The following is a 121,649-nucleotide window of genomic DNA, read 5'->3' on the forward strand; positions in this document are numbered from 1 at the left end:
CCACATCCCATAGTGTGTTGTCTGTGTTTGTGTTTGTGTGTATGTGTGTATGTGTGTGTGTGTGTGAGTATCTGTGGCATGCCGTTAGGACAAGCAAAGCAAGCAGTGCTTGACCATTTAAAGTTAAAAAATAGATACCAATTGGAATGATACTGGAGTGGAAGCCATATCTCTCCTGTATCTCGGAACAGCATTCTGTCCCATAGATTGTCTGATATTGCCAATTGGCATTCAGCTTGTAATTTACTGCCCTCTTGTGGCTGCAGTTGGTTATTGTTCCTGGAAACTCGGTTGACTACCAGCCATTGTATCTATCATTTCAGTCATTTTCGTGGGTGTGGCTGTGTCTCATTGACAAAGTGGCTTGTTAGGTGGAGGGGGGTGCAGGATTTTTTGGATGTTTGTGCAGCTGTGTACTAGCCACAGCTAGCTACAGACAAGTGTGCTGGTCTGCCCCTTGACTCAGATGCCACTGTTCTGAGATCAGTTATGGTATTGCACACATTATCATGCATATGCACAAATGTGTGTGGAAATGGTGCCTGCACATTAGAAAATGACCAACAGTATTTTCTTCCTAAGCGTGAAGATGCAGCAGTAGCACATAAACATGCAAATTCCACTGTGATTTATCATCTCAAATGAGTAGACGTCTCACTAATCACTTTGGTCAATGTGTGACGATGAGGAGTTAGAGTGTATTTTGGTGCAGCTTTTAATAACTCCCTTGTCAAAGGAAAGATTTCAGAGACATTTTTATTAGTGGTGGGCATAGATTATTTTTTTTAATCTAGATTAATCTCAATGTAATCATGAAATTAATCTAGATTAATCTAGATTAAAATGGCTCATTTGAATTTTACCGAAGGCATTCAGAATATGTGTGCTACCTAAATAATGATTAAAACTAAGTCTTAGACAATCGTTTTTAAACCAGGTGGCACATTAGACCAGGGGCTCATCTCCTGTTTCCAAAATGCATCACTAACTGCTTGAGAATGTCGTTTGATTCTTGATGAAAATAAATCATGTTCAGTAAGACATACTTGTGTTTACAAACAGTTTATTCAGTTTATTATATACGCTGATGGGCCGGCAGCTGGTGGCAATCCACTGAGTAAGGAGATTAGTTAGCCTGGCTGAGAGGGCTGTGCTGACGGGCTTGCCTCGGTTGCACTCAAACAAAGTAGCTTGACGGCGCTTCGTATGCGCTACTACAGTGCTTGGGCCGGCATCTTCCGAGGAATTAGCAAAGGGATGCTTTGCGTTTAGGTGGTACTTAAGACTGGTAGAACTCCTACAGTATACTAATTCCGCATTGCACAAGGTGCAAACAACCTTACTCTTGTTGAGGTTTCCATCGGGAAGCTTCTTAAAAATAAATTTCCCCCCAAGCAAACCCGGTGGCTTCAAAGCTGCATCCATGTTGACAAGTCGTTCTCGCCCCCCCACAATGCAATTCGGCTAGGTATACATCCGCGCTAAAATATCAAGGTGAAAGTCAGTGAGTATAGACCCAGCTCCCAACCCAATTTTGAGAATAGATTAACGGCGAGATTTTTTTTATCGCACGTTAAGAGTCTCACGTTAACGCAGCACGTTAACGCCGATAACGGCCCACCACTAATTTTTATTCAATTTACGTATTTACAGTTAACTATGTAACATAATACCCAAGCTAAGTACCCAAATAGGGTGCTCTGTGCAAGATCTGCAGTAAGTAGAAGAATTTTGAGACAGCATGCTAAGTCGGGAAAACACAGAATTCTGCTGTAGTTGGTTCTTTGGTTCTGCTTGCCCATCTATAAAAATCAACACATGCCACCATTGTATACATTCCATTTCACTGCTTTGCTTTGTTCGTTATCTTCACATATCCTCTTTTATTGTTGGTAGAAAATATTTTGTGAGTGTAAGTCTTAAGTTACACACAGGATGTAAAAGATCACCATGAAGCCCACAAAGCTCTAAATCTTGGTACAACACTAAATCTAACATGGTCTATATAACTTTTATCAGACATGGTCACTTCATGTTGTAAAATTGTTTTTTTGCCTCCACAGCAGTTCGCATCAGACAGTCTGATGACCTAAGATGATACCACAAGTTTGCAGTAATGTAATATTGTAGTATTTGACACCAATTATCACAATATTTGTTTTTTTTATGTTTTATTACAGACACTGGAAAATGTGTTTGAGATTAAAGGGACAGAACTCATCATGTTCTTCTGATAGATTCCAGTTCCTGTTCATGTTAACAATGACACACAAGGTTAGTCATGGAGCTCCACAGAGTTCTGTTCTTGGACTGACACCTTTTACCCTACATATGCTTCCTTTAGGCAATATTATCAGGAAGCACCCAGCTGTATTTATCCATGAAGCTGGGCTAATCAGGTAATCATGAAGTCAAACCTCAGGCATGTCTTAAAGACATGTCTTAAAGACATGTCTAAGAGACATGTCTTTAAGACATGTCTTTAAGACATGTCTTAAAGACATGTCTCTTAGACATAAAGGCCTGAAAGACCTGTAGTTTTTTACAGGTCTGAATTCAGACAGAACTTAAGTTATCATACTTGTTCCTACACACCTCAGAAAAACATTATCTAATAGATACAGTTACGTTGGATGGCTTTACTTTGGCCCCTGTGCTGTAAGGAACCTTGGGGTCATTTCTGACCAGGACATGTCCCAACAACTCTCTGAATAGCCTTCAGTTGATCCAAAATGCTGCAGCATGAGTACTGATGGGAACGTGGAAAAGATCATATTTCCATCTACATTGGCTGTAAAATCCAGAATGGAATTCAAAATCCAGCTCCTTATGTAAATAACCCTTAATGATGAAGCTCTGTTGTATCTCAAAGACCTCATAGCATCCTATCTGGATCTGCCACTACTCAGAACTCATCATCATTATTATTATTATTAATATTATTAATAGGAGCCAATATCATTGTACATTTCTTTATAACCAGTTTATACAACTGTTCCCGGTCTGACCCCCTTCTCCTCTCTCCCCCATTTCTCTCCTGTCAATCCAACCGGTCAAGGCACACAGCCACCCACCCTGAGTCCATTTCCATTGAGGGTCTGATTTTCATTTCCAATCATCATCACAACGTGTCTTCATATTATTCTGACCTACAGAGATGTGTAAAAGAATCTTTGTGCACTGAAAATGCAGTTGTATCCATCACTTTGTATTTAATGGTAAGTAATTCTATTGCCACCTTTGTTAGAAGTTCTGTTTTAAAACATAAGGATACATGGAAATAATGGGACAGAACATTTTTGAGTGATCTTTTAAAATATCTATTGCTCTTTATTATTTGTCACATTATTGCTATTGACTTTTGTCCCTTTCAAGATTTTGTAGGAATGATGACAGTAGTACAGCGGTTGACAAGTTTAGAGTTCTGATACTCTGAAGTTAACCTGCTCCTGAGCAAGTTAGCAGTGCTGCATGAGTTACTATGCTGACCTATGCCCATTAAGAAACCATTTGGAAGGATAGAAGAAAATGGCAGAATTGCAGAGAATTAAGACACAATTTAAAAAGAGCCTGGGATCACAAACCGAGAGAAAGGCCTAATGGGATTGTGAAAGTCATATATGATCAGTGCTTGATACCACAGGCCACCTACACCACACCCAGTGATGGACCACTATAAAATCAGAAATTACAGATCACTGGCAGAACAAGTTATGTCATTTGAAGATGGGAAACTCCGCAAAGGGATGAACAGCAGGGATGGTCAGCAACAATACTCAGAATGTGGCATTCAAACCATGAGTGACTGATAGGCCCAAAGTGAACCAAGACAACATCCCACTCCACTGCTCCATCACCTCCAGCCTGGACTGAAGACACAAGGGAGGTTGGGTCCAGTGTATTCATGCTGCTGACTCTTTTTCTCAGCACAGTTGTAAAGAGTGATTGTCTGAATTAGCGTAGCCTTTCTGTCAGCTCCAACCATTATCAACAAGGTGTTTCCAGCTGCAGAACTGCTGCTCACTGGATGGTTTTTGTTTCTGACTCTGAATCTGTTATTATTATTGTTATTATTTGTGTTGTTCTGTAACTGAATGTTGCCTTGATGCTTCCATTTCAGGGTCACTTTTCCATCACTATTCAAATAATCTTTGGTGCTTAAATTGATATTTCTCTTTGAGTTAAATAATTAACAGTTTTGGACAACAGAGGAGGGGAACACGTTAAGTGTCTGTAACCCGACACGGAAGAGAGATCAGCCTCAATTGTATAAACACACCACTAACTTAGAGTGAAAAGATTTTTGGTCAACTGTTAAACGACCCTCACTTCAGTGCATCAAGGAGTTTGCATGGTGACCAGTGCAAAGTTCTCCACTCTCTGGCCCACGCAGACAAGCCAACCCACTGACACTTCTCAAAGCCGACCCAAATGTCACAACTCCACAGGCTTTTACCAGATGTTCTCAAGTGACAGCCAGTTCTGTTATACGCTTTAATAACAGCCCACACATGCTACACATCCGTATTTAAGTAAAAACAGGTTAATCATTCATTATTCTCTGTGTTGCTGGAATTTGTTTGTTTGTTTAGTTAGTGTTTAATTTGTGTTGTAGTTCTTGAATACTAAATCTGTAGTTTGTACAAGAAAAACAATATTTGATAACAGAGTGTAGTTTCAATACTGCCAGGGCGCTCAGAGCTCTGCTAGTTCCGTGTGCAGTGCACCCAACCGTGCATTGCGCATCCAGGAGCTAGCAGGTAGAAGGCCTAATAATGTTGCAAAAAAGGACATACTCTTCAGGGGCAGAAAAAACAAAAAGGAAGAAAGAGGAAGAGGAGAAAAAACGACAGATAAAGATAAAGGTATGTTTGCATGTCTTGGTAATGTAACATTTGGTGTCAAGGAGATTTTGAAAGGTTTCCTCAAATTAGGACAGTCCCTAATTATTGTTGATATTGTTCCAACTACATTAGCCTATAATACCAATTTAGCTAACGTTAGTTGAAAACGATTGAAATTTCTCTTTTAACTGGTAGGTTAGATAGCTTACTATTCAAGCTAACATTTTTGTGTTTGTATAATACTGTAACGGACTGTGTATGGACCGTGGCTGTGAGTTGTGTTCTATTAAGTTAGGCTGCAGTGTATGGGGTGACGTTTGGGGGAGTGGCGTTGTTAGAGGCTGTGAAGCCTGTCAATCATGGCAGTTGCCATGGCGGTGAGGGGTGTGTTTACGAGAGCCGGGACGAGGGAGCCGAGAGAGAGCTAATGGGCGAATGTTATATGTTGCTGTGCTGGCCTGTTTTATTGTTTTGGCGTTGGCTACGGCCCACAGTAGCCTGTGTTCCAGTTCGAGAATAAAGTCCAGGAAAACCAGTTGCTTCGTAGCTTCATTGTTCCGGGTCGCTACAATTGGTGTCAGAAGTGACCGGACTTCGCCAACTGGGCTACCACGCCGCTCGCTAGCTTGACGAGGTGCTAACTGCTGCTAAGTGTTCTGCGGGGGAGCAACATGTTGCCACAGAAACTTTTCAAGATCAAGCGGGAGGAGGTATCTGATGAGGACATGGACACCGCTCAGAGTGCGGCAGGACACAGAGAGCGGGTGAGAGAGATGGCAGTGAGGATGGCTACAGAGGCTGGCTTGGGCTCTTCTCGCCGCGCCGGAGAGGGCGATGCTAAAGGCGGGAAAACAGCAGCTGCCAGGAGCATGGACATGAGCAGACAGGTAGGGCCACATGGTGGCGCCCTCCTACCCGCAATGAAAACCCCCAGATATGATGGCCAAGCAGACTGGGAAGCTTTTCATGCACAATTTGAACTGTTAGCTCAAGCTGGCAGGTGGTCCACTGAAGAGAAAGCACTGCAGCTAGCAGTGTGCCTTACTGGGGACGCTTTGTCAAGCCTGCTGCTATTAAGCCCGGACGATAGGAGCGACTATGATGCCTTAGTCGGAGCTCTAAAGAGACGGTTTGGACTATGCTCGGCAGCCAGCCTGCTACGATCTGAGCTGTGCAGCCGCCAGCGGCGACCAGGAGAGCCACTGAGAGATCTGGCCAATGATGTTGAAGGTCTAGTTCATCGCACCTATGCTCACATGCCTCCGGCCATCCAGAGCGAGTTAGCCCGAGACCATTTCCTCCAGGCCTTGCTGCCAGCCGACCTGCGTATCCAGACACTGTTGGCTCATCCTAGGTCTCTACAACAGGCTTTGGAGCTGGCTATAGAAAGAGAAATGCTGTGTGCTGGTTCCCTGGCAGGCACGCTCGGAACATCACCAAAGGTGAGAGCTGCTAATGTAACTGACTCAAAGGCAACAGAACCAGCCTGGATGGACAAATTGACACAGTTAGTGCAGGCTGCCACACTGAGAGAGGAACAGAGAGGGAGGCCACGTTCAAGGCTCTGCTGGGGATGTGGACAACCAGGCCATCTAGTCCGAGACTGCCCCCGCACACCTCAGAATCAGGGAAACGCACCGGGGACCGCATGACCGGGACAATGCAGACCCTTAAACCTGTGTCCCGACCTCTTCCAACAGTGCAACACTCCAACCAAGCAGTAGCAGAGCGACCAGCAGAGGATCTTGATGGACAGCTGGAACGGCTAGTGGTACTGGGCCAAACCTGGATTGGAGACTGCTGGTACGCGTCAGTGACTATTGGAGAAACATGCTGCTCTGCACTCGTGGACACGGGTTCCTCAGCCACCCTGATAAAACCCAGTGTGCTGAGTGCTGAGATCTTGGTTTTCCCCACCGTGGTGAAATTGCAGACTGTCACCGGAGAACGAGCTCCAATGGTGGGGGAAGCAGTAGTGACTCTGGGGTTGGGGAAGAAGTCAGTTCGCTGCCCAGTGTGGGTCGCGAGCCTGGAGGACTGTATTCTGGGACTGGATGTTCTTGAAGCATTGGACTGTGTCATTAACACCAGGAAAGGCACACTCACCTTTCCAGATGGACATGTTATCCAGATGTCCAAGCGGCCGTCCCAACCTGGCTGCTCTGTGACCCACACTGTCACAGTTAGGGCAGCTGAGACAACAAACAACACGGTCGTCCGCTGCACATCCCCCAGTGAACCACCCTTGCCACCCTCCACCCTGACCACCACTGCTTCACACACACATCCACCCTCTCTCTCACTAGCAGATGGGTGTGAGAGAGTCTTGGCCGTGAGGGAGGTTTGGCAGAAAAACTGTGATGGTCTGAGCCCTAGTGAACGGAGTCTGCTGTGGCAGCTGCTGCTCGAGTTCAAGGAGTGTTTCTCCTTGTCTGAGGAGGATGTGGGCCGGACAGACCTGATCCAGCACAACATTGATACTGGAGACGCACAGCCCATCAGGATGAGACCTCGACGCCTTCCCCTAGCCAAGCAGACTGCGGCAGACAAAGCCCTCCGAGAGATGCAGCAGGCTGGACTCATTGAGCCCTCCACGAGCTCCTGGGCCTCTCCAGTCGTCATGGTTCCCAAAAAGGTGAAAGAGGACTGGAGGTTTTGTGTGGATTTCAGACCCCTCAACAAGGTGACCAAAAAAGACCCCTACCCCCTCCCACGCATCGACGAGGCCCTCGACACTGTGGCAGGGTCATCTTGGTTCTCCTCTCTGGACCTGCGTAGTGGGTACTGGCAGGTTCCCCTTGCTCCTGAGGCCAGACCCAAAACTGCCTTCATCACCAGCGGCGGCCTGTGGCAGTTTAAAGTCCTCCCATTTGGCCTCTGCAACGCCCCCGCCACATTTGAGAGACTGATGGACAAGGTACTTGCTAACATTCCCCGCCAAGAGTGTGTTGTGTACCTCGACGACATTCTGGTCCATGGTGATTCCTTCGAGTCAGCTCTCGGGGCACTCAGACGGGTGCTGGAGAGAGTGGCGGCAGCAGGACTAAAACTACATCCCCAGAAATGCTGTTTCCTGAGGCGGGAGGTCACCTTCTTGGGCCACAAATTGGGAGGAGGAGGGGTCGGCACCGTGCATGAGAAGGTGCAAACTGTGAAGGATTGGCCCACCCCTAACTCTGTGCAGGACCTGAAGAGTTTCCTGGGACTGGCCTCCTACTACAGGAAGTTCGTGAGGGGGTTCTCCTGCATAGCGGCGCCCCTGTTCCGTCTCCTGCAAAAAGGAGAGACATTCACATGGACAGAGGAGTGCCATGCAGCATTCACGGCCCTACAAAGAGCCCTTGGGGAGGCCCCGGTTCTGTCCCCACCTGACCTCACCCTGCCTTTCATCCTGGACACAGACGCCAGCAACGTGGGCTCAGGGGCTGTGCTGGCTCAGGTGACGCCTGGAGGAGAGAGAGTAGTGGCATACTACAGCAGGACATTCAACAAGGCAGAACGTCGCTACTGTGTCACCAGAAGAGAGCTGCTCGCTGTGGTCAGTGCCATACGACATTTCAAGTATTACCTGGGCGGCCTCCACTTCACGGTCAGGACTGATCACTCCGCTTTGCAGTGGCTCATGTCTTTCAGAGAACCAGAGGGTCAGCTGGCACGCTGGATCGAAGAGCTACAAGCCTATGACTTCACTGTGGTCCACAGGCCAGGGGCCCAGCATGGGAACGCTGATGCACTTTCTCGCCGCCCCTGCAGCGCTGACTCCTGCCAGTTCTGTGAGAAAAGAGAGATGCTGGAGAGAGAGCAACTAAACCCTGATGTGAGATGTGCAGCTGTGAGGGAAGAGGGGCCGACCACCGACCAGAGACTGACAGCTGTGAATAGAGCAGAGTGGGCACACAAACAGGGGGATGATGTGGACATCAGACCTGTACTCTCTTGGTTGGCGGCACAGCGTCAACCTCCATGGGAAGATGTTGCCATGTTTTCACGAGCCACAAAGGGACTTTGGTCGATGTTTGGAGCTCTGCGCCTGTGTGATGGAGTGCTACAGAGGGGCTGGAAGGAGCCAGCTACAGGAGAGACACGGTGGCAGGTGGTGGTGCCAAAGGCCCTGCGGGAGGCGGTGCTCCAGGCAGTGCACGGTGCACCTGGTTCTGGCCACTTTGGAGTAGCTAAAACTCTCTGCCGGCTCCGACAGGGGTTCTATTGGGGCCAGCATCGACGAGACGTGGAAGACTATTGCCGCCGTTGCACTGCACGGAAGGGCCCCACAGAGAGATCTCATGCTCAGCTCCAGCAGTTTCCAACAGGGTGCCCCATGGAAAGGGTGGGAATTGATGTTCTCGGGCCGTTTCCCCGTACAGATAGGGGAAACTGCTACATTCTCACTGCTATGGACTACTTCACCAAGTGGCCAGAGGCATACAGTCTGCCAGACCAGGAGGCTGAGACCATCGTGGACGCGCTGGTAGAGGGGATGTTCAGCAGATTTGGGGTGCCAGAGGTCATCCACACTGATCAGGGGAGGAACTTTGAGTCCAGTGTGTTTGCAGTTATGTGTGAAAAACTTGGCTCCCACAAGACCCGAACCACACCCCTCCACCCTCAGAGTGACGGTCTCGTGGAGAGGTTTAACCGCACACTAGCACAGCAGTTAGCCATCGTGACAGCTAAACACCAACGCGACTGGGATACACACGTTCCCCTGGTGTTAATGGCATATCGCACTGCGGCCCAGGACTCCACTGCCTGCTCCCCTTCCCTCCTCATGTTGGGCAAAGAGATCCGGACTCCAGCAGAGATGATGGTAGGAAAACCACCTGACACCCCTGTGGTTCCCCCGGGACCGGAGTATGCTAGGAAGCTACAGGACCGCCTTGAATCCGCCCATGAGTTCGCCAGAGGTCAGCTTCTGAGCGCAGGAGCGAGACAGAAGAGGAACTATGACGTGCGTGCCAGAGGACGCCATTTTGAGGTTGGAGAATCAGTGTGGGTATATAACCCCCAAAGGAAGAAGGGCAGATGCCCTAAGCTGGACAGTGTGTGGGTGGGGCCCTGCAGGGTCCTAGAGAGACTGGGTGAGGTCGTGTACAGGGTCCAATTGCCACCAAGGGGGCGGAAAGTTGCTCTACATCGGGACAGGCTGGCTCCCTACCGGGGCACAGCTGCTCCACTGGGACCGAGGAATAAGACTCCAGACCCCCCAGACACAGCCCAGAGCCCCCAACAAGCCCCCTCTGGGGACCCGGATGTGTCATCCGGGCCCTCACAACCTTTCCCTTCACCAGGACCTTTTCCAGGCCCTCCTTCTCCTAACCTGGGTCGGACACGGCCACGGAGAAATCACAGACCCCCTGCCCATCTGAGAGACTTTGTTTGCCCCCTCGGGGGCGAGGGACTTTGAAAAGGGGGGGTAGTGTAACGGACTGTGTATGGACCGTGGCTGTGAGTTGTGTTCTATTAAGTTAGGCTGCAGTGTATGGGGTGACGTTTGGGGGAGGGGCGTTGTTAGAGGCTGTGAAGCCTGTCAATCATGGCAGTTGCCATGGCGGTGAGGGGTGTGTTTACGAGAGCCGGGACGAGGGAGCCGAGAGAGAGCTAATGGGCGAATGTTATATGTTGCTGTGCTGGCCTGTTTTATTGTTTTGGCGTTGGCTACGGCCCACAGTAGCCTGTGTTCCAGTTCGAGAATAAAGTCCAGGAAAACCAGTTGCTTCGTAGCTTCATTGTTCCGGGTCGCTACAATACTTTGAATAAGTTGATTCTCAGTGTATATATATTATTCTGGGTCGCCTTTTTGCTTCAAAACAACGTTTCTGATAACGTTTGATAGCAAATGTTTAATAACTAATGTAAGGTAACGTTAATTACAAATGGGGTGACGTTTGCTTGCAATATGTTTTTGCCTTAACGAATTAACTTAGTTAACTTATACCTCAAACTATAAGTTAACTTAGTTAACTTATAGTTTGAGGTAGTCTATGTTGTTTGCAATTGTTTGTTGCAGAGCATAGTGATTTATGTGAGTAAATAAACATATTCCTTTTACATCAATTCCCTATCATGCTCATAAGTTATATGAAACTTCCCCAGGACCACTGTTAAAGTATTTTGGAGGAGACATTGACTTGGCCCAGGGGCAGGCCACCTCCTCAGGATCTGCCAAGGCTGATGAATCAGGTGATGGAAAAACTGTGACCATATATATTTAATTTCTAGTCAAGTTGTCTCATTAAGATATACTAATATAAGATATAATCTTATGACAAGGGACATGTTTTCTTAGGTCTATTTCTATCCTCTGCTCCATCCACTATGCCCACTGTCCTCACTGTGTCCTCTGCAACCTCAGCTGTACCTGGTAAGTTAACAACAAAACAGCCTTTGAAATTGCTCAGTGCACTGCAGAACATTCTGAGATGAAAAATGAATTGTAAAAATATTAGTTTAATATCAGGGAAAATTTAATAAAGCAGATTGTGTTTACAGTAAATGATTGGTTTATTTTGTTACTTTTAGTTGGCTTCGATGACATTTGGTATCCCACTTAATACTATTATCACTTTTAATATTAAGTGTAAATCAACCCCGGGCTGCTCTTGTAGCTGAATTTGCTACCATTTCAGATTAAAAACCATAGATGGGTAAAACATGCCGGGCTGCTCTTTGAGGTTTTATGTATTGATTCTCTGTGTGGCCAGTAGGGGGAGTTGCTGACTTTGCCAAATATTAATTAAAAGATTTTTCTGCAAGTTTGCAAATCTGGTGTCTGCTTCCATGGCATTAATCACTGTGGATTACAATCTAACTACTACAAAAAGTTCTCACATTTAGTTTTACAGGTGTATTCATAATGACAGAGTACAATAAGTAGAATACGTTTAGGTGTGTGAATGATCAATAATCAGTATTATTGGCAGTAATAGAGGGCCCCAAAATCAAATTTTGCTTAGGACCCCATGGAGGCCAGGATCGGCCCTGAATGATGTAATAGTATTATTTTGGTATTGTCTGTTTCTCTTTTGCTCACATTTCAGTCCCTTGCTACACAATGTATTTACAGTTTCTTTTCCCCAAAAGGGAAGGGAAGCATTCCTTCTGAAGCAACTTTTCTTAACAGGACATCAAGAAGAACTTTTTCTTTTAGTGTTTTTATGCTGAAATTCCATTTCCCAACCTCATGAACGAGCTAATTTCCAATACTTTTATTCCTTCATAAGCCTGTTAATCAATTACTTGTTTGTCATTATGTTACTTAACTGGTTAACAGCAGAGCTAAGTTAGATCAGCAGCATCAGGTTGTTTTTGTAACTATAGCAGAACTAAGTCTGTTCCCCTGAACAGTTTTTCCTTTCTGTTAGAATAGTGTGGTACACGTTGCTGCTCAAACATCAACAGAATACGGATATACACAGTATTAAATACAATACTCAACCACAAGAAATGCCTTAGGTTTTTTTATACATACTGTAGCAATCTGCTTAAGTGTCTTAGTTTCATTAGCAATTACAGCAACATGCAGCCTATTTTTAAAGCAACCTCACAGTCACAGACCTCACAGTAGGTAAGTTTAAAACTAATTTTACCACACATCTGCTCCCAGCACTTTCTTTGTGCACAACTCAGTGCAACATCATGAATCCCTTCAATGAGAGGTAATCTGAAAGTAAGTGACAGCTGGCTTTTTTCTTAACCCTCAGAACTTTTATAAACATATTGGTCTTCTGACTAAGTTGGTATGAAATGTGCTGAAGCCTTAAGGTCCCAGCAAACTGTTTGTACTTTTATACAAAAGAGTTATAGCTTGGTGTCAGGCTCTTTGCACTGCAATTCTCCCAGCTTTTCTGTTTGATTTGTACATTATTTTGTTTATTTTCCCCTGCCATGTTATTTACTTATCACCCATTCTTTCTAACCCTACATTGATGAGTTATTTCCTCAGGAATCCTAGCTACCCACCACTTCGCCTCCACAGAAGTTCTTGGACTGAGTTTGAAAATGTTCACAAGGCCTGACTCAGCTGTGATTCAAAATTCATATAAAATACATTAGACCTCACAATGAGTACAGTTAGTGATTTTTGCAGTGGTTGAACTTCATCTTGTGGTACTAGACTAATATTCAGTTCATTACCACCACCTAGTGGACACACATAAAGGCTACATCATCTGTTCTGTGATCTCTTGAACACTGGCTGGACCTTTATGACAGGTTGAACCAGTTTTGATGTCCCAGTGGTGTTTTTACATTTGTGCATTGTCCCACACAGGTAACCAGGACTGATGAGGGTGGGGGAATCTGTCTGTAATCTGACATGGAAGAGAGGTCAGCTTTTATTTTATGAACTCACTGCTACCCCAGGTACCTATCTACCTATCCATCTGTTAATATTATTATTCATGCTTGATGCTTCCATTTCAGGGTCACTTTTCCATCACTGTTCAAATCATCTTTGGTGGTTAAATTGATATTTCTCTTTGAGTTAAATAATTTAACAGTTTTAAACAAGTTTTACTTTAAACCTAGGATTCATTTGCATTTGTGTTAGTGAGCTGATCTTAAACTGAAACTTTGTTTTGTCATGTCTGGCATCAAAACTACAGTTAACATTCTAATGCTTTAACCAATTATTGTGCATCCCATCCTTTGCCCATGATAATTTGATTCATCAACTACCTATTGTAAGTTAACAAGTAGTAGTGGTAGTGTCAGCATGTCAGTCTACCTATGCTGAAAACATGCATAAATGGTACAGGAAAAGCACAGAACAGGTTTCCATCAGCTTGCCTACAGGTATGCTTTTCTGAGAAACAACAGACTACCCTAAGGTGTAATTAGGTACTAATAAATACTGTTTACTAATTAATTGAAACAATCAAACAGCAGAGACAATACTTCTGAGACAAAGATGAAATGCATCCACACACACATGCACAAAAAAAAAACATAGCTGAGGGCAGGTTCTCTGACTCCAAATCTGTATGTTTGTATGTAGATCATTTCCACTTGTTCAGACAGACATGACAAGACAGTGACACTGTGCTTCCTATTTACCTAATTAGGCCACATGTCACTACCATGAGCAGTGAGGCAGCAGCATGAGCCTGTGGGCCTGCTGCTCACACACTGGCCCCACAATTGCACATCTGAATTGTTCCACTGGTATCAGCAGTGGGAACCATATAGGGAGCAAACCTGCTTCACTGGTCCTGTTTGTTTGTCACCAGGCTTGTTAGTTGCTGGCCAGAAATGAACATCATCATGCTGTTATGTTGTTCTAGGATAAAGTGCTACATTATATGAATACATCTTGTGGAAAAAAAGCTCTGTTTGTCCAAGATCATAAGCCTTTGAGGATAAGGTGAGCATGACGGCCACACTGAAACAAAAAACATCAGATCAATTCAAATCAAATCATTGCCACTTCTGTCTACTCAGTACACAGAGTGTACACAGTATGAGGCCTACTCCTCTCTCTCCTGGAAGAGGGATACTCCTCTGTTTCACCTCCTGAGGTTTCTTACTTTTTTCCCAAAAAAGGTTTTTAGGGAATTTTTAACCAGATCGAAGGTCAAAGGACAGAGGAAGTTGTATGTTGTATGTTGCATAGACTGTAAAGCTCTCCAAAACTAATTTTTGGTTTTACACAAAACTCTTATGCAACTGGATTTTTTTGCCACTCTGAGAACTGCCTAACATCTGAGCAACTTTCAGAAAAGAGGCATTGTAGGTCTGTAGAGACTTGAATAAAATGGCCTGACAAAATAATTTATGGAGATAGACTATAATTAGTGTTGTGTCGTTAGAGGTGATGTGTTACAATGTATCTGAATTTTTACTGTAGCATTCTGGACTGTCTGGAGATTCTTAGCAGTGTGATTGACAGGACACATTTTGCAATAATCAGGTTAGATATCAGAAATGAATCTTATAAGGTCTTAGCATCATTTCGAGTGGAGCTGGGATTTTAGCTATGTTGTTGAGGAGTAATGACTCAGTGTTAGGTTGAAATGACAGAGAACCATCACTGTAAACATTTAAAGTTGACTAGTGTTTCAATTTACAACAGGTGACTTTACACATCTCACGCATCACTTTATGTCAGACAGGTGTGCCTCTAGATTTTTTAGTAGCTTTGTGACTCATGAATTATGAACATCATTATTATTTTCATCAGAATTAAAGGTGTGTGTCAGGACACTAGAAAATTTCTTATCCTGATGTCACCAAGTCTTTGTCACAGCTAGTACATCTGAGATATTGTCAGTGTGAAGGTGAAATAAACAGGAATTTGTTTGGGAAACAGGCACATAAATGTAGCACAATAAATCTCAAGTTAACAGAAACAAAAGGTTCAGTACAAAAATGGGATATGTGCCTGCAGAAATATTCTTGACTGTCTTTTTGACTAAAGTCAGAGTAGAGATAATAGGGATTTAACATTTATCAATTTTACTCATTTTACAGTTATCAAGTAGATTTTTGTACTTATATATGACTTCAACAATAGTCATGGAGAAGTGTTCAGCCTTTTGAAGTGAAACTTCAAACTTATATATAGTGTTTTTAGATGACAGCACCGGTGCTTGTACATGATTGGGCCTATTTTCACAGCTGATACCTGTGTTTTGCTGATAAATAGTGGTAAGGGAGGTTTCCACGGCTGAACTGTATTTTTTTTTTAGGTTTTGTGCATCCCTTCAGAAAGAGAAGTGTCATCAGTGAGTAAATGCAGGGTTGTGTCCACTGGGAAAAGTATGTTCATGTTCTGAGATGACGCTATCCCAGAATCCTTCCTGATTAAGAATGCATTCCACAGCTCAATGCCTGATGACAAGAGTTGCTGTTATTTGTCCAGTAGATGGCATGCTGTAAGCTGTAAAGCCAGGTTGGTTAGCAGTTGTGCCAGCAGGGGGAAGCCTACAATGGAGCTGTTCTCATACATAAAGTATATTTATCCCATCAAGATGCAAGGCACAAATAAGGTTGTGAAAGCTCTAAACTGGGGGGGGGGGGCACATTGCATAATATAATAGTTAATTAGGCAGATGTACTTGACGAAAACAATTGGAGAAGAGAAGCGAAAGATGAAAGACCACAGAGTTATGGTAAAGGGAAGATGCCAAGATAGTAACAAGCATTAATGGGATATGAATGCATATAGATGGAGAGGGAGAGGAGAGATGAGCTTGGTGCATCATGGGAAGTCCCCCAGCAGTCTAGGCCTAAAGCAGCATAATTCGTGGACTGTTCATGAAAGCCTGAGCTAGAACTAACTATAAGCTTTATCAAAGAGGAAAGTTACTACTCTTAAACGTGGAGAGGGTGTCTGCCTCCCAGACCCAAACTGGTAGATGTTTCCACAGCAGAGGAGCCTGATAACTGAAGGCTCTGCCCCCTATTCTACTTTTGGAGACTCAAGTCTGGTGTGCAGAAGCACACCAGACTTGACTCATTTAATCAACTGATCTCAGTCTTCAGACAGTTGATTGGTCAAACGGTGTGCTTGTCATTGGTTGAAACAAAAACTTGCAGCCACACGGCCCTTTGTGGAACAGTGTGGACACCCCTGCTTTAGAGGCTTGTTGGAGCAGCCTGACAGTAAGGAACTGCAATATTCCAACATAGAAGTAACAAAAGCACAGATGTTTTTCTGCATATTGTTGAGCTGGGATGTGCCTGATTTTTATTTCCGTAGCTGTGTGTGTACATATATGTACACACAGAGGCACATTTACAGTTTATACAGCCACAGTGTATCAGTGTTATTTATGTTATCTACTCCAATGCCAATGTTTTTTGGTTCTGTTACAGTAGTGCTGCTAATTATCATCAGAATTTATGTATAACTTGTTAAGAATGAATCAGAGTTGCCAGACCAAAAAGTAAAATTCAGACAGAAACAATGCCACAGCTCAGAAGAGAATGTTTATTGTAGGCTCAATTTCAATTTTATTTACAGTGGGGATCGAAAGTTTGGGCACCCCAGGTAAAAATTTGTATTAATGTGCATAAAGAAGCCAAGGAAAGATGGAAAAATCTCCAAAAGGCATCAAATTACAGATTAGACATTCTTATATGTCAAAAAAGATTTTATTTCCATCATTTACACTTTCAAAATAACAGAAAACAAAAAAAATGGCATCTGCAAAAGTTTGGGCACCCTGCAGAGTTAATACCTTGTACTGGCCCCTTTGGCAAGTATCGCAGCTTGTAAACGCTTTTTGTAGCCAGCCAAGAGTCTTTCAATTTATGTTTGAGGTATCTTCACCCATTCTTCCTTACAAAAGTCTTCCAGTTCTTTGAGATTTCTGGGCTGTCTGTCACGCACTGCTCTTTTAAGGTCTATCCATAGATTTTCAATTATGTTGAGGTCAGGAGATTGTGAAGGCCATGGCAAAACTTTTAGTTTACGCCTCTTGATGTAATCCACCGTGGATTTTGAGGTGTTGTTTAGGATCATTATCCATTTGTAGAAGCCATCCTCTCTTTAACTTCAGCTTTTTCACAGATGGCATCAAGATAGCATCCAAAATGTGCTGAAATTTTATTGAATCCATTTTTCCTTCTACTCGTGAAATGTTCCCTGTGCCACCAGCCAAAAAGTTCTATTTTAACCTCATTGGTCTACAGAACTTGTTTCCAAAATGCATCAGGTTTGTCTATAGGCATTTGCGAGAGAGTAAATATGCATTTGCAAACTTCAAACGCTGTTTTTTGTGGTGAGGACGTAGAAGAGGTTTTCCTCTGATGACTCTTCCATGAAGACCATATTTGTACAAGTATCTCTTTATAGTGGAATAGTGTACCACAACTCCAGTGTCTGCCAGATCTTTCTGGAGGGATTGTGCAGTCAAACGTGGGTTTTGACTTGCTTTTCTCACAATCCTGTGAGCTGTTCTGTCTGATATTTTTCTTGGTCTCCCAGATATTGCTTTAACTTCCACTGTTCCTGATGACTGCCATTTCTTAATTACATTCCAAACAGGGGATATTGACATCTGAAAACGCTTTGCTATCTTCTTATAGCCTTCTCCTGCTTTGTGAGCGTCAACTATTTTCAGTTTCAGTTTTCTACACAACTGCTTAGAAGAACCCATGGTGCTGATTGTTGGGGCAAGGTCAGATGGGCATTTAAACCCTTTGAGATTGACATCACCTGGTCTTTCCAGACGATGATTGAGAACAATCCATGACACTGTCAGGTTTCAGCTTTCAAAAGGGGGCAGTGCATACTATAAACCAGGGGTGTCAAACCTGTCCACAAAGGGCCGGTGTGGCTGCAGGTTTTTGTTCCAACCAAGCAGCAGCACACCAGACTTGACTCATTTAATCAACTGATCTCAGTCTTCAGACAGTTGATTGGTCAAACTGTGTGCTCTTCATTGGTTGGAACAAAAACCTGCAGCCACACCGGCCCTTTGTGGACAGGTTTGACACCCCTGCTATAAACTCTGCAGGGTGCCCAAACTTTTGCAGATGCCATTTTTTTTTTTATTTTGAAAGTGTAAATGATGGAAATAAAATCTAACTTTTTTTTTTTTGACATATTATAAGAATGTCTAATCTGTAATTTGGTGCCTTTGGGGATTTTACCATCTTTCCTTGGCTTCTTTATGCACATTAATACAAATTTTTACCTGGGGTGCCCAAACTTTCGATCCCCACTGTATATAGGGCCTTCCACAATCAAAACTGTCTCAAGGCATTTTACAAAGACCCAGAGCCTGACCGCAAAGCAAACACTTAAGGCAAAAGTGGCAAGAAAAAACTCCCTTTTAACAGGAAGAAACCATGAGCAGAACCTGGGACCCTCCTGCCAATGGCCGGGCTGGGTGAAATGAGGAAAAGGAGGAAGATAGGACAGCTGGGAATGGAAGAGAGGAGGAGAAGGATATGCAGCATATAAATCATGATACAAACAGAGTTTGCAGTGGACAATGTCAGAGGGCCAGCATTCAGATTACAGAACAGTTAGTGGATACTGTGTGCTCAGCAGATTACAGTTATGATAAGAAACAGAGCACAGAAGCAGAAAGCTGTCATGATTGGTAATTATTTACATTACAGCCTGCATAAAATATTGATACAAAATATTAGGTATGGCAGTGAATCTTAATCTCTGTGTATCTTAAGCAGAGTGGAACATTAAACATAGTAATGTGTTAGAAATGGACAATTGTAGACAACACAATTGTTTTTTGTGTTGGACTTCATAAATAACAAAATACTTTTTTTTTTAAATTTTGATTCTCAGTTGAAGATGAAAAGAACATGGATTACAAAGGAGTGCATGAGATCTTTTTATGGTTCAAATAACAAGCCTGTTTTCAAGAAGCTTTAGTGCCTTGCTTGATTCTGCAGCAGGTGTACACACATGTATACACACATACTCTCTCTCTCTCTCTCTCTCTCTCTTTCTTCTAAAGAGAGAGATTCTTCTCTACTAGAGTTCTAGTACTAGAGGAGGCTGGTGGGGAGAGCAATCATCAACCGAGAGAGAGCCTGAAGAGAAACCTCCTACTGCCCCACCAACCCACCACCCTCCGCAACATCTTCTGTAGGCAGCCGTGCACCAACCTCACCTCCATCTTGAGGCCCACTCTGTGTCTACCCCTCTTCACAAGCATCATTGTCAGTGCCCACTAGCAGTGACCCAGGATGCTGTACTGCCTCTGGCACATGAGGTTGAAGTGGAGATGGCAGAGTTACAGGCTGTGCAGGAAGCATCTATCTCACTTCAGGACTCCAGTCTGAAAAAAAGTCCAACCAACATCTGGAAGAGTTCAAAACTGCTCTCCATGAACTTCATATGCAATGAACATTTCACCTTTGTTCAGGGGAAAGGCAAGGGAAAAGGGCCAAAGTCAAAGCCAAATCCCAAGAGAAAGAAGGAGGAGCCATGTACCATCTGCTGCCATGCATATTGAGACAGAGACAATCCCAAAACCTCCAGAAGAGTGGCTGTCCTGGCTGGCTGGCTGGCATCACAAAACAGGTGCTAAAGATAATGGCAGGTACTAGAGTAAACTGAACTGGAGTCAAGTCAGCCGTCCCTCAATTTTGTAAGTCTAAAGACACCTGAACTATTGGGCAGAGGACTTCTTGGACAACGTATAAATAATGCGAAGTACTTTCACAATGTACTTTTGCAGTAATCCTTTGTCAAAGTCTCTCATATCAACTATAAATATGCTTCATTCACCCCACTTTGATCTTTAATAAAAATCATATTTTCAATAAGTAGTAAAGACACCTGTACTATTGGACTCATTACTTCTCGGACAACATGTCCTATTACTATCAAGTACTTTTACTGTGTACTTTTGGCAGATACCACCTGCTCATCAGGACCAAGAGACATTCACACACCAAGTGAACAGTCATGTGGGACAATTGGGGTTCGGTGTCTTGCTCAGTAGAACAGTCGATTGTGTACCTCCTGTGCCACAACCACCCAAATATCTTGTGTAATGTAGAGAACAAGAGGACAAGAATGAGAATTTTTACAGCAGTCAAGTAGACGGTGCGGTATTTCTGTACCTGAAAATGACAACTCTGTACCATAACTTTTATTTACAAAATCAAAATAACTGTGTTGATCAAACCTTCTTCTTCTTTTCTCTGCATCATTAAATGCAGACTGAGCTACTCCAGTCTCTTGTCCTCGCTTTTTGGCGTTGGCTTTCATCCATCCCCAGGCACTGCTCATGATACCACCATTCACAGGTGTCACACTGAATCTGTAAGATCAAATGAAAAACAATAAAATTACACGTCTTTCCACACAATCTTCTGTCAGTTCTTAATCTGTGTAAATTTTTAAATGAATTCGGTTGTCCTTACTCTTGTCAATTAGGCAATGTGGTTTTGTTGACAAACCCATTTACTCCATAGTTATAATACATATCATAAATTTTTATAATATTGAGATACGGAGAACCCCAATTATACATGCTCAACATTGTACAAGCACATACCCAATCAGTAGTGGGAGGCCCTGATCCTGGAGCCTTGGAGACAAAGCGCATTGAACAGTTGTTCTCCATATCAAACACTGCAAGAAGAGAACAGTTCATAGTAATATACTGTACATGTGCAGAGATAGCCTTTTGTCAGCAGCAGCAGCAGTACAGTTAATTATACATGGCTGTAACTTGCAGCGAAACACATACTTAAATCACCAACTCTGGTTGAATCATTTTTGAGGATCTGATGTAGTTACAAGGGACTTGGTGTTTGGTATATGACATGTCTATTGTGTATTACAAATAGACATATTCTTACATTGCTAGGGAAAGGCCTTGCAAAGTGGCTCGTTTTTACTTCATAGGGCTGAATTCAGAAAAAATGACTTCCACATTATTGACCAAAAGATTGGTAGAAAATGATGACCTGTATGCAATAGATTGAAAATTTTATTTGTATATACCAAATCACAAATTATCTGCCAGACAGACCAATGCCTTAGGTCTCCAACCGTGTTTTTCTTGCCTTGCCCTCTGCTTGTCTTTACTTGCCTATACCACCCTGCCTTAAAATCTCTGATTTTCCAATAAAGTACAATTTAAGTCTTGTATTGCAGAAAGAAGCAAAGATATTTCTGAACGCCAGTTCAAGTAAAAGCAACATTAGAATACATCATAATTTTTGTAAAACATATTAAGCTTAACTTGAAAATCTGTGTTTCAGATTTCAATAGGAATAGGTTCAAGTTTCAGTATAAAGTGCACAATGGCACCAATTCACTGTTTTTGTGAATCTGGTTTTCTTTTGACTGAAACAAAAACCCAAGTTCAAATCAATAGTTCTTTGGGTGAAAAGATTGCCACATTATTTTTTCCCATGTAATCAAACATCATGTGGACATGTGCTAAATTTTCTTGGTTTGCTATTTTAAAAAATATTTATTTTTGCTTTTGGTTGAACTCAAACTGAATTAAAAAGCAGCACAGTTCTAGTAAATTTTGCAACAGACATGGAATAACATAAATAATATAATTAATATAGTGGTGAAAGTAAATAATTTTACGATGGTGACAATGACCCCACAACTGCTGCTGTCATGTTGAACTGGATGGTGCATGGTTGTGCCTTTCCATTTGACAGTCCCCCAGTCCTCTTTGCCATAGCAAATCCTTCTCATGTTGAAAGTACTGCCTTTGGAAAACACAAAGTGAAAGAGTATCTTATGTAATAACAGGTAGGGAGAGATTAAAAAAAAAATAAAGCTGAGACTACCAAGCACTGACTAAATTTTAAAGTATTCTGCGTTTTGGGACATCTGCCCTAGCACACTTTGGGCTCTATTTTTGACAGTCTGGAGACGGATGACTTTCAGCGCACTGTCTATAGGATGTGTCCAAGGCACCTTTGTTAGTTTGACGGCAGAAAAACTGTCTTTGCATCCAGCGGAAAGTCTAAAAGGGACAGAATTACTTTTTACATTAGTAATAGGTTTATTCAAGGTGTGTCATCCAAAAGTCCAATCAGAGTGTCAGCTCCCATTCCCTTTAAGAGCAGATGCGCTCTGCGCCGTGGGCGGACTGTTAGTTTCATGATGGAATTTAAAAAAGGCGCGATTCTACTGCGCTGCTATTGAGGTAAGAATTACAGATACCATATTGTATATTTCAGTTGCTGACTTACCACACTCTTTTCAATTCAATTCAATTCAATTCAATTCAATTTTATTTATATAGCGCCTTCCACAATCAAAATTGTCTCAAAGCGCTTTACAGAGACCCAGAGCCTGACCCCAGAGCAAGCACTTAAGGCGACAGTGGCAAGGAAAACTCCCTTTTAACAGGAAGAAACCTTGAGCAGAACCTGGCTCAGATGGGGGACCCTCCTGCCGATGGCCGGGCTGGGTGAAAGGAGGAAAAGGAGGAAGATAGGACAGCTAGGAATGGAGGAGAGGGGGAGAAAGACATGCAGCATAATACAGACAATGTGGGTCAGTATTTACATTACAGTTAGTGAACAGTTATTGGATAATGTGTGCTCAGCAGATTAGAATTATGAAACAGAGCATGGAGGCAAAAAGCTGTCATGACTGGTAATTATTTACATTACAGTTTGCAAAGAATATTAATCAAATATTTATCTGTAGCAGAACGGAACATTAAACATGTTAGAAATAGATCATTGTAAACAATAAACAGCAGCAGGTGGGTGGAGCCAGGACCATAGGACAAGCAGCTCCGGAGCCAGAGGTACCTGCAGAAAGGTACAGAGAAAGAGAGACCAGAGAGAAACAAGCACAGGACTACGGGACAGAGAGGACACTGAGTTAATGACATGTAATAAAGGCTAATAAATTTGAGAGTGGGTCTGAGGAGAGAAAGAGAAAGAAGAAGAAGTGCGCAGTAAATCATGGGATGTCCCCCAGCAGCCTAGGCCTATAGCAGCATAACTAGGGGATGATTCAGTTGCCTGAGCCAGCCCTACTAAGGGCTATATCCTTAACTGTAACAGTGTCTATAGAGATAATTGTGACTAACTGTATGTTTAATAAATAACTAGCACTGTAACTACAACTAATTATAAGCTTTATCAAACAAGAAGGTTTTAAGCTTCGTTTTAAAATTAGAGAGGGTGTCTGCTTCCCGAACCCAAACTGGCAGTTGGTTCCATAGGAGAGGGGCCTGATAGCTAAAGGCTCGGCCTCCCATTCTACTTTTAGAGATTTTGGGAACCATAAGCAAACCTGCATTCTGGGAACGAAGCAATCTGTTAGGATGATATGGTACTATCAGCTCTTTGAGATATGAAGGAGCCTGGCCATTGAGGGCCTTATATGTAAGGAGAAGGATTTTAAAATCAATTCTGGATTTTACAGGAAGCCAATGAAGAGAAGTTAGTACAGGAGTAATGTGATCTCTCTTGCTAATTCCAGTCAGTACTCTCGCTGCAGCATTTTGGATCAGCTGGATGCTTTTTAGAGAGTTAACTGGACATCCTGATAATAGGGAATTACAGTAGTCCAGCCTAGAAGTAACAAAAGCATGGACTAATTTTTCAGCATCACTCTGCGACAGAATGTTCCTAATCTTACTGATATTGCGCAGGTGAAAGAAGGCGGTCCTAGAGACTTGTTTTATATGTGAGTTAAAGGACAGATCCTGATCAAAAATAACTCCAAGGTTCCTCACAGTCGTACTGGAGGCTAAATTAATGCCATCCAGAGTAACTATATGATTAGATAAACTGTTTCTGAGGTGTTTGGGACCAAACAAAATAACCTCAGTTTTGTCTGAATTCAGAAGAAGAAAGTTACAGGTCATCCAGGCCTTTATGTCTTTAAGACATGCCTGAAGTATGGCTAACTGATCTGTTTCGTCTGGTTTCATAGATAAATATAGCTGGGTATCATCCGCATAGCAATGGAAATTTATTCCATGCTTCCTGATAATATTGCCTAGGGGAAGCATGTATAAGGTGAACAGTATCGGTCCAAGCACAGAACCCTGTGGAACTCCATGACTTACTCTGGTATATATGGAGGGATCATCATTAACATGAACAAACTGGTATCTATCTGATAGATATGATTTAAACCAGCCTAGTGCTGTTCCTTTAATCCCAATAACATGTTCCAATCTATCCAATAGGATATTATGATCGATGGTGTCAAATGCAGCACTAAGATCTAGCAGGACAAGTATAGAGACGAGTCCATTATCTGATGCTATAAGGAGGTCGTTGGTAACTTTCACCAGTGCTGTCTCTGTGCTATGATGAACTCTAAATCCTGACTGAAAAACTTCAAACAAACCGTTCCTATGTAGATGGTCACACAACTGAGTTGCAACAGCCTTTTCAAGAATTTTAGAATTAAAGGGGAGATTGGATATAGGTCTATAGTTTGCCAGAATGTCAGAGTCCAGAGAAGGCTTTTTAAGTAAAGGTTTGATAACTGCAACCTTAAAAGCCTGTGGAACATATCCTGTAACCAACGAGAGATTTATCTGATCTAATATGTGAGTGCCAATCAAAGGCAACACATCTTTAAGAAGTCTGGTCGGGATAGGATCCAAAAGACATGTTGATGATTTAGATTTAGAAACTATTGAAGTCAATTCAGCTAGATCTATGGGAGAGAAACAGTCTAACGACAAATCAGGACTGGCAGACATTTCTAAAGATGCTGTTCTAGACATACCTACATCATTAACAGTTGTAGGCAGGATGAGATGGATTCTGTCTCTAATGTCTACTATTTTGTTGCTAAAGAAGCTCATAAAGTCATTACTAGTGAGAGCTAGAGGGATGGATGGTACAACAGAGCTATGGCTCTTTGTCAGCCTGGCTACAGTGCTGAAAAGAAACCTAGGGTTGTTCTTGTTTTCCTCTATTAATGATGAGTAATAGGCAGTTCTTGCCTTACGAAGGGCTTTTTTATACGTTATAAAGCTGTCTTTCCAGGCTAGGCGGAATTCCTCTAAATTAGTGGATAACCATTTCCTTTCCAGCTTTCGTGATATCTGCTTTAAAGTACGTATTTGTGAACTGTACCATGGAGCTAGCTTCCTCTGATTACTGACCTTCTTTTTCAAAGGGGCAACAGAGTCAAGGGTTGAACGCAATGAAGCAGCAGTATTATCAACTAGATAGTCTATATCTGCTGGAGTAACGTTTAGGCCATTGCCCTCTGTAAAACTGGCACATGGCAGCGGAGATAATAAAGATGGAATAGCTTCCTTATATCTGATAACAGCATTATCAGACAGAAATCTACAGTAGTTAATTTTTTTCTCAGATGCTGTGCAGTTCATTATTGTAAATTCAAATGTTACTAAAGAATGATCAGATAAAACAGGGTTCTGAGGGAATACTGTCAAATATTCAGCTTCTATGCCATAGGTTAGTACAAGATCAAGGGTGTGATTAAAACAGTGAGTTGGTTTGTTAACATTTTGTAAAAAGCCAATTGAGTCTAATACTGAGTAGAAAGCAGTCTTAAGGCTGTCATTGTGGGTATCGACATGAATATTAAAGTCGCCCACTATAATTACTCTATCCGTACTAAGCACTAAATCAGATAAAAATTCAGTGAATTCAGACAAAAACTCTGAGTAAGCAGCTTCTTCAGACTGTTGTTCTTTTGGATTGGCCACTGGGTCCACCAAAAAGACTGAGCTTGTGGCATGAACTATGTACTGCAACAAATGTGATGTTATGTCAGAACAACATCAAACAAAGACCAAAACATAAAGGGTGTTCTTATGTTAGTCGGACGAATGAAGTTTCTTTCTAGTCGATATGAGAGATTTTGACATAGGATTACTACAAAAGGACACAGTAAAAGTACTTCATATACATGTTATATGAAGTACTCTTTAATAAAAATATGATTTTTGTTAAAGATCAAATTGGTACGAATAAAGCATGTTTCTAGTGGATACCAGAGACTTTGACTTAAGATTACTCTGAAAGTACACAGTAAAAGTATTTCATATTATTTTTTACATGTTGCCTCATGTTCTCTGTCCAATAGTACAGGTGTCTTTGGACTTACTACATAAAGAAAGTTTTTTTTTAATTTCCTTATTATATTCATTCTTTGAGATGCTCTGCCTGTCACATCACAACGCCATTAATGCATTTACCGTAAGCATTAAAATACGCGCGCACTCCAAATTGAGAGACGGCTGACTTGACTCCAGTGCTTTACTATCTCTGAACGGATCAATGGATCTATTGTGTTAAAGCATATAAATGCATTTATATTCTTATTTAAAATTTTTTTATAACATTTAAAATCAACTGTAAATGCAACAATTAGATTAACAATATTGGTTGTTTTGTTTTGTTTTTTAATTTAAATTCTCTCTTCTGTTAGATTTGGGGGCACTCTGGCCTCTATTAAAGGCGGGTTCTTTATGAAAAAATAATGACTAAATAATTACTTTTGTGTCAAAAATTTTCAGATTACAATATTACCTGCTGCAGATTTCCATATTTATTTATTTTTGTTGGGGGGGGTCAAAATGTCCTAGATCAGCAAACAGACATGGGTTTGCTATAACTCATCATATTGTGAAATGGAATTAGGATGAGTAAACACAGGCACTTCTTGGTTCAGCTGCTCCACCCTTCACAAGACCTACACGGTCCTTCATCCCCACGGAGCTCATCCTCTCAGGCGCACCCCAACAGTCCTTCAGCACCTGTCGCTTACATTCGTTTCCTCTAGAAATTTTCGCTTTGACGCCTCATATGCGACCAGTTATTTGTCAGTGAACTGACGTCGTGTCTTGTAGTACGCAGCCGCCTGGCACGCCGGTGCGCCGCGGCTTGGAGATCTAACCAAAGCGCAGCAGAAGCAGCTTTGCGTCGGAAAGAGGTGTATCCTGATAACTCGCAGTGTAGAGCCGCTGGTCCGCGGCATCCTGATGTATATACAGAATAGAATATGTATCTTACACAATGTAAAGGTTAGATTCGTCCGTGGGCATCGCCTCATGCTGCGCGCGCCCAGAGTGTTTACTACTATAACACAACGCAGACGATGCGGCGAGCAGTGGGTGTACGCTCCTGAAGACCGCCGTGGGTGAAGACAGAAGAGGAGCTGCATTCAACCAGCCTCTCTACCACTACAGCACAACCACACGCCGCGGATGATGTGCTTTTACTCCCTGCCGTTCTCCATACTCTCTCGGTTAAAGTCGACGGAATCGACGTACAGAGATTAAACACATTTCCCCCAGCAGCTGCAGCAAGAGCCACAGAATCAAGATGAAATTTCCGACTGAGAATCCAAGAAAACCAGGGAACATGAACCCTCCACCAGGTTAGATCTAGTTAGTTAATTAGTCTGTTACATTATTTTTGTAAAGGCTGCAGTTAGTAGAAGACTGCGGTTCCAACTGCATTCCCCCATTAGATTCTATAGTGTGTGTTGAGAGTTCATTTTAAAATTATTTAATTACTGCGTGTTTTGAAATGAAGTGCTGCAGTCTGTGAAAGTGTACCTGAATACAGCGTTTATAGCCTTCTCCTGGTCTGCAGCCACCGAGGTTTCTACCAGGCAGCTCCAGCAGGCTTTCCAAGACAGATTAATGCTGAGCAGAAACTGACTTAATGGAGAAATACGGTACAGCAGAGGCAGGTGCTGCATGATGAAGTTTACTATAGGAGAATACTGCAGCCGTCTTCAGTGTGGTGTCTTCAGTGCTCAAAACAGCAAAGGGGACATGTGCTGATGTGGTGACACCCTAGAAATGATTCAGAGGAAGGGCAGGAAATAGATTTACATAAGATAATTTTGCCCACAACGAGGCTTTGCAGGAAAATATAAACAGAAGCTGCCAACATAAGCTACAGTGTGATGTATCAGAAAACATACTCTGGTTGAATCATTACCTCATCCACAGCCGGGGAGATGCTCCCAAATCTTGCATGTGTGTCACGTCCTCCAACAGCATGAGCATCAGTACATGTTTACCCAGGCGTTACAGCCTGTACAGGTGATTGATATGTTCAGCACATGACCTTCTAGAGAGATGTGACAACCCCCTGTCGTGAATTTGTGAAGTGTGTGAGCAGTGCAAAGAATGAGGCTTTCTGTACACATTATGGCAGATTGGTTACATAAATCAAAGCAGTGAATTGGTTTTTATGTGTTCCCAGTGTAAGTGAGATGTGGCACAGCGGTCACGATTCCCCAGCCCGCTGTTACATAACATCATTTAGTGAATAGTGAAATGTCAAAATTCCACCTCTTATGTTTTGTTCGGATGTCAGTCACACGAGGAGCTAATCAACACTTACACTGGAATCTAACCATAATCTGTTGGTTCTAAGAGATCACTAACGGGGGGGGGGGGGGATCAGAAATATGCTGCCTTTTGTATATTAAAGCCAATCACTTTTAATTAAGTACACCAGTGAGGTGAAGCCAGGTAAAACCATTTCCAATACAATATTTATTAACTCAAAGTCCACTTTGTAGCTTTTTCCTGACCTTTCAATTGAATCTCATACTCCCCTCCAGCTTTTAGTTACAACCCACTGACAATGACAATATTTCCTCTAAAAATTTCCATCCACTGCATCAGCAAGCTTCATCTGTTGATGAAGATTATGAGAAGCTGTTGAAATGATGAATATAAACTGATAAATCATTTAATTTACAAAATACCTCATATTTGGGATGAGCTGATTAGGGGAGTGGGGGAATGCTGATTTTCTGTCAGTCCACAGTGATGTAAATCAAGACAAGTCTGATGTGCAAGCTTACATGGAAAACAATGGGTGCAGGTGTTTTGATATGATCAGACAGATCAGTCTCTCTGATCATTTGTTAGTCACCATATGGACTATTGTCTATTTGCTCTGGGGACTTTCTTTCTTTCTTCTTACAACTCTCTTTGCAAAAAGGTATTAGGAGACATTTTGCATTCTGTCATGTCAAGCTCTTGAGTCAGGTTATGTTTTCTTGTTCCCTCTTGTGTCATTCTATTTGGTGTTCCTGTTTTATTTTGAAGGCACTAAACTTCTGTTTCATTTTGGATTTGCTTCCTGCCCTCCTGTGTTTCCTGCTTGTTTCATTACCTGCCCCACCCTAATGTGTTGCACCCCCCACCCCCCATCCCCCCCATGTATTTAAATTGTCTTCCCTTTGTCTGTGTCAGACTGTTTTAGTCATTGGTGTTAAGCATTCCAGCCATTTTTGCTCTTGTTTTGTTCCCTTACTGACCTTGTGCTTTTTCTGTTTTGCCTCATGTCTTGTGGATACCTTTCCCAGTATTGGATTGCCTTGTTGTTTACCAACTCCTGCCTGTATTAAAGTCCAGTCTTTTGCACTTTACTCCCTGAGTTGTTTTTTGGAGTCAGGAATTTGAGTCTTTTGTTTGTGCCAAGTCTGATACATTCATGTTCACCTGTTACATACCAGAGTGTTCATCAGCAGGAAACAACACTGTATCATGCAGCTATTGCAGCACAGAGATGTTCATTTGTCCTTTGTTTTAGTGGCAGTCCAGACCAACCTGGTCCCCCCGAAGAAGGTGCAGCCAGGCATGCTTCAGTCCAGCCTGGTGCACGCCAGCGTGGCCACCATGCAGAACCCGATGGGCTGTGCTCTGCCGCGGCTCTCTGTTGCCTCCCGCCCAGCCAGCATGGTGGCCAGCATGGAGGCTGTAGCAGACGGTTCAGCCCCCTTCACCATGATGAAGCTGAAGACGGTGCTGGCGGTGTTTGTGGTGGTGGTGGCCTACCTCGTGGCGGGGGGCCTGGTGTTCCGGGCATTGGAGCAGCCCTTTGAAAACAACCAGAAGATCACCATCACAGCTGAGAAGGCAGCCTTCCTGCAGAAACACCCATGTGTGTCCCCAGATGAGCTGGAGGCTATTATCAAGGTAAGAGCAGCCAAAAGGTGATACTCCAGCCTTTCCTCAGCCCTGGGTGTGGTCCCCAGTGGGGACTCAGGTCTACTGAAACCTGAGCTACATATTGATCTAACACCATTCAAGCTCCAAACATACTCCACACTCTGTCAGCCACCCTGCAACTAGATACAAACCACACTGAACTGTCTAGTACATACAGAAGTCTAGATGTCTTAATGGCTCCCATATATCCTTGAAACTCGTATAAGTCTGAAAATAATATCTCCTGAGATTTTGTTTTATTTTTGATTTTGTTGTATGGATTGAAGGCCTTAACTTATAGAAAGCTTAGTTGATGAACTGAATCTCTTTGGGTTTTAGTTTGTTGGCTGAACAATGAGAAACTATTCAAAGTGTTAAAGTGATGTCACTCTGGGAACTTGTGATGAGCATTTTTATCTTTCTTGTCAGAGATATTAAATGATTCATCAAAAAAATGACACATTCATTGAAAAGAAAAAAAAATACTGATTGGTGTCTGTTCAAGCGTAATGCACAACCTGTTCGTGAGTTTACACATTATTTGCAAGATTAAAATGAAAATGAAAAGAGATTGCACTTTACAAACTACCTCTTACATAGACATTAGTTGTTACTAAAAGTTTACACCAAGTAACTCTTATAGCCGGCTGAACCACCAGCAAAAATGAATTTGCTAATATATGACTTGTTGAGAGTGAAGTCTGTACAATATATGACTTGTTGAGAGTGAAGAGGAAACAAAAAGGGGGAAATTTACGCTAAAAAGACTAAAACTTTGACTGTAACTAATCCACCTATATTTCATATCTGTGGAATGTAGTTTTACACAAAGCAACTGGATTTTTATCCCCCATAGTCATTATTTGAAAGTGTATTATTTACTTTTAAAGGTACTTAAAAACAGAAGTAGTGTCAGTTTTGTGAATCCAATTAATTAGTCTGAAATTGGCAGTGAATTAAAGTGATCACTGTCTGCTTCAAAGAAATAGCAGAACAACAGCTACAGAGAGAATACGATTAGGGTATTTACTATATGACTATGCTACTGATCGATAATGAGATATCTAAGAACGAAATGTGACATCAAGTGTGTCATGACAAGAAAGTAAGATGGTGTTTGCTTACTTACTGAACAGTGTTGGCTGTTCTGGAGACAGTTCTTGGTCAGAACCAAAAGCAGTTGATGTAGCAGTTGATGCAGAGCTAGTCCTAAGTTCTAATCTCTTTGTGACTGGTTCTGGGTGTTTTCCCTGGGGTGCTGTATGGTTGCCAGGTGACAGTTTCTCCCAGTTTGTCTCAGCTGTTTCTTTCCTCCGTTGGTATACCATTGGTTGTTTCTCATGCAGGCAGCCATGGGCAAATGTACAGCCTGTGTGGGGTCTCTTTTGGATCAATGACGAAATAATGTACTTATTACCCTTCCAATGCTATCTTTGGCAAGATAGCATTGGAAGGGATTGATATGGGTCAAACAACATAAAAACCTTAGAAAATCTTCAAAGCAAAGTCATGGTAATAATTAGAAAATTATAAATACTGTTCTAAGGCACTGATGCTCTTCTGATTCAGTTTGTATTCACTTTACTTGTAAAATAAATTAAATTAAAACTGCAAGCATTATTGAATTGGTTCTCGCTCTTCGAGCCAGCCACAGTTTTATTGCAGGGTGTATAACATGGCTCTGAATATGCATGATTGTCAGATACAGAACTAGTGAGTTAAACATCACTTACTGTGTCTGCCAGTTGCATATTTGTATCATGCATGAAGGCAGACACAGATAGACAGTGTAAACAGACAATGTATTTTTCAGTTATAAAAGCTTCCTGCTTAATGGCGAAACATCAAAAATTGCCACATCACAACTGCTATAGTGTTCTATGAAAAGTAATTATCTTCACAATAAAGAGACTTTTCTGACCACATTTGAGGCGGGTCTCATCAACCCACTAGGGAGCATCAAACTGTAAAACACTGGCATGTAGATGTCTTCAAGCAGCGACTCTGAAGTTTGGGCAGATACCTATATAAACATACCTACCTCTTTTCGTGCATCTAGTGAATCATGTCACGACGGCTACTTTGTTAAAACCTTCTGGGGGGCACGCTTAAGCCATTTTGCCACACCCATGGCCAAGACCCACGTCAGATATCAAGTCATGACAATTCTATTGCATGTGCAAAGTTTCCAGTCAGTAAGTTTTTGAGCAGCACTTCAAAATTGCTAAAACTAAACAGGGGGTGTTAGAGAGCCAACATGCCATGCCAATTGTGATATAAACTTGAAATATTTACTAGTTCGAACATAGGGAGTTTTTGCACTTTGGCGCATGAAATCCAACTTCCATCCTTACTTACTCTTGGGTGAAAGAATTAAAAATATGTATTATGGACAGAATGATAAGAGAATTTATCCCACTGAATTTCATGAACATCCAAGCAACTTTATCCCAACATGATTCTGCTTTTGGGGGCACTATGAAGCCCACTGGCCCTGCCTGATTCCAGTCATTACAGAACTTTTCATTAGTTTTTTACCATCCCAAAACCCCTCAAAAATGCATTTCCCCAGCAGAAAAATACAAATAATTATAATTAGACCTGCATGCAATTATTAACAGGATCCATGCCACTCTCTCAGTTTTCACCCATTGGCCCACTGATGCGACAAAAGTCTTGACCTACAGGCCCACAGGCACGATGCAAGTCTCAGTTTGAGAAGTTGTCTTTATTTATAAAGCACAGAATAATAACAGAAGTTATCTCAGAACACCACAGAGATTGGAAACTTTAATCTAAGGTTTAAATATTTTTGAGAGGTATTCCAGTGGGCTATTTGAAGTAGATGCTACATGCAACAACTTATGCAACTTCTGCCTAAGATGAGTTTGAAAATGTTGGTTTTGCATATTTTTAACCTCACTCAAAAGCACCATGTAGTGGCCAATATGCACCAAATTTTGTACAGAACCTCATATACCATGTGAGTATATCTTTCTTTTACAACTTTTGCATTTTTTGGAGTATAAAAATCAACTAATGACTTGTGATCATGACAGTACATTGAAGATAGATGCAAATTTTCATGCAGATGGCAATGACAGCCTAAGAGTAGTCTGGAAAAACAATTTCATTGCATTTCATGATTTTGCAACAAAATCACCACCTACTAGCTGATTGCAACCACATTTTGCTGTCAAAATGAGGCAATTATTTGATGTGCAAAACTGGGTTATATTTGTCTGTTTAACCTTGAAACACCTAGCACTTCCATTCAAAATGTAGGTGTGAAAACACTGAATAAAATCACACACCCTTCTGCTTGTTTCGGGAGTATCATTAAATGTTTTGATGACTTTGAATCCAACACTGAGCAAAGAAGAAAATGCTTTGCAGACAGTACAAATTACAGTGACATGGTGAATATCACTGTGGGTTCACCGTTTGACCAATCTAAGTACCATTTGAAACACTTACTTACATATCTACCATCTAAAAATCTATTAGCTTGTAAAAACCAAAACAGATGGGTGTATTGAAATTCTTTGATGCCAATTAAATATTACAGTCTCTGTAAAAGGATGTGATGATCAGTGGTATCAGATGTAACACTAACAAGACAAATACAGAGACTAGTCCTTTGTCTGATGCAGTTAGAAGGTAATTTGTACCTTTCACAAGGACTGTTTCTGTTCTACGATGCACTCTCAATCCAAAATGAAAAGCCACAAACTGTTCTTTAGAAAGTCATGCAACAGATTGGCGACCAGAGAATTGAAAGATTAGATATAGGTCTGTAGTTAGCTAAAACACCTGGATCAAGACTTGGCTTTTTAAGAAGAGGTTTAATTACAGCTACTTAAAGGACTGTGGTACATAGCCTGATAATAAAGACAGATTGATCATATCTAGTAAAGACGTTAAGGGTAAAGTTTCTTTGAGCAGCCTGTTTGGGATCAGGTTTAAAAGACAGTTTGATGGTTTAGATCAGGGTTCGGCAACCTTAAACACTCAAAGAGCCATATGGACCGTCTTCCATAGAAAAGAAAACACCTGGAGCCACAAAACCCTTTGACACCTAAAATGAGGATAACACTGCATATATCTTTTTTTTGCGTTCTGTATGCTATGTATAAAAAACTACAGTGTGTTCCATTTATGAAATCAGTGACCTGATACAGAGAACACAAAATTTTATTTCTGCACGTAACGAAAACATTTCGAACTTCAAAAAAAAGACGCTTGGTTGATGCTAACTTTCAAATGAAATATTCAATGTCTATTTGAGTCCTCGTATAAATAATAAAAATCCAAACTTAAATTTTCCACCTGCAGCGAATCAAAAATGCTGTCTGTTTCTGTGTTCCATCATCATTTTATTGTGTACTGGAGCGTGCAGTCAGCTGTCAACCTGAACAAAAAAGACCTATTTTGCTTAACAATGTGAAATATACACTACTCACAATAAGTTAGGGATGTTGTGAGAGACTCAGTGGATGTCATGCATATGGTGTTTGTTTCACTGCAGAGATTTTTGGGATAGGGAGGCAATTGCATTGGGGTGATAGACACACCTCATTTTGTGTTTTCCACGTAATGGTCTCACTGTGTACAGTGTGCCTTACATATTGGGGCTAATGCCAAAAAATACTAAAACCCTTTTCAACGTGGCATCAATTTCAACATTCTGTGGGTATAAAAAGCTGGTATTACCAGTAAGTCATTCCAAGTTTATCATTCAAACAGCCATGAACACACAACATCACTTAACGGACGAGCAGTGCCACCTGGCCATAGCGCACCTTCGGGTCGGTGGCAGGCAGTCAGATGTTGCTTGTGAACTTGGTGTATCTCAAAGTGTCATCAGCAGACTTGCATCAAGACACAGAACTACTGGCAGAGTTCGTGACAGACCCAGGAGTGGAGCCCCACGAGTGACAGACCACAATGATGACCAGTACCTAAGGACCTATGCACTCAGACATCGTTATGCAACTGCCACACAGCTGCAGACCTGTTTACGAGATGTGAGGGGTACTAGGGTTTCCAGACAAACCATTCGCAACTGACTCCACCGCTTTGGCTTGAATGCCAGACGACCATTGCAGGTGACTCCACTGACACCAAGACACCGCCGTGAACGTTTGCAGTGGGCACAAGACCATGTGACCTGGACAATGCAGCAGTGGTCTACCGTCCTGTTCACTGATGAGTGCCGGGTCACCTTGCACAGAAATGATGGTCGTCAGCGTTGCTGGAGAAGGCGAGGTGAGCAATACGCAGAGGTCAATATGGTCCCCAGGGTTCGCTTTGGTGGAGGAGGTGCAACAGTCTGGGCAGGCATCACCAGTCAGCACAAAACAGATTTGGTTATTGTAGATGGCTCAGTCACTGCACGTTCTTACCTCAGAGACATCATAGAACCCATCATCATCCCCCAATTCGGCCAGCACACCCCCAACTTTCTGTTCATGGATAATAATGCTCCACCACATCATGCCAGAATTGTCACAGCTCGACTTCAGGAAGTCGGAGTGCCTCATATGGTATGGCCAGCAATGTCCCCTGACCTGAACCCCATAGAGCACGTCTGGGACCAGCTGAAGCAGAGACTGGATGATTGTACCCCACCCCTACGTGACCTGGCAGAACTGCGTGTAGCACTTGTGGAAGAGTGGAACGCATTGCCTCAGAACAACATCATGAGGCTAGTGAGGAGCATGAGACGTTGCTGTCAAGCTGTCATTGCGGCAAATGGTGGAAACACCCGGTACTGACATTGTCAATTTTTGTTATCCTTGTCAATTTTTGTTATCCTTGTTATTGTCTAAATTTTTGGGGTAATAAATATTAAACTAATGAAAATGGTGTTTCTTCTCATTCATTATTAGTAATATCAAAGGGAACTTTTACTTATTTCATTAGAATTCAGACCAAATAGGAAAAGCACTCATGTAAATAACAATATCCCTAACTTATTGTGAGTAGTGTATATTTGCAAAATAATAGCCTATAATTAAAATATTTATTTTACCTGGTTAATGTGATTTTTTTGTGATTTTTCCTGAACCTCAGTGCACAGAGTCTGCACATCAGGACTACCTGTCGTCTGTGAAACTTCTTTTCTTGGATTTATCCATGCCAGGGGTCGAAAAGCTCAATAAATCTTGCCGCCGGGTGTCGCACATTGGTGGTTGTGACGCATATTTTGAGTGAGAAAAAATTAAAAACGTTTTAATATTACAAGATCACCATAATCTTCAAATTTAGAAATACATTTAAAAAATCAACAAACTAAAACAAAAATACATTTAAATTAAATACTCATTATTTATTTTCCAAAGTCACAGGGAGCCACAGCAGAGGGATGAAAGAGCCACATGTGGCTCTGGAGCCACGGGTTGCCAACCCCTGGTTTAGATGAAGAAATGAATTTTTATCATTAAAGAAGCTCATGAAGTCTACTGAGAGCTATAGGAATACATGGATCAATAGAGCTATGACTCTCTGTCAGCCTGGCTACAGAGCTGAAAAGAAGCCTGGGGTTGTTTTTATTTTCCTCCATTAATGAAGAGTAATAGGCTGCACTGGCATTAGAGAGGGCCTTCCTATATGTTGCCATTCTAAGCAGGATTGTTCCAATTTGGAACAGCATATCTTTTCAGGTTTTTGTGTTGTTTCCTTAAATTTGTGGGTTGTGGAGTTAATCCATGAAGCAAACCTCTTTTGGTTTTATTGTCTTCATTTTTAGAGGAGCAATTGAGTCAAGTGTCATTCACATTGAGCCTGCAGCACTATCAACAAGATGTTCAATTTTGGAGGGGTTGAAATCAGCATGGGAGTCCTCTTATATTGAAACACGGCATTGAATTAAGTGCTGATGGAATCATTTCCTTAAATTTAGCTACAGCACCATCAGATAGAATCTAGTAAAGACATTTTTCTCAAATGACATGAAGTCTAGTAATAGGAAATCAGAAGTTTTTAAATAGCTGTCTGATAAAAGAGGATTCTGTGGAAAGAATATCTAATGTTCAATTTCAAAGATAAATGCCAGAGCAAGGTGGAGGGTGTGGTCGAGCAGTGAGTGGGTTTATTTACATGCTGAAAAACATCAATTGAGTCTAATAATGTGATAAACACAGACCTAAGGTCCATTATCAACATCCACATGAATGTGAAAATCTCCTACTATAATTACTTTATCTGTACTAAGGACTAAACCTAATAGAAACTCAGAGAAGTCTGATAAAGAAAAAAAATATGGGTCAGGAGCGAGGTAGTGAAGCTTGTCAAGTCTGAAGGTAAATGGACAGGGGCTTAAGCCCCTTTTCAGGGTCTATTTGTTCACGTATCTGCCTTCATGTATGATAAATATATTAATTTTTATATTTTTTTCTTTCCTGTTTGGATTCTACATTTCTGTCAGGTGCTATAACATTTTATGGTTCTCTTTTTGGTCTGTAAACATTAACTCAAGGCCCCTCTAACTTACGCCTAGACATGTTAGGTCAACCAATAAGTGTCTTAAACTCAAGGGGTACCAGGAAACTAGAATAGAATAGAAAGCTTTATTGTTATTTTATTAGGATACAATGAGATTGCAGTGCACCTCCCTTCAGTGCATTAAACACAAAGTAAGGCATTAAAATACACAGGGACATTAAAAAACAGTGCAATAAAATGTGAAAATAAAATAGCAGCATGCATATATAAAATAGCAGCATACTTAATAGCAGCCTATGAAAGATAAATAATAAGGTATAAAAAGTATAAAAGTATAAAAAGTAGCAGCATGACCATAGATGATTAACTAGTTATTATTTATTTAGTGTTCTTATGGCCCATGGGAAGAAACTGTCCCTGAGTCTGGAGGTTCAGGACTTTATTGATCTGTAGCGCCTGCCTGAGGGCAGCAGATCAAATAGATGGTGGGCTGGGTGGGAGGAGTCTGACAGGATGGACTTGCCCTTCCTGAGTCACTGGGAGCTGGAGATTTCCTCTAGGGACGGCAGAGGGCAGCCGATGATCTTATGGGCTGTGCTAATGACTCTCTGCCGTGACTTCATGTCCCTAGCCAAACTCCCAGCATACCACGCCGTGGTGGAGTAGGTGAACACACTCTGGATAGTGGACTGATAGAAGGACCAGCAGTCTATTTTTTTTTTGCATTCATTGCAAAAATCAAGTTCTATAAACTCATCCACATAGTAAGTGAAGAACAATTGAAACAAGAGCAGAACTAGAGACAATGGATACATGCTGTGAAAAAAAGGCATGTAACCTCCCTCTACTGTAAAATCTCAGGTCATTATTTTAGCATTAGGTGCCAAACCTTCCACTGGACAAAAATATTCGGAAACATGATTTCTACACATGACCAGAGGGCAGACCTTGATGATTAAAACCAGAGAACATGAATTCAGACTTGAAAGCCAGAGCTTGTAAACGGTTCTTAATCTGACTTGTGCTGCAGCACTCACTTTTGCTTACATCAGGGCTTTTCACAGCCAAATGCTCACAGCCACTCGTAACGCAGTATAATAACACCCAGTTTTTTGGCGTGGACAGTTATTGACCTCAGAAGCAGTCAAACCCTGTATGATAATGGACAGGATAATGCAGAGCACAGCCACTGCAGTTGAACCTGGAAAGCTGCTGTGGATCAGTGTGAGTGCAGTTTCACTACTGGACACATTCAGTGGCACACAAGAGGAACACATAAACAAAGAACTTCACTGTAAAGCCATGCTACTCTATAACTAACGGTTCTCACATATTTGACAAGTGGAAGTGAGTGCTGTAACTGCAGGCCTTAGTACTAAAAGTTAACACTGAGATGGCCATTAGTCTTGTTTAGATAGGGTTTAGGTAGGGAAATGGGCAAGACCAGAGAGCTATCAGGGATCAGATCAGTTTTCTTTCTAGAAAAGATGAGCTGTTGAATGAGCTGAAGGCATCAGCCTTCAGGGAGACAGGGTGAGTGCAGCTGCTAAGGCGCACTGACTTCAGATCATCATGCCAGGACCTGTAATGCCGCTACATCACACGCTCTTGCAGTAAAACTTTAAAACAAGTAACTGTGCACTATAAATGATCTCCCTTGACCAGACGTTAAGTACTTTCACATACACATTGCAACCCTGAACTTTTCTAGGCATTACTTGGAGGAGCTGTATGTAAGAATGTAAATGTCTGAAACAGTTGAACCATGTGATAAATGGACTTTACCTTTACAGCTGCATAGTACAAAGTCCATGTAATGTCCAGTTGAGCTGATGTGTGAACTGAGCCGGTCATTGTCCAGATAATTCACAGTGACTGAGTGAGTGTGTTAATGACATTTCTATCCCATCTCCTGCCCACCCTACCCAGGTATCACCCGTTACCAAAACCAAACTGAGTATTTCCAGTAGGTATTAATGCATCTGACATGGACAGTCTCCTGTTGTTTGTTTGTTGTTTGTTTCTACATGAGTGGACAATTGGGAAGGAAAAAAGAAAAGGAAATTGTCAACAACAACAATTGTTGACAGCAGCATTCTCTGTACACCTGTGTATTTAAACACTCTTTTCTAAAGCTTAGAAAGAGCACTCTCTGTTTGCTGTGATATCCTAGGCCTGCTAACACTAGAACTGATATATGCAGTGATAATTGCACACATTTTTAGCTCAAGGTTAAATCAAGTCTTCAGGTCTTGAAAGCTTCTCCCAGGAAATTAATTATTCAGTATTTTGTCCAGTCATGGTGGCAGCAACAACAAAAATACACTCAAAAGCAATAGCATTTGGGCCTTAGAAGCAGGCTTGACTTGAGGATATGTAAGGCTTTCGGTATGGTTTAAACAAACAAATTCATATTAATTTGTATTTTCCAACCATGTCTAAAAGCAAAAGTGTTTCCATTATTCTGAGTTACCATACTGGAAGGTGGGCTACAAAGCCTGCTGTCACAGCCGCCTCCTAGCTGCATCATACTGCCCTCCATATTTAAGTCAGTTTTATTTGTATTGCACCAAATCATAACGGAAGTTATCTCAGGGCACTTTTCCTATAGAACAGGTCCATACCGTACTCTATACCGTTTTTAACAGATAGAAACCTTGAACAGAATTAGGCTTATGGTGGTCTGCCTCAACCAGTTAGCTTAAGAGACAAAGAGATACGGGGGGGTTAGAGGGGACTAATAGGCTGAGAATAAGTCTATTATTATTAGTCTATTAGTAATAGACTAATAAACTAATAATAAGGTTAACAATAACAATAATAAAACTACTGTTGATAAGATGATTAATAGGACTTGTAATAATAATTAATGAGACTAATAATGGAGTCAGTAGGTGGTCCAGAGCTGCAGATCCAGACTCTACAGCTCTGGTGGCAGATGAACCTGCAGAGCTGCAAAACCACAGGAAAGAGCTCTCACTGGCTAATCTTACACTGTGTACCCTAAGGAAGCATCATATGAATGAATGGGTGACAGAGGGTCAGGGTTGACCACACTATAGTCAGTCGGTGATCTTCATTTTTATTGTTCAAGCACTACCTGTTAGCGAATATAATACCCTGCTGTAGCTGAACTGATAAAGCTACTAGCAGTGTTGGGAAATTGGTGACCATTTCCTCCTTTTCCCCATATTATCCTATACCAGCACACTATTTATATGTAGCCTGTAAAAACCATAAGAACAGCGTTAATACTGGTGATTGAGGATTGTAGATAATTACAGTGGTAATTGCAAAGGATGGCTACCTTGCTTTTCTGTACGCAAAACTGGTACTCTAATGGTGAACTTACGTACTCTGATGGCACGGATGCAACAAAACAAAAAAAACATTAATACACCTGCACCTCTAAAGTGTAACCTCTGGTTTACCCTCCAAATATACCAGAATTACAGGCTACAAAACAATAAACAGATTACTACAGAATACAGACAACAGTAGTGGCTCTTTCCTGGCAACAAAACAAAAATACAATACAAATTTTACAAATACACATTTTCTTAAGCCACAAAAAATTATCCAAGTACTTCAGTACCTTAGTGGAAATGTGCTGTGCATTTATGAACAAAATGATGCCAACATTTTCACAGAAGTCAAAAAATAAAGTGAACAGGAAAATAAAAAAAAAACTCACTTTCACTCCAGTGTGTAGCCTGCTCACAAGGACACACACACGTAGAACTCAACACGGCACATCTCCCCTCTAAAATTACGTGAAAACATACAAAGCTCAGTTCAGTTGAATGGCTAGCATAAAGCATCATAAGCTTTGGTTTCACCCGTAAGTGTAATAAGTCACCACTTACGCTGCCCTGCTGTTCAATCTTTCCCTCAGCGCAGTGGAGAGATGACACACTAAACACGTCTTAACAGTCTTAGTGGTCCAACGTTTCGCGGTTGCTTTCCTTTACTTCCCGTCTTGTGTGTCTAAAGTCTCCTCGGAACTCTGTGCTCTCGCGGGCCTAGACCTGCGCCGCTCTTAAAGAGACAGTGTTACCTTAGTTGGAACAACAACTTTTGCACCATTTATGCCCCAATTTTTTATCATATCGGCTATCAAACACCCTATGAAAAGTCTCTAATTCACCCGGCTACATTCTCCCCTGCTTCAAGTCAACGCCCTCGGTGACTTCTTACTCATCTGTCTGTCCCTTAAGCTTCGATGTATGGAGGACCATCCCTGCTAATATTTGAGCGAATATATCTGGACTAAGGGACACAGCATTGCATGCCGACCTAGGCAGGCTAAATGGGTTCTTGTGTTTCCCTGCTGTTTCCCGCTGACTTTTGCGTGGAGGGGGAATAGGTGTGTCCACCCCGCCATCTCTTTCTTGTCTATTCCTTTGAGCAGGCACCGGCCTTAAGTCAACTTCCTCCTCAGGTGGGCTGACACTCGCTGATGTGGGATGAGGGCCGGGCAATACGCCCACCTCCGGGTCAATACTGGGTGTGTCATTCAGTCCTCGCTCAGCTTTGTCCTCATACCCTGCCATGTCCTCTGGGTGGCGTCCTGGCTCAGCAGCCACCAGGTCCAAATGATCAAGCCCCAGAGTTGTTGCCTGATCAGCTGTGGGGTACCTGACTTCCTCCAACAAGACAAACTCTGGATCCACAACCCCCGTCTCTGACTCCGGATCCAGGATAACTTCACTGATGGGAGGGGCTGCACAGCGAGGTTGCCTCAGCACTGGTACAGGCCCCATGCAAGGTCGGAGGTTGGATCTATGCACCCGCTTTAGCAAGCCTCCCTCCAGGGGCTCCACAGTGTACGTGGTGCCTTGTATGTCAATAACCTTGTACACAGTAGCTCCCCATGCATCCTGGATTTTATTTCGCCCCGGCGGTCGGTGGCGGAGGTACACCAGCTCTCCCACACCAACAGGCGGACAGTATACCTTCTCCTGTTGCAGCGCCACCCTTTCTGCAGCCTTTCGCTCCGCATACTCCCTTGCTCGTGCATGCGCATCACGTAGCCTCTCCTGGTGTGCGATCAACCAGTCAGGTTCATCATCCTTCACTTGCTCCTGACCTAGCAAGGCATCAACTGGGAGATGTGGATTGACTCCGAACAGCAGGTAGTGGGGCGAATACCCCGTTGTCGAGTGTGGGGTAACATTATACTCGTACACAAGTTCTGACAGGTGTTCAGGCCATCGTCGTTTTTTTTCAGGGGGCAGTGTACACAGAAGGTCATGTAAGGTTCTATTGAACCTTTCACACTGTGGGTTCCCCTGGGGGTGATGGGGTGTCGTTCGGGTTTTCTTTACCCCATACAACTTGCATAACTCTGCAATAACTGCACTTTCAAAATTTCTGCCCTGGTCAGAGTGCAGGCGTTCTGGCACTCCATACCTCAGAAACCACTCCTTCAGAAGTACTTTTGCTGTTGTATCCGCCTTCTGATCTCGCGTTGCAACGGCCTGACTGAACTTTGTGAATATGTCTGTTATTACTAGAACATTCTCATGACCATCAGTGGCACGTTCAAGGGTGGTGTAGTCCACTGCAACCACCTCAAGCGGGCGAGTAGCCAGGAATGGGGCGTGGGGAGCCTGAATCTTTGGCTGTGGCATTTTTGTCAAAATACACCTCTGGCACTTCTTGACCCACTGCTCAACGTCTTCATGCATACCCCCCCAAAAACACCTTTGTTTCAACAGACCCAGGGTCCGTTCAATGCCTTGATGTCCCATCTGGTCATGTACACTCCTGAGCACTTGTTCTTTGAGGCAGGCAGGCAACAACAGTTGGTAACATTCTCCAAGGTGAGCATCCTCAATTACTCGATACAAGAGCCCATCTTTTTGTCTGAGTCGTGGCCACTGTTTCAACAGGGAGCGCACTGGTTTGGATAGGCCTACTCTCTCCTGGTAGGTAGGTTTTCTCTGGCGACTCCAGAAACCTCTCAGCACTGCAAGTGTTGGGTCAGATGTCTGAAAGTTCTGGAGTTCTGCTTTGGAATATCCAGGCAACGTGGGAGTGTTATCTTGTATTGTCTCAGCACTCATAGTCTCACTTCCGTCAAAAGCCTGTAGCTGCCTGATCATACAGCACTCAAACCCTGCAGTTACTAAACCTGGGCTTAAGACTGTTCCCGTCTTGAGTAAGTTGCATATGGCTACACAACCATCGTATTCTGCATCTTCACTGTCTGGCTCTGGTCCGTCAGCGGTTGGCCGCCGGGAGAGAGCATCAGCCGCAGTATTACATCGGCCAGGGCGGTACTTTACGTCAAAATCAAATACAGCCAGCTGAGCGACCCATCGCTGTTGAATAGCCCCTAAATTGGCTGTGGAGAGGTGGCACAGAGGGTTATTATCCGTGAGGATGGTAAACTTAGACCCCAGGAGGTAACCCCTAAACTTCTCCGTGACCGCCCACTTTAGTGCTAATAGCTCAAGCTTCATGCTGCTGTAGTTTTGATCATTTTTCTCAGCCCCCCTGAGCCTCCGACTCGCATAGGCTATCACTTTCTTCCCACCTGCCTGCTCTTGACATAGAACAGCGCCCAAGCCCAGACTGCTAGCATCTGTCTCAAGAATAAAGGGCAGGGTGAAGTCTGCATAACCCAGTGTGGGAGCACTGGTCAGCTTCTCTTTTAATAGCTCAAAAACCTGTTGACACTGTGCTGTCCAGGCTGACCTGAACAGCTGGTTAGCCCTGATTTGGCTGGTTTCTTTGATGCAAGCATTTACAGTATCGTGAAGGGGCCCTGCAATTTGGGAGAAACCCTTAATAAACCTCCTGTAATAGCTGCAAAAGCCCAAAAAAGACCTGAGCTCTTTTACAGTGTTTGGGATTGGCCACTGTTTCACTGCACTTATCTTGTCAGGACCAGTACCTATACCTTGGGCAGAGACTTGGTGTCCAAGGAACCTGACCTCAGGTTGGAGAAAATGGCACTTCTCCACTTTGACCTTTAACCCTGTCTCCCTCAATCTCTTCAGGACCGTCTCTAACCTCACCAGGTGGTCATGGAATGTTGGCAAAAAAACAAGCAAGTCATCCAAATAAATTAACACAATTTGAAACACCAAATCACTCATGGTGGCCTGCATGAGGCGCTGGAATGTGGCAGGCGCGTTACATAACCCAAAGGGCATTCTCAGGTACTCATACAGACCAAATGGTGTGGTGAATGCTGTTTTGTGCTTGTCTTTTTCATGTACCGCAACCTGGTGATATCCGCTCGCCAGGTCAATGGTGGAGAAGAACTTGGCACCACTCAGCGCATCCAGACTTTCATCGATGCGTGGGAGTGGAAACGCATCCCGTCTGGTCTTCAAATTGAGTCGCCTGTAGTCTACGCAAAGCCTTAGGCTTCCATCAGACTTGCGGACCAGAACGACTGGTGAAGCGTAGGAGCTCGAACTCTCCTGAATTACTCCCTTTCTCAGCAGCTCAGAAATGTGCTCCCTGACCTACTGATACTGATTAGGCGGTATGCGGCGGTAAGGTTGGGAGACGGGCGTCTCATCCACCAGAGGAATTTCATGTTGCACCTGATCAGTAAACCCCAAGTCCTCATCATGTACTGCAAACACATCTGCATATTTCTTCAGGAGTGCTCCTAGATCTGCTTGCTGCTCTGGCGTGCCACCAATGTGTAGTCGATCCAGCAGGCTCCTTACATCACTGTTAGATTCCTGTCCATCTCTCTGGTTGATAGTCACTTCCTCGTGGTTGGCAGAAATCCGCTGAAACTTCACTTCGTAGGGATCACCCTCAATGCACTGACATGGGCTCAGAATACCTAGCCTAGTTCTGGGGGACAGGCAGATATCTTCCTGCGAGAGGTTAATTACCTGGACCGGAAACACAGGACTGTTGGATGAGATCACAGTGGGGGCAACCATCAACCCACAAGGCAGAGGAGTGTTCCCGGGCTCAAGAAGCATGCTGGAGTTACTGCTGGACTGCCTCTTCAGTCCCCGTGCATAGACAGTGGCAACAGATAAAGCAGGTACACGTACTTTGTGTTTACCCGTTACACGTGCTGTGGACACTTTTTCTACCAGCTCTGCCTCTTGTACTCTGTGGAAAGCCTCCCGCCAGACGGAATCCAACTCACCCCCCAGAGCTGTGTCAAACTCTGCAGGAACTAACTGCCTGCACCGCTTAGCAATGTTCATTCCAATAATGCCAGGTAGGGAGGGATCTGGTTCTTCATTTTCATCATCTTTGATTATCAGGAAACCACACTCTGGGATTGTTATCCCCATAGTTTCCACATCTAGCTCAACATAGCCGAGGTAGGGGAGGGGTAACTTGTTGACTGCTGTGAGCTTGAGCCATTTAGCAGTACAGTGCATATCTTCGTCTCCTCCGTGAAGGTGGTTTCTGAAGAAACTCTCTGTCAGGGTGCTTACATTACTTCCGGTGTCCAGTATACACCTAAGAGGAACCCCACCTATCTGGACGTCCACTTCAGGGCACTGGCCTACAGCATTTTCCAGAAAACGTTCTTTGGTTAAGGTGTTGTCGGAGCCTTCTGACTTGCCTTGCGTTGCACGGCTCACAGCAATGGAGGGCCCCTGTTTCCCTGCACCACAGGACTAGGTGCAGGAGGAGACTGACTCGCTGGTTTACGGGGGGCCGTGCACTGTTTAGCCATATGCCCCACCCCCTCACACCGCAGACAAATTGGCTGACCATCACTTGTATACTTGGGTTGTACTTTAGGTCTACCCCCCCCTACTGCCACTGTCTGGACTGGCATTCTGTGTGGTGAGACTACGAACTGCATCTGTTAGCTCAGTGATGGCTTTACCCTGCTGTGCAATTATTTTGACTACTTCCTGTAGGGTAACTGCCAGGTCAGTCTGAGTACTACTGGTCAAGTCTGTTCCCCCTGAACCCTCATTGGTGCTGTCACCTACCAGGTTCCTGTTTCTTGCCACATTAGTGTTACGGGGGCGGTCTTCAAGGGTCCACATCATTGCCTCATCTCTTACATCAAATAGACTGGAATCAGGTTTCTCCCTAACAAGCCTACGTAGTTCGCGTCTTAGGGCGGAGTCTCGCACCCCCTCAATAAACTGGTCTCTCAAAGCTAGCTGTGTATCAGGTACTGCATTCGGAGACTGCTGGAGGGCTGAATTAAGCAGCTGGGAGAGGGTGTGTGAATAATCCCGCAAATCTTCCCCATCTGCCTGTCTGCGAGCATAAAAAGCATGTAACAGTTGTGGCGTTGTGCGCTTCTCTCTAAAGGCTCCCCTCAAATATGAGAAAAGGTCACTGGGTTGCTTTGGCTGCCCTCCCATACGTAGCTTGACCTCCTCTAAAGCTGACCCCCTTTAGCAATGAAAGGATAAAATCTACTTGTTCCTCTCTATGTAGACCCCTCGCTCTCATTGTCTCATATCGGCTATCAAACACCCTATGAAAAGTCTCTAATTCACCCGGCTACATATATAAGCACCACCTTGAGTTAGAGTAATTCCTGCACTTTTTCTAATATTATACCTGTTATGGCAAAGCTGGTATTAAAACAAAACCTTAGCTCCTTTTAGTCAAATTGTGATAGAAACTAAGGGGCCTGCTTGCATTTCTACTGAGTCTGAAGAACCATTAAGGTTGAACATTAAGACACAAAATAAGCAACTGCTTTGGTTGACACAGGTTTGATCTGTCACATTTTGTGCAATAACCTCTGCCCTGCATACCCCTGGCCGTCTAGGCACAGTACCAAGCAGGGCTTGGTACCACAAACAAAATTAGACCTTGCTTCCTCTGAACAAAACAATAGATAAGGTTCCTTAGTTTATAAATGGTCCCTAGATTCCTGGAAAAGTTACTGTGGTTGAAAAGGGCTAATGGATCTCATGGATCAGCTATATGAGTCCCAACTGTTAGCTGGCATTACACAGTTTCCCTTGGGACTATACAAGTAATGAAGCTGATGATTAATTAATTCAGACTATATTCTCCTGAGATCTGCATAACAGATCAAGTCTTTTTTTGAGTCTGCATTTACATCACTAGCAACCTGCAGCTATATCCTTCCTGACTCACTGTTGTAGTGAATACTAGCTGAATATTAGCTGTTTGCGTGTTGTGGGCGAAGGTGATCCAGGGTGCAGTGCGCAAAAACTGTGGGATGCACTGTGTAGTCCTGTCCTGCATAACATAATGTGAACTTTGGAACGGAAGACTACCAACTCTATGACTGTAAATTTTTCATGACACAGGCACTATTTTGGGTTGGGATGGGGATCCCAAATTATTAGGACAAAGAGTCGGGGCCCCTTGAAATGTATTTACTGTCAGTGTTGTTGTTAACTTTGGATGTCTAAAATTTCTTCTTGTTCATCAAAATCAATTCCATGCAGTGATGGATTCTGTCAGAAATCTTTCTGTAAAAATTTCTGTAAAGAAGTTTACTCCAAATATATCATTGCAGAGCATAGATTATCAGGTGTTGAGAATTGAGAAAACTAGATTAAAGCTAAGGACAGAGGAAGTGAATGGATATCTTTAACACCCTGTTTTAGTTTTATCTCACTCATTTAAGCATTCAATTAAAAATGCATCAGATCCGGAGCACACCCCATGACCACAGACATTCCACTCACAGCTCTGTCATATCCTTGCACTCTGTCCTGCCACTATCAACTGAGACACATCATTTCTCTGTGCCTTCCATAAGAGGGAAAGGCTTAAGAAGAAGAAGAGAAGAATTCTTTTTATTATCCAAGTATGTTTTTTTTACACATACGGGAAATTTAATTCTCTGCATTTTACCCACAAGTGAACGAAAGACACACACATGCACTAGTGATGCATCTCCTTCACCACCACAAATGCATCTCTTTCTCCACGGTCGAGGGATCAAACCAGCGACCCTCCAATTTCAGGATGGTCCAAAGTCCAAAGCCGCACTCTTTACTTGCTGCGCAACGGCCTGCCCCAGGGAAGGCAGGGGAGATTAGGGGAGCTTCACTACATTGTCATAGTTACAATAATAACCACCTGGATAAAGCTGGTGAACACTGGTCATGGTTACAAGAAACGACACTGACTGTCAGTTTGAAACAGGAAGCCAACAATGGATTCTGATCTTATAGTCCAATGTTTTGTCGACCTGTCCTTCCTCCCAAATTCTATCATGATTACTATTGTCACTACAGCTGTTTATCACTTGCACATAAATACTCTCACCAAACACTGTTAGGAACACCTATACATCTGCTTCTTCATGAAATTGTCCAATCAGCCATGTAGCAGCAGAAAAATGTATAAAATATTGTAGATACAAGTCAGGAACTTCAGCTAATGTTCGCCTCAAACATCATAATGAAAAAATATGATCTCAGTGACTTTGATGATCGTGACGTGGCATGATTGTCTCTACAGTTAAAAAAAAAACCCATCAAGTTAGCAGCAGTTTTATGGATGATAACCCTTTGTTGATGAGAGAGTTCAGAGGAGGATGGTCAGTCTGGTTGACAGAAAAACTATGCGAACTCAGATAACCACTCTTTACAAGTGTACTGAGCAGAAAAGCAGCAGAAGACATCTGAGGCTCTTGAATTGTTTGGGTGAAAAGGCACTGTATGAGAAACAGTCTGTGTTTTGTCTTGTAGAGAGAGAGAGAGAGGCTAAGAAAAAAGGGGAAAGACAAATGGGTTAAAACTTACTTAAAATGTTATTATTATTTACACCTTAATAACAAAATTATTTAAGTTATTAATTTCATTTGATATTCTTGAACAGGTATAAAAATTCTCACGTTTCTCTCATGAATCCTGTTTTACTATGCGCTGTTTGTCTCATGCAGCACCCGTAGTCAGGAAATGAAAACACTGTAAGAAGTACGCACGTTTTGTGGATGAAATGACTACGTGCAGCTGTATTGTTCATTCTTTACGCTTAAGGAAGCATCGTTGGTACGTATTTACTACTCTACACTATATCTAATTTTTGCACGTTGTGTATCTTTAGTTTCATTTCATGTCTTCTAGGCAGACATTCACTAATGGTAAAAAGGCAGGCTGTAATGCGTCGCGCTGCGTCGCGCTGCGTCGCGCTAGGTCGCGCTATATCGTGCTATGTTGCGTTATGTACGGATTTTTGTTCTGAATTAATGATTGACATTTCATGCATTTACAAACGGAAGTGTTAATTCATGTATGTTTAAAAAGTTATGAGATTATCAGGCTTATTTGGTGCTGATTATACTGTGTTTGTATGTTTCAGTTTCACTTTCCTTATACGTCATTAAACCTGTGGATGACAAGCAGTCTTCAGAGTCTTGATGTTTTGGGAAGAGTTTAGCTGGCTGTCAGTGTATGCAAGTGGAATACTGAGGACAGCACAGTGAAACAACGGCTATCAAACAAGCAAGAAAACGCAGTACAGGCTGGCAGCTAACTTTTGACTCGCCACACGTTGTCATTGAAGATGAGTGGGAGAGGATCAGCGCACATCATGCAGTCAAAGGAGCGTCAGCAGACGAACGCCTTGCCAGTAATCTCAAACGAGTGCTCGCACAGTGTATCGCTGAAGACACGCTCCCAGGCATCGTGCTCCATACGGTCCAGTTCATCATCGACAGGGTCAGCAGCGGCCAGAGCAAGAGCAAGGGCCGAAGCAGCTAAAACACGTCTGGTCTATGCTGAAGAAGAGATGAATCTGAAATTGGAAAAAGCTAGATTGGAAGCATCTATGGAAGTATTGAAACACAAAAAGGAAGCAGCTGCGGCCATTGCGGAGGCAGAAGTTCTGGAGGCGGCTGCGGATGGTAGTGAGTCACACAGTTGTGACCTGAACGCAGGTCCTGTTCCCCTGGTAGCCTCTCAGCACACAGAGCAATATGTGATCGATCAGCTGAAAGAAAGAGCCAGAACTGCCACCGCCCCCACATCTCAAATCTGACGCCAAACCCTTTGTGCCACAACAAAATACCTACCACAACCTGATCTCCCAGCAGCCTTATAGAGGCATGGACGGAGGCGCCCATGATCCAGCCGCCAGGTATGGCAGAGAGATTCACGTCCCACACGTCAGGATTAAGGATGAGCATGCTGTTCCGGTGCACCAGTCCTCGCCTAGACTTTATGGGCACTCTCCAAGCTCTCCTGTACCACAAGACAGTAGTAATGTTAGCTCACACATGACTGACTTTGTAAGGTATCTTGCCCGTCGTGAACTGGTGTCTACAGGATTGCTCCAGTTCAATGACAAACCGCAATCCTACAGAGCATGGAGACGTTCTTTCCAAACAGCAACCTGTGGCTTAGACCTGACTCCAAGCGAAGAACTGGATCTTCTGCTTAAGTGGCTTGGAAAAGAATCGGCAGAGCAAGTCGAACAGATAAGAGCAATACACATCCATCGCCCAGAAGCAGGACTAGCTATGGCATGGGACAGGCTTGAACACATATACGGTTCTGCTGAAGCTATAGAAAACGCCTTGTTCAAACGTATAGACAGCTTTCCTAAGGTAACCAGTCGAGATGGATCCAAGTTAACGAAACTGAGCGATCTACTAATGGAACTTCAGTCTGCTAAAGCGGAGGGTGACCTGCCTGGTCTCTCCTTCCTGGACACCGCGAGAGGCGTCAATCCAATAGTTCAAAAGCTCCCATCTCACCTCCAGGAGAAGTGGATATCAGCTGGTACTTCCTACAAGCAGCAGAACCAGGTGCCTTATCCACCTTTTGCCTTTTTTGTTGATTTTGTCGCCCGGCAGGCTCGCATGATGAGTGATCCAAGTTTCAACTTCATCGCCGTCGCAGACATGACCGCCAAGACTGAGAAAGCTCCTTGGAAGCTCACCAGACAGCAAGAAGTTTCAGTGGGCGTTCACAAAACAGAGGTGTCTCGCGCAACTGACACAGGTGAGCCCCCAACAAAACCAGATGACTACAACAAACTATGTCTGTTGCACAAAAAGCCCCACCCTCTGCGTAAGTGCCGGGCATTCAGACAAAAGCCCATTGAGGAGCGCAAGATGCTGCTCAAAGAAAACGATGTGTGCTATAAATGTTGCTCTTCCTCATCGCACATTGCAAAGAACTGCAAAGCCAAAGTTCAATGTGATGAGTGTAAAAGCGAAAAGCACAACACAGCACTTCACCCCGGACCTGCACCGTGGACCCAAGAGGCGGTCTCCGCTCCTGAGCACGGCGGGGAGGAGGGAGAAATTTTGCCATCATCTCAGGTAACCAACAAATGCACAGAAGTCTGTGGCGGTGAGCTAACAGACCGCTCCTGCTCCAAGATATGTCTCGTTAAGGTGTATCCGGCTGGTCACAGAAAGAAGGCAGTGAAGCTGTACGCAATATTGGACGAACAGAGCAATAGGTCATTGGTTCGCTCACAGTTCTTCGAAATGTTTGGCGATGAAAGCCCAAGTGCTCCATACACACTGCGAACATGTGCTGGAGTGAAGGAATCTACTGGCAGGAGGGCCAGTGGCTATGAATTGGAGTCTTTGGATGGAGCTGTCTGCATGTCATTGCCAAGCCTCATAGAGTGCAACGATATCCCAAATAACAGAGAAGAAATTCCGACTCCTGAAGTGGCTCTCCATCATGCTCATCTAAGGTCAGTTGCACATCTCATTCCTGTCATTGACCCGCAAGCCCCCATTATGCTTCTTCTGGGTCGGGACATTATTGGAGTGCATAAAGTTCGTAAACAGATAAACTGCTCTCACAACCAACCCTATGCACAAAAACTGGACTTGGGCTGGGTCATTGTGGGGAATGTGTGCTTGGGTAATGTCCACAAACCACCGACAATCCGCACGTTCCACACTAACATCTCTGAATGTGAACGTCCCACTCTCTTCGCCCCATGCCCCAACGTGTTTAATGTCAAGGAGAAATTCAGTGATTCCCAGTTAAGTAGTCTCCCTTTGACGTGCTGTGAAGACCAGTTGTCCTGCCAAGCCGACCACTTAGGGTGTACTGTGTTCAGACGGACCAAGGATGACAACCAGGTGGCCCCCTCCATCCAAGACACCACGTTCATGAGGATAATGGATGGCGGGCTACACAGAGACTCTAACGGCAGCTGGGTGGCTCCGCTGCCCTTCAAGAGTCCTCGCCCACGGCTCCCAGATAACAGGCCACAAGCAATGAAGCGCTTCACATCTCTCAAGCGCAACCTTGAGAAGAAGCCTGAGATGGCAGAACACTTTCTCAACTTCATGGACAGGATGCTAAAGAATGGCCATGCTGAATTAGCCCTACCTCTAAAAGAGAATGAGGAACGATGGTACCTACCAATATTTGGAGTGTATCATCCAAAGAAACCTAAGAAAATACGCGTGGTGTTCGATTCCAGTGCTCAATACAACGGTGTGTCACTCAACGATGTGCTGTTAACTGGGCCTGATTTAAACAACACATTGCTTGGGGTATTGATGCGCTTCAGAAGAGAGGCCATCGCCTTCATAGCCGACATAGAACAGATGTTCTATTGTTTTCTAGTGGACGAAAAAGACCGCAACTTCTTACGTTTCCTTTGGTTCCAGGATAACGATCTCTCCAAGGCCATAGTGGACTATCGCATGAGGGTCCATGTTTTTGGCAACAGCCCCTCACCAGCGGTGGCTATTCATGGCCTTCACAAATCTGTCCAGGCTGACGACCTGAACGTTGACCCGGATGTGAGAGACTTTGTGATGCGTGACTTCTATGTCGACGATGGGCTAAAGTCCCTGCCCACTGTTGATGCTGCTATCAGCCTACTAAAAAACACGCAGGATGTCCTCTCTAAGTCGAATCTGAGACTGCACAAGATTGCAGCCAACAGCAAAGAGGTGATGGATGCGTTTCCAGCCAGCGACCACGCAAGTGATCTCAAAGACCTTGACCTCGATGTAAACCCAATGCCGCTGCAACGCAGCCTCGGGCTCATTTGGAACCTCCAGACAGACCACTTTGTGTTCAGCATCTCCGAAGAGATAAAACCGTACACTCGACGAGGCGTTTTGTCCACCATTAATAGCCTCTATGGCCCGCTTGGGTTTGTCGCGCCTGTTACAATCCAAGGCAAGGCTATCCTACGAGAACTCACTAGAGAGAATGGTGACTGGGACGCTCCGCTACCTCAAGCCATGGAGGACGCCTGGACATCATGGAGAACTTCCCTATCTGAGCTGTCTGAGCTTTCCATCCCCAGGCGCTACACTGAAATGTCACCAATTGGAGCTGTAAGAAGAGAACTGTGCACCTTCTGTGATGCGTCTGTCAAGGCCATTGCCGCAGTGTCTTACCTAAAAGTCACCGGTGCTGATGGGAACGAGCAGATTGGATTCGTCATGGGAAAAGCTAAGCTTGCTCCTCGCCCTGAGCACACAGTGCCAAGACTTGAACTCTGTGCAGCCGTGCTTGCCGTTGAGCTAACAGACCTGATCTTAGAAGAACTAGATCTTCCCCTTGATGCTGTAACCTACTTCTCTGATAGCAAAGTGGTCCTAGGCTACATTTACAACGAGGCCAGACGCTTCTATGTTTATGTCAACAACAGAGTGTTGCGCATCCGAAGATCCTCTCGTCCAGATCAGTGGCGCTACGTCCCCACTCACAAGAACCCCGCAGATCACGCAACACGGTCTGTACATGCTGGTCGTCTGGAAGACACCAATTGGCTTAGCGGTCCGGAATTTCTGTCCAGAGCGGAACTTAACACCCCTGAAAGCACATATGATCTTGTTAATCCAAGCACAGACCCAGACGTCCGACCTCTAGTTTCTGCCTTAAGCACCGTAACCTCGTCCAGACAGCTCGGTTCCCAGCGCTTTGCCAAATTTTCTACTTGGAAGTCGCTTACACGAGCAGTCACTCGACTCATTCACATAGCCCGCCACTTCAAGACAACCTTGGAAGGGAAGAGCTTGTGTAAAGGTTGGCATTACTGCAAGGCTGGATTCACTGTTGAAGAACGCAGTAAAGCTTCGGCTGTGATCATCCGGGCAGTTCAGCAGGAAGTCTACGGCCAAGAATTGAAGTGCATCCAAAGGCAAGAGAAGATACCAAAAACAAGCTCTCTCTGGAATCTTGACATCTTTGTAGACTCAGAGGGCCTCCTAAGAGTCGGAGGTCGTCTACACAATTCAAGCTTGGAACAGAGCGAAAAGACTCCTGTAATTGTCCCTGGTCAACACCACGTTGCAGCATTACTCATAAGGCACCACCATGGAAAAACTCACCATCAAGGCCGCCACTATACAGAAGGGGCGTTACGTACAGCTGGCCTTTGGATAGTTGGTATGAAGAGAAAAGTGAGTAGCATCATCCACCAGTGTGTAATCTGCAGACGGCTCAGGGCTCCACTCAGTGTCCAGAAAATGGCTGACCTGCCAGCCGATCGTCTGTCTATGGACCCCCCATTCACAAGTGTCGGGCTAGATGTGTTTTGGCCCTGGAACGTCTCCTCACGCAAGACCAGAGGTCGTTTCGCTCAGAACAAAAGATGGGCTGTGATTTTTACATGCATGAGCATAAGAGCTGTGCACATTGAGGTCGTAGAGTCCCTTGATACATCCAGTTTCATTAATGCACTGCGGCGTTTCCTCTCTGTGCGTGGGCCAGTCAAGCACTTGCGCTCAGACCGCGGCACAAACTTTGTGGGTGCTTGTAAAGAACTGAAGATACCATCAAGTATTGATGGCGCAGCTGTGAAAACTTACCTGTCAAACCAAGGCTGCACATGGACATTTAACCCTCCTCATGCATCCCATTGTGGCGGTACGTGGGAAAGAATGATTGGACTCGCTAGGAGAATCCTAGACTCCATGTTTCTCGAGCTCAGAGACAAGCTCACCCACGAGGTACTGGTGACCTTCATGGCAGAGGTGGCGGCGATCATAAATGCCAGGCCCCTTGTCCCTGTGACGACTGACCCTGAAGAGACCTTCATACTCACACCAGCTGCTCTGCTTACGCAGAAATTGAACATCGTTCCTGCTCCTGCTGGTGAGTTTGGAGCTGCAGATCTCTACAAGTCCCAGTGGCGACAGGTTCAGCACCTGTCTAACACTTTCTGGGACCGCTGGAGGAAGCAGTTCCTCCCTACACTTCAAGCTCGCAAGAAATGGCAGTCCTCGCACCCCAACATTCAGTTAGGAAGTGTCGTTCTGCTTAAGAACAGCCAAGTACCAAGAAATGAATGGCCACTTGGACTAGTGACTAAGACCTTCCCAAGCAAAGATGAGAAAGTGCGTCAGGTCGAAGTGAAGATCATCAAATCAGAAGGGACTTCTCATTTCCTCAGGCCAGTGAATGAATTAGTGCTCCTTTTGTCTCCAGATATTAAGTAAGAAGTGATTATGAACTGTTGTTGAGTGACGTATTAACGTCAGGCGGGGAGTGTTTTGTCTTGTAGAGAGAGAGAGAGAGGTTAAGAAAAAAGGGGAAAGACAAATGGGTTAAAACTTACTTAAAATGTTATTATTATTTACACCTTAATAACAAAATTATTTAAGTTATTAATTTCATTTGATATTCTTGAACAGGTATAAAAATTCTCACGTTTCTCTCATGAATCCTGTTTTACTATGCGCTGTTTGTCTCATGCGGCACCCGTAGTCAGGAAATGAAAACACTGTAAGAAGTACGCACGTTTTGTGGATGAAATGACTACGTGCAGCTGTATTGTTCATTCTTTACGCTTAAGGAAGCATCGTTGGTACGTATTTACTACTCTACACTATATCTAATTTTTGCACGTTGTGTATCTTTAGTTTCATTTCGTGTCTTCTAGGCAGACATTCACTAATGGTAAAAAGGCAGGCTGTAATGCGTCGCGCTGCGTCGCGCTAGGTCGCGCTATATCGTGCTATGTTGCGTTATGTACGGATTTTTGTTCTGAATTAATGATTGACATTTCATGCATTTACAAACGGAAGTGTTAATTCATGTATGTTTAAAAAGTTATGAGATTATCAGGCTTATTTGGTGCTGATTATACTGTGTTTGTATGTTTCAGTTTCACTGCTGGCTGTCAGTGTATGCAAGTGGAATACTGAGGACAGCACAGTCTGCCAACTTAAAACTGTCACAAGTACATATTGAAACAACAGCAATCAGGAGCAAAGTTAATGTTGGAAAAAGAACAGATGGAGATACAAATAGAATAGTGATATCAGAAATCTTTTTACCTCAGCATGGCTGCTAACATGTTTGACAGTGAGCTCCACTGGATTAATCTGTAGATCAGTCAGCATCATGGCTTTATCCACCAGTAAGGTCACTGAGATCAGGACCATGGCATTTTTTCCGAAATCTATATGATAAAGTTCTGAAACAATTTTCTCATCTGATTACCGGTGTTGTGGCTTGTGTATGTGTGTGTGTGTGTGTGTGTGTGTGTGTGGGGGGGGGGGGGGGGGGTCTGAACCCCATAGGTTTAACATACTCTGCTCCTCTTTTCTCATCTTTCTCATCTTTTCTCTCTCTTTTTCCTCTTTTTTTCAGTCCCCTCATCTTGTCCCATATGGCTTCCCTTCCCAAAGCTGAGCTTTGAGTGATGCAGTCTTGTAGTTTTCATCTGTGTCAGTGAAGAAAGTAAACACAGGGTCAATTGTTATTCAAATGCGGATGTTACTGGCCTGTGCTAGGATAATCTTTTGATGAAAATAAAAATTATATAGGGGTACATATAGGTTTGAAAACAATTTAGTGGTCCAAGAGGTGATGATGATCACATGGTGACTGATGTGTGAGAGATTTGCTGAGGATGATAAGGTTACAAAGTGGTGGGAGTCATTTTAGGCATCCTGTGTCAGAAAGGCAAAAGTTCTGTTCATTTTTAATTCATAGACAACATTAGGTGTTGAAGCACTTAAAGGATTGGATGGGCTTAGGGTTAGGGGAATGGACCTTAAGAATGAATGCTAAAACTATAAAAGAGTGTCAGTGGGCTTTTGATAGTATCAATAGTTTTGTTTCTGTCTTTAGAGATTTCTAAATCTGAAAAGCTGATTCTGTTTGGGTTGCTTTCTTCTCTAAATTTGAGAAAAGAAATTGTGTAGTTTAAATAACTGGCTAATTTGACCAGTTTGATTTTGGACAGGAAGGGGTGATGGTCTACATTAGCTTCCCAGTTTCCAACAACAAGGTTACCATAATTGGGAACCACTGCTGCTCCCATAGCAGTTCTAGAAATTTAGTATTGATTTTCGTATTTGAAACTATTTTTGTGAGAATCAAGTGGTTCTTGGTTCTCACTGGTTTTCCTGACTTGGTTTGAGAGGATATAGAGCACCCGTTTGAACTTCAGTGCAGAAGAAGTGCACCTGTTTCCATTTATGAACTCAGTATATATATTTAGTCAGTAATATTTTTTAGATGGAGTCATCATTCGGTAAAAAAAGTATGTATCACAGAGCTTCTGTGGCATAAAGAGACATAACCCTGAAGCATTCTATACTTAATTTTTTTCGCCTGTACTTCTGTGCAAGTGACAATAAAGTTCTATCTATCTATCTATCTATCTATCTATCTATTCTGGCTTGTAGTGAGAGTACTGAAGCTTAGTACTTAAGTAAAAGTACAAATATCCCGCAAAAAATATACTCAAGTGAAAGTGGAAGTACTGCATCAAGAATCTTACTTAAGTAAAAGTACTAAGTACTTACTTTTAAATTTACTTTAAAGTATTTTTTAAAGTGAAAGTACTCACGCAGTGGGTTGTCTCAGTGCCGGGGCCATTTTTTTTTTTTTTTAATTACTTTATTGATCCTTCCTGGGGAAATTATTCTCTGCATTTTACCCACACCAAGTGAACGAAACACACACACACGCATTATGCACATGAGCAACATGCACTAGAGATGCTGGGGCAGGGGGCTGCCTAGTGAGGCGCCCGGGTGAATCGGTGCCTTGCTCAGGGGCACCACAGCCATGGTCGCAGAGGCAGGGGAGGCGCGTCTCCTTCACCACCACCGTATCTGTTTTCTTGCGCTTCGTCGACGGATCGAACCCACGACCCTCTGATCTCAGGCCGGTCTAAAGTCCAAAGCCGCACTCTTAACGTACTGCGCTGCGCCCCCAAATTTTGATAAAGAATGTAGATATACTGATTTATGCCTCTGCCTATGTCACCTGCTTAAATACGGCCAAAGATGACTGTCTGATTCTGAGCTGGAGGGCTCAGAGTCAGGCTCAGCCGACGTTTGCTCTGGGTTATTGTTTGTGTTGCATGTCGCTTCTTCTCGCCGGGAATTAGGCCAGTCCACTAGCTGGCCCTGCTACCAAATGCGCGCTCTGCCATCATTGGGGGTAATAGAGCCACCTGATTGGTTGGCAATGGCAAACAACGCCTCAACGCAATCAGTCTATTTTTTTCATGCAAGATTTTGATGAAATTATGTTCATTACATGTAACGAGTAACGGCATAAATTGTAGAAATGTAGTGGAGTAGAAAGTACAGATAACTGCTGCAAAATGTAATGGAGTAAAAAACAAAGTATGCATTATTATTTTTACTTAAGTAAAGTACAGATACGTAAAAAAGTACTTAAGTACAGTAACGAAGTACAAATACTTTGTTACATTCCACCACTGGCTGATAGTGATACACTTTTGAGGAAAACATTTGTCTTCTTTAAATATTCTGGAAGAAAATGTAAACAAATATAGGCAGCTTATAGTATAGTCAGCCTTCAGTATCCCACACTGGTGGAGCATAAGCTGTTCTTACCTTGAGTACTGCAGAATCCTTGCTGAAATAGAACGTGAAAGTGATTTCATGGAAGTGGGGGCGATGTGACAACTGATAAGCATGGCTTGGAGAAGTGCCAGCTGCTCCACTATCTCAGCCCAGAGGTTTAGCTGTAGAATGGGTAGGCCTCTGCCACAGTCAAGGATCCATAACCAGATGATCACTTCAACCCTCTCTTTCTGTTCCAGGAGTGAGCAGGCGACAGCATCCCTCGGCAACATTTCCAGGCCTGGCTTCCCTTTGATTTAAATGGGAGTAGAAAGGCCACAGAGCTCCCTTCACTTTTCATCACCTTCTGTGCTGAGGCGCTGCCTCCCAATCTCTCTCTGATGCACAGGGAAAAAACATATGACTCTGTGTGGCTACATTTTGTCACTGAATTTAAGGGAAAATTCTGCTTTGTTACAGCTACATCATTTCTATCTGAACTCTTTGACATCATTACATGGAATTTGAAAGTGCAATCGGACTCAGTTCTTGTGACATCCACACAGTCAGGTTGTATGGATGTCACAGGAACAGATACCAAATTGCTGTGTCAAGTACAGATACAGAGACAGGTCTGTTATGATCTGGGGAAAAATGTTGGGGGTGGGCCGGTTCCACATACAATAATGGTAATAGTAACACTAAAAACTAAAGCAACACTGAAAATAATCTTAAGACAATAATAGGACTGGTAATAGGACTAACGATAATACAAACAATAATAATAGTAAGAGTAATTATAGTAAGACTGATAATAATTGCTAATCAGACTAATTATGGGGGTAGTTGGTGGCCCCAGGAGAGAAGAGAAGAGAGACAAGAAAGCACAAAACTACAGGAGAGGCTGAGTTATTAACAAACATTACAAAACAATGGGAGGAGAAGCTGAGGTAGTAACAAACATTAATGGGATATGAATGTGAACAGAAGGGGAGGGAGAGGAGAAGAGACGACCTTGGTCCATCATGGGTGATGAGCTCAGTACATCATGTGTTATCAGCTGACTGCATTTTCTAAACCCACTCTGCTGAGAGGGAGGCCGCAGATTCCTGACCAATTGAGGAGGAGACGCCCGGGATGCAGGGCCAAATAGAAAGCAAGGTGGAGAAAGTATAAACCCTTTCTTCAGTCTGTTGTTATGAGATATGAGGTTCCTGGTGAATAATCGGGACAAGACCCAAAGTCTTTTATTTCTAGACCCAAAGCCCCATAGCAAGCACAGTTTTGCTCAGTCTGCTCAGCGTAGGTAAATAAATGAAATGACTGAAACCCAAACTAAACATGTTCATTAGACTTAATTACAACCTACTTTGTCTACATTATTGTCTAATACTACTTAGCTAGGTGTTGACTACCACATAATAATCATAGCCTGAGTCAATCTAACATTTGATCGTGTGGTCAGTTATAATTTGACTAATGTATGTAAGCTTGCCACTGTAGGAATAGTGGTTACATACCCTTTGAAACAAGCCACAACTTAACCATTTGTGGGCGTGCATATGCATGTGTCATAGGTGTGCGTACACTACTCCTCTGATTGTTTACTTAATGTTACACTCAACAGTTACTTGATGTCAGTGTACTGCTATGCTAATGGGCTATTTTACTAGCACTGAGAGTCAGATACAAGTCAGCAGAACCCCAACAAACAAATTATTCATATTAAGTATGATGCCAAAATTAGTACGTAGTGCATTCAAACTTCATAGTATGTGGATATTGTGTACACGAGGAATGCACAGATGTAAACTGAAAGAAATTTGGAGTGAATTTTACTTAAAAAAAAGCTTGGCAAGTTTTTGCACTTAGAAAGTGCTTGTAATCTTTACTCTTTACGGGTGTTTTTAAGTAATATTTACTTACTAGAACCAGTTATTTTCTTGACAAATACCCAAGTAAATTGCTCTGGAAATACTCACCTATAGATTGTAACTTTCACAAAGATTACTATTGCATCTAAATACAAAACCCAAGTAAACATTGCTGGTGTTTCTGTGTTTTTTTACCAACCTTTTGTTTGTTATAATCTATGTAATTATTAAGTAAGATTCATTATGAATGTATTAATTCAATTCAATTCAATTCAATTTTATTTATATAGCGCCTTCCACAATCAAAATTGTCTCAAAGCGCTTTACAGAGACCCAGAGCCTGACCCCAGAGCAAGCACTTAAGGCGACAGTGGCAAGGAAAAACTCCCTTTTAACAGGAAGAAACCTTGAGCAGAACCTGGCTCAGATGGGGGACCCTCCTGCCGGTGTCTGGGCTGGGTGAAAGGAGGAAAAGGAGGAAGATAGGACAGCTAGGAATGGAGGAGAGGGGGAGAAGGACATGCAGCATAATACAGACAATGGACAATGTTAGTGGGTCAGCATTTACATTACAGTTAGTGAACAGTTATTGGATAATGTATGCTCAGCAGATTACAGTTATGATAGGAAACAGAGCACAGAGGCAAAAAAAAAAAATACTATTATTTGAATTTAATTAAATATTTTTTGTATTTTATTTAAATAATGTAATATTTATCAAAAAATATATATTTGCTGCCAAGGGGATGTTTGAAGGATATTTAACTTTTATTTAACACCTGAAACGGAATAGATATATTTAAAATATCTACAAATTATTATAAGCAAAAACATAAAATGTGGTCAACTGACTTCTTGCTTGCTTCTTAATTCTAAATTTTAGAATAGTAAAAATATCAACTCTGTCCATTAACACTGGCTCACACCAAGTTTCTTGTGGTGAGACTCCCCAAACTCCAGAATATTTCCTGGAGTTTGGTGGCATACCTGTCCAATCTGGACAAAAAGGTTAGCTCCAGATGTATTGTGGTTATTCTTTTAAACTCTTCTTTGATCTGAAATGAGATAAATACACATAATCATGTTTAAGATGACTCAACAGAACTCACATGCACTTAGTTGCTGCATCAACAAGGATAGGAATTGGATTTACCTTATTTTCACAGAACAGAGAAGGCCATCTCTCCAAGAGGTCTTGAACTGTGGGGCAATGCTCAACAACCTCTGTTATTCTCATAGCGAAAGACTTCTCCCTTTTCTCATTAATTACCCTCTCATTGTTCTTCTTCTTTATTTCCTTCAGCAAATCTAGTCTCTCCTTCTCTAAGGTTTCCTCAGTCTTGCCTAATGGCAGTGGTGGCAGGTAGTTGACTTCAGCTTTTTTTGGCCTTTTAAAGCCTTTAAGGGAACCCTCATCTCTAGAGCATTGTCTCTTCAGTGTGTTCACCTCAAGCTCTGGAATGGCTAATAGGCAACCTCTTAACTTTGCTCTGTAGTTGCCCATTTTATACTTCATCCTCTGTTGCCAACCATATAAGCCATTAAAAGACCCTGGCTCTTTGAGGCATGGGTATTTCTCTACCAAGGCTTCAGCAACAGCTAAAATCTGGACACCAGTTGGATATGCTGTGAAGCCAAATATTGTCTCTGCTAGCTTCTCAAGAATACTACTTGTTACTTTTGGATTGTTCAACAGTGTGCCATCATTTTCATAAGCTTGCATTCCTGCTTCCAGTGCAAGGTCTACATCACAAGAAAAGGCTGGTATTTCAAACTTAAGTGGCCATGGCTTAGACCTGTACGATGGTCCACACTTATCTGAGGAGGAAAGCAGGATTGTGTCAGATGAGGTGGAGCTTGCATCAGTAGATTGTGGAACTGGGGATTCGACTTCTGACATGCCCACAGGAATGAGATTCAAGACTACTGGTTCCGTCATTAGTAGTTTGAGGGTAGCTTTATCTTGTACTTCCTCAATTGAGATCAAAGTGAAGAACTGATCATCAAAATCCATGTCCTGGTACATAACAGTGAATGATCCTGTGATATCAAATGTCTCTTGAAGAACATCAGTGAGGTCCTGAAGTGTGCTTGGGATGCCTGCAGGTAAAACTATTTTGCGGATGTCATCCTCCCCAAAAATGATCCACAGTTTTGCTGTGGTTGCAATATCAACAGGAAGAAGCTGCATCAAAAACAGAGGAAAGAAATACACTTACAGAAACATATTAATTCACAAGGTTCTCTCCTCATTCTTAACCCTTTGAGCCTGAAGGTCCCCCATTTGGGGTCTATTGCGATAAAACAGGGTTAAAAAGCTAGGCAAACGTGGTGCTTTAAAGTTGTAAAGGCGTCTTCCTGCAAGAGTGTATGGAACCAACGGATAAAAATCTTTCAGCTCTCTTTGCTCAAGTAACTGCACAGTCCCTGTGTTCTCCAGCTTATAACTCCTAAGGTGTTCATTGTACCATGTATTTTGTTGTCTTACAAAAAAAGTCAGTTTGTCACAAATCACCATTATCTGCAAAACTTCAGAAAAGTCAGACAATCCTGCAGTGGAGCCACAACACAACAACATTCCCACTGCATAGTTGGTGCCCAAAAAGCACACATTATTGACAACATGCACAGCTGTAACAGCAGGGAATCTGCATTCACCAGGTCTTTTAGACACTCTTTAAGCACATCTAAAGAGACCTCTGTTGTTTTTGTGACTGCAAGTGATGGTTTGGCAGCATGTGATTGGTGGTATGAAACTATGAGCTGGTGCTTATTTGCAAGGGACAGCAAGATATTCCTGAAACAACCAGTGTGCCTGACCACGCTCTTGAAAAAGCTGTGTTTAGCCTCAAATCTCATTGTCCAGAGGGTGGCTACAGGGCCAAATTCCCTAATGAGCTGAGGATATTGCTCAAGGAAATGGTGCTTGGGAATGAGCTTTTGTTGGGGGAAAACATCGAGGAATCTGCTTCGATGTTCTGAAATGATGCTGTCAAGATAACAAATGCTTTCTTCTGTATGGACTAGAGACATGACAAGGTCCACAATGTCTTTCAATGTCATCAGCATCTGCCATACAGGCTCTTGTTCAGGTACTTTTAAACCTATCATCAGAGGCAGAAGACGCAACAAGCACCAATTTTCATGTGCAATGCCCCCTACTGATTTTCGAGTTGAAAAGTTAGCAGGAATGAGATGAGGGTGATTTGTTTTATCACTCCATTTGTATAAGAAATTGTGAATGGTATTAGTTCCATGTGAGAAAAATATTTTTTCTTGATCAAGATATCAAATGCCAAAGCCAGTTTCACTGGAACAATGCCCTCCAGAACATCATGTAAAACATCTGGAGGGTAACTAGATGTCACATGAAAATGTTGAAGTTTTTCTGACAATGCCATACCATAGCAAGGAGTGTGGTTTGGACTAGACAGACTGATCTTTAGTTCTCTGATGAAAAGATCCAGATCTCACTTCATCAGACTGAAACTTGGATCGCTCCCCAACACAAAACCGGCAGACGTATGGCTCTGTAAAGTTTTCGACAAATCCTGCCACAGAATGGGCTCCCAAATTATCTGCCACCACACTGACCACAGTCCCTTTAATGGCCTTCCCTAACACTGGAACCAAAACACCATCTTCCTCCAAGCTTTGGATATCTGTTAACAGTGGCTCTAAAACTCTCTGGAATCCAAACTGCTTGGTGTCTTCAGCCTTACACAGAACTGCTAGATAGATTGATGCCAGTGTGGAACGTAACTGCACTGGAATGTTTCCCAACACCCAATATACAGCGGTGACTTTGTGCTTTTTTCGAGATGTCCCAAGAGGATTACATACCTCAAAGTCATCAATGTACAGGATGAGGCTCATTCTGTCCTCTTTTACAGAGAAAAACTCATTTTTTGATAGTGAGATCCATCATGAAATGTCTGGTACTTAAAATTATTTTAAGTACCAGACAGTTTTTTTCCACATGGATCCAGAGCACAGTTATGGCTTTTCAAGGTGGACTCCACCACATCTCTTAAAAATGGACCAGATGCACAGGTAGATATAAACTGAAGCTCATCCACTATTTCATCAATGCATTTGTTTGGGACATTGTACATGCTTTCCAACTTTAAAAAGAGTTAGCCAAATTTCTTTTTTATATCTTGAGACAACTCCTGTGGTTCCCCACCCCAAAGGTCAAAGCTCTCTTCCACACAGGTCTCATCCTGAGCAAAAATGGGTTCAGAAGGTTGGCTTTTTAATACTTCAGTTTTAAAATCCTGAAAGCTGTGTGAATTGTGTTTTCTGTGTCTATGGCTAGCAAATGTGGAATAAATATTTGTACTGAAGTTGCAGTTTTTGAAGACACATGCAACTACTTCAAACTTTCTTAAGTGGCTGCCAAGGTGCTCAAAATACTGCTTCTCTGAATAAAACAAAACAGAGCAGCAAAGTAGACATGTAAATGGTCCACTTTGTGTTACCATCTCCACATAGTGTCGAGACAAATGGGTGTGAAGGGCATTAAATGTTTTAAATGAGCAAGGGCAATCAGTGTGAAGACAAGGGACTGACTGGCTGCGACCACCATTTCCATGTTTTAGTCTGTAGTGTTTTAACAATCCCAACCTTTTCTCCGACTCAAAATGACATATCTTACACATCCATCTCATTTTGTGGCACCTAAAACATACAAATCAAACATATAAAATTAAACCAAACTGTCATACATAATGAAACATTTTTTTTCAGTGTATACAAATTAGGAAGAATTGCTGAATGTGTGCTGTAAGCTTACTGGAGATACCCAGCTGCCCTATAATGCATTGCATCTCTTCAGGCTTGGCCAGCGGGTTTCCTCAAATCTCCCACATTGTGAATGGTCAGCATTGGTAATGGCATACTTAATCGTTCATTTAGTAGGTAGTATGCAGCACATATTCACTGAGTATGTAGAAGGAAGAGCTTTAGTAGGCCTGTTTAGAAACACAGCCATAGACTCATCATTTCTAGTATATCCTCCTTAATAGTCATTTGTAATGATTTACTGTGACATGTTCTATGAAAAAGTCAATCTTGAAGTATGTAGAATAGCTACAAATCTGTGACAAAGTTGGACTGTTGGTGAAAGCTAGACTCTGTGGTTGAGGGGGATCAGTTGTGTCCTTGGGTGTTTGCCCTTCAGCTGGCCACACAGCTATCTATCACACCCTGAGTGGGGCTCATTACTCGGATTCTCCATCTGCCAGGATGGACACTCGCAGAGCAGACTGGCACTGTGTGTGTGAGTGTGAAATCACAGATATCATCCTCCTCTCTGTGCCCCCTCCCTGCACCTTAGCCAAACTCTACACTGTGCAGGGGGCACATCTAGAGAAGAAGCCACAGTGTTATGTGACAGGATGAACAGGGTGATGGGGTGGAGAAGTTTGAGGAATTTTCCTTTTGCAGTCCCCTGAGAGGTGCTACAGTAGCTCAAGCAGAGTGATGATAAAACATAGTCTATTCAACTAATCTAAATTGTGCTTTATCTCAGCTGGCATGAAAACAGACCTCATACATAGGGCTTTCATGGGCTAGCTTGTATTGGACTGAACATAGCAGTTTGAACCAGCAAGATACAATATTGCCAGATAGGACTAACAGAAAGTGACCCCAACTGAATTATCACAACACAGTATTGTGAACTGTGGTCAGGGCTGGACTGGGACAAAAAAACGGCCCTGGCATTTTTGGCTTAGACCGGCCCCTCATAATTAGCGGTGCACAACGGACTAATTTATGTATGTGTTCCCCAAAGCAATGTATTTTACTATTGTTACGTCTTGGCCAAGGGGAAACCATGGCACAACATTTAAAGGAAAAATCCCAGCTCCCAAAAACCACCAGCAAACTCGCAGTAACTACACATTCAATGGTTTATTTAAAATGCATCTTGCACACAAGGTCAGGAGCACGTTGGCTGGCAGTCCACCAGGAAGAGGAGAGAGGAGAGCCCCCAGTAAATGAGAGCTTCAAATATTTGGAATAGATTTTAGAAATATTATAACACTCTCTCCTCAACTGCTACCTCAACAGCCTGGCTTGACTAGACAGGAAGAGAGGGACATATTACAATTTATTAAGTGATAAATAGAAAACCTAAAAAACCAAATTAAAAATAAAAACATTTGGAACTACCTGGAAAAACTGTGCAACTATCTAAACCATCAAAATATTTAGTATCTTTAGGTTACATTTTTATTTTTTGATAATAATCAGAAAAATCTCATACTAACTGCAGTGATACTGTAGAAAAAAACTTGCACGGAACGAAAACAAAACACAACTTAAGGCCACTGCTGCGACAGGAAATAACATTATTCATTGCTCACCATTCTCATGTAATTCTACACGATTCACGTAGGTCACCTGTTTTGGCTTCAAAACTGCGAATATCGCCGAAAGGTGAGCGATTTTCATGCCTGTCCATCACCGAAAAGTCCCGGTATTATCTTAACATTACTACCTGATACCTGCTGTGCCTGTGCTACGCTTCCCTGGTCACTCTGTCCTTCGGGTTCCCTGTCAACAGTCTCTGGCTGCTCCTCTCCCTGTTCACCTTCAACCTGGGCTGCAGGGGACGTGGAGGCTACAGCAGCCCCTCCAGAGAATGTGTCTTTTATTTTAGTACATTTTACAGCGTCTATAGCGAAATTATTGAATCTTTTAGCCCGCAACTTCTCCGCACCTCCTTTCTTCGGCTTCTCCATGTTTCCACGCTCAACACTATGAAACTGGCGGGGATCAGTGCAGAGAAAGGGGTGGGGACGCTCTCGTAAGTTACTATATCCTGATTGGTTTAGTCCACTGTCTATATTGAAGATGGACCAATGGGCCACCCCCTCTAAATTGCGGGCCGGTTTTAAAAAAACAAAAAAACAACCAGCATCGGCCCTAAGGACTGTTGGCCCACCGGGAAAATGCCCGGTATGCCCGATTACCAGTCCAGGCCTGACTGTGGTGTTATAAGTTAGCTTGGAAAAAAAATGTATAGTGTTCCTGTCGCTAAGTCTACTCTCCAAGCAGAAGTTCAGTTGTAGAGCCATTATGATATGAACAACTATAATCCAAATTTGAGGAGAGTATTGGTGTTGATGTAGTGGCTGCTATGGCTCAGTAAGTAGAGTGGACTGTCCACTAATCAGAAGGATGGTGGTTGGATCCCAGGTCCTTTTTCATGCCAAAGTGTCCTTGGGCAAGATACTGAACCCCAAATAGCCCATTGCCCAGTGTGCCCATCAATTTGTCAATGTGTGTGTGTTTGAAAGCTATTACATGAAAGAGCTGTGTGAATGTGACTTGTAGCGTAATGTATGCCAATGCCAATGTGTATCCATTGGCGTACATTACCAAAGGATACACATAGATTCAGCAGCACAAACTGATCAGCCAGCAGCAAAGCATCACCTGTAAGCAGGCAGAAAATATAAATGCCATCATTCATGCTCATCACAAACTGAATCTTGAACAGCAACGGCATAGCAGCAAAGCAGAACTGAGAATGCTAGCTTTCTGGCATTGCCAAGGAAAGACAACCTGCACTGAACAAAAATGTCTATTGCTTTGTCCAGCCCCTGTGGGGACAGTGGCTTATGTGTTTGTGTGACCCAAGATATGTTAGTAATAGCTAACACTATCCACAACTGCACAACAACAGTAGCAGCAATGCCTACAGCAGCATCAACACTAGCACCAACATAAGTAGCAAACAGAGCATTTGATAGCATTCAGGAGTCAACCCTGTCTTCTTGGAGATCAGTGGGCACAAAGGAATGGAGAGATGTTAATTCTTGCAAGCTACTAAATCCATATCACAGTAAGACACAATCCACAACAACCAGAGTGGGACCAAGCTTTTCTTATATTCCTCTGTTTCTGCTTTTCCTCCCAGCACTCTGTGGAGGCTGTGAATGCTGGAGTGAACCCCATCGGTGACACTTCCTACAACTCCAGCCACTGGGATCTGGGTAGTGCCTTCTTCTTTGCCGGAACTGTCATCACAACCATAGGTACTGTGGTTATGGCTTTATCTGTAGGCTAGTTGCTTTATTGATCAGTTTTTGAAGAAATAGTAGATTTGTCCCAACAGTGATTGTATTTGTCTCCTTTCTAAGGATGGATGGATTGTAATCATGAGCAATCCTTAGAGTTGTTTCAGATAATCTATTATTATTATTATTATTACACATCAAAGTGAAGTCTTGTCCATATTATCTCTACAGTTACTGCCATAGTTCAGCTCTTCATGCCTCCATCACATCATGCTGTTTATTAGCTGTATGTACATGACACAGTGAAGACATTTTTCTAATTCCTCACAACACACAAGACAAGAGTGCATCCGTACAAGTTGCTCACTGCTCATCATCAGCAGCAGATGGCACAAGTATTTCCCCTATTTCTGTCTTCTGTATTAACCCAGCATTGGTTCCCTAAGAACATTTTTTTGTACTGACCAAACATAATTCATGATTTTTAAAACACGTTTGACGTGCACAGCCCATGTCATGCAAATAGTGCAAAGCTAACACCGTTTCTGTGTTAGTCTCAGTTGATATTACATGTTCTGAGTCCTGGGCTTCATTCACAAGTAACTTCACAGCAGGCTGAAAAGCGTTTTACTCCCCTCTCTCGTTCAAAGTTTCAAGCATTAAGTTTCTGGTTCAATGTTTCAGCAAAAGTTTGCTCTATTGAACCTGTAACTACACCCAGCTGTGTCCTGGAGTACTCATCACTACAGCCAGGTGAGTTGTAAGTTGAACCACTGGAGGTGAACAAAGACCAGATTTTCAGGGGTGTTAAGTTACTCTTTAACATACTTTCCTACTTGTCTTTATAGTGCTAACCCAAGCTGGAAAATCAGAGCCCATGTTTAACATCTCAAGAACACTCACGGCAGCATGGCAGCTGATGAGATTTGACTTAACAACAGCAATTCATTTTCTCATTTTCCTTGATATGTAGTAGTGATATAGACCATGTGTCACCAGGGATAACAGATTAATTTGGGAACATCTGAGATGTTTCCAGAATTAACAATTTCTGATATTCATGCTGTACACTATATCCATTAGAGCAGGGGTCGGTAACCTGCGGCTTCAGAGCCGAGTGTGGCTGTTTCATCCCTCTGCTCTGGCTCCCTGTGACTTTATTAATTAATGAGAATTTAATTTAAATGTATTTTTATTTTAGTTCTTTCGTTTTTTAAATAGAATTCTAAATTTGAAGATTATGGTAATCTTGTAACATTAAAATAAAACGTTTTTAATTTTTTGTCGCTCAAAATATGCGTCACAACCGCCGATGTGCGACACCCGGAGGCAAGATTTATTGAGCTTTTCGACCCCCGGTAGGTAAACGATGAATAAATCCAAGAAAAAAACAGTTTCACTGACGACAGGTTACAGTCTTCTGTGAAGATGAAGGTGACGCCTTGTCCTGATGTACAGACGCTGTGCGCTGAGGTTCAGGAACAAAAATCACATTAACCAGGTAAAATAAATATTTAAATTGGCTATTATTTTGCAAATACATATTTCGCATTGTTAAGTGAAATGGGCCTTTTTTGTTCAGGTTGACAGTTGACTGCACGCTCTAGTACACGCAATAAAATGATGAAGAAGCAGGCGGCGTTATGGTTCGCTTCAGGTGGATAATTTAAGTTTGGATTTTTATTTTATAAATACGAGGAGGACGCAAATAGACATTGAGTATTTTAACTGAAAGTAAGCATCAACCAAGCATCTTTTTTAAGGAGTTTGAAATGTTTTTGTTACATTCAGAAATAAAATTTCGTGTTCTCTGTATCAGTTCACTGATTTCATAAATGCAACACACTATAGTTTTTTATACATAGCATATGGGTAAAAAAAAAACGATATATGCAGTGTTATCCTCATTTTAGATTTCAAAAGGTTTTTGTGGCTCCGGGTGTTATGAGACGGTCCATATGGCTCTTTGAGTATTTAAGGTTGCCGACCCCTGCATTAGAGTGTGTAAGTAAATCTGCCTAGTCCATTTATGAGCTTCATGTAGTCCTTCAAAGCTCCTTTTTGTCTCCTTTCTCTCATCTAGGCTATGGTAACATTGCCCCGAGCACTGAAGGAGGGAAAATTTTCTGCATTCTTTATGCGATATTTGGCATCCCACTGTTTGGATTTCTGCTGGCAGGCGTTGGGGACCAGCTAGGTACCATATTTGTCAAAAGCATTGCCAAGGTGGAGAAGATGTTCCGGGTGAGTCCCACTGTAAATGTCCAATAAATTAGAACTCAGCGTTATAGAAATTAGATCGTTATGATGCTGAGATTTTTATATGTGGTACGTGGGTTTAAAATGAGAACAGTGACAGAGAAGAGCATAAGACACCAAGTAAATATTTAACAAAGTGAGACACACTAAGCCCAATTTGTTCAGATGTCTGAAGGCTAGTGATATTTCTAGGTTCAGTTTGAACTGACAGCTTCTGAAAGCTCTGCACCCGTACTGTGGAATATCTTAAGGCTAATATCAGGACTTATTTTAGGGTCCAAGTACATATGGGATGCTATACTTCAGAGCTGCACTCTGATAAGTCTTTCACACAAAAATTTACTGTCAGAAACTTCTTCAAATCTGCCTGAGACCAGTGCCAGAACTTTATTACTAATACATCTTGTGACACAATCATCTTTATTTTCTGAAACTATTTAGAAAATGGGGCAGTAGACAAATGGCAGTAGAAAAAAAAACTTAATGCTGGAAATGAAGCAGGTGTCATGATCTGCCCCTTCAGTGACTCTTTTTTGGACTTCTTTGGTTTCTTTGATTTCTCAGGCACTGTTTAATGTTTCATGTTTTATTTTGAAATTACCTTCTTTGTGTTATGGTGTTACTTCCTGTGTTTTTTCCTTCCTTTGTGATTGTCTGCCTCACCCTGATGCATTTTCCCCTGCCTCCCTTGTGAATTCAAGTTTCTTTGTGCCCTTTGCTTCTTTTCAGTTGGCCTGTTGTTCTCAGTGGTTTTGCCACCCATGCTGGATTGTGTTGTGATGCTGTTTAGTTCCCTTGTGTTTGCTCAAGCTTCTGTGCATGTTCCTGAGTTTTTTTTTCACTCTAATTTGGCTTTGTAGATTTCCTGATTTTTGTTCTTGCCTGTCTGGACTCTAGTTTCTCCACCCATCAGCCTGTAAGCCCGATTTTGTTACTAAAATATCTTCACTGAATCTGTCTGCTAGTTTCCCTATGTTCCTGGCTTCTTCCATAGCTGTAGGCTAGACAGTTTCCGGTATAAACCATGCCCACTCCTGGTATGAATCTGAATACAGATTTTACACATTTACTGTTGTGACATAAACCGATAGAGGTAATAGGTTTGTGTTACACCCCTAGTGTCTACACCAACCAGGTAAGGGCTTGCACTTCATGCAAGCTGAAGCTGTACTTCTGTACTTGAAGAATATGATTGGTTGTGCATATGTCACCAGTGTGAGACAGGTACCAGAAAACATTTGAGAGACAAAATAAGGAGCAGAGTAAAGACTAATAAATACTGTCCTTCTGAACGTTATCAAACTTTTCCAGTGAGGTGATGAGGTGTTATATCTCAGGGGGACTACACCCAAGGTAGTACTGCTGAGAGGTTTTATTTATTTACTCTCACCATAGGAAAGCAAAGCAATGCAAAGTAATTCTACTGAAAGTCATGGGTAGAGAGCCTCAGTCAGAAAAGACAGACCTGAAGCCACAATCACATGTTGAAACTACAAGTGAAATACTACCGGTGCAGTTGTATTGATTGAAGCGTATGTTCTGTCAGACAGATGTGAGATGAAGTAATGTGGCTGAGAAGCATACTAATACATAACTGTACAGACTATATGTCTTTAGTTTAAAATCTCATTGCACTTGTATTTGGCCAGCAAAAGAAGGAAACAAACTGCCTCCTGTTGAACTAATGAATGTCATCCTCCTCAGGGCCATACAGTGAACACTGTATTTTCTTATCATAATCAGGGCTCATCCTGATGGAATAATAAAACCACTGGGACTGATTCATCAGTGTTCTTTCTTAGACTGTCGGGTTCAATAAAGAGTCCATTCACAGTCTGTTGGAAATGAGACAGGTATTATGGCTTAAATTGCGTTATATTATGTGTGTGTGTATAGGCCTGTCGCGATAAGCAAGAAATCAATTTATTGAACGATAAATTAAAATGAGCTCAATAATTTTGCCAGCTGCGATAATTTCTTGTTTCCTGCTCGTTTGTTTTCGTCGTATGTCTCTCTCTGTACCAAAGAGTAGACAAAACCGGTGCATCGCTCTCGACTGACCCCTCTCGTTTCCTTAGCATAGTGACGAATGAACTCTCGCGTCAGTTACTTGCCAGCCGCATCGTAGTCTTGTTTCAGAGCTGCAAGCCAGAGGGAAGATGGGATTGGTTTCAAAGCCGAATGCTACGTCTGTAGTGTGGGAGCACTTTGGTTTTAAACCAAATGACCGTGGTGAACCACTGAACTTGTGCCAGTCGGTATGTCGCATCTGCTATAAAACCGTAGTAACTAAAAGCGGAAACACAACAAACTTGCATCTGCACCTTAAACATAATCATCCGGTGCAGTTTTCCCAGCTGGGGAAAAAACTATGACAGGTGAGCCGTCTCCGTCTTCCCGACAGTCCACAATCACTGGGGCATTTAATCGACACACAAAATACAAACAGGGGAGTGTAAAATGGTGCGCACTCACAGTGTCGTGCGCTTAATTGCTAAAGAGATGCTGCCCTTTAACATCGTTGAAAAGCTGGCATTTCGAAAAATGCTACGAACATTTGACAGCCAGTACGAATTGCCTGGGAGAACATACGTGTCACATACGGCAATTCCACAACTGTACAACAATGTGAAAGACAACATACTTACATTTTATTTATTGTTTTTGTTTATTTATTTTGGATATTTAAAATTTCTTCCAATGGTTAAATATTACAGTGGTAAATGTTCTTTAGAAATAAAAAATGTATGGATCTTCTAAAGGGTGTGCATGCCATTATCGTTATACTAGTTCAAAATGGGCTCAAAACGGCAATATTATTGTTTATCGCAATAATTCCTGGGACAATTTATCGTCCAGCAAAATTTGTTATCGTGACAGGCCTATGTGTGTATAACTTTCTCTCATAGAATAAACACAACCAGATCAGTCAGACTAAAATCCGTGTGGCCTCCACCCTCCTCTTCATCCTGGCTGGCTGCATCCTGTTTGTCACCATCCCAGCTGTGATCTTCAAACACATTGAGGGCTGGACAGCTCTGGAGTCAACATATTTTGTGGTTATTACTCTGACAACAGTTGGAATAGGTGACTATGTGGCAGGTAAGAGCTTATCGTTCATAGTTAACATATATAGGGTCGAAGCGCCAACTGGTGCAAGGATCTACTTGAAACTGCTGCTTATCATTATTGTTCTTAGGGCCCAAGCAAAGACTGGTGTGACACCCCCATTATAATCCTAAGGATTATTATTAGGGGCCAAACGTCGAGGGTGCCAAGGCTGAAACAGTCTTTGGTCTCTTCAATAGGTGCAAGAGACCTATTGTTTTGGTAGAGATTAGTATTTTTATTATGCTGCGGAGGCACATTTTTGAAGGGGTTAGGATGACGAAAGTGTGCCCAAAAATTCAGAGAAGAAGTTGCCTAACTTGTACTGTAACAAATTCCTCCTAGAGAATTAATCAGATTGACACCATATGTAGTCAGGGTTAGGGTTAGGGTTAGACTAATCCACAGACCTATGCGCTATGCTAAATTGCAGTGAGTTTTCATCGAACGACCTATCTTTGGCAGCATGGCAAACTTTGATGTTTTGCCATGGAACAAGAAGTTGCTGTAACTCAAATATACATTGTCCAGTCTGCCCCAAACTTCACGTTTGATAAGAGCCCAGGCCTGAAGACATCTGTTGGCCAATATTCAATTACAGTCATAGTGTCACCTAAGCTTGGCAACTGGAGGTAATCCTTGTGTAAAAATCATTATACTATTTACATAAAAGTTTCCCAGTCTTTTCTACATTTGATTTAAAATAACATAATGCATATTTGGTGCTTGTTCTCTAGCGCCACATACTGGACACAGTAAGTGATACAAAAGTGATGTCACCACTCAGTCCATCTCACTTGTTTGCGCTGCATCCAGTGGTTGCAAAAATGCTCATCTGCATCAGCCGGCATCCCAACAGTACCACTTACTTGAGTTTGCATCGAATGGTGTTCTCGTGGTGCCATGTTAAATTTTCATGAATTTCAAGTCTGAGGTCGAAGGTGCAGGGACGCAGTATCTGTGCATGTGTTTGCGCAGTGCACATGTCCACATGGACTGAGTAACTCACTGTTTCTGTATGTGACAGTCATGCAAATTCAGAGCCATGTCATAAGACCTGCAATAACACTGTGACTTACACTCCCCCATGGGCTCAAAGTGCAAGGGCCTGTTTTAATGCTGCTTGCAGCTTTAATTAAAAGTATTATTATTATGCTGTGGAAATTCAATTTTGAGGAAATTGCCAGCGTGTGTGCCACAAATTGGCACCCAATTTAGTCCTGGCAAAATTGCAAAGCTCTGTAGTGGCTGGGATCAAGCATGTCTATCAGGCTCCATAGCTTCACAGCTTGAACCCCTAATTATAGTAACCGACCGATGGTCCTAATTATAAACAGCAGTTTCAAAAGGGTCCTCGCACTGGTCTGTGGTTTTGTTTGCTACTTTTTCACCACCAGTTACTTGTCACAAGTGAAACAAAAAATAATCGCAAAGAACAATTACACAAAAATAATGAATGAAAAATAATGAAGCCTGATGCAGAAGAAAGTAGAGACAATTTTTATATGTGAATTGCTTTACAACCCCAAACTGTCAGACTCTCAGATAACAATTATTGTATAAAGCTGCTCATCTTAGGCCTGGCTTGTTCTCTGTCAGTCTCTCTCTGATAATGTCTCCTTGGAGGAAAGCTTTGTGTGTGATAGATGACTGTTTCACTGCACTGGTGTGATATTCAGTTTATATGAAAACAGTCAGAAATTATTGCTTTATTAAAGTAGAATCCATTATTGGTGGCTTCACTTTTAAAAACATTCTTTGAGCTGCATTCCCTGTGGTGTGTTCAGGTGGAGATGCATGCTGGCAGCAGCAAAGTGATGCTCTGTTCTTCTTTCATGTCTTGTTTCCTAATCAGGGGGAGACCGGAGGATTGAGTACCGGAAGTGGTACAGACCACTAGTGTGGTTCTGGATCCTGGGTGGTCTTGCCTACTTTGCTGCTGTGCTGAACATGATTGGGGACTGGCTGAGGGTGCTGTCCAAAAAGACAAAAGAAGAGGTATGCTCTCATAAGGATAGATTAATGATGATTTGATAAAGATTTTGGCACTCGTATTTAATACCTGACCAGGGCAGCACATGCTTTGACATCTTCTGATTTATCATTTACCAGAGCTACAACCAGAGCTATATCTAATGTGCAGGAAAAAAGCAAAGATTAGAGATTATTCTGTGTTGCAGAAATATATTTTCTTTTCTATTGTGTTAATCATCTCACGATTCCTTGGATATGAACCACTGATGCAATGTGTGACAGTCTTGATTGGGATGAGATAGTTTTGTCACCATTGAAGAAATTTTGAAAATTGGTTGTTAAGGTTGATAAATGTCTTAGATTACTTATTTCTTCTTTATTTATCTTGAAAAGGTCTAACTTTTGAGTGAAGAATATGTATTCTGTTAACTGACATACTTATTTGTTATAACTCTCTTTGGCAAAGGTTGGGGAGATCAAGGCTCACGCTGCAGAGTGGAAAGCAAACGTGCGAGCAGAATTCCGGGAGACCCGTCGGCGTATGAGTGTGGAGGTCCACGACAAGCTACAGCGAGCCGCCACCATCCGGAGCATGGAGAGACGACAGCTGGGCCTGGACCAACGTGCCGTGTCTCTGGACATGCTTTCCCCAGAGCGCCGTGCCATGTTCAACAGCCTGGACACCAACAGCTATAAGACCTCTTCCCAGGAGAGCATTGACACCAAGCTTAACAACCTCCGATTACGGGGGGCCGAGCAGTGCGACCGGCGCTCCAGCCACCAAACCACATCTGAGGACAACATTTTCAACCGCCTGGGTTCTGTCACCAAGCTGGCCAAGCGCAATAGGAATCGGGATCTGAAGAAGAACATCCCAGATGAGGCGCGCCGGCCTCACAGCGAGGCCTATGGCTATAGCACTCCCACTTTCGACATCAGCACACCCACTGCAGATGAAGGGAAAAGGAAGGATGAAGGACAGGATGAGAATGAGGACAAGGAGTGCAACACTAGCTTGTACGATTTTCCACTGTTTGTGGAAGCTTGCAAGCCACAGAATGGGTTTATTCCAGAGCAGACCAAAGAGAATGAGAGTGAGAAAACTCTTGAAACAAAAGAACTGCATATTCAGATGGGCCCATAGACAGTGTTTACTCCTACAAAGGAGGTTTTAAATGCCACCATTAGTGCCTTAGGTCTATGGGATGAATATTATGTCATATTTCAAAACTAAAAAAAAATAAAATTGAAAGCTTGATGTTTAAAACAAAAAAAAAAGGTTGTCCACAATTGGAACTAGGTTTTGTAGGCTTGCATAATGTTTTGATAGCATGAAAAACTTTCAAATCTCTGAAAATATTACTAGGGTCCAAGCCCAAGTGAGGTGGAGACCATGCAGTGTGGCTCCCAGTACCAGCAGTGCTGGGACCCCTATTTTAACACTCATATTACTGTTTATTTATTTTATTTATTTATTTAATCCTTCTTTTGGTAAAAGTGGTTCTGAAGCATACACCGTCTCTGCTGCTCTCGACCTGCAGGGCCTGTAGGTCTGACTTGCATTGCCTTGAGGAGCTGTTAATACCCTGTTAATACCTGCCTGCAGGTCTAGTCTTGTACTTCCTTTTACAGGAACACACAACACATTTTCAGTTTCAGATTTTTCGCGGTTCTCCCAGTGTATTTAGTTGGTTTTCCAGCTTTGAAACTTTACAAATATTGATCTGAAAATTGGTGCGCATATGTTGGGGGGAAAAAAAAACTTGAGTTTCAAAACAGCAAATCTTTACATTTAAACTTTTGAAGACATGCATTTGCTCTCATTTTGCAGATTGTTCTTTCAGAGCTGAGTTTATAACACCCCCTTTTCAGAGATCTACCAACACAGTTGCAAGTTTGCAAGTCATGTGACCTCTGGCAGTGTTCTCTTGCAGCTCTGGTCCGTAACAAAACCAAAACAAGCTGTTTCCCGACCACCATTTAGAAAGAAAGTTTAACAGTTAGTTAACATTTAACTATTAATTATTAAATATTTTGTTTTAACAGTAAAAATGGAAAACAAAAATACGACCCGTTATCCGATTTTCTTTGATATGCTTTTAAATTCTACATTCAGAATTAAAATGTGTGTGTGGAAATCTTTTTCAATGTTGCTTTGACTTTTTGGTTATGCCCCGTAAGTTGTGATATATAGTATGCCTCCTGCCACTTACCTAGAAGCCGGGAGCATTAGTTGTGGCCGGTTATGGTGTGTTTGATTTGTAGCCAAAATTTCGAGTTGGACATCCATGACCTAGTGATAGTCAATTTGAAGTAGAAATTGCTGAAGGTACTGCTGAGGTAGGTTTTTTTTTATCATCCTCCATACACTATTACAGCTTTTGTTAAACATAAAATGAATGCTACTCTTAAAGTTAATAAACAGCTGACCAGTTATATACAAAGCCAGGCATCAGGTCTAATGCAATTTCAGATTGATCTAAAAATCATTGCAAACTTGTTGGTTGTTTATCAAGAGAAGATATTTCAGTATTTCAGAAAATGCATGTCTTAATTTCATTAATACTAAGTAAAACATTTAGATAACAACATTTAAACTAAGTTGCATTCTTACTTTTCCACATTTCACATGCAGTCATTTGTAACTTGATGACTGTCCATCTGCAAAAGAGGTTCTGTGGGCAGAGTGGGCAAAGTGCTGAGAAGTATTCATCAATCCTCACACTGAAAGACAACAGGTAAGGTTAAACAGCACTGTTTTTTCTGCATTTCAATACAACATAGGTGTTGAGAATGTAATCATACAAATGAAGGGTGACTGAGATTTTATAATAATATATTTCTTATATTTTAGGTTGCCCGAAATCTGTACCCCATACCTTACAATGCAGAATGAGTGACCCATGTAATGGCTATCGATGGTTTCAGCAAGAAGGCTGTCAGTCACCCCACTATGCGAATAAAGAACAACGTCGTCATCGTGAAAGTGTACAGGTAAAATAACTTGACTAGTGGCATTAGTCCCCATGGTATCCTGATTTTTTTAGGGTGGAACTTCATGAATGAAAGATTTTATTAAAACCTTTGTAACTTGTAATCTTGTAAATGTGTAATGAAATGCACCAATAGTTTCTTCATTTATTTTCTAGTTTTACTATTAATGCTATCATTCCAATTTTGGCAAAATAAATGTTTCTTTTTTATTGTCACTTATATGGCTTAGAGGAATGCTGTTTATGTTTCAAGTTATATGTTATGTTTGTCCTTTCCCGTTTCTAAAAGGGTAAAATTAATATGCTTTTAAAATTGAACCTTGGTTTCTTGCAGCTAAGGTATATTTCTAATGAGGGTAGGCAGATGGACACTATCTTTAAAATATGCACAGAACGATTTGATCAAGGGAATGTGATCAGGGTCAACTACCATTTGTAGACAGATTTGGTACAGCGTTTGGACATAGAGGAACTGGACATTGTGGATAACAGATTCAAGTATTATGTGTCAAAACTGGCATACCAGATGACTGGAATTAGCATCACAAATGTTGTAGAAGTATGAAATGCAGACTGGATCTTAGGTATGATTAATTTCATTATATTGGCTGCATTATGAACACGACTGATTAATTAAGCAATTTAAATTAATTTTGCCATTCAGGTTGCCAGGCAGGTTAAATTTGTAAAACATACTGTTGTAGTTAGGTTCGAATTATTTGCATGTTTTAACTATTTTAGCTGACTACCATAGGATTTTGGAGTCATTGCAAATAATGGTACAATTAGCTAAATTTGGGGAAATGTATGGTTAATCAGAATTATCTGGTGGAACCACTTTAAATTATTTGAGCGTCAATATAATTTGAATCAGCACAAGAAAATGAATAACCATTTCTCTTGGTGATTAGTTAAGAGTGCACAGATTAACTTTGCTAGAGAACAATAACTTATACAGAACAAGCAACAGTGGAATGGAATATTTAAAGTAACTTACAGAAAACAAAGGCAATTACTTAAAACATTTATTATTGCACACTACTAACCCAGGGTGACACAACAATATAACACAATCCTACTTACATATCTAATGGAATTGGAGTTTGTCAGGGAAATTTGAGCAAACCCAGCAGTAGAGCAAACCAAAATCTGATTGTCACTGGAAGAAACTGATAAAATGGTAATGAATTGGATGGAGAAGCCATTGAATGGGCGAGTCTCACTGTTTGGGATGTGTATTCATGAAGAGGTTATCGGTTCAGACAGTGGCAGTTTCATCCATAAATCCACAAATTTTCAACTTGCTGTGAGAATGTGTGTACCGCCACGCAAATTCTGTCATTTGACAGTGCCAAACTACAAAGTACGGAAACTCAGCTTTATATACCAAAATATGTTCCTCTAAATATACTGTAGTCAAGAGGTATTTGAAAACAATATTTCTTCACGCGAACAAAACCACATGTAATTTAAATTAATTTTCCCAAACATATTATGTCTTAAAGTGATTGACACAACCTAAATCCAAAGTAAACTGATAAGTTTTCTCTGTTTATGTCACGTGAAGATGTTAACACACATCATTGAGTGCCCTATAAATGGCAGCGAGAAGTTGCATGTAATTGTGCAACAGTGGCAGCTTTGGCACTACTAGAAGACATTGCCAATAGAGGAGTTCGGAGGGAGCATGTCTTCAGGGATCACGCTGACCTGCTGGCGCCCAGATATATAAAATTTCCCTACACTGTGGCTGAACAGGCAAACAGTAAAATGCAATTTGCAGCAAAGAGCTGATTTCCTAATGTAATCGGAGCGATCAGCTGCACTCACATTGCTATAAGGGGACCATCAGAAAATGAATCTGCATATGTAAATCACAAGCATTTTCATTCTAATAACGTACAAGTTGTGCAAATGTGTCTCACAAATGACACGTTGGCCTGGATCAGCTCATGATTCATTTATTCTGCGGAGTAGTAGTGTTTCACTACTTACCCGGAGGAAAGACCACAAACAAATAAAATATTGTGTCTTGCCTCCACCTCCAATACAAGTACATCAATTTCACATTCTGTGAAATTCTTCTCCTCTTTTTGACATTTCTGGTGTGTTTGCCATTGTTATTTGAACAAAAAATGAAACCATGTATTTATACTTATTTGCATAGGTATTAATGGGAGGAGACAAGGTGGTCCAAGTGGCACATGCAGCTGCACTCAATTCCATGTCAATTGGGATGTATCAAGGAAAGGTGCGCAGGAGCAAGTGTAGGCATGGATTCATACATCTGAAAATTTCTGGGCATACGTACTTTCCCAGTTTTGGGCGTATGCCATCTTTCCGTATGAAAGCTGCGCAATCCTTCATACTTGAGACCCCAAGGGCTCCTTGCAGCCACTTGTTAATTTAGTCTTCTTCTTCTTTGATTGAATGTAATCACCGGTCCAGGTCTGGTGTGTGGTTCACGCTTACAGTTAATTTACAGATGTGAGAATGCACCTCAAGCACAGATGTCTCTTGTGATTAAGTCCATCATCTTTTACTGGACTATAATTTAGACCTCCTATGTTTATCTGAGACTTGAATGAAAACACCCCATCAGCAGCATGAAAAGTGCATTTAAAACTGAAACGAGAAATAGAGTGGGCTGAAAGGGAGGTCAATCAAAGGTTACGATAATGATTAGACCTCTTAAACCAACCAAAGAAAAGGATTGTTATGCTCACGGAGTTCGTTACAACACTAACCAATCCAATTACCAAAGTCATTAACCTTTTGATTTCTCATTGAATGTTTCCAAGTGTTTGGAAGGCATTAACCTCCATTCTACCTGTGATTACAGGCCTATCTGCATCATACCTGCAGTGTCAAGGTTGCACAAAATTTGGTAGTTTAGCAAATCAGCTAGTTCATTTACTGGGTGATTACTAATTAATTTGCCCTGCACCCAGTGCAGTTTGGCTTTAGAGCCAGTTATTCAAGTGAGAAATCTCTCTTTGATAAAGGAGGTGTAGTTGGAGCTGTGTTTCTTGACCTCAAGAAGGCATTTGACACTGTTAATCATAACATTTTCATGTCTAAGTTATCTAGCTTCAATTCAATTTTCAGTTGTTTTGTTGACAATGTACTCCTGAATGATGTTTTTATTTACTTTAGTATTCTTCTTTCATCTTAGTGTCGTTCAGCATTCTTGTAAACAATCTCAGTAACTTTGTAATTTTAATCCTATTTTTTTTTTCTTTTTTAGGGTGACTGTAACATCTTTCCCGGAACTTCAGATGAAAAATAATCTCTTGGGTAACTCTGGCACAATCGCAGCAGTGTTTATCGATTTGCATTCCCTGTTAAAGAAACAAATAGAAATAAACCAACAGACTGCTCAGTAACAGTAACTGATATGTAGAGGGTAGGCAATCCAGATGCACAGTTCTCTGTGCTGTCTGGCTGTCTAAACAAGTTATTTTAACTTCAAACACCATGACCATGACACAATGTTGAAGTTAGCTTCCAGTTCTGAAGGCAGGAAAAGGCTACCAAAAAAAAAAAAGTGGAAGAGGGTGAAGAGTAAATTCTCTGGATAATGGGTTAATGAGGATTATGTCTGAAGGCCATGTTATATATAACTAACTGCTGTTTTTTCACAATCGCATAAACGTTTCATAGGTCTGAAACTAAAGTGTCTCGGATCCTGTAGTCCAGATTTGAAATCTCTTTTTTCTTATTCACAAATAGAAAAAAGGTTTTACAAATTTGAAAGCAAATTTCAGAGGCTTTAATCAAATAAGGCTTTACCTAAAGCCTTTACCTAAAATAATAATACAGTCTAATACAGTTTCACAAGAGTAAGAGGTGAAAAAACTGACAATTTCTTTCTCAGCCCTGTAAGTTATGTTTCCCTTAACTGCCAAATCGAAACTGCAAATTGAAAGCTAACTTTAACATTGGACCACTTGAAAGTAACATTAAAATATAAATTAGCTAGTTAACTAAGTTAACTTATCAACTGCAGATTATTCGGTGTCCGGACAGCACAGACAACGTGCTTCTTGTTCGCGTATCCTGTGTGCAGCAGTCTATTAATCCTACCTAACCCGGTAAATATAGCATGCGATAGGACAGTACTTCAGCAGAGAGCAGACCCTACACCCCCTACCCCCAGACCATCTGTTTTAGTTGCAGACCAGAGCTGTCAGAAATCACTTGATTGTCAAGCTTGCAACTGAAAGGGCAGATGTCTGAAAAGTTGGTGTTGTAAACTTAGCTGTGAAAGAACAGTCTGCGGTATGAGTGCCAATATACATCCACAAAAAGAACAGTGACAAATCTGAAACTCCTAAAATGTGTTGGATTTAACAATGTAAAATAATGCTGCAGTTGTGAAGAAGAAAAACACAATAAAATAATAATAATAGCTACAATCTTGCAAAACCTTTTGAGTAGATTTCAAGCTTTTAAACAGTTTCAAACTTTCAAAGCTTTTTTTTTTTTCAATTTTGAAATATGACAATATTTGTCCCATATAGGTGTCACTTTTTCCTGTGTGTGCTTAAGCAGGGACAATAACTGTCCCTTTGTGCTATATCCTGTAATGTTGAAAGTAATCACAGTGTGCCCTATGAATCTGAGGGACACACATTATGTTCTATAAATGTAAGACCTGGTAAGGTTTCTGCCATTGTGCTATGACAAATGATGGTCATACTTTATAAAGTTGTCAGCTAATAGGTGTTTAAAGAATAATATCGGTCTTAGTTCCGCAGCTGTGGCCATTATTTCTCTCAGTTATGCTAACACTGTAATCAATTAAAGTAATTGCTGAGATCCAGATGCACAATCTCCATGAGACGTAGGGCAACATGAGCATGCATCAACCAGCAACAATGAACACAACTGTGTTTGTCTTATTGGTACTCAAGATTTTGTGTCAGTTCTGTATTGTCTGCATATTATGCACAGATCTCAAATATAGAAATATGATAATATCTGTTTGGCTAACACCATCACTGATCCACATGTTTAAATGATAAACCACTGTGACAGACACAGAGCATTGTGGTCAAAATGTATGGCTGACCTTACATGGTGGCAAACATTTAGGAGCACATTTGTATTTTGTGTTTAACTCTACATCCAACATGTAGCTATTGGTTATCCTCTCTGGACATGCACAACACTTGTTAATGAGGTAATACTGAAAATACCAAGATAAATACTGTTGGTTTGTTTTTCCAAAACTTGAGCTAGTACTGTCAGGTTTCAGAAGGAACCTAAATGAACAGTGAAGTGAATGTCTATTTAAGTAGCAAAGCTGACCTACTGTTGTTGGTGTGGGAGAATACCTATTGTCTGACAGAAGACTCTGCCCTGGTGAGTTTTGTGTTTCTTCTTTTTTGCTTTGTCAGACTTTGTGATGTTACCGTGGTCCCAGCAGGTCATTTGGTGAATACATTAATTTTTTTTTTATCATCACTGATAGAAATGATGGCCAGCAGTTATTTTCAGATTGTTTACAACTTGACCCAAGTTGCAATAAATCTGGAATTGTCCTTGAACTTAGACTTTAGTCCTTCCTGTTAGTCACAGGAAATGATGCATTAACTCTACAATCTGTCAGCCAAGAGAACTCAGATTCATGCTCGTGTGAGATTGTTTGAGATGAAATCAGACAAATTTGAGAAATACAGACCATTCTCAAAACTTAAAAAAAAATGTGTAAGCATAATGAATTGAAAATACAGAGATGACACTGCTTGAAGTGTCATGTTTAATGGATGGCAATGAGATGACTGGAAATACTTCAGATTCAACTTGGCGCTCTGACTCTATATGTGGCTCAAGTCCGAACATAAGTAATACTCAGAAATGATAAACAAAAAGGTCAACCAAAAAAGAAGAGTAGAGTAGTAACATGAGAGAAGCTTGATTTAAATGTAACACTCCCACTATGTGTTTGTTGCCATGCTGTTTTTCATGTTGCTTAAACTGAGTTCATGAAATCTGCATTTAAATGTGAATGAAAACGACTGAGATGCCTCCTGTTGTCTGTGCATGGTCCCCAGGCTAAACTGTTGTCTAAGTACAGTGTCCATAAATGCTACCTAGATCATAACCTCTTTGAACACTATCTCAGGGCTTGTTGTCCTAATGTTTGTTGTTATGACATATGACAAGTGCTGCATTCACACTTTGAGAGGATGAGGAGACAATGGCTGCACCTATGCTCTGTGAAAATGAATGGTAAAGATAAAGATAAGAATGGAAGATAAGCCATAATGCAAGAGGTGGGACTGTTCCATACTGTACATGGAACACCAACAAAGTGATGGTTTGAGATTATAAAGCACGCTGCTGTTACTGTGAGAGTGCACTGTGTACTTTTAATGAAACTTGACTCAAGCATATCCACAGATAAATGCATGAAAGTAAGGGGCAGCCGGGAAGTTTCTCAAGGGACTTTCTGGAGGATGGATTTTGGTTTACTTGTCATCTACATCCTGGAAATTCCAAACATGAGCAAAACTTAAGGAGCCTGGATGGAGCTGAGTTGGGACAAGCAAGCAGCAACCACCACAGTTGACACAAGTGATAGGCTGAAACATCTGTCAGTCAAGGAAATATGACCCAAAACCTACTTCTCCAGAAGCCTTAATACCTCTTTGGTGGATTCTTACCACCTGCATTGTGCAGAAAAGTTGGGACTTTTTGAATGGAATTCTATGCAGTTGGACATTTTTCACAGCCAGCATTTAGTGGTCAGTCAGTGGTACTGAATCTTAAGGCACTTCTCTGTCGGCTGCGCCTTTAGTCATAGTGGTGGCTGCTTGAGCGAACAATATTCTTCCCACAACATACAGTGCATATTCATACTCAACATGTACCAGAAATAAAACCACATGCATAAAAATGTGAACTGTGTCACTAACTGTATTATGGTGACATTATGATGCTCAGATTCTCTTTATCACATACACTCTCCATGCTCATGTTAATGTACTCATCTGTGTATTCTCACTATGTGTCTAATTCTACTGTTCACATTACTAAGTGAAGCTGTAGGATAGTGTGAATGCAGCAATAGCAAGGACTACATGTGTTTTAAAAGCGCTTCTAAGAACAACAAAAATGTCGAAGCTTAAAAAGAAAACCAAAACATGAAACAAAAAAGGCATGCTATATTGCTAAATTATATAACGATGTATATGGTGTTGATTGTATACCACCATGTGCTTCACAGGATGATACTTACCATGGCATTTTGCATTTTGTGTTTTTAACTGCCTGTGTTAAGACACAGAAGCAGCACATGCTCTGTACTTGGATGTTACTCACAGTATCTCTCATGCAACCATTACATGAAATGTAGTGACTGCCTTTTGGAAATAAAGATCACTGAATGAAGTGCTATTTCTGAGTGTGTAGCAGTGTATTTCAAGGTCCTAGAGGTTGTTTTGAGTCTCATGTATCTTTGTCTTTCACCCCTATCAGTGGCTTTTATCAGGACAGAAAGAGAGGAATGGATCAATTTGATGATCCATTTCACTTCACTCCTCGCCAGTTTGTTTGACCTCTCTCAGTAGTAGTTATGTTGGCCAACTTACCTTGTGAAAAGTTCCCTGCGTGGAACTTACCTTGTTCGTTTGTTGGATTACTCACCTGTGTTTTCAACTGTGCTACAGTTTCACCTTCATTCACCAATTCAGCCTCACCTGGTCACCTCGAGGATATACACCACACTCTGCCTGCTCAGGAGCACGGACCCCTCCTGCTTCACCTGCTTGCCCTTCTCTGACTAAAAGGCTCTGATTCACACATTCCTAATTACAATAAACTGTATTGAGCGTACTTCGCCTCTGATTCCTCAATCTTATCTTGTGTGTAATCTGGTCACGTGCCTTGAATTGCCCCCCCCCCCAGGGGACAAATAAAGTTATTGATTGATTAATTGATTACATTTGGGTCCTGAATAGACTTAACTGTCTAGTTATAACACTAGCATCCCCTGGCTACTGAGGAGTCTCTTGGATGGGAGCCCGTTCTTGATTAATCAGGTGGCTCAAAAGTGTCCCTGTTAACCAGTTAATCTGTTTTCTCCACCAGCTGCCACCAGCTGCCTCTTCGGTCCCCCGGTCTCCACCGCATGTGGTCACCACGGCTGATATAGTTTTTGTCCTTGTCCACAAATGGAGAAAACGTGTGTTTGTGATGTTGGCAGTTTTAGAGACTGCTGTTACAAAGGAAAATCAATATGATGTATTGAAACATTCAGATAATGACAAATGTCAGACAATGTCTGAGAAAGGTCTACACAGGTGAGTTAGCTGCACTTCCAGTCTCATGGAGAAAAACACTGAGGATAGATGCTTTATGTGGTGCTGCTGCTAATGTAGTAGGTTGGAAAATGCCACATACATAGTTTTTTTCATTTAGGAACCCCCCCCCCCCCCCCCCCCTTTTTTTTTGTTTTTTTTTTTGTTAAATATCTGAATTACCATAATTAACAGCGATTTAGCTATACTGTAGCCACACAATGTCGCCAGTAGATGGTGGTGTGGTGCAGTAGTGGGTCTGCTCGGGAGACAGTTCTGCCCAGGCGCAGTTCAGCAATAAATCAGCACTAACAGGAGAAAGATTTCCAGGGGATTTTTTTGTCTTCTTCCTTTGGTCCGCAGGTAATATAAAATTTACTTTTATGTGGTCAGTATTGTATGTGCATGTAAGATAAAGTGTTGAAGCGTGTAAGATGATTTTTCTGTGTATAAGACGTGCGTACAGGTTAATGAGCTTTGGCTTTGTTCCAGTCTTTTTGCTGGTCTTTGCTAACACTAATTAGTAACTGTAAAGTTTATGTAAGCGTATTTTTTCCATGTATTGGCATTCGGTATTCTGCAGAACTAATGTGTTGAGAATGTTTCTAAGAGTTTCAGTTTGCCAGTAGTGTGTAAAAGGCGCTATGTTCAACTAAGTTTCAGTCGTCATTTCTCCTTGCATATACACCACGCCATTTTATGACTGCTGATCAAGTGTATGTGTATAAGATACACCTTTATTAGTCCCACAATGGGGAAATTGCATTCGTCACAGCAGCAAAGAGACAGATTCACCCAGGATTTTAAAAAAAAATCAAAATATAAAGACTCAAGATAAGATTTACCTGAAAAAATACATACTATAAACAAAATGTACATACAATATTGAACCACTGTACACAGTATGGGCATAATATAGTAAGCAGAAGTGGATTACTTCACAATGCTGTACATATTGCACCTAAAATTGAGATTATTTAATTTTTCAGTCCTGGTATGTGTGTGTGTGCATGTGGTCTACTCAGCACAGCTGGTTGTACAGTCTAACGGCAGCAGGGAGGAAAGACCTGCGATAATGCTCCTTTACTGTCTTGGGGTGAAGCAGCCTCTCACTGGAGGAGCTGCTTGGTGCTGTCAGTGTGTGCTGCATGGGATGGGACATTCACCATCATTGATTATAGCTTTGCTACCATCCTCCTCTCTCCCACCACCTGCCCTGGGTCAAGGGGGCAACCCAGGACTGAGCTGGCCTTCCTGATCAGTTGTCAAGTCTCTTCCTGTCTGCCGTAGAGATGCTGCTGCTCCAGCAGACCACACTATAAAAAATGGCTGATGTCACCACAGAGTTGAAGAAGGACCTAAGGAGTGCCCCCTGCATTTCCAAAGGACCTGAGTCTCCTGAGGAGGTAGAGCCTGACCCTACTTGTATAGAATAGAATAGATCTTTATTGTCATTGTCACAGGTACAACGAAATTTAAAGTGCTCTCCAGTCAGTGCATCATTGAGTCTATTAAAAATATAAAAATATTTAAAAAAGACTAATTAAAAACATATAACAACATTAGCAGCATACATAACACACACACAGTCATACACACCCAGTCATTGCATAAAAACAGTATATTGCATATTATTTTTTGCAGCATTGAGGGTTGTTATTGCAGTTGGATAAAAACTGTGTTTGAGTCTATTTGTCCTTGCATTTATTGATCTGTACCGTCTGCCTGAAGGCAACACTTCAAACAGGAAGCGACCGGGATAATGTTCTGGGCAGTGTTGAAGACCCTTTGGAGTGCTTTCCTTTGAGCCGCTGTGCAGCTATGTCACCCATTTGTATTATATACAAGACTTTTCCTTTTCTATTAAGTCTTTTCTCTATTTGTTACTGTTATAGTTATTCTGTTTTTAGTATAAGCTATTTTGGTTTTTGTATAAGCTATTTTGTGTATAAGCTATTGATGTGGATTTTCAGGCTGTAGACCCAGTGGAGGGCCAGTTGAAGCTGAGTCCAAGTCCGGCTGAGTCTCCACAAGAGGCTCAGCGTTCCTGCGCTTCCTCGCCAGTTCGTTCCGTCATCTCCCACGGTGACTAGACTCTGTGCTTTACTCCTCGCGAGCGTATTTTGGAAATACTTACCTTTTTGAACGCTGCTCTCCGGATCCCCTCTAACCTGTGTGTTCTCTCCATCCCCAGTTTCCACCGGCTAGATTCCCTCCCGTTCATCGCCGCTCCAGCTTGCTCTGCCACGCCGCCCAGGAATCCCTTCACCGCCCTGCCTTTTCCACTTTTTTTCTCTTTTGTTTACTGAACTGGAAATAAATAATAAACTCCCATTACTCCTCGCCTGTCTGCTTTAGGGTCCAGGCCTGATTAAGAGACTCAGCCCTAACAGTGTGATGTTATTCCTCCTGAGTATTCTCAGGAAGTACAGTCTCTGCTGGGCCTTTTTCAGCAGCTGAGAGGTGTTCACGCTCCAGGATAGGCTCTCCTTTATGTGGACTCCCAGGAAGTGGAAGTCTGCCACCCGCTCCACACAGTCCCCGCTGATGATTAATGGTGGGATCTCTGTTTTCTTTCTCCTGTAGTCTATGATGAATTCTTTGGTGTTTGAGGAGCAGGTTGTTGGCTCTGCTCCATGCTGACAGCGTGCTGAAGGACTGTCACTGGCGACTGTATGTACAGGTCAAAATACAGGTAACCGAATCCAGTACTGTTCTCCCGATGAAGAAATTTATTCTCTTTTTCATCATGCAAGACAATGCAGGGAACGTCCCCGGTCAGACTGTTCCTGTGCCTTCAACCTCACAGGTACAAAACCCCCACAGCTCCCATCTGCGCTCGTCCACCCCGGAAAGGCCCAGGAAACAGGAGGTAATAACAGAACAGAATACATTTCAGTTTAAAGAGTAATATCCCTTACAGCAGTAGCCATAATCTTACTCTCCTCAAAGCCACCAAACTCCATGAACAAAAACGGCACACTAGGTTATTGTGCAACTTTGATGCCTTAAAGATTGTTGCGTGACTTTTGTCTGAACTAATATTTTAACCACCAAAGTCACACAATAACAAACTAAACCACTGAGGCAGCCATAGAACAGCATCTCTCGTGTTCTGAGAGATAAATGTTATTGTCTAAGGTTGGTGCCTGTTGCTCGTTTGTTTAGACAGCAAACTTTGTAAAGCTAGAGCCTAGAGGTTTCTGATGTTACATGTATCTTTTACATTTTGAGTTGCATACATTCCATCTCGATAACAATCCTCAAAAGCAATTTAAGCACTTTGTTCACCTACTCTCTTTTTTTGTAGAAAGGTTAGCCTGATTTAATATTAGTAGCATTTTAAAGTATTGTCCTACATAACACACTAAGATTGTAATATCTGTCAAATTAATTAATTGCATTAATTGCAATTGCAAAACAGTGCTTTATCATTTTATTTTCAATAACATTTCAATAACATTGCAGTAAGTTATGACATTGCACAATTTAATAGTGTGCTATGGTAAGATACAAATGTTAATGAAATCAATCAAAATATACAGTAGGCCATATGTTTATTGTATGTAAATGTGTAATATAGTACATGTTTTTACAATGTTTAATGTAATTGAATGCAATTCATTTTTCTTTAATATTTCTAGGGTTTCAGGCAAGTAATCCAGTGGCTCAGTCTTTCACCAAAGAAGTAATTCTCCTGCCAGATCATACATCTACAAATGTACCAAGGCGAGCCAGAAAAGCTTGGCTTTTTGAAAATGGACATATAAAATCTGGCAAAGTAATGCAGGCAATAAAGGAGGCCTTCCAGCCAAATAGTGGATGGATGCAGGTAAGCTTTTGCTCAGTTTTGTTACATTAATTATGCCTTTTATTATATCTATATTTTTTGCAATTATATCCTATTGTAGTATGAAAGATTAATTTTAAAGTGTGTGTTTTTAATTATTTTTTACATTCCATATTGCTGCTGGCCATTTCTAACAAGCTTGGACACACAATTTTGATTTTTGTCAATACATTGTGGTTGTAAATATCTAGTAACAATTCCTTTAAAGTTATGTTGACTTGCAAAATGACAGAATGTAAATTTCTGTGTGCACATTGAAACTAAAACCTTTCTATGTGCTGTATTGCATTCTTTTACCTTAACAGGTTTCATATGTACATTTCATACCTGAAGGTTACAAATCTTGATGCCATGTCACAACAAACTACTTGAACCATCCTTCTTCTCCAATCTGACTTTAAGTGGAAGCCTTTTGAAAAAAACATGCCAACATGCACCTGACCTTGTGCGCAAGGGCAGACGGTGAGAAAAACGATCTGGAACGGGCTGGAACGGTGAAATTCTAACGCTAGAGCTGAAATGAAAGGTATGTATGAAATATGTTGCTGGCGTCAAAATAAGACTTTTTCCAGCATGGGAACAGTGTTGTCAACTAGAAGAAGTATTTTGCAGAGTTTTCCAGTATGTTTCTGTGATTTGCACTGTGTGGCATTTTCAGGGCACACGCTGGGAAAAGAGCATCTGGAACTGTCTGGAACGCTAAAATTCTAACGCTAGAGCTGAAAGGAACGGTGTGTCTAAAATATGTTGCTGGCGTCAAAATAAGACTTTTTCCAGCATGGAAACAGTGTTGTCAACTAGAAGAAGTATTTTGCAGAGTTTGCCCGTGTGTTTCTGTCATCTGCAGTACCTGGCACTTTCAGGGCAAACGTTGTGAAAAACACTCTCATATGGGCTGGAAGCACTAAAACTGTAATATTTGAGCTGAAATGACAGCTTTGCATCAAATGTGCTGCCGGCGTCAAAATAAGACTTTTTCCAGCATGGAAACACTATTTTACATTAGAAGAAGCATTTTGCAGAGTTTTCCCGTGTGTTTCTGTCATCTGCAGTACCTGGCACTTTCAGGGCAAACGTTGTGAAAAACACTCTCATATGGGCTGGAAGCGCTAAAACTGTAATGTTTGAGCTGAAATGACAGCTTTGCATCAGATGTGCTGCCGGCGTCAAAATAAGACTTTTTCCAGCATGGAAACACTATTTTACATTAGAAGAAGCATTTTGCAGAGTTTTCCCGTGTGTTTCTGTCATCTGCAGTACCTGGCACTTTCAGGGCAAACGTTGTGAAAAACACTCTCAAATTGGCATGAACGGTCAAATTTTACCGTTTGAGCTGAAATGACAGCTTTGCATGATATGTGCTGCCGGCGTCAAAATAAGACTTTTTCCCAGCATGGAAACACTATTTTATATTAGAAGAAGCATTTTGCAGAGTTTTCCCGTGTGTTTCTGTCATCTGCAGTACCTGGCACTTTCAGGGCAAACGTTGTGAAAAACACTCTCAAATGGCCAGGAACGGTCAAATTTTACCGTTTGAGCGGAAATGACAGCTTTGCATCATATGTGCTGCCGGCGTCAAAATAAGACTTTTTCCAGCATGGAAACACTATTTTACATTAGAAGAAGCATTTTGCAGAGTTTTCCCGTGTGTTTCTGTCATCTGCAGTACCTGGCACTTTCAGGGCAAACGTTGTGAAAAACACTCTCAAATTGGCATGAACGGTCAAATTTTACTGTTAGAGCTGAAATGAACGGTGTGTCTAAAATATGTTGCCGGCGTCAAAATAAGACTTTTTCCAGCATGGAAACACTATTTTACATTAGAAGAAGCATTTTGCAGAGTTTTCCCGTGTGTTTCTGTCATCTGCAGTACCTGGCACTTTCAGGGCAAACGTTGTGAAAAACACTCTCAAATTGGCATGAACGGTCAAATTTTACTGTTAGAGCTGAAATGAACGGTGTGTCTAAAATATGTTGCCGGCGTCAAAATAAGACTTTTTCCAGCATGGAAACACTATTTTACATTAGAAGAAGCATTTTGTAGAGTTTTCCCGTGTGTTTCTGTCATCTGCAGTACCTGGCACTTTCAGGGCAAACGTTGTGAAAAACACTCTCAAATTGGCATGAACGGTCAAATTTTACTGTTAGAGCTGAAATGAACGGTGTGTCTAAAATATGTTGCCGGCGTCAAAATAAGACTTTTTCCAGCATGGAAACACTATTTTACATTAGAAGAAGCATTTTGCAGAGTTTTCCCGTGTGTTTCTGTCATCTGCAGTACCTGGCACTTTCAGGGCAAACGTTGTGAAAAACACTCTCAAATTGGCATGAACGGTCAAATTTTACTGTTAGAGCTGAAATGAACGGTGTGTCTAAAATATGTTGCCGGCGTCAAAATAAGACTTTTTCCAGCATGGAAACACTATTTTACATTAGAAGAAGCATTTTGCAGAGTTTTCCCGTGTGTTTCTGTCATCTGCAGTACCTGGCACTTTCAGGGCAAACGTTGTGAAAAACACTCTCAAATTGGCATGAACGGTCAAATTTTACTGTTAGAGCTGAAATGAACGGTGTGTCTAAAATATGTTGCCGGCGTCAAAATAAGACTTTTTCCAGCATGGAAACACTATTTTACATTAGAAGAAGCATTTTGCAGAGTTTTCCCGTGTGTTTCTGTCATCTGCAGTACCTGGCACTTTCAGGGCAAACGTTGTGAAAAACACTCTCAAATTGGCATGAACGGTCAAATTTTACTGTTAGAGCTGAAATGAACGGTGTGTCTAAAATATGTTGCCGGCGTCAAAATAAGACTTTTTCCAGCATGGAAACACTATTTTACATTAGAAGAAGCATTTTGCAGAGTTTTCCCGTGTGTTTCTGTCATCTGCAGTACCTGGCACTTTCAGGGCAAACGTTGTGAAAAACACTCTCAAATTGGCATGAACGGTCAAATTTTACTGTTAGAGCTGAAATGAACGGTGTGTCTAAAATATGTTTCCGGCGTCAAAATAAGACTTTTTCCAGCATGGAAACACTATTTTACATTAGAAGAAGAATTTTGCAGAGTTTTCCCGTGTGTTTCTGTCATCTGCAGTACCTGGCACTTTCAGGGCAAACGTTGTGAAAAACACTCTCATATGGGCTGGAAGCGCTAAAACTGTAATGATTGAGCTGAAATGACAGCTTTGCATCAGATGTGCTGCCGGCGTCAAAATAAGACTTTTTCCAGCATGGAAACACTATTTTACATTAGAAGAAGCATTTTGCAGAGTTTTCCCGTGTGTTTCTGTCATCTGCAGTACCTGGCACTTTCAGGGCAAACGTTGTGAAAAACACTCTCAAATTGGCATGAACGGTCAAATTTTACTGTTAGAGCTGAAATGAACGGTGTGTCTAAAATATGTTGCCGGCGTCAAAATAAGACTTTTTCCAGCATGGAAACACTATTTTACATTAGAAGAAGCATTTTGCAGAGTTTTCCCGTGTGTTTCTGTCATCTGCAGTACCTGGCACTTTCAGGGCAAACGTTGTGAAAAACAGTCTCATATGGGCTGGAAGCGCTAAAACTGTAATGTTTGAGCTGAAATGACAGCTTTGCATCAGATGTGCTGCCGGCGTCAAAATAAGACTTTTTCCAGCATGGAAACACTATTTTACAATAGAAGAAGAATTTGGCAGAGTTTTCCCGTGTGTTTCTGTCATCTGCAGTACCTGGCACTTTCAGGGCAAACGTTGTGAAAAACACTCTCAAATTGGCATGAACGGTCAAATTTTACTGTTAGAGCTGAAATGAACGGTGTGTCTAAAATATGTTGCCGGCGTCAAAATAAGACTTTTTCCAGCATGGAAACACTATTTTACATTAGAAGAAGCATTTTGCAGAGTTTTCCCGTGTGTTTCTGTCATCTGCAGTACCTGGCACTTTCAGGGCAAACGTTGTGAAAAACACTCTCAAATTGGCATGAACGGTCAAATTTTACTGTTAGAGCTGAAATGAACGGTGTGTCTAAAATATGTTGCCGGCGTCAAAATAAGACTTTTTCCAGCATGGAAACAATATTTTACATTAGAAGAAGCATTTTGCAGAGTTTTCCCGTGTGTTTCTGTCATCTGCAGTACCTGGCACTTTCAGGGCAAACGTTGTGAAAAACACTCTCAAATTGGCATGAACGGTCAAATTTTACTGTTAGAGCTGAAATGAACGGTGTGTCTAAAATATGTTGCCGGCGTCAAAATAAGACTTTTTCCAGCATGGAAACACTATTTTACATTAGAAGAAGAATTTTGCAGAGTTTTCCCGTGTGTTTCTGTCATCTGCAGTACCTGGCACTTTCAGGGCAAACGTTGTGAAAAACACTCTCATATGGGCTGGAAGCGCTAAAACTGTAATGATTGAGCTGAAATGACAGCTTTGCATCAGATGTGCTGCCGGCGTCAAAATAAGACTTTTTCCAGCATGGAAACACTATTTTACATTAGAAGAAGCATTTTGCAGAGTTTTCCCGTGTGTTTCTGTCATCTGCAGTACCTGGCACTTTCAGGGCAAACGTTGTGAAAAACACTCTCAAATGGCCAGGAACGGTCAAATTTTACCGTTTGAGCTGAAATGACAGCTTTGCATCAGATGTGCTGCCGGCGTCAAAATAAGACTTTTTCCAGCATGGAAACACTATTTTACATTAGAAGAAGCATTTTGCAGAGTTTTCCCGTGTGTTTCTGTCATCTGCAGTAGGCTACCTGGCACTTTCAGGGCAAACGTTGTGAAAAACACTCTCAAATTGGCATGAACGGTCAAATTTTACTGTTAGAGCTGAAATGAACGGTGTGTCTAAAATATGTTGCCGGCGTCAAAATAAGACTTTTTCCAGCATGGAAACACTATTTTACATTAGAAGAAGCATTTTGCAGAGTTTTCCCGTGTGTTTCTGTCATCTGCAGTACCTGGCACTTTCAGGGCAAACGTTGTGAAAAACACTCTCAAATTGGCATGAACGGTCAAATTTTACTGTTAGAGCTGAAATGAACGGTGTGTCTAAAATATGTTGCCGGCGTCAAAATAAGACTTTTTCCAGCATGGAAACACTATTTTACATTAGAAGAAGCATTTTGCAGAGTTTTCCCGTGTGTTTCTGTCATCTGCAGTACCTGGCACTTTCAGGGCAAACGTTGTGAAAAACACTCTCAAATTGGCATGAACGGTCAAATTTTACTGTTAGAGCTGAAATGAACGGTGTGTCTAAAATATGTTGCCGGCGTCAAAATAAGACTTTTTCCAGCATGGAAACACTATTTTACATTAGAAGAAGCACTTTGCAGAGTTTTCCCGTGTGTTTCTGTCATCTGCAGTACCTGGCACTTTCAGGGCAAACGTTGTGAAAAACACTCTCAAATTGGCATGAACGGTCAAATTTTACTGTTAGAGCTGAAATGAACGGTGTGTCTAAAATATGTTGCCGGCGTCAAAATAAGACTTTTTCCAGCATGGAAACACTATTTTACATTAGAAGAAGCATTTTGCAGAGTTTTCCCGTGTGTTTCTGTCATCTGCAGTACCTGGCACTTTCAGGGCAAACGTTGTGAAAAACACTCTCAAATTGGCATGAACGGTCAAATTTTACTGTTAGAGCTGAAATGAACGGTGTGTCTAAAATATGTTGCCGGCGTCAAAATAAGACTTTTTCCAGCATGGAAACACTATTTTACATTAGAAGAAGCATTTTGCAGAGTTTTCCCGTGTGTTTCTGTCATCTGCAGTACCTGGCACTTTCAGGGCAAACGTTGTGAAAAACACTCTCATATGGGCTGGAAGCGCTAAAACTGTAATGTTTGAGCTGAAATGACAGCTTTGCATCAGATGTGCTGCCGGCGTCAAAATAAGACTTTTTCCAGCATGGAAACACTATTTTACAATAGAAGAAGAATTTGGCAGAGTTTTCCCGTGTGTTTCTGTCATCTGCAGTACCTGGCACTTTCAGGGCAAACGTTGTGAAAAACACTCTCAAATTGGCATGAACGGTCAAATTTTACTGTTAGAGCTGAAATGAACGGTGTGTCTAAAATATGTTGCCGGCGTCAAAATAAGACTTTTTCCAGCATGGAAACACTATTTTACATTAGAAGAAGCACTTTGCAGAGTTTTCCCGTGTGTTTCTGTCATCTGCAGTACCTGGCACTTTCAGGGCAAACGTTGTGAAAAACACTCTCAAATGGCCAGGAACGGTCAAATTTTACCGTTTGGGCTGAAATGACAGCTTTGCATCAGATGTGCTGCCGGCGTCAAAATAAGACTTTTTCCAGCATGGAAACACTATTTTACATTAGAAGAAGCATTTTGCAGAGTTTTCCCGTGTGTTTCTGTCATCTGCGGTACCTGGCACTTTCAGGGCAAACGTTGTGAAAAACACTCTCAAATTGGCATGAACGGTCAAATTTTACTGTTAGAGCTGAAATGAACGGTGTGTCTAAAATATGTTGCCGGCGTCAAAATAAGACTTTTTCCAGCATGGAAACACTATTTTACATTAGAAGAAGCATTTTGCAGAGTTTTCCCGTGTGTTTCTGTCATCTGCAGTACCTGGCACTTTCAGGGCAAACGTTGTGAAAAACACTCTCAAATTGGCATGAACGGTCAAATTTTACTGTTAGAGCTGAAATGAACGGTGTGTCTAAAATATGTTGCCGGCGTCAAAATAAGACTTTTTCCAGCATGGAAACACTATTTTACATTAGAAGAAGCATTTTGCAGAGTTTTTCCCGTGTGTTTCTGTCATCTGCAGTACCTGGCACTTTCAGGGCAAACGTTGTGAAAAACACTCTCAAATTGGCATGAACGGTCAAATTTTACTGTTAGAGCTGAAATGAACGGTGTGTCTAAAATATGTTGCCGGCGTCAAAATAAGACTTTTTCCAGCATGGAAACACTATTTTACATTAGAAGAAGAATTTTGCAGAGTTTTCCCGTGTGTTTCTGTCATCTGCAGTACCTGGCACTTTCAGGGCAAACGTTGTGAAAAACACTCTCATATGGGCTGGAAGCGCTAAAACTGTAATGATTGAGCTGAAATGACAGCTTTGCATCAGATGTGCTGCCGGCGTCAAAATAAGACTTTTTCCAGCATGGAAACACTATTTTACATTAGAAGAAGCATTTTGCAGAGTTTTCCCGTGTGTTTCTGTCATCTGCAGTACCTGGCACTTTCAGGGCAAACGTTGTGAAAAACACTCTCAAATGGCCAGGAACGGTCAAATTTTACCGTTTGAGCTGAAATGACAGCTTTGCATCAGATGTGCTGCCGGCGTCAAAATAAGACTTTTTCCAGCATGGAAACACTATTTTACATTAGAAGAAGCATTTTGCAGAGTTTTTCCCGTGTGTTTCTGTCATCTGCAGTAGGCTACCTGGCACTTTCAGGGCAAACGTTGTGAAAAACACTCTCAAATTGGCATGAACGGTCAAATTTTACTGTTAGAGCTGAAATGAACGGTGTGTCTAAAATATGTTGCCGGCGTCAAAATAAGACTTTTTCCAGCATGGAAACACTATTTTACATTAGAAGAAGCATTTTGCAGAGTTTTCCCGTGTGTTTCTGTCATCTGCAGTACCTGGCACTTTCAGGGCAAACGTTGTGAAAAAACACTCTCATATGGGCTGGAAGCGCTAAAACTGTAATGATTGAGCTGAAATGACAGCTTTGCATCAGATGTGCTGCCGGCGTCAAAATAAGACTTTTTCCAGCATGGAAACACTATTTTACATTAGAAGAAGCATTTTGCAGAGTTTTCCCGTGTGTTTCTGTCATCTGCAGTACCTGGCACTTTCAGGGCAAACGTTGTGAAAAACACTCTCAAATGGCCAGGAACGGTCAAATTTTACCGTTTGAGCTGAAATGACAGCTTTGCATCAGATGTGCTGCCGGCGTCAAAATAAGACTTTTTCCAGCATGGAAACACTATTTTACATTAGAAGAAGCATTTTGCAGAGTTTTCCCGTGTGTTTCTGTCATCTGCAGTAGGCTACCTGGCACTTTCAGGGCAAACGTTGTGAAAAACACTCTCAAATTGGCATGAACGGTCAAATTTTACTGTTAGAGCTGAAATGAACGGTGTGTCTAAAATATGTTGCCGGCGTCAAAATAAGACTTTTTCCAGCATGGAAACACTATTTTACATTAGAAGAAGCATTTTGCAGAGTTTTTCCCGTGTGTTTCTGTCATCTGCAGTACCTGGCACTTTCAGGGCAAACGTTGTGAAAAACACTCTCAAATTGGCATGAACGGTCAAATTTTACTGTTAGAGCTGAAATGAACGGTGTGTCTAAAATATGTTGCCGGCGTCAAAATAAGACTTTTTTCCAGCATGGAAACACTATTTTACATTAGAAGAAGCATTTTGCAGAGTTTTCCCGTGTGTTTCTGTCATCTGCAGTACCTGGCACTTTCAGGGCAAACGTTGTGAAAAACACTCTCAAATTGGCATGAACGGTCAAATTTTTACCGTTTGAGCTGAAATGACATCTTTGTATCAGATGTGCTGCCGGCGTCAAAATAGGACTTTTTCCAGCATGGAAACACTATTTTACATTAGAAGAAGCATTTTGCAGAGTTTTCCCGTGTGTTTCTGTCATCTGCAGTACCTGGCACTTTCAGGGCAAACGTTGTGAAAAACACTCTCAAATGGCCAGGAACGGTCAAATTTTACCGTTTGAGCTGAAATGACAGCTTTGCATCAGATGTGCTGCCGGCGTCAAAATAAGACTTTTTCCAGCATGGAAACACTATTTTACATTAGAAGAAGCATTTTGCAGAGTTTTCCCGTGTGTTTCTGTCATCTGCAGTACCTGGCACTTTCAGGGCAAACGTTGTGGAAAAACACTCTCAAATTGGCATGAACGGTCAAATTTTACTGTTAGAGCTGAAATGAACGGTGTGTCTAAAATATGTTGCCGGCGTCAAAATAAGACTTTTTCCAGCATGGAAACACTATTTTACATTAGAAGAAGCATTTTGCAGAGTTTTCCCGTGTGTTTCTGTCATCTGCAGTACCTGGCACTTTCAGGGCAAACGTTGTGAAAAACACTCTCAAATTGGCATGAACGGTCAAATTTTACTGTTAGAGCTGAAATGAACGGTGTGTCTAAAATATGTTGCCGGCGTCAAAATAAGACTTTTTCCAGCATGGAAACACTATTTTACATTAGAAGAAGAATTTTGCAGAGTTTTCCCGTGTGTTTCTGTCATCTGCAGTACCTGGCACTTTCAGGGCAAACGTTGTGAAAAACACTCTCATATGGGCTGGAAGCGCTAAAACTGTAATGATTGAGCTGAAATGACAGCTTTGCATCAGATGTGCTGCCGGCGTCAAAATAAGACTTTTTCCAGCATGGAAACACTATTTTACATTAGAAGAAGCATTTTGCAGAGTTTTCCCGTGTGTTTCTGTCATCTGCAGTACCTGGCACTTTCAGGGCAAACGTTGTGAAAAACACTCTCAAATGGCCAGGAACGGTCAAATTTTACCGTTTGAGCTGAAATGACAGCTTTGCATCAGATGTGCTGCCGGCGTCAAAATAAGACTTTTTCCAGCATGGAAACACTATTTTACATTAGAAGAAGCATTTTGCAGAGTTTTCCCGTGTGTTTCTGTCATCTGCAGTACCTGGCACTTTCAGGGCAAACGTTGTGGAAAAACACTCTCAAATTGGCATGAACGGTCAAATTTTACTGTTAGAGCTGAAATGAACGGTGTGTCTAAAATATGTTGCCGGCGTCAAAATAAGACTTTTTCCAGCATGGAAACACTATTTTACATTAGAAGAAGCATTTTGCAGAGTTTTCCCGTGTGTTTCTGTCATCTGCAGTACCTGGCACTTTCAGGGCAAACGTTGTGAAAAACACTCTCAAATTGGCATGAACGGTCAAATTTTACTGTTAGAGCTGAAATGAACGGTGTGTCTAAAATATGTTGCCGGCGTCAAAATAAGACTTTTTCCAGCATGGAAACACTATTTTACATTAGAAGAAGCACTTTGCAGAGTTTTCCCGTGTGTTTCTGTCATCTGCAGTACCTGGCACTTTCAGGGCAAACGTTGTGAAAAACACTCTCAAATGGCCAGGAACGGTCAAATTTTACCGTTTGGGCTGAAATGACAGCTTTGCATCAGATGTGCTGCCGGCGTCAAAATAAGACTTTTTCCAGCATGGAAACACTATTTTACATTAGAAGAAGCATTTTGCAGAGTTTTCCCCGTGTGTTTCTGTCATCTGCAGTACCTGGCACTTTCAGGGCAAACGTTGTGAAAAACACTCTCAAATTGGCATGAACGGTCAAATTTTACTGTTAGAGCTGAAATGAACGGTGTGTCTAAAATATGTTGCCGGCGTCAAAATAAGACTTTTTCCAGCATGGAAACACTATTTTACATTAGAAGAAGCATTTTGCAGAGTTTTCCCGTGTGTTTCTGTCATCTGCAGTACCTGGCACTTTCAGGGCAAACGTTGTGAAAAACACTCTCAAATTGGCATGAACGGTCAAATTTTACTGTTAGAGCTGAAATGAACGGTGTGTCTAAAATATGTTGCCGGCGTCAAAATAAGACTTTTTCCAGCATGGAAACACTATTTTACATTAGAAGAAGCATTTTGCAGAGTTTTCCCGTGTGTTTCTGTCATCTGCAGTACCTGGCACTTTCAGGGCAAACGTTGTGAAAAACACTCTCATATGGGCTGGAAGCGCTAAAACTGTAATGATTGAGCTGAAATGACAGCTTTGCATCAGATGTGCTGCCGGCGTCAAAATAAGACTTTTTCCAGCATGGAAACACTATTTTACATTAGAAGAAGCATTTTGCAGAGTTTTCCCGTGTGTTTCTGTCATCTGCAGTACCTGGCACTTTCAGGGCAAACGTTGTGAAAAACACTCTCAAATTGGCATGAACGGTCAAATTTTACTGTTAGAGCTGAAATGAACGGTGTGTCTAAAATATGTTGCCGGCGTCAAAATAAGACTTTTTCCAGCATGGAAACACTATTTTACATTAGAAGAAGCACTTTGCAGAGTTTTCCCGTGTGTTTCTGTCATCTGCAGTACCTGGCACTTTCAGGGCAAACGTTGTGAAAAACACTCTCAAATTGGCATGAACGGTCAAATTTTACTGTTAGAGCTGAAATGAACGGTGTGTCTAAAATATGTTGCCGGCGTCAAAATAAGACTTTTTCCAGCATGGAAACACTATTTTACATTAGAAGAAGCACTTTGCAGAGTTTTCCCGTGTGTTTCTGTCATCTGCAGTACCTGGCACTTTCAGGGCAAACGTTGTGAAAAACACTCTCAAATGGCCAGGAACGGTCAAATTTTACCGTTTGGGCTGAAATGACAGCTTTGCATCAGATGTGCTGCCGGCGTCAAAATAAGACTTTTTCCAGCATGGAAACACTATTTTACATTAGAAGAAGCATTTTGCAGAGTTTTCCCGTGTGTTTCTGTCATCTGCAGTACCTGGCACTTTCAGGTCAAACGTTGTGAAAAACACTCTCAAATTGGCATGAACGGTCAAATTTTACTGTTAGAGCTGAAATGAACGGTGTGTCTAAAATATGTTGCCGGCGTCAAAATAAGACTTTTTCCAGCATGGAAACACTATTTTACATTAGAAGAAGCATTTTGCAGAGTTTTCCCGTGTGTTTCTGTCATCTGCAGTACCTGGCACTTTCAGGGCAAACGTTGTGAAAAACACTCTCAAATTGGCATGAACGGTCAAATTTTACTGTTAGAGCTGAAATGAACGGTGTGTCTAAAATATGTTGCCGGCGTCAAAATAAGACTTTTTCCAGCATGGAAACACTATTTTACATTAGAAGAAGAATTTTGCAGAGTTTTCCCGTGTGTTTCTGTCATCTGCAGTACCTGGCACTTTCAGGGCAAACGTTGTGAAAAACACTCTCATATGGGCTGGAAGCGCTAAAACTGTAATGATTGAGCTGAAATGACAGCTTTGCATCAGATGTGCTGCCGGCGTCAAAATAAGACTTTTTCCAGCATGGAAACACTATTTTACATTAGAAGAAGCATTTTGCAGAGTTTTCCCGTGTGTTTCTGTCATCTGCAGTACCTGGCACTTTCAGGGCAAACGTTGTGAAAAACACTCTCAAATGGCCAGGAATGGTCAAATTTTACCGTTTGAGCTGAAATGACAGCTTTGCATCAGATGTGCTGCCGGCGTCAAAATAAGACTTTTTCCAGCATGGAAACACTATTTTACATTAGAAGAAGCATTTTGCAGAGTTTTCCCGTGTGTTTCTGTCATCTGCAGTACCTGGCACTTTCAGGGCAAACGTTGTGGAAAAACACTCTCAAATTGGCATGAACGGTCAAATTTTACTGTTAGAGCTGAAATGAACGGTGTGTCTAAAATATGTTGCCGGCGTCAAAATAAGACTTTTTCCAGCATGGAAACACTATTTTACATTAGAAGAAGCATTTTGCAGAGTTTTTCCCGTGTGTTTCTGTCATCTGCAGTACCTGGCACTTTCAGGGCAAACGTTGTGAAAAACACTCTCAAATTGGCATGAACGGTCAAATTTTACTGTTAGAGCTGAAATGAACGGTGTGTCTAAAATATGTTGCCGGCGTCAAAATAAGACTTTTTCCAGCATGGAAACACTATTTTACATTAGAAGAAGCACTTTGCAGAGTTTTCCCGTGTGTTTCTGTCATCTGCAGTACCTGGCACTTTCAGGGCAAACGTTGTGAAAAACACTCTCAAATGGCCAGGAACGGTCAAATTTTACCGTTTGGGCTGAAATGACAGCTTTGCATCAGATGTGCTGCCGGCGTCAAAATAAGACTTTTTCCAGCATGGAAACACTATTTTACATTAGAAGAAGCATTTTGCAGAGTTTTCCCGTGTGTTTCTGTCATCTGCAGTACCTGGCACTTTCAGGGCAAACGTTGTGAAAAACACTCTCAAATTGGCATGAACGGTCAAATTTTACTGTTAGAGCTGAAATGAACGGTGTGTCTAAAATATGTTGCCGGCGTCAAAATAAGACTTTTTCCAGCATGGAAACACTATTTTACATTAGAAGAAGCATTTTGCAGAGTTTTCCCGTGTGTTTCTGTCATCTGCAGTACCTGGCACTTTCAGGGCAAACGTTGTGAAAAACACTCTCATATGGGCTGGAAGCGCTAAAACTGTAATGATTGAGCTGAAATGACAGCTTTGCATCAGATGTGCTGCCGGCGTCAAAATAAGACTTTTTCCAGCATGGAAACACTATTTTACATTAGAAGAAGCATTTTGCAGAGTTTTCCCGTGTGTTTCTGTCATCTGCAGTACCTGGCACTTTCAGGGCAAACGTTGTGAAAAACACTCTCAAATGGCCAGGAACGGTCAAATTTTACCGTTTGAGCTGAAATGACAGCTTTGCATCAGATGTGCTGCCGGCGTCAAAATAAGACTTTTTCCAGCATGGAAACACTATTTTACATTAGAAGAAGCATTTTGCAGAGTTTTCCCGTGTGTTTCTGTCATCTGCAGTACCTGGCACTTTCAGGGCAAACGTTGTGGAAAAACACTCTCAAATTGGCATGAACGGTCAAATTTTACTGTTAGAGCTGAAATGAACGGTGTGTCTAAAATATGTTGCCGGCGTCAAAATAAGACTTTTTCCAGCATGGAAACACTATTTTACATTAGAAGAAGCATTTTGCAGAGTTTTCCCGTGTGTTTCTGTCATCTGCAGTACCTGGCACTTTCAGGGCAAACGTTGTGAAAAACACTCTCAAATTGGCATGAACGGTCAAATTTTACTGTTAGAGCTGAAATGAACGGTGTGTCTAAAATATGTTGCCGGCGTCAAAATAAGACTTTTTCCAGCATGGAAACACTATTTTACATTAGAAGAAGCACTTTGCAGAGTTTTCCCGTGTGTTTCTGTCATCTGCAGTACCTGGCACTTTCAGGGCAAACGTTGTGAAAAACACTCTCAAATGGCCAGGAACGGTCAAATTTTACCGTTTGGGCTGAAATGACAGCTTTGCATCAGATGTGCTGCCGGCGTCAAAATAAGACTTTTTCCAGCATGGAAACACTATTTTACATTAGAAGAAGCATTTTGCAGAGTTTTCCCGTGTGTTTCTGTCATCTGCAGTACCTGGCACTTTCAGGGCAAACGTTGTGGAAAAACACTCTCAAATTGGCATGAACGGTCAAATTTTACTGTTAGAGCTGAAATGAACGGTGTGTCTAAAATATGTTGCCGGCGTCAAAATAAGACTTTTTCCAGCATGGAAACACTATTTTACATTAGAAGAAGCATTTTGCAGAGTTTTCCCGTGTGTTTCTGTCATCTGCAGTACCTGGCACTTTCAGGGCAAACGTTGTGAAAAACACTCTCAAATTGGCATGAACGGTCAAATTTTACTGTTAGAGCTGAAATGAACGGTGTGTCTAAAATATGTTGCCGGCGTCAAAATAAGACTTTTTCCAGCATGGAAACACTATTTTACATTAGAAGAAGCATTTTGCAGAGTTTTCCCGTGTGTTTCTGTCATCTGCAGTACCTGGCACTTTCAGGGCAAACGTTGTGAAAAACACTCTCATATGGGCTGGAAGCGCTAAAACTGTAATGATTGAGCTGAAATGACAGCTTTGCATCAGATGTGCTGCGGCGTCAAAATAAGACTTTTTCCAGCATGGAAACACTATTTTACATTAGAAGAAGCATTTTGCAGAGTTTTCCCGTGTGTTTCTGTCATCTGCAGTACCTGGCACTTTCAGGGCAAACGTTGTGAAAAACACTCTCAAATGGCCAGGAACGGTCAAATTTTACCGTTTGAGCTGAAATGACAGCTTTGCATCAGATGTGCTGCCGGCGTCAAAATAAGACTTTTTCCAGCATGGAAACACTATTTTACATTAGAAGAAGCATTTTGCAGAGTTTTCCCGTGTGTTTCTGTCATCTGCAGTACCTGGCACTTTCAGGGCAAACGTTGTGGAAAAACACTCTCAAATTGGCATGAACGGTCAAATTTTACTGTTAGAGCTGAAATGAACGGGTGTGTCTAAAATATGTTGCCGGCGTCAAAATAAGACTTTTTCCAGCATGGAAACACTATTTTACATTAGAAGAAGCATTTTGCAGAGTTTTCCCGTGTGTTTCTGTCATCTGCAGTACCTGGCACTTTCAGGGCAAACGTTGTGAAAAACACTCTCAAATTGGCATGAACGGTCAAATTTTACTGTTAGAGCTGAAATGAACGGTGTGTCTAAAATATGTTGCCGGCGTCAAAATAAGACTTTTTCCAGCATGGAAACACTATTTTACATTAGAAGAAGCACTTTGCAGAGTTTTTCCCGTGTGTTTCTGTCATCTGCAGTACCTGGCACTTTCAGGGCAAACGTTGTGAAAAACACTCTCAAATGGCCAGGAACGGTCAAATTTTACCGTTTGGGCTGAAATGACAGCTTTGCATCAGATGTGCTGCCGGCGTCAAAATAAGACTTTTTCCAGCATGGAAACACTATTTTACATTAGAAGAAGCATTTTGCAGAGTTTTCCCGTGTGTTTCTGTCATCTGCAGTACCTGGCACTTTCAGGGCAAACGTTGTGAAAAACACTCTCAAATGGCCAGGAATGGTCAAATTTTACCGTTTGAGCTGAAATGACAGCTTTGCATCAGATGTGCTGCCGGCGTCAAAATAAGACTTTTTCCAGCATGGAAACACTATTTTACATTAGAAGAAGCATTTTGCAGAGTTTTCCCGTGTGTTTCTGTCATCTGCAGTACCTGGCACTTTCAGGGCAAACGTTGTGGAAAAACACTCTCAAATTGGCATGAACGGTCAAATTTTACTGTTAGAGCTGAAATGAACGGTGTGTCTAAAATATGTTGCCGGCGTCAAAATAAGACTTTTTTCCAGCATGGAAACACTATTTTACATTAGAAGAAGCATTTTGCAGAGTTTTCCCGTGTGTTTCTGTCATCTGCAGTACCTGGCCACTTTCAGGGCAAACGTTGTGAAAAACACTCTCAAATTGGCATGAACGGTCAAATTTTACTGTTAGAGCTGAAATGAACGGTGTGTCCTAAAAATATGTTTGCCGGCGTCAAAATAAGACATTTTTCCAGCATGGAAACACTATTTTACATTAGAAGAAGCATTTTGCAGAGTTTTCCCGTGTGTTTCTGTCATCTGCAGTACCTGGCACTTTCAGGGCAAACGTTGTGAAAAACACTCTCATATGGGCTGGAAGCGCTAAAACTGTAATGATTGAGCTGAAATGACAGCTTTGCATCAGATGTGCTGCCGGCGTCAAAATAAGACTTTTTCCAGCATGGAAACACTATTTTACATTAGAAGAAGCATTTTGCAGAGTTTTCCCGTGTGTTTCTGTCATCTGCAGTACCTGGCACTTTCAGGGCAAACGTTGTGAAAAACACTCTCAAATTGGCATGAACGGTCAAATTTTACTGTTAGAGCTGAAATGAACGGTGTGTCTAAAATATGTTGCCGGCGTCAAAATAAGACTTTTTCCAGCATGGAAACACTATTTTACATTAGAAGAAGCACTTTGCAGAGTTTTCCCGTGTGTTTCTGTCATCTGCAGTACCTGGCACTTTCAGGGCAAACGTTGTGAAAAACACTCTCAAATGGCCAGGAACGGTCAAATTTTACCGTTTGAGCTGAAATGACAGCTTTGCATCAGATGTGCTGCCGGCGTCAAAATAAGACTTTTTCCAGCATGGAAACACTATTTTACATTAGAAGAAGCATTTTGCAGAGTTTTCCCGTGTGTTTCTGTCATCTGCAGTACCTGGCACTTTCAGGTCAAACGTTGTGAAAAACACTCTCAAATTGGCATGAACGGTCAAATTTTACTGTTAGAGCTGAAATGAACGGTGTGTCTAAAATATGTTGCCGGCGTCAAAATAAGACTTTTTCCAGCATGGAAACACTATTTTACATTAGAAGAAGCATTTTGCAGAGTTTTCCCGTGTGTTTCTGTCATCTGCAGTACCTGGCACTTTCAGGGCAAACGTTGTGAAAAACACTCTCAATTTGGCATGAACGGTCAAATTTTACTGTTAGAGCTGAAATGAACGGTGTGTCTAAAATATGTTGCCGGCGTCAAAATAAGACTTTTTTCCAGCATGGAAACACTATTTTACATTAGAAGAAGAATTTTGCAGAGTTTTCCCGTGTGTTTCTGTCATCTGCAGTACCTGGCACTTTCAGGGCAAACGTTGTGAAAAACACTCTCATATGGGCTGGAAGCGCTAAAACTGTAATGATTGAGCTGAAATGACAGCTTTGCATCAGATGTGCTGCCGGCGTCAAAATAAGACTTTTTCCAGCATGGAAACACTATTTTACATTAGAAGAAGCATTTTGCAGAGTTTTCCCGTGTGTTTCTGTCATCTGCAGTACCTGGCACTTTCAGGGCAAACGTTGTGAAAAAACACTCTCAAATGGCCAGGAATGGTCAAATTTTACCGTTTGAGCTGAAATGACAGCTTTGCATCAGATGTGCTGCCGGCGTCAAAATAAGACTTTTTCCAGCATGGAAACACTATTTTACATTAGAAGAAGCATTTTGCAGAGTTTTCCCGTGTGTTTCTGTCATCTGCAGTACCTGGCACTTTCAGGGCAAACGTTGTGGAAAAACACTCTCAAATTGGCATGAACGGTCAAATTTTACTGTTAGAGCTGAAATGAACGGTGTGTCTAAAATATGTTGCCGGCGTCAAAATAAGACTTTTTCCAGCATGGAAACACTATTTTACATTAGAAGAAGCATTTTGCAGAGTTTTCCCGTGTGTTTCTGTCATCTGCAGTACCTGGCACTTTCAGGCAAACGTTGTGAAAAAACACTCTCAAATTGGCATGAACGGTCAAATTTTACTGTTAGAGCTGAAATGAACGGTGTGTCTAAAATATGTTGCCGGCGTCAAAATAAGACTTTTTCCAGCATGGAAACACTATTTTACATTAGAAGAAGCACTTTGCAGAGTTTTCCCGTGGTGTTTCTGTCATCTGCAGTACCTGGCACTTTCAGGGCAAACGTTGTGAAAAACACTCTCAAATGGCCAGGAACGGTCAAATTTTACCGTTTGGGCTGAAATGACAGCTTTGGCATCAGATGTGCTGCCGGCGTCAAAATAAGACTTTTTCCAGCATGGAAACACTATTTTACATTAGAAGAAGCATTTTGCAGAGTTTTCCCGTGTGTTTCTGTCATCTGCAGTACCTGGCACTTTCAGGGCAAACGTTGTGGAAAAACACTCTCAAATTGGCATGAACGGTCAAATTTTACTGTTAGAGCTGAAATGAACGGTGTGTCTAAAATATGTTGCCGGCGTCAAAATAAGACTTTTTCCAGCATGGAAACACTATTTTACATAGAAGAAGCATTTTGCAGAGTTTTCCCGTGTGTTTCTGTCATCTGCAGTACCTGGCACTTTCAGGGCAAACGTTGTGAAAAACACTCTCAAATTGGCATGAACGGTCAAATTTTACTGTTAGAGCTGAAATGAACGGTGTGTCTAAAATATGTTGCCGGCGTCAAAATAAGACTTTTTCCAGCATGGAAACACTATTTTACATTAGAAGAAGCACTTTGCAGAGTTTTCCCGTGTGTTTCTGTCATCTGCAGTACCTGGCACTTTCAGGGCAAACGTTGTGAAAAACACTCTCAAATGGCCAGGAACGGTCAAATTTTACCGTTTGGGCTGAAATGACAGCTTTGCATCAGATGTGCTGCCGGCGTCAAAATAAGACTTTTTCCAGCATGGAAACACTATTTTACATTAGAAGAAGCATTTGCAGAGTTTTCCCGTGTGTTCTGTCATCTGCAGTACCTGGCACTTTCAGGGCAAACGTTGTGAAAAACACTCTCAAATTGGCATGAACGGTCAAATTTTACTGTTAGAGCTGAAATGAACGGTGTGTCTAAAATATGTTGCCGGCGTCAAAATAAGACTTTTTCCAGCATGGAAACACTATTTTACATTAGAAGAAGCATTTTGCTGAGTTTTCCCGTGTGTTTCTGTCATCTGCAGTACCTGGCACTTTCAGGGCAAACGTTGTGAAAAACACTCTCAAATTGGCATGAACGGTCAAATTTTACCGTTTGAGCTGAAATGACAGCTTTGCATCAGATGTGCTGCCGGCGTCAAAATAAGACTTTTTCCAGCATGGAAACACTATTTTACATTAGAAGAAGCATTTTGCAGAGTTTTTCCGTGTGTTTCTGTCATCTGCAGTACCTGGCACTTTCAGGGCAAACGTTGTGAAAAACACTCTCAAATTGGCATGAACGGTCAAATTTTACTGTTAGAGCTGAAATGAACGGTGTGTCTAAAATATGTTGCCGGCGTCAAAATAAGACTTTTTCCAGCATGGAAACACTATTTTACATTAGAAGAAGCACTTTGCAGAGTTTTCCCGTGTGTTTCTGTCATCTGCAGTACCTGGCACTTTCAGGGCAAACGTTGTGAAAAACACTCTCAAATTGGCATGAACGGTCAAATTTTACTGTTAGAGCTGAAATGAACGGTGTGTCTAAAATATGTTGCCGGCGTCAAAATAAGACTTTTTCCAGCATGGAAACACTATTTTACATTAGAAGAAGAATTTTTGCAGAGTTTTCCCGTGTGTTTCTGTCATCTGCAGTACCTGGCACTTTCAGGGCAAACGTTGTGAAAAACACTCTCATATGGGCTGGAAGCGCTAAAACTGTAATGATTGAGCTGAAAAGACAGCTTTGCATCAGATGTGCTGCCGGCGTCAAAATAAGACTTTTTCCAGCATGGAAACACTATTTTACATTAGAAGAAGCATTTTGCAGAGTTTTCCCGTGTGTTTCTGTCATCTGCAGTACCTGGCACTTTCAGGCAAACGTTGTGAAAAACACTCTCAAATGGCCAGGAACGGTCAAATTTTACCGTTTGAGCTGAAATGACAGCTTTGCATCAGATGTGCTGCCGGCGTCAAAATAAGACTTTTTCCAGCATGGAAACACTATTTTACATTAGAAGAAGCATTTTGCAGAGTTTTCCCGTGTGTTTCTGTCATCTGCAGTACCTGGCACTTTCAGGGCAAACGTTGTGAAAAACACTCTCAAATGGCCAGGAATGGTCAAATTTTACCGTTTGAGCTGAAATGACAGCTTTGCATCAGATGTGCTGCCGGCGTCCAAAATAAGACTTTTTCCAGCATGGAAACACTATTTTACATTAGAAGAAGCATTTTGCAGAGTTTTTCCGTGTGTTTCTGTCATCTGCAGTACCTGGCACTTTCAGGGCAAACGTTGTGGAAAAACACTCTCAAATTGGCATGAACGGTCAAATTTTACTGTTAGAGCTGAAATGAACGGTGTGTCTAAAATATGTTGCCGGCGTCAAAATAAGACTTTTTCCAGCATGGAAACACTATTTTACATTAGAAGAAGCATTTTTGCAGAGTTTTCCCGTGTGTTTCTGTCATCTGCAGTACCTGGCACTTTCAGGGCAAACGTTGTGAAAAACACTCTCAAATTGGCATGAACGGTCAAATTTTACTGTTAGAGCTGAAATGAACGGTGTGTCTAAAATATGTTGCCGGCGTCAAAATAAGACTTTTTCCAGCATGGAAACACTATTTTACATTAGAAGAAGCACTTTGCAGAGTTTTCCCGTGTGTTTCTGTCATCTGCAGTACCTGGCACTTTCAGGGCAAACGTTGTGAAAAACACTCTCAAATGGCCAGGAACGGTCAAATTTTACCGTTTGGGCTGAAATGACAGCTTTGCATCAGATGTGCTGCCGGCGTCAAAAATAAGACTTTTTCCAGCATGGAAACACTATTTTACATTAGAAGAAGCATTTTGCAGAGTTTTCCCGTGTGTTTCTGTCATCTGCAGTACCTGGCACTTTCAGGGCAAACGTTGTGGAAAAACACTCTCAAATTGGCATGAACGGTCAAATTTTACTGTTAGAGCTGAAATGAACGGTGTGTCTAAAATATGTTGCCGGCGTCAAAATAAGACTTTTTCCAGCATGGAAACACTATTTTACATTAGAAGAAGCATTTTGCAGAGTTTTCCCGTGTGTTTCTGTCATCTGCAGTACCTGGCACTTTCAGGGCAAACGTTGTGAAAAACACTCTCAAATTGGCATGAACGGTCAAATTTTACTGTTAGAGCTGAAATGAACGGTGTGTCTAAAATATGTTGCCGGCGTCAAAATAAGACTTTTTTCCAGCATGGAAACACTATTTTACATTAGAAGAAGCACTTTGCAGAGTTTTCCCGTGTGTTTCTGTCATCTGCAGTACCTGGCACTTTCAGGGCAAACGTTGTGAAAAACACTCTCAAATGGCCAGGAACGGTCAAATTTTACCGTTTGGGCTGAAATGACAGCTTTGCATCAGATTGTGCTGCCGGCGTCAAAATAAGACTTTTTCCAGCATGGAAACACTATTTTACATTAGAAGAAGCATTTTGCAGAGTTTTCCCGTGTGTTTCTGTCATCTGCAGTACCTGGCACTTTCAGGGCAAACGTTGTGAAAAACACTCTCAAATTGGCATGAACGGTCAAATTTTACTGTTAGAGCTGAAATGAACGGTGTGTCTAAAATATGTTGCCGGCGTCAAAATAAGACTTTTTCCAGCATGGAAACACTATTTTACATTAGAAGAAGCATTTTGCTGAGTTTTCCCGTGTTTTTCTGCTCATCTGCAGTACCTGGCACTTTCAGGGCAAACGTTGTGAAAAACACTCTCAAATTGGCATGAACGGTCAAATTTTTACCGTTTGAGCTGAAATGACAGCTTTGCATCAGATGTGCTGCCGGCGTCAAAATAAGACTTTTTCCAGCATGGAAACACTATTTTACATTAGAAGAAGCATTTTGCAGAGTTTTTCCGTGTGTTTCTGTCATCTGCAGTACCTGGCACTTTCAGGGCAAACGTTGTGAAAAACACTCTCAAATTGGCATGAACGGTCAAATTTTACTGTTAGAGCTGAAATGAACGGTGTGTCTAAAATATGTTGCCGGCGTCAAAATAAGACTTTTTCCAGCATGGAAACACTATTTTACATTAGAAGAAGCACTTTGCAGAGTTTTCCCGTGTGTTTCTGTCATCTGCAGTACCTGGCACTTTCAGGGCAAACGTTGTGAAAAACACTCTCAAATTGGCATGAACGGTCAAAATTTTACTGTTAGAGCTGAAATGAACGGTGTGTCTAAAATATGTTGCCGGCGTCAAAATAAGACTTTTTCCAGCATGGAAACACTATTTTACATTAGAAGAAGAATTTTGCAGAGTTTTCCCGTGTGTTTCTGTCATCTGCAGTACCTGGCACTTTCAGGGCAAACGTTGTGAAAAACACTCTCATATGGGCTGGAAGCGCTAAAAACTGTAATGATTGAGCTGAAATGACAGCTTTGCATCAGATGTGCTGCCGGCGTCAAAATAAGACTTTTTCCAGCATGGAAACACTATTTTACATTAGAAGAAGCATTTTGCAGAGTTTTCCCGTGTGTTTTCTGTCATCTGCAGTACCTGGCACTTTCAGGGCAAACGTTGTGAAAAACACTCTCAAATGGCCAGGAACGGTCAAATTTTACCGTTTGAGCTGAAATGACAGCTTTGCATCAGATGTGCTGCCGGCGTCAAAATAAGACTTTTTCCAGCATGGAAACACTATTTTACATTAGAAGAAGCATTTTGCAGAGTTTTCCCGTGTGTTTCTGTCATCTGCAGTACCTGGCACTTTCAGGGCAAACGTTGTGGAAAAACACTCTCAAATTGGCATGAACGGTCAAATTTTACTGTTAGAGCTGAAATGAACGGTGTGTCTAAAATATGTTGCCGGCGTCAAAATAAGACTTTTTCCAGCATGGAAACACTATTTTACATTAGAAGAAGCATTTTGCAGAGTTTTCCCGTGTGTTTCTGTCATCTGCAGTACCTGGCACTTTCAGGGCAAACGTTGTGAAAAACACTCTCAAATTGGCATGAACGGTCAAATTTTACTGTTAGAGCTGAAATGAACGGTGTGTCTAAAATATGTTGCCGGCGTCAAAATAAGACTTTTTCCAGCATGGAAACACTATTTTACATTAGAAGAAGCACTTTGCAGAGTTTTCCCGTGTGTTTCTGTCATCTGCAGTACCTGGCACTTTCAGGGCAAAACGTTGTGAAAAACACTCTCAAATGGCCAGGAACGGTCAAATTTTACCGTTTGGGCTGAAATGACAGCTTTGCATCAGATGTGCTGCCGGCGTCAAAATAAGACTTTTTCCAGCATGGAAACACTATTTTACATTAGAAGAAGCATTTTGCAGAGTTTTCCCGTGTGTTTCTGTCATCTGCAGTACCTGGCACTTTCAGGGCAAACGTTGTGAAAAACACTCTCAAATTGGCATGAACGGTCAAATTTTACTGTTAGAGCTGAAATGAACGGTGTGTCTAAAATATGGTTGCCGGCGTCAAAATAAGACTTTTTCCAGCATGGAAACACTATTTTACATTAGAAGAAGCATTTTGCAGAGTTTTCCCGTGTGTTTCTGTCATCTGCAGTACCTGGCACTTTCAGGGCAAACGTTGTGAAAAACACTCTCAAATTGGCATGAACGGTCAAATTTTACCGTTTGAGCTGAAATGACAGCTTTGCATCAGATGTGCTGCCGGCGTCAAAATAAGACTTTTTCCAGCATGGAAACACTATTTTACATTAGAAGAAGCATTTTGCAGAGTTTTCCCGTGTGTTTCTGTCATCTGCAGTACCTGGCACTTTCAGGGCAAACGTTGTGAAAAACACTCTCAAATTGGCATGAACGGTCAAATTTTTACTGTTAGAGCTGAAATGAACGGTTGTGTCTAAAATATGTTGCCGGCCGTCAAAATAAGACTTTTTCCAGCATGGAAACACTATTATACATTAGAAGAAGCACTTTGCAGAGTTTTTCCCGTGTGTTTCTGTCATCTGCAGTACCTGGCACTTTCAGGGCAAACGTTGTGAAAAACACTCTCAAATTGGCATGAACGGTCAAATTTTACTGTTAGAGCTGAAATGAACGGTGTGTCTAAAATATGTTGCCGGCGTCAAAATAAGACTTTTTCCAGCATGGAAACACTATTTTACATTAGAAGAAGAATTTTGCAGAGTTTTCCCGTGTGTTTCTGTCATCTGCAGTACCTGGCACTTTCAGGGCAAACGTTGTGAAAAACACTCTCATATGGGCTGGAAGCGCTAAAACTGTAATGATTGAGCTGAAATGACAGCTTTGCATCAGATGTGCTGCCGGCGTCAAAATAAGACTTTTTCCAGCATGGAAACACTATTTTACATTAGAAGAAGCATTTTGCAGAGTTTTCCCGTGTGTTTCTGTCATCTGCAGTACCTGGCACTTTCAGGGCAAACGTTGTGAAAAACACTCTCAAATGGCCAGGAACGGTCAAATTTTACCGTTTGAGCTGAAATGACAGCTTTGCATCAGATGTGCTGCCGGCGTCAAAATAAGACTTTTTCCAGCATGGAAACACTATTTTACATTAGAAGAAGCATTTTGCAGAGTTTTTCCCGTGTGTTTCTGTCCATCTGCAGTACCTGGCACTTTCAGGGCAAACGTTGTGGAAAAACACTCTCAAATTGGCATGAACGGTCAAATTTTACTGTTAGAGCTGAAATGAACGGGTGTGTCTAAAATATGTTGCCGGCGTCAAAATAAGACTTTTTCCAGCATGGAAACACTATTTTACATTAGAAGAAGCATTTTGCAGAGTTTTCCCGTGTGTTTCTGTCATCTGCAGTACCTGGCACTTTCAGGGCAAACGTTGTGAAAAACACTCTCAAATTGGCATGAACGGTCAAATTTTACTGTTAGAGCTGAAATGAACGGTGTGTCTAAAATATGTTGCCGGCGTCAAAATAAGACTTTTTCCAGCATGGAAACACTATTTTACATTAGAAGAAGCACTTTGCAGAGTTTTCCCGTGTGTTTCTGTCATCTGCAGTACCTGGCACTTCAGGGCAAACGTTGTGAAAAACACTCTCAAATGGCCAGGAACGGTCAAATTTTACCGTTTGGGCTGAAATGACAGCTTTGCATCAGATGTGCTGCCGGCGTCAAAATAAGACTTTTTTCCAGCATGGAAACACTATTTTACATTAGAAGAAGCATTTTGCAGAGTTTTCCCGTGTGTTTCTGTCATCTGCAGTACCTGGCAACTTTCAGGGCAAACGTTGTGAAAAACACTCTCAAATTGGCATGAACCGGTCAAATTTTACTGTTAGAGCTGAAATGAACGGTGTGTCTAAAATATGTTGCCGCGTCAAATAAGACTTTTTCCAGCATGGAAACACTATTTTACAGTAGAAGAAGCATTTTGCAGAGTTTTCCCGTGTGTTTCTGTCATCTGCAGTACCTGGCACTTTCAGGGCAAACGTTGTGAAAAACACTCTCATATGGGCTGGAAGCGCTAAAACTGTAATGATTGAGCTGAAATGACAGCTTTGCATCAGATGTGCTGCCGGCGTCAAAAATAAGACTTTTTCCAGCATGGAAACACTATTTTACATTAGAAGAAGCATTTTGCAGAGTTTTTCCCGTGTGTTTCTGTCATCTGCAGTACCTGGCACTTTCAGGGCAAACGTTGTGAAAAACACTCTCAAATTGGCATGAACGGTCAAATTTTACTGTTAGAGCTGAAATGAACGGTGTGTCTAAAATATGTTGCCGGCGTCAAAATAAGACTTTTTCCAGCATGGAAACACTATTTTACATTAGAAGAAGCATTTTGCAGAGTTTCCCGTGTGTTTCTGTCATCTGCAGTACCTGGCACTTTCAGGGCAAACGTTTGTGAAAAACACTCTCAAATTGGCATGAACGGTCAAATTTTACTGTTAGAGCTGAAATGAACGGGTGTGTCTAAAATATGTTGCCGGCGTCAAAATAAGACTTTTTCCAGCATGGAAACACTATTTTACATTAGAAGAAGAATTTTGCAGAGTTTTCCCGTGTGTTTCTGTCATCTGCAGTACCTGGCACTTTCAGGGCAAACGTTTGTGAAAAACACTCTCATATGGGCTGGAAGCGCTAAAACTGTAATGATTGAGCTGAAATGACAGCTTTGCATCAGATGTGCTGCCGGCGTCAAAATAAGACTTTTTCCAGCATGGAAACACTATTTTACATTAGAAGAAGCATTTTGCAGAGTTTTCCCGTGTGTTTCTGTCATCTGCAGTACCTGGCACTTTCAGGGCAAACGTTGTGAAAAACACTCTCAAATGGCCAGGAACGGTCAAATTTTACCGTTTGAGCTGAATGACAGCTTTGCATCAGATGTGCTGCCGGCGTCCAAATAAGACTTTTTCCAGCATGGAAACACTATTTTACATTAGAAGAAGCATTTGCAGAGTTTTCCCGTGTGTTTCTGTCATCTGCAGTACCTGGCACTTTCAGGGCAAACGTTGTGAAAAACACTCTCAAATTGGCATGAACGGTCAAATTTTACTGTTAGAGCTGAAATGAACGGTGTGTCTAAAATTTGTTGCCGGCGTCAAAATAAGACTTTTTCCAGCATGGAAACACTATTTACATTAGAAGAAGCATTTTGCAGAGTTTTCCCGTGTGTTTCTGTCATCTGCAGTACCTGGCACTTTCAGGGCAAACGTTGTGAAAAACACTCTCAAATTGGCATGAACGGTCAAATTTTACTGTTAGAGCTGAAATGAACGGTGTGTCTAAAATATGTTGCCGGCGTCAAAATAAGACTTTTTCCAGCATGGAAACACTATTTTACATTAGAAGAAGCACTTTGCAGAGTTTTCCCGTGTGTTTCTGTCATCTGCAGTACCTGCACTTTCAGGGCAAACGTTGTGAAAAAACACTCTCAAATTGGCATGAACGGTCAAATTTTACTGTTAGAGCTGAAATGAACGGTGTGTCTAAAATATGTTGCCGGCGTCAAAATAAGACTTTTTCCAGCATGGAAACACTATTTTAACATTAGAAGAAGCACTTTGCAGAGTTTTTCCCGTGTGTTTCTGTCATCTGCAGTACCTGGCACTTTCAGGGCAAACGTTGTGAAAAACACTCTCAAATGGCCAGGAACGGTCAAATTTTACCGTTTGGGCTGAAATGACAGCTTTGCCTCAGATGTGCTGCCGGCGTCAAAATAAGACTTTTTCCAGCATGGAAACACTATTTTACATTAGAAGAAGCATTTTGCAGAGTTTTCCCGTGTGTTTCTGTCATCTGCAGTACCTGGCACTTTCAGGGCAAACGTTGTGAAAAACACTCTCAAATTGGCATGAACGGTCAAATTTTACTGTTAGAGCTGAAAATGAACGGTGTGTGTCTAAAATATGTTGCCGGCGGTCAAAATAAGACTTTTTTCCAGCATGGAAACACTATTTTACATTAGAAGAAGCATTTTGCAGAGTTTCCCGTGTGTTTCTGTCATCTGCAGTACCTGGCACTTTCAGGGCAAACGTTGTGAAAAACACTCTCAAAATTGGCATGAACGGTCAAATTTTACTGTTAGAGCTGAAATGAACGGTGGTGTCCTAAAATATGTTGCCGGCGTCAAAATAAGACTTTTTCCAGCATGGAAACACTATTTTACATTAGAAGAAGAATTTGCAGAGTTTTCCCGTGTGTTTCTGTCATCTGCAGTACCTGGCACTTTCATGGGCAAACGTTGTGAAAAACACTCTCATATGGGCTGGAAGCGCTAAAACTGTAATGATTGAGCTGAAATGACAGCTTTGCATCAGATGTGCTGCCGGCGTCAAAATAAGACTTTTTCCAGCATGGAAACACTATTTTACATTAGAAGAAGCATTTTGCAGAGTTTTCCCGTGTGTTTCTGTCATCTGCAGTACCTGGCACTTTCAGGGCAAACGTTGTGAAAAACACTCTCAAATTGGCGATGAACGTCAAATTTTACTGTTAGAGCTGAAATGAACGGTGTGTCTAAAATATGTTGCCGGCGGTCAAAATAAGACTTTTTCCAGCATGGAAACACTATTTTACATTAGAAGAAGCATTTTGCAGAGTTTTCCCGTGTGTTTCTGTCATCTGCAGTACCTGGCACTTTCAGGGCAAAACGTTGTGAAAAACACTCTCAAATTGGCATGAACGGTCAAATTTTACTGTTAGAGCTGAAATGAACGGGGTGTGGTCTAAAATATGTTGCCGGCGTCAAAATAAGACTTTTTCCAGCATGGAAACACTATTTTACATTAGAAGAAGAATTTTGCAGAGTTTTCCCGTGTGTTTCTGTCATCTGCAGTACCTGGCACTTTCAGGGCAAACGTTGTGAATAACACTCTCATATGGGCTGGAAGCGCTAAAACTGTAATGATTGAGCTGAAATGACAGCTTTGCATCAGATGTGCTGCCGGCGTCAAATAAGGACTTTTTCCAGCATGGAAACACTATTTTACATTAGAAGAAGCATTTGCAGAGTTTTCCCGTGTGTTTCTGTCATCTGCAGTACCTGGCACTTTCAGGGGCAAACGTTGTGAAAAACACTCTCAAATGGCCAGGAACGGTCCAAATTTTACCGTTTGAGCTGAAATGACAGCTTTGCATCAGATGTGCTGCCGGCGTCAAAATAAGACTTTTTCCAGCATGGGGAAACACTATTTTACATTAGAAGAAGCATTTTGCAGAGTTTTCCCGTGTGTTTCTGTCATCTGCAGTACCTGGCACTTTCAGGGCAAACGTTGTGGAAAAACACTCTCAAATTGGCATGAACGGTCAAATTTTACTGTTAGAGCTGAAATGAACGGTTGTGTCTAAAATATGTTGCCGGCGTCAAAATAAGACTTTTTCCAGCATGGAAACACTATTTTACATTAGAAGAAGCATTTTGCAGAGTTTTTCCCGTGTGTTTCTGTCATCTGCAGTACCTGGCACTTTCAGGGCAAACGTTGTGAAAAACACTCTCAAATTGGCATGAACGGTCAAATTTTACTGTTAGAGCTGAAATGAACGGGTGTGTCTAAAATATGTTGCCGGCGTCAAAATAAGACTTTTTCCAGCCATGGAAACACTATTTTACATTAGAAGAAGCACTTTGCAGAGTTTTCACCGTGTGTTTCTGTCAACTGCAGTACCTGGCACTTTCAGGGCAAACGTTGTGAAAAACACTCTCAAATGGCCAGGAACGGTCAAATTTTACCGTTTGGGCTGAAATGACAGCTTTGCATCAGATGTGCTGCCGGCGTCAAAATAAGACTTTTTCCAGCATGGAAACACTATTTTACATTAGAAGAAGCATTTTGCAGAGTTTTCCCATGTGTTTCTGTCATCTGCAGTACCTGGCACTTTCAGGGCAAACGTTGTGAAAAACACTCTCAAATTGGCATGAACGGTCAAATTTTACTGTTAGAGCTGAAATGAAACGGTGTGTCTAAAATATGTTGCCGGCGTCAAAATAAGACTTTTTCCAGCATGGAAACACTATTTTACATTAGAAGAAGCATTTTGCAGAGTTTTCCCGTGTGTTTCTGTCATCTGCAGTAACCTGGCACTTTCAGGCAAACGTTGTGAAAAACACTCTCAAATGGCATGAACGGTCAAATTTTACCGTTTGAGCTGAATGACAGCTTTGCATCAGATGTGCTGCCGGCGTCAAAATAAGACTTTTTCCAGCATGGAAACACTATTTTACATTAGAAGAAGCATTTTGCAGAGTTTTCCCGTGGTGTTTCTGTCATCTGCAGTACCTGGCACTTTCAGGGCAAACGTTGGAAAAACACTCTCAAATTGGCATGAACGGTCAAATTTTACTGTTAGAGCTGAAATGAACGGTGTGTCTAAAATATGTTGCCGGCGTCAAAATAGACTTTTTCCAGCATGGAAACACTATTTTTACATTAGAAGAAGCACTTTGCAGAGTTTCCCGTGTGTTTCTGTCATCTGCA

The 121,649-nt window shown here is 41.8% G+C and overlaps 1 protein-coding gene across 1 annotated transcript; it reads left to right on the forward strand.

Annotated features, from left to right (window-relative positions):
* The first annotated feature begins 27,584 nt into the window (after nt 1-27,584).
* On the forward strand, nt 27,585-77,722 carry kcnk10a (potassium channel, subfamily K, member 10a). Its single transcript, XM_041064520.1, has 7 exons — nt 27,585-27,639; nt 29,823-30,208; nt 69,138-69,255; nt 71,321-71,481; nt 74,406-74,598; nt 76,460-76,602; nt 77,045-77,722. Exons 1-7 carry the CDS (start codon nt 27,585-27,587, stop codon nt 77,720-77,722), a joined length of 1,734 nt encoding a protein of 577 aa, XP_040920454.1.
* Nucleotides 77,723-121,649: the final 43,927 nt, after the last annotated feature.

The sequence above is a fragment of the Toxotes jaculatrix genome, chromosome 19 (genome assembly GCF_017976425.1).
Source record: "Toxotes jaculatrix isolate fToxJac2 chromosome 19, fToxJac2.pri, whole genome shotgun sequence".
Classification (NCBI taxonomy): domain Eukaryota; kingdom Metazoa; phylum Chordata; class Actinopteri; family Toxotidae; genus Toxotes; species Toxotes jaculatrix.

Coding starts and splice junctions, on each gene's coding strand:
- kcnk10a (XM_041064520.1), top strand. CDS start 27,585: ATGAAATTTCCGACTGAGAATCCAAGAAAACCAGGGAACATGAACCCT. Junction 69,256..71,320: donor AACTGTCATCACAACCATAG/GTACTGTGGTTA, acceptor TCTCTCATCTAG/GCTATGGTAACATTGCCCCG. Junction 71,482..74,405: donor AGGTGGAGAAGATGTTCCGG/GTGAGTCCCACT, acceptor TTTCTCTCATAG/AATAAACACAACCAGATCAG.